We start from the raw sequence: 144179 nt of genomic DNA on the forward strand, positions 1-144179 counted from the left end.
TGGCAACCAGGACTGTCTCCGTCCCATGGCCAGGGCGGAAACCTGACTGGAAAGGGTCCAGGCCGGCTGTATCATCCAAAAATTGTTGCAGTTGTCCCAGTACAGCCCGCTCTATCATCTTACCTAAGAATGGAAGGTTAGAGACAGGACGATAATTGGCAAGGGTCATGGGATCCAAGCTAGGTTTCTTTAGCAAGGGACGAACCCTTACCTCTTTTATGATGAATATTAGTCCTAATTCTAGTTTAGGGTAACAAAGTGCAGAAGGGTTTTGCATATGCCAAAGGCCTGAAGCATTTTTAAAGAACAAAACAAAAGGATATTCTCTTGAATTGTTCTCTTGTTACATCAATTATAGCTTCATTGGGAAATCTTCCATTTGAATGGTCAGTATTTTTTTATTGACAATGTCTGACAAAGGCTGGCATAATCCCTTTGCCTAAAGCTAACACATACATGGTACCACTGTGTGATGCATGTGGTTTTCATTTAACTAAATGGGGGTGGGGGGAATGGTTGAAGGAAGGAGGATGGTGGCACACAGTAAAATGTTGAAACTGTCAAATTCTTTCTGAACTAATTACCAGATTATAATCTTGTTGATATCTGGACACTATCCAGAATTTATTTTATCTCCTTCACCTTCCAATAAAAATGACATTTTATCGGAGCAAATAGAAATATCTTTCCTAAGATCATTTTTATATCCTGACCCTGAAGGGCCAGATCACTAGACATGAGAGTTCGGTGCAGAACCCCATTCTGGCCATGTTCTGCTCTCCCAATATTTCTAGTGCGTTATTTTTCTTGCATTCACAAACCCAACCTCCTCTGCAAGTGTAACGTTTTAGTCTGTCCTATTGGACAGATATAATTTTATTAAAGCTGTTAGTCCATATCAGAAAATATCTTCACTATTTCACTAATATCTGAGAACAGTATGGGTGGGCAGACAAGAGAGTGGAAGAACCTTTTTTGTCCTTTCTGAGTATTACCTTACATGAGTTAATTACCTTACATGTGTTTTTGACATATTTTAAAACCTTTTCATACAGAACCTTTTTTATTGTAATCAATAAACAATAGTGAAACTATCCCACTATACCCTTGCATAGTGGCAATGAAAGAAGATCCCATTTATACAAAAATCAAGCTGGAAGAATAGCAAAATGGTGTAAAATGAAATATAAAACTTTACAATAATACCTTATGAAATGTCTAGATACCTTGGGAAATTGTATTTCCCTATGAGAACTTAATTTACTCTTGGCAAACATGATAAAATGCTTAATTACACTTAGCAAAAAATATTTTTGGGAAAAAGAGAGAGCAAGTCAGACAGAGGGAGGCACAAGAGTGACAGAATCTTGGCAGATCAACAAAAGGAAATAACACAAAAAGAAAAGGATTAGTGAAAATAAAGATGAAGAGAAGATCAAAAACTTGTATTGGCTAAATTCCAGAAAGCATTTCCTACATTTTATAAGCAACTCCATTCTTAACTGTTTAAAACAGAGGAACTAGTTGATCTTCACCTAAAGGAATACTGACCACCCTCCGTGTTAATGAACAGAGGCCCTTATAGATACTGAGGGGATACAAAATGTAGTTCAATTGTCAACTGACTAAATGTCATGTCTTGATGTATCATATACTGAACAAAAGTTCCATATAGAATGAACCCAGTGGTTTCAGTGACTTTCCAGATGTGTACTCTCAGTGAACTTCATCAAGTTGTCTACTGAGAAAGCAACAGAGGATTCTGGGGCATGTTCAGAAATAATACTGTACTATCACTTTACCTTAGCCATTTTTTCTCATTGGGTTTTGTCATTGCTTATACAAGTTGAATATTCTATATCTGAAATAAATACAACAAGAAGCATTTCAGATTTTGGATTTTGTAACATCTGTATTTGCATCTCATTTGAAAATACCCTTCAAGGTGCAAAACCCTTAGACATCATGAATTCTTGTATGTATAGGTTTTCATACACAAAATGCAAATAATAGTGAACCATATCGAAACAAAGGATTTCCAGTCCAAGAATATCATGGGATCATGCTGGGGGATCTAGAAAATACTGAGGGAGCATGTATATTGTCTGATGTGTATAAATGAAAGCATGGATACGAGTCCCACAGATAAGAAATCATACAATATACATGTTACATATTCTTATCTGCAAATATGCAATAATGCCAAATCAACATGGGTGACTGATACCGACATCTTTGTGTTTTATGGTTCAATGTATAAATTTTGTCTTTTAACTATTGTCTATTGTGTATAAAATTATGTTCAGGTATGTGTAGAGGTGTATACGAAACAAATTTCATGTTTAGCCTTGGGTCCCATCTCCAGAATATCTCATTATGTATGTATATGGAAATACAGATATTCCAAAAGGTCCAAACATACAGGTGACATTCAAACTGTGCAATTAACCTCTGTATGACTAAAGAATTCCACTCTATCATAGACAACTCTTTAAATCATTTGTCTTATATATCCATTGTCATCTTACAGTGCAAGGCTATATACTATGTCAGTCTGTGTCAGGACCCAGGCTGCAGAGCACCAATAACCTTACACAGAGGCCAGAATCTAACTAATATCTTTATTATAGAAATATATAAAGTCAATAAAAACAAGTGAAGAATATAGTTCAGAAGCAGACCTTTCAGGAATGGCCAAATATAGTCCAAGAAAATAATGTCCAATATAAGATATTAGAGTTCAAAGTTATAATCCATTAACCGAAACACACACTTTGCCAAGCAGAAGTGTGGGGAGATGACAAGGTCTTATAGTCCATTGAAGCTTGACAACAAGGCTGGAACTTAAGCTTGATTCTTGGCTGGATCAATGACTTGAAACGTGGCAACTTGAAGCATGAAACAAGGTCCGTGGCAAAACGTGAGACAAGGCAAGACTTGAAACTAGATCCAGGAAGCAGGGAACAAGGAATACGAAGTCCACACACGATCTCTCTCTCCAGCTGATCAATTGACTCCGCAAGGTTCCCCTTGCGGCAAAACCCCTATATAGGGTCTTGTTTTCCCGCCAACAGAACACTTTCCCTGGAGAACAAGAAGCGAAACCCAACTCTGTCCAGATGCATGACTCCTTAGAATTTCCCAAGGGAAGCAGACCTAATCAGCTAGTTGTTTGGCCGCGATTCTGAGACTCCGGCGATTTGCCTCCCTGACTCCTCTATCTCTATTATAATTGTCCTTTCGGGAAAACGGGGGAGAATTCTGCCCAAGGCTTGTTTGGGTAACTTCCTGAGGACAAACATCCTCCAGGTGGAGAGGCTCCGATTCAAGCGGAACCGGTGGAAATCCCATGTTTTCCTCCTCGTCTGCCACAATAGCACTAGGGACGGGACTACAAGGCCCATGAGACATCACAGTCTGAGAACTGAAGGATATCATGTCTAATCCAAGTTTTCTTGAGTAAACAGATTATTAATATGAATTGTAAGCATTTGGTATTTGCTGGGGTTTGGTTCCAGGATACCTGTTATGGTTGAGCCTTCGGGCTCCGATAATAGAAGAAGGGGGCATAAGACTCCTCGAGAGTCAGACTCTTTCGAGGAGCGTGAACGAAAACGGCTCCAGGATTTGTTTGCAGACCCGACAGATGAGGACTCATTTGAGGGTTTTTCTGAGGGTTTGGAGGAAGAGATGGCCAGCTCGGAGGAGGAGGACATGGAATGGACTCGTGTGAGGGAGGATTTGGGTGTTGGGGAAACAGGCAATGAAAGCATGGGAGGTGAGTGGCGGGTTGCAGGATCAGACCCATGGACTGGCTGGAGGGATGGAGCGGGATCCACAGCTGGGGATGCTGTGGGGCGTAGTCAAAGGTGCTTTAGCTCTGATGAGGATGATGAGTTTGGGGCGCCTGGAATTGGGATGGCAGCTGACAGCGATGATGAGCTTGAACTGGGATAAATTGGGGTTTGGGATCAATGTCTAATTGCATTGGGCAAGGTAATCTGGACGGACGCTTGGGCTTTTGTTGGGGAACTTCCTGAAGACGGGTGTGATTCGTTGCTGGATACGTAAGTTTACCAAGGACACTGGGCATCGACGGCGGGAGGAACTGTGCGGGGTTTTTCTCTGTGCAACTTGTGTTTAATCTCAATAGCTTGGACCTCCGTCGTCTTTTTGACAGGCAATACCTACTCACACTGGATTGACGCTGGACTGACTGACTTCGATTCTGGATTATCCCTTCTGCTGCTTATCGGTGAGACCTTTGGATTCCTAGACGGCTACGTTTGGCTATTGACCTCTGGACCGGATTGGGACCCTGCTGACTGCCGTTTCCCTGACTGCTGAGCCTGGACCTGGATATCGTTGGCTGTTGAACCTTAAATTGAATCCTGACTACGACCACGTTTTCCTTCGCTGCAGGGAGGAATAAACAAGCCTGGTTTAGTCTCCTGCTGTTTCTGAGTAGCAGAGAGGAATCCGCTACCAGTCTGTTGTTTACATTCTGACTCCTGTTGATCCTCCTTTGTTTGCATTGTTTGCCAGGCTGAAGTAAGCACTTTTGATTTAATCCGGATTATACTTCTGTTTAACCCGGTTTTTTCCCTTTGAGTTGTTTAAGCTCAATCTGAGTTGTTTTTTGTTACCTATCACACTGAAGTCAAGTGTTTGCCCTGTTTTTTGTCTCCTACGGGCATTTTTAGTTTTGTAATCTCAATAAACTGAGTTTTGCTTTACTCACTGGCGTTCTGTCTCTGACAATACCACTACCCCCACTGCACCATTGATACCAAAATCTGTAGATGATCAAGTCCGATTATGAATTGTGATGAATATATAAAATAGTAAAATCAAAGTATGCTTTTTTGACTGTGTGCACATGTGAGTAGGTGATAGATGCAGAATCCATGATATGGAGGGTAAACTTTACTAGGTTCAGCAATAGAAACTAGCGCACTATCAGGATTGTACTGATATATGCAACTCCACAATACATTGTTTAAATGGGGAACACTTGGTATAGCAAGGAAGGCGCTCAATATACTTTGTATGAGTCTGCTAATTGATGTAGGATAGATGGTACAAGGAAGCACGCTTCAGTGGAAAGATAAAATAATGATTTAAATTTAGCAGGGGAAGAGACCAATTTTCTGCTTTTGGGACTCTCTGTGGGCTGTACACACTGCTAAAATAGTAACAAAGAAGAAAGAAAAGGGGCTTGAAAAAAATCTATACACACACACCACACACACACACACTAATGTTACCCAGGACAAAACTGTGACCTATTTGAGAAGTGGGTGTTCAACTTTTTTTGATGGCCAGAAAAAGAGTGGTTTGAAAAAGCCAAAAGCCACAAAAACTTCCTTAAGAGTGGAATTTTGCCTACTCCTGCTTTCAAACACCTTCAACAGCCATTGTTGTTCAGTACTGTATATACAGTACTCCAAGGCCAAAAGGTACTGGAAAGTTCTCCCACTCACTTGAACTGAAATATTCATACAGCAAATTAATGGTTCACTGTTTCTGAGGCTTTCCCCCCCTTTGCAGTTATCACAATTTCATAATGATTCATTTTTTTCTGAAAGGCTGAATCATACATAGTTTTAGTACAAGTCATCTGTTGATAGTGGCATGGAGGACTATGTTTATCCTAAAGTCTTACAACTACAAATTTTGACTAAGTTATTCTGTACGCTGTGTCTCAGTAGAGCTTATGCACAAAACATGATAGCAATTAAAACAAAACAAAAATGTGATGGGCTGAAGGTCTGCAGTAAACTCTTTTTAGAAAACCACTTTCTTCATTATTAGAAGATTGTACAAAACACATTTTGATTTTAATGCATTTTTTGGCTGTGTTTCCCTATTTTACAATATTTCTGGGCAGTGATGTTAGGGATAAGGTTCTTTATCTTTCTTAATTGTAGACATGGATAGTAGACATTTCAGGCAGTCAACACATGTTCAAAGTAACCTATTTGGACTGTGTAGATAGACTTCCATCGGCCATCTCAGACTCCTTCTAGACTGCCATATTATCCAGATTATGGTTTGCCCATGCCTGGGTCAGAGGTTTAACAACTCTGTGGACTTTTAATATTTTCTGTTTAGGGACATATGTCCTATTCATACATGGGGCTACTTTATCTCAGTACTTTGTGAGAATCTGATATAAAATCTCAAGCATTTTGAAAGTTTCTTCTACTATGCTTCCAATGACAAATTAAGTCTTGTGGCTTTATAAAAAGTGCTTCTTGCTAAGAGCTACAATTTTTTGCCTGAAAAATCATTATAACGTTCACATAGGAAATATCAACAATATCTATAATTTTAGGAAAGATTAGCTGTTGGGCCTAAAAATGAATATATGCAGTTATGATTACAAAACTGTCACAGTAAATTCATCAACATGATGTCCCAGTATTGTACAAAAATTTTTATGTCTCCTGAACCAGAATTCTTCTATTTGGTGCCATTTATTGTACATGGGACATAAACATTCTTCATCCTAGGAACTTTACACTCTAAATTTAAATGAGAAAAAAGCTTATCCAGTAAAGACAACAGGAAATCCCTAAACACAGCAAGCTATTGATCAGAATTGGTTTTTAATATGGAAGCAAAATAAAATAAATTCATGTATTAGTTCTCAAACATTTTGCTAAGGGGATATAGCACAGCAACACAAGATCTTTGATCTGAATGCAGCAATTCTGCTTTCATACCAAACCATGATATAATTTTTAAAAAATCACAAACTATGTGTTATTGCTCCAAAAACCCACATGTTGTCTACTTGGCATCTTATATATTCAAAATCCAATTAATAACATTCAGGTATGTACACAGGCAGGAACTAATTTTCTGTTTTGCTATAAATTTGCAAATCTTCTATCACTAAGTATAAAGGATTTGCTGTAAAATATATGTGCACAGATATAACTAGACAATCTACAGGTCTGCATTCCTACCAGGACACAAGCTGTTGCTTTTCATCCCTTTTAGCAGGTAGTACCTGCCATGTTACAAACCCATACTTTAACCCACGAAAATCATTTATTCGCAGAATTAAGTGTGTGAGAGTTGCAGTCAGTGACAGACTAAAAATAATCACATATGCATATCCCCTGCGTCCTCATGTGTAGAAAATGTGTTACTCTGAAGTAACACTTCCATCCATTCACTATGCCACACGGTGTAATTTTTCTCCCTGTGTTGCTGATTTAAAGAGTTCATATGTAAATAGCATTTACAAGTGCTTAACCTTGACAACCTCTGTCACTCTGCTGTGACTTAATGAGCAAAAAAGTTCACATTGAAAAGCACAAAAAAGTTTAGGAGCGAACAGCACAATTCTAAACATGCCAATGCAGGAGTTTCATACAGTTCACTGGGAGTATGCCTCACAATTTCATCCTTTACAATATTTTGCTAACAGAAAAGGAACAAGAACATGAACAAGAAAATGATGTTGTACCTAATTTACTGCTGTAACGAAGCATAATACTAGAGAATTCTAGTCAAATTTTAGCCATAACAATAAAATGAACACCGGTATAAACTCTAAAAGATTGGACAAATAAAATACGGTAATTTCGATCAGGTAAGCACACAAGTTTGGGGAAGGTTTTCCATAATTCGGGCATTACCACAGAAAAAAAACCCAGCCAGAAGTAATGATAGAAGACCCCCTGAAGATCTCAAATGAACACATGAATATATACGTGACTTTTGATATCCGGTTGTCAATCTTTAGCAGAGGCCAAGCTATAGCAGGTTTTCTTGTCCTAATTCATGGTCAATAGAGATTGAATATCCCTTATCTGAAATATCTGGGACCAGAATTTATACTTTTATCAGATATGTTTTGATCTGTTGATCATGTTTATTTTTATGTATAGTATGTTTTGTTTACCCAGATTTTCCCAGATTTTAGAATACCTGTATTTGCATGTCTGAACCTAATAAGGTGTCAGGGAGGTGGGCCCTAAGATAAACGACAAATTTATTTATGTCTCCTATATACTTTATACACATAGTCAGAAGGTAATTTATATACAACATTTTAAATAATTTTGTACATGAAATAAAGTTTGTAAGCACAGAACCATCAGAAAGTGATGGTGCCATTATCTCAGCCATCCATATAGACAATTTCAGATATGCAGCATTTCAGATTTCAGAATTCTGGATAAGGGATGCTTAACCTGTAAAAGAGATACAATGTGTGGACTGGACTACTGTAATTGAGATCCTGCAATTTAATAAGTAATTGGGAGGAAAAACAGGAAAAATTCTTTATGACAGACAGAAAAGCAAAATCCAAGGAATATGTCTGAGAAGCTGTGAATGGAAATAGCATTAAGGTAAGGGTGAGAATCATGCAGTCTCCCAATGTTTTGAGACTGAGTTCCTGCAGTCCTAATCAGCACAACCGATGGTGAGGAATGCTGGGAACAGCAGCCAAAGTACACCTGGAGGGCAGTATTATTCCTACTCTGGCACTAAAGAAAGAAACCCGAGACATAATTCTTCAGGTTGGGATCTATAATTAAATGCATGTTAGCTCGGAATAAGTTCTATTAAACTTTATAGGAAGTTTTGGACTGAGTACAAGTCATTCAGTCAACCTAACTTCCCACATTTTCCCCTTTTCCTTTAGAGTCACCCCTCTGGAGCCATGGGTTGGAGCCTCCGGTGGTACAGTGGATTAAAGCCTTGTGACTTGAAGGTTGGGTTGCTGACCTGAAGGCTGCCAGGTTCGAATCCAACCCGGGGAGAGCGCGGATGAGCTCCCTCTATCAGCTCCAGCTCAATGTGGGGACATGAGAGAAGCCTCCCACAAGGATGGTAAAAACATTAAAAAAAACCATCCGGGCGTCCCCTGGACAACGTACTTGCAGACGGCCAATTCTCTCACACCAAAAGCGACTTGGTGCAAGTCGCTCCTGACACGGGAAAAAAAATCCATGGGTTCTGCATCCATTGATTCAACCAACCATGGCTTGAAAATATTTTAAAAAATGCATTCCAAAATGCAGACAATTCTACTGAAGTGTAGGTATGTCCAGCTGTTGCCTTCTGCCATTTGATATGAAGAACACCATTTAACATTTTATATAATGGGATTTGAGTAGCTACTCTTTTGGGATCCACAGAGTAGGGCTACTAGTACCAAAAACCAATAGATATAGAGGGCCCACCATATACAATACACTTAGTTTGTGGTATCTCTTCTCGTTATTACTTCGGAAATGCTCATTGGAGGAAAATCCTGCCGAATTGCATTGGTTATTACTTAAGTGTGAGCAGCAATAGTGACAGTAGAAAAAGCAAAAATCCTTGCCCTGGGATAAAGGGGAAATGTAAATAAAACAAATAAAAATTATCATTTTTACCACAATTGAACTATATTGTTGCTAGACATCAAGAAGCAAAGGATCTAATAATTTATGTTACTTGCTCTACTGGGTCTCAACTAAACCGCAGCTGTCCAGCTAAGCATGATTCCATCCAATATATGCATCCTTAGTAAAAATTACTGGAACCACTCTGAATATTAATTGTTCTTGTATTACATTTATCTATAGTTGACAACTTAATGCTAGATATTTCCTTTTTAAAGTTATGTCCCAGGTGCATCAATTAAGCATTTAAACAAAGGGTGCTCTATCGTCTATTTACTTTCCAGTTGCCAACTGAAGACATGGTGGGTTATGTGTGACTGATTAAATACAATACTTCAAACTTTTGACTTTAGTGTCTAATAATAAAAATGGATAAGATTAAAGAAAGGCTTAGGCAGGCAACTGTTTGTAGAAGGAAGGCTAATTTAATATTTGTTGCATCCTTAGATTGTTCTTGACACTTGTTATAATGTATTTTATGAACAATAATATTTGAGTGTTATTCTGAGCAAAACTGTTCATTAATACATAACTGGACTTTTTACTTTTGAAAAGTAAAATTTGTCCCTATTAGTTAACCAACTATTTTATAGCAGTTGTTCTAACTCATTTCTTCAGGTAAAAAGTTCTTTAAAAAGTTGTCAACAAAGATTAGAAAAAAAGCTAAAAGACGCATCAGAAAAGAAAGAGAATTCTATTAACTATTATTCTATTAATCTATTATTAATTCATCAGGTGTGATTAACAATTCTATCCCACCGGATGAAGAACGGAAGACCAGACTACCTATTACCCCTTTATCCCCCTTTACCCTAATCTGCAAATCCCTTTCCTGGTTACCTGTTCCCCTATCCCCCCCCCCCCCCCCAATCCACCAAATCACTATCCCTGCACGTTTACTTAACCCTTTTTTCCCTTCCTATCTTTTATTCATGTATCACCTTTTTAAAAATCCTTAATAAAAATTATTTTAAAAAGAAAGAAAGAGAATTGGGAGAAAAATGGAACAATGCATTGCAAACTCAGGCACTATATTAATATATGTACATGTTTATTACTGTGACTTTTGCTATGGATGTTTTAACATACAATATACTTCACCATTTGATTGATTTGCAGTTTGGATCTTTTGGCATCTACAGAATGTTTGCGTTAAAGGGAATTCATATCATCAAATTTGCTATATCCAAAGGAAGATGTGCAGAGAATGGGTGCTTTAAAGGAGGGCTAGGCAACTGTTAAAGAGTAGTCGGCTACACTGGGACCCTATGAAACCTAGGATGGCTGTCCTCTCCACACACATACACAAAGTATTTATTTTCAGTCCCCAAATAACCACAAAGGCTCTCTAGGACACATGGGATTATTTTCACCCAGGGCGGACCTTTTTTTTTTGTAATAGGAAATGATCAGGAATTAGCTGCCAGCTCACTTCCAGTTTTTGAGGGAGAGGAGGCCTCTTCTGGGCCTAAAAATGGCACGCAGGGGGGAGGGGGAGATGGGCTAAATACCCCTCATAGTTCATTGGAGGGGATCTGGAAAGAAATATTGAACAAAATATCATGAGGGACTGTAATCTACATATCCCTACTTTATAGTATACAGCTGTGGGTAAAGAATGATCAGCATCTCCTTGATTGCTGCAGCCAGATTTAACAATCATTTTCCATAATAGCTTGTAACTGATAGAAGTTTACATTTCCAGCATGAATAAGTGACCTTTTAATAATCTCCAATGTACTCATAATAGTATCAGAAAACCTATGCTGTTCAAAGAATTGGGGTGAAGTAATTTAGAGGTTGAGATCATGTATGATCACTGGTGGACATAGATTTCCATGAGTGTTCTTCCAAGCTTCCTCATCAATATTTTGCAAGATCTCAGCTGATACAGGCAGAACCCACTCCAGAAGACAACTTGTGCCAAATTTGGTTGATGGTATCCCAGGCATCATTTCACCCAGGAACAAGAGCTATTGTGCTTCTGGATCCCTGGCATATGACATCAACTGGGTTTGCACCCAGTTCACCATACTAATGCCCCCCCCCCCCCCCAATTCCGTTTCACCAGCAATCACCAGCAAAATCAGAAGGTAGAATTGCACCCCATAGTGACTCACACACCATCCCTCTTTCCCCCATCATATGGGGGTATTGGGGAAAGGCACATTGGTACCAGACGGAGGGAAACAACAAAAACCTCATGTAACTCTGTTGAAGCTACCCAAAAGTCAATTTACCTAAAATGGTTGGTGAGGAAGCTTCTTGCAATGCTTCCTTGCCACTTCGGCCATCAATGGAGCAGGGCCACGGCCTGCATCATATGAATGCATTCAGTAGGATCCAAGGTTGAAGAGGAATAAGGAGCATAAAGGTACTAGGTAACACCACCTTCTGCAACTACCTTCATGGTGCAACAAGAGGTTACACCAGTCTGTGTTGCCAATAACATATGAGCCTTCCGGAAATCACAATACTCACAGATATTGGGAAAATGTTGTTGTTGCTGTTATACTTGTTTATTCCCCATGTTTATCTCAGGAAGCAACACCGAAAGCAAGACTGTTTTACTAGATAACATCCATCCCCATTGCTTGGAGTCACAGGAACTAAAATAATAATATTAATGTCAATACAGACCCATATAAAATAAACTGAAATAACACTCTGCAACACATTCACACAACTCCTGAAATAACCAACTATAGCAAAGCACAGACCACCCCCAGGTGTTCCTCAAAACAAACCCTTTTCACTATATTAGTTTAACTGGACTGGGATGCTGATTTGTTTTTGAATTGTGTTGTCGAAGGCTTTCATGGCTAGGATCACAAGGTTGTTGTATGTTTTCAGGCTGCATGACCATGTTCCAGAAGTATTCTCTCCTGACGTTTCGCCCACATCTATGGCAGGCATCCTCAGAGGTTGTGAGGTACAGTCCGGAAAAACATACAACAACCCTGTTTTTGAATTGTCACGGAGTTACATATTTGTATAGTATTATTATAAGAACCTTGCTTATTTTTATAGCGTTTCATCATTTTTAGAAACCTTGGTAGGTCTATTGGGAATGGACTTTCCTGCATAAAAGCAGGTACAGAAATAACTGACTAAATAAAATATATTGTTGTTGATGCTGCTGTTGTTGCTTTCCTTAAAATGATTTCCAGCTTACAGTAGTCTTAAGACTACCTATCATGGGGGAGTGTTTTTTTTTTGCAAGATTTGTTCAGATGTGTTTGCCTCTGCCCTCCTCTGAGGCTGAGGCCCTTTCCACACAGCTGTATAAAATCCACATTCAATTAGATTATATGGCAGTGTGGACTCAGATAATCCAGTTCAAAGCAGATAATGTGGATTATTTGCCTTGATATTCTGGGTTATATGGCTGTGTGGAAGGGTCCTGAGACAGTATGACTTATCCAAGGTCACCCAGTGAGTTTTCCGTGGCTAAGCAGGGATTTGATCCAGAACCCTAGTTCAAGACAGAACACTATACCATGCTGGCTGAAATAAAGAATATAATTATTTATGCTTAACATCTTCTTTTTTTGCCAAAACTTTTTTCTGTATAAGGCTTTTGGAAACTGTTGAAATTGCAGTGGGGACAACAGACATCCTCACTGAAACAGGAGAAGAGGAAGGGTGAAAAAGCAACATGAGAATGTGCACAGAGTAAAAGATGGAATGTCAATTAACTATATCTACACAACAGATTCTGGGCCCTTCCACACTGCCATATAACCCAGAATATCAAGGCAGATAATCCACAATATTTGCTTTGAACTGGGTTATTTGAGTCTACACTGCCATATAACCCATTCAATGAGGATTTTATACACCTGTGTGGAAGGGGCCTAAGTTGCAGGAGGTAGGTGACAGCCATCCTACCTGGAACACTGCACCTATTTGTCATCCTCTTCATGACTATTAGACCATTATAGTTCTCATTCCTGCAGATCGAAAAATGAAGGTGGGATATAATAACCTCCCCAAGATTACAAAGTTCTATTTCATGGTATTACATAAAACTAGCATAATTTAGTAAAATATATGTACAGCATCACTTACCAGTATATAATATTTTAATTTTATTATAATTACAGATACCATACGTTTTGATTTCATTACAATTACAGATACCAAAATATTTAGGCACATTGTGCTAATGTATAGAACTACAATAACACAATGTAATTGGCTCGTCTTTTTTCCTGGAAAATTATTGTTTTCAAATTTGTGGGTGTCATTATCAAGACCCTGCATATTTTCAATATCCACCCAACTCTGTGGTATTATTGTACTTTTTTAAAGTGCAGAGTGACAAGCACACTGATAAAAAAATCATCATACTACAGACATTAACTTTTATCAGATAGGTTTTCAAGTAGATTTATAAAATGGAGACTACATCTGTTATACAAGATTAGCCTTTAAAAGATAGTGTATTTCTTCTAGCAATTGAACTTTACCCATTACATTTTTTTGTTCTAGCGACAGAATTTTACATATCAGAACTTGTGAAAAAAATTAAAAACTACTAATAAACTGATAATTTTCCCTGGCTATCAGATTTACAAAATGAAGCATATAGCCTGATATGGAAAAATGTATTGACATACTATGGTTCCAATATTTAATGTTTATTTCATAAAATCATATATTTTCCTTTCAACCAATACATGTATAAAATACTATTAAGCCAATTTTACAGACAGCAAATTACACATCTACTTTATTTGCTTTACTTTTGTAAAGTGATAAAGCCGATACCATATAAAGAGACAGCTCTTAAACAGAGATTTGACACAAAGTTTTAATTTTAGGAAGTGAAAAAAAAATAGATCTCACAGCATGAGTAGGCATGAGACAGCCATCAGATTTTGTTGGATTGCAAATCTTTTCATCCTTCACCATTGACTTATCTCAACATGTGAAGGCTACTTTTCACCTACCTCAGGCTTAAAAATCTTACCTGCTGCCTCTTTTGGATCTTAATATTGCAAAGTATGTGCAAGTCAAGTATTCTTTATCCAAAGTGTCTGGGACAAAAATACTTTTGGATTTCAGAATATCTGTATTTGCATCCTAATTCTGTAGCTGTCTGGGCAGGTTGTCCATTTCGGAGAGTTCCACGAGCATCATTCTCCAATCTTCTACTGTTGATGTTGTTTGTTATCTCCAATATTTAGCAAATCATATCCTGACTGCTGATATCATGCATTGAAAATTATGTTGAAATTCATTTATGAATGAGACCTAATAGAAAGGTTTCAGCTCTAAAATAATTTGGATGTTTAATATATTTTCTATTATTTTGTGTATTTTTTGTCCAATGTTTTTTGGTTTGTGGACATAGCTACAACATCTGGTAAAAGGACCCAAACGCTGCATTACATTTCCAAAAAATATTCTCTTAGGTTGGATTTTAGCTAGTTATTCTAGCATCACCTACCAACAATACGTTAGCTTATAAAAATTCTTGTGGAGGCCATAGTTGCGGGTGGATTTAATCCCTCTTTTCCACGTGTATTTCCATGTACTCATTTCAATATTATGTCCAATGTTTTGTGCCCATTCAATTATGGGATCTTTTACTTGATCTTCATCTGTGTGTGTTTTTTTCAAAGAAATACTCTGTATATTCTAGCAACCCGTTTGTCTTTTTTCGCAGTTGTAGGCCTAATTCTGCATCTTCTTCTTTGTCCTGCGACTGCCCAAGATCTCCAAGATATCTCGGGGCCGTGAACAGATGGCCTCCTGTTGACAACTGGGAAGGTCCTTTGTTTCATGACCCATCTCTGGTTGGCATCTGGGGTGTGGATGTGGTGTCTGGAACATTGCCCAAGGGGAGAGGTTACTGGAGTTTAGTTTTTGAGTTCATGAACATTTGCTTTCCTTTTACAGAATTTAATAATAAAGTAATAACAAAAGTAATAAAATAAAAATAGAACAAAGACAGTCTTTGAGTGGTGCTTAGAGAGGGAGAGGGATAGAGAGATATGAAAGAAGGGGGAAGAGTGGGGTATTGCCATGGCTGAGCAGCAGCTGAGGAGGTCATTTGTAGTATTTTATTATATTTTTAACTTATTTGATTATGCACACGTTAGCAGAAGGAAAATTAATTAAAAATAAGAAGAGAAGTGAGGGAAGATACATAGTAGCCAGGGAGGGAAGGAAGGAGATACAAAGTTGCTGGGGCTGGGAAATGGAGGTGCTTTGGCTAGCTTCCCGGTGGAGAGGGGGAAGTCGATCAGCTGGAGAATCTCCTCCGCAGCTGTGGAGGGACACCTGCGCAGACTGGCCAGAGCCATGCTGCCATGCTGTGGGTGCTGGGATGGGTGTGTGAGGATCTGGGGGTTGTGATGGGTGAGCTGCTGGTGGTCACGGCAGTACCGAGGGACCATGGGAGACAGGAGGCCATTTCCAGTTCATTATAGCCTCCATCCTTAGGAGAACTATAGATCACGGATTCCAATTCATGTATATCTTTTATTAAGGGGAAGGGCCTGGGGTCCTCGATAACAGCCCCATCCCCATTCTTAACTATGAGTTGATTTTAAGTTGGATGTAATAGGTGGTCTGTGGTTTGCTCTTCTGCACACTTACATGTCGTGGACTCCACTTTGTGGTCCCATTTCTTAGGATTGGCTCTGCATCATGTGGTACCAGAGTGCAGTCTGTTCGGCACCTTCCAAGTCACCCAGGAGGAAGTCTCTCATTCGGCATCAGCCATGGCTTGAGATTCTGGGTTTTAGCCTGCCACTCGCTTGCTGAGGTATTCTTGCAAGTATCTTTGTAGATCTTAGAAAACTGTTTCTTGGTTTAAGGCGTTGGCGTGCTGGCTGATATCCAAACAGGGGATGGGTGGGAGATGTCACTGCCTTGGTCCTTTCATTGTTGGCTGCTACGTCAAGGGAGCATGCTTGTTTCATCAATGTGTAACATTTACACAAATGATCAGCCACTGCCAGAAGGAACAGAGAATTTCATCTATGCTGACGATTGTGCCATCACTGCCCAAGCAAGAAGCTTTGAAATGGTTGCACAGAAGTTCTCTGAAGCTTTAAGTGATCTTATTGTCTATAACAGGGAAAAGCAACTAATTCCTAATCCATCTAAAACACAGACGTGTGCTTATCACCTTTAGAACAGACAAGCATCTCGAGCTCTGAGGATTATCTGGGAAGGAATCCCACTGAAACATTTCAGCACACCAAAATACTTGGGAATCACTCTGGACTGTGCTCTGACTTACAAGAAGCACAGCTCGACTATCAAGCAAAAAGTGGGCGCTAGAAATAATATCATACAAAAGCTGACTGGCACAACCTGGGGATCACAACCAGACACAGTGAAGACATCTGCTCTTGTGCTTTGCTACTTTGCTGAATACACATGCCCAGTGTGAAACACATTTCACCACGCTGAAACAGTGGATGTGGCTCTTAGACATGCCATATTATCATAACAGGCCGTAATCCTTTAGTCCAAGACATAGAATCATAGAGTTGGAAGAGACCACATAGGCCAACCAGTCCAACCCCCTGCCAAGAAGCAGGAAAAACACATTCAAAGGACCCCCACAGATGGCCATCCAGCCTCTGCTTAAAAGCCTCCAAAAAAGGAGCCTCCACCACAGTCCGAGGCAGAGAGTTCCACTGCTGAATAGCTCTCACAGTGAGGAAGTTTTTCCTAATGTTCAGGTGGAATTTCCTTTCCTGTAGTTTAAAGCCATTGTTCCACATCCTAAGTCTCCAGGACAGCAGAAAACAAGCTTTCCCCCTCCTCCCTATGATTTCCCCTCACATATTTATACATGGCTATCATTGTCTCCTCTCAGTCTTCTCTTCTGCAGGCTAAACATACCCAGCTCTTTAAGCCGCTCCTCATAGGGCTTGTTCTCAAGACCTTTGATGATTTGAGTCGCCCTCCTCTGGACACATTCCAGCGTTTCATTTCAATTGCGGTGCCCAGAATTGGACACAGTATTCCAGGTGTGGTCTGACCAAGGCAGAATAGAGGGGTAGCATGATTTCCCTGGATCTAGACACCATACTCCTATTTACTTATTTATTTAATATACCGCCCTTCTCCCCCAGGGGGACCCAGAGCAGTTTTACACAATGGCAGAATCAAATGCCATACAATACAACAAGCAGTAAAAACCAAACATAAAACATGAACAAAAGCCAGTATCCAAATCAAATTAAAACAATTAAAACCATGTCACCATTACAAAAGGGGAAGTTTTGAGCCAAAGTCTGAGCCAGTTTTGCAGGCCAAAATCCCACTGGCCTTTTTAGCTGCCGCATCACATTGTTGGCTCATGTTTAACTTGTTGCCCATGAGGACTCCAAGATCTTGTTCACATGCACTGCTGTTGAGCTTGGCATCGTCCCCCATTCTTTGCATTATTTTTTCCGCCTAAGTGAAGTATCTTGCATTTGTCCCTGTTGAACTTCATTTTGTTAGTTTCGGCCCATCTCTCTAATCTGTTAAGATCGTTTTGAATTCTGCTCCTGCCTTCTGGAGTATTGGCTACCCCTCCCAATGTGGTGTTGTCTCAAACTTGATGAACATGCCTTCTAACCCTTCATCTAAGTCATTTAAAACGACGTTGAACAGAACCGGGCCCAGGACGGATCCCTGCGGCACTTCACTCCTCACAGACCTGAGTTCAGAAAGTGCATTAGTATGCCAAATGCGTATAAAACCAAAGTACGTTTTTTCAAAGTTTTTATGGCCCTCAATTTTACAGGCCTGTGTTAATTACCATTAAGCTGAGCGTATATCAAACCTAAATGACAAAAGGAATAGGCCTCCAGTTCCACTCTGACAGGCGTAGCCAACTACTTGGCAAACGCTCCTGGCCTTCCTCCCAAGCAAAGACAGCCAACCTGTCAAACGAAGGCAGCTTTCGAGCGTTGACGGCCTGCGCGGCGATTGGCCCGCCTGGCGCCAAGCGATTGGCTATTTTCTCTGACGCAGCATAAGGCCAGCGCCAGCAAACAAGGACAACAACACTCACGAGGGTCCCGCGCGCGCCCCAACCAGCCGCTGAAACATCTCGAGGGCGTCGCGCATGCGCGCTCGAGGCTGAAAGAAAACGAACGCGCGCAGGAGAGCATGCGCAAAAAGCCCGTAGGTGGGGGCTGGAGGAGGAAGAGGGCGGGGCGTCGCTCGATAGGCCCAAGCCGAGCAACATGGCGGCTCGGAGGCGCTGTAAGTGCCCACCCTTAGGGCTGTAAGAAGGCCTACCTAGTCCTACCGCCTCGTCTCTCTACCTCAGGCCTCCATCGGCTCGCTCGCCATGGCCCGGCATAGGAATGTGCGTGGCTATAACTACGACGAAGGTAGACAGGACTGCCGTCGCATTTCCTCCCCTTACAGTTTGCTTCTTTCCTCCTTCGGCAGCCTTTTAAGAGGAGTTTCACTGACGTCGGCCTGGTTACACGGAGGGGTGTGTGTGGAGAAAGCGGGGGGGGGGGGGGGTCGGGTTGAGAGGGTGGGTTCCCGCTTCTCATGAGTTATCTCGCCTATTATGGAACAATGGTTTGGTCCAGGCGGGTTGGAATCCCACAGTTTGCCTTGCCAGGGGTGTGGCTATTTCGACCCTGGTCTGTTTTGGGAGATTTTGTTTCTAATAGAGCAGTGGTTCTCAACCTGTGAGTCCCCAGATGTTTTGGCCTTCAGCTCCCAGAAATCCTAACAGTTGGTAAACTGGCTGGGGTTTCTGGGAGTTGTAGGCCAAAACATCTGGGGACCCACAGTTTGAGAACCACTGGTTTAGTGTGATGAATTCCGAAGAGTCTTGATGATCTTGGGACCCAGGCAAGCTCATATAGGGAGATATGGTCTGACTGGCTGGACCATAATAGGTGATAACTATCATTTTGAATTGTGCTCAGTAACCACTGTAATAGAGGTTGAGGCAATAGGTGCATCTGTAGAATGAAAGCTGTCTGACACAATTTTTAACTACCTTGCTCAATGCTATGGGACCCTGGGATATGTAGTGTGGTGAGGCACCAGCATTCTTTGGCAGAGAAGCCCACATAGCAGCCATGGGAAAACCTCAACCCTCCAGGTGTTTTGGACTTCAACTTCCACAATTCCTAGCAGCCGGCAAAGGTTATAAAACTCCCAGGATCCAATGACATAATAATAATAATAATAATAATAATAATAATAATAAACGTTCCTGCCTTTCTCCCAAAATGGGACCCAAAACGGCTCACAACATTATATAAAAGAGAATACAAAACAATATACATATGTAAAACAATAACCTATAAAAACAAATTTGCAATAAGAAATAAACATATTTTAAAACATTTGTCTAATATAGTTATTGCAGGCAACTCAACAAGGCAGATCGTAACGTTAGCATGACTCAAGAAAAGTTAGCCTTCCTGTCATTACAGCTAAGTGTCTTCAAAGCTTGCACGAACAGGAAGGTCTTTAGCTGGTTTTTAAAAGATGTCAAGGAAGGGGCTGTTTTAACCTCTTTGGGGATGGTGTACCAAAGTGTTGGAGCAGCCATCGAGAAGCCCCTCTCATCGCCACCAACTGCATTTGCGCTGGTAACGGCAGCGAGAGGAAGGCCTTGCTAGAAGATCTTAATGTTTGGGCAGGTTGGTATGAAGAGATGCGGTCAGATATGTAAGTAGGATCTGAACCGTTTAGCCATGGCAGTGAAAGTGGTGTCCAACTGCATTAAATCTGCAGTGTGGATGCACCCAGTGTGGCCCAGTGGTTTATGGGTTAGCCTAGGACACTGGGAGAACAGGTTTCAAACCCGCACTCGGCCATGGGTAGCCCCTGGCAAAAGCACACACTTTCAGTCACAGAAACACAGTGATCACATCGCCATGTATCTGAAGCTACTTGAAAGTACACAACAACAACAGGTTTCAAATCCCTTATCTGAAATGCTTTGGGCTGAATGTGATTATGGATTTTGAAATGTTTGCATTTATGTAATGAGATGTCTTGAAAATGGGACCAGAGTCTGTACACAGAGGTTGCTATGAGTTTTCCGGGCCATGTGTCCATGTTCCAGAAGCATTATCTTCTAACATTTCACATACATCTATGGCAGGCATCCTCATGAAAGCCTTCAACAACACTCTGTAGACAAAATTCATTTACATGTCATATACACTTTATACACACCCTTTGAAGGTTCCTTTATAATGTATTTGAAATATTTTTGTAATAATTTTGTGCATAAAACAAAGTTAGTGTACACTGAATCATTAGAAAGCAAAGGCACCACTGTCACAGCTATCTATGTCGACAACTTAGATTAGGGAACATTTTAAATTCTGGATAAGGGACACTTGTAAGGGTCACTAAGGCTTTTCTTTTAAGCACTACCACAAACAGGTGAATTTGCAAATGTTATCTCTAATCAGTGTACCCCTGGGCCCACTGATTAGAGATGGTGCCTCTGTTGTGTGTGCTAGAGCCAAAAAGGGCATTGATGTTAGGTCATGCTAATGCCTTGTCAATTCAGGCAGGTGGCTGACACTGTTGAAAGGAAGATGAGGTGTTAAAAACCTGTCTGCATAGAAAATGTAACTGATGTGTATAAACTTAAGAGATCCTGATAATGTTTTAGCATTGTACACGAAGAGATATATAGACATATCACTTTACTGGAGAGTCAAGATTCAGTTCAGTGTCTTCCGACTTAAATGTTTGTCAAAAGATGTACTATTTAATAATACTTACAAATATGGTATCATTACATCTGTTGTGCTTGCCATTGTTCTGCTTTAAAAATGCAATATTAATATTGTATGTATTCAGCCCTCTACATGTATGGGTTTTGCTTTTGCCGATTTGATTAATATGTTCTCTCTAGGAATGTCTAGGTCCTCCGACATGACTTTTGTCAAAATCTGGCAAATTTAAGCTCAGTTATTTCTAGTTTATTATTATTACTTGTTCTGACTTATGTCGGAATAATCACGTAGAAGAACCTGTTTGCTATAACATTTTAAATAATTCTGTTACAACTGATCATAAATATAGAATCATAAATTCATCCAAACCTCTGCCATGCAGGAACATGCTAACAAATAACTCACCACAGTCAGCTATCTAGCCTGTTTAAAAACCACTAGAGAAGGAATGCACTCTGAATCAGTATATTCCACTGTCAAACAGCTGTCAGGAGGTTTTCCCCCAAAGTATTTTAAATAATTGAAAATTCCAATTATAAGAAGCTTCATTATATTTTTCCTATTTTAGACTTTGAAGAAGATGATCTCTATGGACAGTCTGTAGAGGATGATTATTGCATTTCGCCCTCAACAGGTTAGTGTATCCTGCTTGCTTCAGAGATGATGTGCCATATCTGGTAGACTTCTTCTTTGGTGCTATATAGATGTCTACTGTAAACTGGCCTTTGTAGAAAATACTAAGGTGTACACTGGCATAGCAGTGACTTGGAAGAAAATGGGAGGCACATATGGTTTAATATCTTTTCATAATGTGATGAAGTTCCTAATTCAGGCATGAATTCTAAAAATAATTTGTTTATTTTTGGAAATCATGCCAGATTCTATCTACCTGCCTGGAGAGCAGTTCTATACAGTTCATATGCTTCCTCCTTCTGAGGACCAACAGTCTACACTTTTTATATAGCTGTTGCCAGTTATCTCTACTTATTGCCTTAATCATTTGCCTCTTATATATCTCCTAATTACATGTAGATGGTCAAGAATAGAGGCAGATATCTGAACCAAATTTTCAAGAAAATCTGTTGAGAGTTGTTAGAATAATATCTGTTCTCCATTAAACTGTTATAATAGTCATTGGAAATATTTCTTGAACATGACTTTTGTTTAAGAAACAAAAGGATTTGGAAGTTTTAGGATAACTGAATACTAATAAATATTCTAATGCTGGTTTGTGTCATAGCTGCTCAGTTTATATATTCAAGACGGGATAATAAAGCAGGATGTCCTGAGCCATTAGAAGAAGAAGAATATGGCTATGAAGATACAGAACATAGCAATTGTATCTCTCAGCAGTTAACTGAAATACAAAAAGGTAACTACAGAAACAAGATTAATTTAGACAGTTAATATGTATGGATTGTGTATTCTAATTAATTTGAAGCACAACCTATACTTATGAATAAGTCTAGAAATTTTAGTCAAAATTGATCTCAAAAGCTTAGGTGGGCTACGGATCGATGAGAATACTGTAGCTTAACTTATCAAAAAACAAAGCACCCCCTTCTCTGCGGAGCGTAGCAAAAGGTGAGAGCTTAATCTGTCTTGGAGAACCCAAAAGAAGCATTGACCTCCTGTATTTTCTCTACAACAATGCCACTTCTGGACTTTTTAATGTCCAAGCATGAAAATGATGGTGGTGGCCAGGGACAACTGGCCTCCTGATCTGGCATCAATTCTTTCCCCTTTGTAGAATGATCCTCAACATATTCATGGATCATATCACAATCCATAATTTTGGTCCTAATCTGTCCTTGACTAACACATGAGGTCAATTTATACATGAATACACATGGTATGGATCATTATTTGGTTAGTAAATTGATCGACTTGCTTTCAGACCAGTTGCATTTAGAAAGAACAGACATTAATAAAAAATGCCATCAAGTATATAATTGAGAACTGGTTGGTGGATAGATGAACAGATGATGGAAGAGTCTTGGTATCCTCTTTTTTACTTTCACTTATCAGACAGGTCATTGTTACTGTGGATACCTGTGAAAGTTGATTGTATTGAGATAGAATTAAAAGGGAAGCAACACTCTTTTGCCAACCCCATAAATATGGTTCCAAAAGAAGTTGTCATGATTTCACTGAAATCATGCGGCGACATGAGAGAAGCCTCCCACAAGGATGATAAAAACATCAAAACATCCGGGCATCCCCTGGGCAATGTCCTTGCAGATGGCCAATTCTCTCACATAAGAAGCGATTTGCTGTTTCTCAAGTTGCTCCTGACACACACACAAACCTGGAATATAAATACTGAAGCTGGTATGTTTTTACAAGTAAACATGTGGGAAGGCAATGTGCCTAAAAGTGTGCGTGGGAGGCCTCTCCTTGTACAGTAGAACCTTTTCTCTCTGCTTATATGCAGTCTCCCATACTCCCCCAAAATATGCTTTGTACGCAGGCAATTTTGAGGGTACAGGGAGCTATAATATAAATTGGAATTTGCCAATCTCCTGAGTTTGCCGTTCTACTGAAAAACTTCACTAGATTTCACCCACAGTCCCTCTTCTCAATATGTTATATTGACCTTTTCACACATTCAGTCATCTTAATATGTGAGGGAGAAACAGGCCTCATTTTCCTGGTCTAACATTTGAGGAGCCAAAAGATGTATTGACCAGTGTAATACAGTGTAATACACTTAAAACACTTGTAGTTATGACAGTAGTCTGCTGGGACATGAGACCTGAAAATATGCTATTTATCTTAGATATTCACTAGAGTAACTATAAATGCTTAAAATGCATTTAAGTGTTTCCATAGTGATTTCCTAATTATATATAAATTACTTAATGCTGAATATATGGAGATTTCTTTTTTACTTTTGACAGATTGCTCTTGATAATAATTGTACTGGTAAATATTTAGCAAAGTAAAGAATTCTCTAGATAGGCACAGCAGGGATAACAAACATTGTCTCCAGATGTAGATGATGATAGTTTGCAGAAAGGAAATTCAAGAATCTCTCTTTTACTATTTAATTGTACAAGTGTCTTTTCTCCTGTATAGTTATAGCTGGGTTGTTTGTTTGTTTTAAGCTCAACTTGAGTCGTGCCTTGACCATATGAGAGAAGTGCTTGGAGAGTCTGTGCCAGAGAAAGTGATGGTGGAAGCAGTGCTGCATAGTAAATTTGATGTACAGCAGGCTTTGGATTCTGTGCTTTCACAAGATAATAAGCCAAATCTGAAGACAAAAAATGAGGATACTGTGCTTACAGGGAAGGCGCCAAAAGGTATGTTTACATTTAATTTTCCAAGGTTTTACTGTGGATATTTTCTTGTAAATAGGCTGTGTATAAATAAAGCAGCAATTTTTAAGATCAGTTTTTTATCTTTAACTCTGTTGAAAGAATAAACAATTTTTCATTATACCATATTTTATCTCATAATAGTTGCACGTTCCACTCTTGTTTCACAAAAAGGGATGTGTGACTGTCATGCGAGGGAATTTTTTTTTTTTTTTGGTTCTGAAACAGTAACTTTTTGATAAAACAAAGTTGAAAACAACTTGAGAAAATCACCCTTTCATTCACTCACTTGCACACCCATCTATCTGCTTGCCTACTTCTTTCCTGGAAGGGTGTGGCTGAACAGATGGATGGGTGTGCAAGTGAGTGTATGTGTACATGCCTGAGTGGGCAAGTGGATGGGAGGGCAAGTGAGTATGAAGCGATGGATGGATGAGTGGGTGAATGGATGGGCGAGTGAGTGGATGGGTGAGCGAGTGAGTGGAAGGAAACTAGCCTGTTTACAGTGGGGAGGCAATCTATGTCATGGGTACAAGTAGTATGTGAGGAATCACAAACTACCGAAAACAGGACCCCTAAAGTGGACTGTGACTATTAGGTGATGGTGACTATTATGTGATGAAATACAGTATCTATAGATCTGTATATCAGCAGTTTGTAAATGATGCATGAGCTGCAGTTGAACTGTTATCTTTCAGGTACAACTGCAGCTTTTTGTAAATATGTGTGGAATCAAAACTGTGTGAGCTAGATACATGTAATTAAGATAATAACTGCTTAAGTTATAAATTAGTCATTTCCACTATAGCTGTATTGATGAGAAAGCATGTGTTGCAGTGTTGTGAGTAATTTAGCATAGTTATTAAACTGAATTAGTGTCCATATGATTTACACCTCTCACAGTAGTTTTAATAATGTTTGTTAATTAAATGCCTTGTCATGTTTTTTTTCTTGATTTTGCTGTTGCCTTTCCCGCCTTGACAAAATTGGAACTTTTTGCTGCGGCTTTCCATCTGTCTTGAAACTGTTGGCTTTTGTAAGGTAAGGCTTATTTTGTTCAGAAATATTTTCTGGTGTTAACTTAACTAACATGGTGGAACACACCTCAAATTCTTCTCTCCCCTGCTTTAGTCTTGGTGGTCCTGTAGTCAGGTTTGAATCGCCTTGTAACCCTCCAAATCCAAGTGACAAAATTCTCTTCAGGCCCAAACATGTTAGTGTGCCTTGGATCAAAACGAAAACATTAATGTCTTCTTGCAAGTCCTTAGGGCAGCTTTATCTTCCACTCAGTGACAATAACATGACACTTGATGAATCATTCAGAAAACAAGCATCACTCCCACTAGCTGACAGCAAAGTGGATTGGCAATCTTGCAATGAATGTAGTTCATGCTTTAGTTCAGGGGCTGAAATGCTGAAAGAATACCCACCAGAAAAGGGCTCATGTAATCAGTTGAAATGTGAAGGACTTCAGGACTTGAAAACCTTTTTGAGACTTAAAACCGGTGACTCGCTGGATGCTCAAGACATTACATCAATTGATTTCCAGAAAAATTCTGGTAACGATGATAAAATCTGTTCGGATAATCCTCCTGGTTTAATTAGTGCTCTGAGTAATATGATGCTAGATAATAATATAAATCATAAGATCAGTGAAGAGACTGATTTTTCTGGAAACATCCTTTCATTTCAGCAAAATAAAAGCTCTTTCCAGGGGCACAAGATCAGCTCTGTAGAGCCTGATAGCTTGAAATTTTCATTGTCTGAAAGTCCATCACTGGCTGATCTCTTGCAGGAACACCAAGACAGTAATTCCAACAAAACCTTTCCTTTGTCTGATCTTTGTAACCCATCATCGGCAAGCTTTACAAATATGGAATTAGGATATTCACCATTGTCCCAACTAGCCAGTCAACCTCAAACTTCATCTGGATTGACAGAATTGTCAGGATCTTTATCTTCCTTGACATTTTCTAGGTCTTCTCCTGTGAAAGAGCTTGAGAGCCTGTCTCTTTCAGATTTAATTGCAAAGTCCATTGAAGTGGTTAAGCCTGAAACAAACAACTCTTCTGAGTTGTATAGATCTAAAATAGCGCAACCTGCAGTTCTAAATTTAGATATTGATCTGAGTGTTCTGATTAGAAAATCAGCATTAACGTCAGAACCTGCAGTGGTGAAGTCAGGCTCTCTGCTTCCAGAAAGAGAAGCTTTATGTTCAGCACGTGGACAGCAAATTCCAGACATTAAAGGAGTAAAAAAAAGCAAAAAAAGATTGAGATCACATATTTTAGAAGGCCCTGTTCCCCAGACAAAGGCCCTCTCTGCAAGACCTTCAGCCTTTGCTATAACATTATGTCTTCGTTATCCCTCAAAGAGATGTAAACGCCAGACTGTTAATCTCCATAAGGCTTTTTTATACAGCATACAAATGCAAGAAGTGAAAATTAATGATGTTGGGCCCTTATTAGCAATAACTCCTTTTGACTTCAAATCACCATCTCCTGATGACATTGTGAAATCAGGTCAAAAGAAGGCCTTCAGTAGATAACAGTGCAATGTGCTAGTAACCAATTTATATTATTTTTAACATTCAAAATATTTTATACAATCTTACTTTGGATTGCAGCGTGGAATAGATTTCCTAAAAGCAAAAACAATTATCAGTTTATATTAATTAAGGAATGTAGTAAACTTTTAAAGCAGTGCACTGAATTTGAGTCTTTTTATTGTTTTATTCCTTACTTTGTAGTTTTATAATACTATTTGAGTACTGGATCTTTTCCAAATAACATTGAGAGTATTTTTTCAGAAAGTATGTGCTGGTTCTGCTGTAAAGAACAATGTTAATATTAAGTTTTTAAAATGACACTGAGGAACAAATTCTTGAATGTATATTGCTGTGAATTAATTGTCCATAATGTAATGTTTATATCTTACTACTTTGTTTACTGCTGTTAGTATCATAGTTGCCTTCTAATGTGAGCAAGCTCCATTTTATGTTTTTAGCTTTTGTTTTTTTTAGGAAAATAATCTTAACAGTTCATGTTTTTCACTGCATGTTTGCCCATCCTTGGCAAAAAGAATTTAAAGTTGAACATGGTTCTGAGCCATTTGTACACCTGGGTGGGACCACTAATATATATTCAGAAGCATAGTCTATCGACAACTTTGAAAACATTGTTTTCCCAAACACATTGTGTCCTTACATATGTAGAGTTGTATCAAGTGCTGTATAAGTGGTAGGCATGCTTATGTAATAGTGCCCCCACCCCCCATGTTTCTCTGTAGATGCCCCTCTAGAGAGTTAGGGGAGCCTACCAGAAATCATGGGCATTATCTCATGGGGCTTGCCCCAAAATCATGTAATTGAAGCCATATATTGTACATCCACATTAAGAAACATTGCATGGCATTTGCAGTATTTTCAAAGTACTTAAATCATATGTGAATGAATCTTAAAAAGATTTCCAGGTAATATAAATACAATTTCAGTATTAGCTAAATAGGATCTTAGTTCTCTATACAGCTATAGTGAGATTTAATTGGGAAAAAGAATATCTGACTTGCAGTTCCCTCTAGTTTGTTGTGTTTGGAAAGCTTTTGTCTAGCCTTATGAAGCTCAGTCTTTCTTTTTGCTCACTCAGCTACTTTCCATCTTCATTTGTAGTGTGAGGGAAAACCAGTATTCCCAAACCATATTTTCCCATTCTGTCCACTAAATTATCAGCTTTGGTATGATTGTCAAACAGAGAAAGAACGGGTTGGATGCATGTGTAAAGAAAAGGCTTTTCCATGTCTTATTAAGTAAAGATGTAATCCTGTAAAACTCACTGTAGGCCTATCTACATAGCCCACACACTGGCGCTAATCCAGAATGGGCTACTCTGGATCAGCCCCAGGGAATTTTGCACAGGCAGCCTCTCAGCTGAACCTGGTTTGGCACTGCTGGATGGAACCCTTACCATTGCCAATGTTTCCTCAGTGTAGCGGTTAACATCGGGTGTGAAATTGCTGGTGGTCATAATTCGTTGCATGTATGGATGTTAGCTGGAACACCAGAGCGACATGGGAAAGGAGGGAATTTTCCCTTCCAGTACCCCCTCCTTTCTCTGATTGCTCTGATGCTCCAACCAGCATTAGTACATGAAATGAGCCACAGCCACCAGCAATTTCACACCTGGTAGTCACTGCTGTTCTGACGACATGACTGCAATGGTAAATGCCATTCCCTGTTTCTGGGCTGCCCAATCTTGGGGAAAGTGGGTTGGCCATGTAAACAATGGTGGTAGGTTCAAATCCTTTCAACTGTTTACCCATGCCCAAAGTGCGGATGAGCTCTGGAGCTTTGGAGGAGTTTCAGGACATTCCCCGACTGTGGGTGATGTGGGACAAGGATGTGTTAAGCAGCCTTCCTGGGTATTAAGACAAATCTGCCTGCCATGTGGATGCCACTAAGTCCATTCACCCCCACCTCACCTGGTTTGGCCTGTGTGATGGACCCTCTGTTGTAGAAAAAAAGTCTCTTTGAGCACCAATGTCTTAAAGTATTGATAGGTTCTTATATTTTTTATAGTTTCCAGTTTCTGGTAACTTTCCATACATTCCTTACAAAGAAATCTGTGACCATTTGTGAACTGTTATATTATCTTTCCATTTTTTAAAAAATATTGTCAACGGGTAGCATGCAACTTTGTCCATCTACCAGCAGAACAGGTACAAGTGGTAGAATGGATTTTTCCTGCAGCCTTTCTCATTCCCCTATGGAATACTCCAAGGCAAATTTGGGATTTTTTTTTAGGGGAATACGTGCAGAGCAGGTGCCATTTTAGGTGCAGAAAACCATGTGAGATCCTAGACAATCCAATTTTCATCTGATAAAATCCATTGCTGTGTTTTCAGTAAAAAATACTGGCTTGCTTAACTTTGTACTAATTAAACAGGCAGCTATAATTATATATGTGCACTGTATATATGTTCAGGAGATATGTTTTTATACAGTTTTTTTAAAGCAGAAGAAAAATAAGCCATGCCAAAATATTAAATTATTGAGCTGTGTAAGTGTTTGTTGTTGTAGCAGCAGTAAAAACATTCCATTACATTCGGAAGTAAATTATTGTCATTGTGATTTGTCACTGATTGTCACAATTCAGGGAGCCTATTGAATATCACTCTTTCTAAATAATTACGATATTTTTCATGATTATAACAAATCAAATCAAATTTATCATTTCTTCCTGTTCAGTGGATTATTTTCCCCATTAGTTTCATAACTTCCTTATAATCATCAGATTCTAGTTTTTCTACCCTTGTGAGGCTGTTGCTCCTAAAGAGAAACTGAATAAAATAAAAATTGAGGGAAAATCTTGTTCTTAAATAGGTCATCTAATGCAATGATTTGTGACAGACAGCTCTCCAGTGATTAAATGAGCAATGAACAACACGAGGTCTGTAATATGTGGAGTTTGTCTGTCAGATGCAAAAATGGTCATAACGTATATGTAAATGCACTGTAATTAAAATAGTAGTACGATGCTGTAATGTTAATAAATAGTGTGTGTGTGTGTGTGTGTATAGAGAGAGAGAGAATTAGAGAAAGAGAGAGAGAGGGAGAATGAATGAATATGACCATCCTTTGGCAAAAGTAGAAAATATATTTTCTTAAGTTTGTATCTGTTTTTGCTTCCTGAATGGTTATTTTCAGCTTCTAATTCATGTTAAATGTTCTTCAGATAGTAAAGATGCAATCCATCCTCCAAGCACTGCTGCCTACCTGAGAGGGGATTGACCTAGAGCAGAGGTGGGAAAAACCTATGTCTTTCGAGATGTCCTTAGATTGTAATCCCCCATAGCCGGGATGAACAGTAATGAGAGATTATGGGATTTGTCGCCATTCAAAATCTGGAGGACAATACATTTCCAGTATTTGATCAAGAGCTTAATGAATTCTTACTCTTCTTCCTGGTTGATTCAAGCATGTACAGGCTCACTTCAGCATGCTGATTATTTAACTGTGGAAATGTGTTCAATACCTGCCTTACAGTGATTCACTTTGCCCCCCTTTTCTCAGTTGCTATACCCATAAATGGGTTTCAGCTCAGAAAAATTGTAACTTGCAAGTCAGAGTACTGTAGAAGGACAGAATAAATGGGAATTTTGAATTGATGCTGAGCAGTGGTTTGTAAATGTATTATAGACATGAGAAGCATGCTGCAATTTGTGCACACTAGAGTTGGGAAGGTTGAGTTGCATCCTTGCAGGAATGGATTGTGCCTTTGCATTTTCTTGATATCTGATCTGAAGCCAAATGCTCTTGGCATGTGTTCATATGATACAATATATATTTAATAGAGTATACTTTTTCTCAGCCATGTTTGGGTGTCAGCTGTTACATGTGCTAGTGAAAATACTCAAAAGTTTTGTCAAGTAAATATATTAAGTTCTTTTGTGTACTCAGAATTAAGCATTTTAAAATAAATCTGGCTTGTATTAATATTTTTTCATGATATATATTCAGAATAAAATTGAGGAGTGGTACATATGGTCTTTTTGTGTCTTCCTCTGGAAATACAGTTAGTTGAGTGATGAGACTTCTACTGTACTGATGTATTAGTGATTTTAAAAACATAATAATATATCTTAATTTTTAAAAAGTCAAAGATAATTGTTATTTATCCCAAGCCTTTGTGAGCTCAATAGGTGGATGTGCCATTTTGTAATTTCAGACTTAGTCATTCAAGTTCACTCTGTGAGAAGATATACTGTATATACTCATGTATAAGTAAAAAAATGTAGTCAGAAAAATGACCTCCAAAAGACTGGGTCAGCTCATCCAAAGATCAGTGTAAGTACTGCACTTTAACTCTTATCAAAATAGGAACAATGACTTTGTCAGGGTAGAGTGTCAAAAGGCAAAAACTTGCCCTATCCAGGACAACCTAAAAGTAGTACTGGTCCCTGCTCTGTCTACCAGGTTACTCTGTGCAGCACCAGCCAAGATCCGGAGGGCGGGAAGGTGGGATTGCAGTGGTCTATAGGGATTTCCATCTCCTTGACCAGATGCCTTGTCCCACTGACACCCTCATTTGAATGCATCCACCTGAGGGTAGGAGACTGGGACATAATAAGGATCCTTGTAGTGTACCGACCACCCTGCAGCACTACAACCTCCCTACCTGAGTTAGCCAGGATGATCTCAGGCCTGGCATTGTAGTCCCAATGGCTTATAGTGCTGGGGGACTTCAATGTTCATGCAGAGACCTCCCTGTCAGGAGTGGCTCAGGACTTCATGGTAACCATGGCAGCTGTGGGGCTGTCCCAAGTGGTTTCTGGCCCTACCCACAGAACTGGACTTGGTGTTCTGTCAGGGATGAGAGGAAGGTGGCAGCGTGGAGGAACTCTCTTTAGTCCCACTGCCATGGACCAACCACCACTTGGTCAAGTTTAGACTCACTACACTCCCTAACCTCCGCAGGAGTGGAGGGCCCATTAAGATGGTCTGCCCCAGGAGGCTTATGGATCCAGAAGGATTCCTGATGGATCTTGGGTAACTTCCCACCACCAGTAGGTGATTTGTTGATGCTCTGGTTGCTCTCTATAACAGTGAGATGACCAGGGCAATAGGCACAATCATTCCAGAGCGACCCCTTTCGAATAGCAGAGCTAAACTAGCCCCTGGGTTCAATGAGGAGCTGGCAGCAATGAAACAAATGAAGAGTCTAGAGGGCGTGTGGTGGTCATCTCATAACAAGTCAGACCGAACATGGGTGTGCGCCTATGCAAGGGCGTACTCTGCGATAGGGAAGGCTGCAAGTAAATCTCACATTGTGGCCAACATTGCATCTGTGAGGAACTGTCCAGCTGAGCTGTTTCAAACAGTCAGAGGTTTGTTGAACTCCGCCAATTGTGACAGGGTCCCTGGCCCTTCGATAACTCACTGTGAGGCATTTGCTCGGTTCTTCACGAATGAAGTTGCTCGGATTCGTTCTGACCTGGATGCCACAGTTACTGCAGTCTGAAGATGTAGCGAGAGCACCTGCTTGTCCGGTTTTAATGGATTCATTTCAATGTGCCACCCGAGGATGTTGACAAGATTCTTAGAGAGACAAGGGTGATCACAAGCCTCCTGGATCAGCCCATCCTGGCTGATAAAGGAAGCCAGAGGGGATTTGGCAGAGTGGGTAAAGGTGGTTCTTAGTGCCTCCCTTAAGGAAGGCAAAATTCTATTGAGCTTAAAAGAAGCTGTGATAAAACTGCTGTTGAAAAAGCCATAATTGGACCTCACTGATTTGAACAACTTTCAGCCAGTTTCCAATCTCCCCTTTTTGGGCAAAGCCTTGGAACGTGTGGTTGCCTCGTAGCTCCAGTGGTTCTTGGACGAAACTGATTATCTGGATCCGCCGTCTCATGGAACTGAGACAGCCATGGTTGCCTTAGTGGATGATCTCCACAGAGCTCGACGGGGAATGTGTCCCTATTTGTTTTGCTGGACCTCTCAGTGGCCTTTGATACCATAGACCACAGTATCCTTCTGGATCGCCTCATGAGGATGGGTCTTGGAGGTACTGTTTTGCAGCGGCTCCAGTCCTTCCTGTAGGATCGTACCCAGAAGTTGTTGCTGGGGGACAGCTGCTCGGCCCCACAGCCATTGTCCTGTGGTGTTCCACAGGGCTCAATATCGTCCCCCATGTTGTTTAACATCTACATGAAGCCATTGGGTGAGATCATCTGGAGTTTTGGAATTCGATACCATCTGTACGCAGATGACATCCAACTCTGTTACTCCTTTCCACCGGATGCTAAGGTGGCTGTCCAGGTTGTGAACCGGTGCTTGGCCGCTGTGACAGTCAGGATGAGGATGACCAAATTGAAGTCATATACAGACAAGACAGAGGTCCTCTTTGTCAGTCACAAGGCCAAACAGGGTACAGGGTTAAAGCCTGTGTTGGATGGGGTTACACTCCCCTTGAGGGTGCAGGTTTGCAGCTTGGGAGTCCTGGACTCATGGCTGAGTCTGGAACCTCAGGTTGTAGCGGTGGCTAGGGGGACTTTCGCACAATTAAAACTTGTGCACCACTTGTGCCCATACCTTGAGAAGTCAGGTTGGCCACGGTGGTTCACGCTCTCGTTAAATCCAGGATAGGCTTCAACACGCTGTACATGGGGTTGCCTTTGAAGACTTTTGGAAGCTTCAAATAGTCCATCGAAAGGCAGCCAGGTTAATAACTGAGGCGGCATACAGGGGGCAATACAACTCCCATGTTACGTCAGTTCCACTGGCTGTCTGTTTGCTGCTGGGAACAATTCAAAGTGCTAGTTTTGGCCTATAAAGCTGTAAATGACCCTGGCCCAGTTTACCTGTCTGAACACATCTCCCTTTATGAACCACCATGGAGACTAAGGTCTTCTGGGGACGCCCTGCTCTCAGTCCCGCCACCATCACAGGTGCGTTCGGCAGTGATGAGAGAGAGAGGGCCTTCTCAGTGATTGCCCCCCGGCTATGGAGCTCCCTTCCTGGTGAGATTAGATCAACCTCCTCCCTCCAATCCTTCAGAAAGATGGTGAAGCCCTTGAACCAAGCCTTTGGGGGAGTGCAATGAGGCAATAATAGGAAACCTACTCGGCTGACTGGAGCCAACATGGTGTCTTGAATTGGTTTAAATAGCTGATTTTAAAGTCGATATAACTGATTTTAATGTTTGTGTATATTTATAATTATTTTATGTCCCGGAATGGAATGCTTGCCGTATATATGTTGTGCTCCGCCCCGAGTTCCCTTCGGGGTGAGAAGGGTGGAATATAAATGTTTTAAGTAAATAAAATGAATTGTGTGCATCTATGGAGAAGAGGTTGTTTTAAATAGCTGGCTCCATCAGAGAAAATATGTATATGTTTTATAGATATTTTGTCACACCAGAGATAATAACTAAAATGAATAAATTCCATCAAGGGGAATGCTGGACATGTAAGAAAGACACCCTTTTCCACATTTGATATACCTGTAGAATGGCACAAGATTTTTGGGAAAATGTGATTAAGGAAACAAACAAAATGATTACTAATAAGGTTAAGTAATATCCAGAAATGGGCCTTTTAGAAATATTTAGGGAGAGAATTAGTAAAGAGGATGAGGAAATTTGTCAACATAGCTTTGTTGCAGCTAGACTTAACAATAACAGAATCATGGAAAGGTGGAAAAGAGCTATCTAAAAAGGATTGGGGAGAAAACTTATTAGACTGTATTCAAATGGCCAAGTTATCTAATGGTATCTGGGGAGGAAATAATGAAGAGTTTGTTAAAAAAAGAAAGAAAGAAAGAAAAGAGGCCGGCATTAGAATACTTGGAAAGGAAGACAAATATGGACTTTAAAGTAGCCGCAAGGGGAATTTACTAAAATAGTCATAAGGGTAGATTTTATTACATATGGGACTCACAGTGAGTAGTGTCAGAGGTCATGGATGGGGGGCGGGAAGGACGAAAAAGATTTGATAAATATTGCAATGTACCTGTTTGGGGGGAACGACATACCTATATTAGATGTATTTGATTAGATTTTTTTTCCTTCTTATATTCTGTATGCCATTAATTTCACTTAATAAAAACTTTTGAAATAAAAAAAATAGTAATAAAAACACAGAGAGGCAAGACAAAATGGTGAAAGTATTTATGTGACTCTCCATTTGTGTGTAGATTCAGAAGAGACATGTGCCTTCTATAGGTCACCACTTTCTTAGGCCTGTCAACGTTCTCCACTTTCATGATCATTTGCTTAGAATTATATTTTCACCAGTGTTTATTTGGGTGCTTCTGTTTTTTTTTATCATGTCAGAAGTGACTTGAGAACATACTTCAAGTCACTTTTGGTGTGAGAGAATTGTCTGTCTACAGAGATGTTGCCCAGGGGACACCCGGATGTTTTACCATCCTGCTGGGAGGCTTCTCTCATGTCCTTGCAAGCTAGAATGACTGATGACGGCAACCTTCAGGTTAGCAACCCAGCCTTCAGGTCAGCAGTCCAGCCGGCACAGGGGTTTAACCCATTGCATCACCGTGTCTCCTGGTGCTTCTGGTGAATCACATGGCATTTTGGAGCATTAATTTCAGTCATTTTTATTTATTGGAATATTTGATTGCCATAAAGTAACATTATTGAATGTTAAACTGTTGCAATAAATATTCAGAAGAACTTAAAAGCAGTAAACATTAAAATGTGCCTCGTAGGCCATTGTGTCCTAAACGACTTACTACTAACCCCCTCCTCATATGGATAATATAGTCATTGTCTGAGTCCATTAATATATAGATACCTGTGGGGAATAAACCTTTGCGCATATATCGTCTTCTGGTTAGAATTGCTTGCTCAACTGCTTTTTAGGCTTCTTGCTTAACCGCTTTGTATACTTATGTATAAGTTGCCTTCATGTATGTCAAGAGGCATTCTGTGAAGAGGGGAATGTGCCACTGCCACCTCAGGGACCTGCCGAAATCGCTATTTTTTTTACTCAAAAAGGCTAGACCAGTGGTTCCCAAAGTGAGTGCTACCGCCCCCTGGTGGGTGCTGCAGTGATCCGAGGGGCAATGATGGCCACAGGTGCATTTGGGGGTGATGAATAACTGTAAGGGGGCGGTGAAAGCATAAAAGAAAGAAGAGAAGATTTAGAAAAATTGATTTATGTATTCCGCTCATAACGCTTGATTTTTCTTTGAACAACATACTGGACGTTGGCTTGGTTCCCGCATACACCCTCACTTGCATTGAGGCATGTGCAATTGCGCACTGCTACTGTTCACGTTGTGCCACTGAATTAATGTCAATATTAATATTAAAATTAATTTCCAGGTGGCGCTGAGTAATATTTTTTCTGGAAAGGGGGCGGTAGGCCAAATAAATTGGGGAACCACTGGGCTAGAAGCAGCACCATGGTGGGGGGGGGGTCCTTTTTTGAGGCTCTTCAGGGACTTCCTAGGCTTTTATCTTTCACCACGTTTTTTTTAAAAAGGGTTAAGGTACAGTATTCACATTGACTTATGGATAAATTGACCCAAGTTTTTGGGTTGATATTTAACTATATATATAAAAGAGTGATGGCATCAGGGCAGCGGACAAAACAACAAAACTACAGGCCCCCCAACCTCGAAATTTGACAACACAACCCATCATCCACGGCTCTAGGTTGATACAACAAAAAGAAAAGAAAAATAAAGTCCTAATTAGAGGGAGAGGAATAATTGTTTTTATCCAATTGCTGCCAGTTAGAAGGCTAAGCTCTGCCCACTTGGTCTCCTAGCAACTGACTCAGCCCAGGGGACAGGCAGAGTTAGGCTTCACTTAGGCCTTTTCCACAGATTATCTAATTTGCACTGGATTATATGGCAGTGTAGACTCAAGGCCCTTCCACACAGCTATATAACCCATTTAGAATCTTATATTATCTGCTTTGAACTGGATTATCTTGACTCTATACTGCCATATAATGCAGAGTCAGACATGACTGGACTTAATGTCAGGGGAAAACGTTTACCCTTTACCTTAACTACCACCAATTCCTCAATACTTTATTTCCCATACCACCATACTTCGCCACAGCAACGCGTGGCTGGGCACAGCTAGTATATATATAACTCTGGTGCCGCAGTGTGTTAAAGCGTTAAGCTGCTAAAATTGTGGACCAAAAGGCCGCAGGTTCGAGTCCGGGGAGCGGAATGAGCGCCCGCTGTTAGCCCCAGTTTCTGCCAACCTAGCAGTTCGAAAACATGCAAATGTGAGTAGATCAATAGCTACTGCTCTGGCGGGAAGGTAACGGCGTTCTATGCAGTCACGCCGTCCACATGACCTTGGAGGTGTCTACGGACAACGCCGGCTCTTCGGCTTAGAAATGGAGATGAGCACCAACCCCCAGAGTTGGACACGACTGGACTTAACGTCAGGGGAAACCTTTACCTTTACTATGAGTATATAGGGTAGTACGTGCCACTGGACGGATATAATGAGCATGCAAAAGAGTTATTTTTCCTCCTTTGTCCAAATGTGTGGGTATGTAGGCCGTGCCTAACACTGTGTATGTGTAAACACACGCTAAAAATCTTATCTCCCCTCCCCATCATGTGCATGTATGCCCTTTCATGTAAGTAATACATGAATCGAACTACTGTCTCATAATTACTCTACCTTGGTTTATGATATTGTGTTTACTGATATTTCTCCATCTGGGAAGTTCTACATATTGTGATGTTGAAGTGATTACAGGGTTGTGTCTGGGAAAGGCAACCACAAAATCATAGAGCCCACAGAGACCACAAGTGTGATTTATTCCAATTTATAGCCGATGCAGGAATTGAAAACACTCTTGACAGGTGGGTCACTGTTAAGAAACTTTCAATGAATTGGGCCAAGGTAGTGTATTTCATTCCTGGATAGCTGTAACTATCAGGAGGTTCCTCCTAATTCCCAGGTAGAATCTTCGTTGGGACAAGTTTTATATCCTCAGTTGTATTGTAAATGATTGTGTGGAAGAATTTTGCCATGTAAAAACCTACTCAGTGAACTTGGCAGCTATGTATGGGGGCAGTAGACTTGCCACATGTTGGTTACCTTCTATGAATAGAAGTAGTATAGTAAATGTTATAACAATGTTTGGAAATTCTGTATTGGCATAGTGGCTGTAGTGTTTCATCACTTGTAGCTAATATATCACTGTGCTGTTCATGTTGATAAACATGAATGTTGGCTGAATGTGGACTGCAGCAATACAGAATGTAGCACTGGGAGTAGAATTCTGTTTCCTGGGAATGGTCATTTCTGTCCCCCTATTTAAAAAGAATTTCTAGCACTTATGGCCATCAAAAATATGCTTGAAAGTGTGATTACAATAATTGATGCAATCTTAGAAGATAGAAATGGAACTAAAATAGATTTCCAATAAGTGGCAATACTATTCTCTGTGTAGTTCCTTCTCCTGCATGAACAAAACTAAAATTATGTAAAATGATAAAAATTGCAGGACTGCTTATGAAGAAGTAAGAACAATCATGAAAATCTCAGTGTGAATAATTGGAAAAGGACAGATTATCTGACAGTTGTGGATTATTTGGTATTAAGTACGTTCGGCTTTCATTAGTGTGCCCATTAGTTGTATGTTTTAAAGCAGAGTTGTGTTATTTTAACTATGTGTCTTTTGACAGCACATTACAGAAGGAATCATATAAATAAAAATGATCCTTTTTTTAACAGTCTGTAAATGGTAACTGTGGTTAAGAGAATGTCTGTAATGTGTGGCAGAGCAATAATAATATATGGTGAGCAATATCTCTGTGTAAGAGTATCTCTTGAGGAAAATTTGGTAAGAGTCACAGAATCTGCCCTGATAAAGCTTTGTGTGGGCTTCAGAAAGGAAGTGGCTTATGTCAGAAGCAATGAGAAAATTTTAAATGTTTTGAGATTCACTTTATGTACACCTACACTGGAAAAAATGACACTCCCAAGACCTTTTCCCTAAGATGTGTTGTCTTAACAGTCTTAAAACTAGAACAGGATCTTTTGAAAGAATACCACTTTTTTTTAAAAAAAGAAAGAAAGACAGAAAGGTAGGACACAGTTCTTTGATATGCGTAGCTACAGAAAAACAATAGTTATACTGTTTTGAATGGCTGAGTAATGCAGTAATGCTTTATGGTTTCTTCTCCAGTTTCAGGGTTTTTTTTAAACATCTCTCTCTCTCACACACAAATCTCTCTCTCTGCCATTTGAAATGTTCAAAACAACATTAATTTTAACTGTGTAATAGGAGGCATTTCTTTGCAGTGTTGTACGCACGTACCCCCACAATATAGGTAAGTCACAATATTCTGAAGTTGCACGCCAGAATATCCTCTATACTTTAATATAGGTCTTTGTCCTATGATGCCTGTAGAAATTAGAAAGTGGTTATAAAAGTTAGAATTAAACTTTTATATCAATGTTTTTTCAACATGCTAGGGTAGCTGGTAGGCAGGTTAATTTGACTTCCCACTTTCCTTTTTGGATTGCTCTTCACACTATACCCAGATCTTTATACAGTTAAATAGTTCTGTATCCAGATCCGTACACAGTTAGACAAGCGCCACCAAATTCCACAGATTCATGTAGCAATAATAAATGAATATAAAATGCAGCTGCAATTCAGCACATTCAATGTTTTAAAGCAGCAGAGTTATATTTAATAGTACTCTTAGAAAAGGGTCAATCTTCTGCTTAAGTAAACTTTTATTTATTATTCATGTTTCCGTGAAAGCTCAATTACTTAGCTCAAATATTCATAGTGCTGTACTGATAATTGCTAATACTATTGTATTGGTATTGCTATTTGGTCAGCTGCCTTTCTAGTTCTTTGTATGGATAATGTGTTTAACTGCCATAATTTTGAGCTGCACAGACTTTTCTTGGCGTGCATTAAATTTATAATATTTAATATTGCAGGAGCTATTGAGTGCCAGTAGGCAATGTGTTTAATCAACCTTAGAATTTTTTCCAAATGAGATTCAAAACAGGTTTAGCTGTTTCACACTTTCATTTCAAATATCTCTTTCTGTAAATGTGTTACTGCTAACACGTTTAGATAGGAAAGAATGTGAAAGCATTTATTCGGTATTTGTAATGTTCTTTTATCTTGGCACTGCTCCTATTAACATTTTTGCATAGCAATCAAGTTTAGATAGCATACCTACAATATCCAGTAGCAAACCATGATTGGCATATTAGCTCAGAAATATAGTGGAATAGTAAAATTACAGGGCATTTCTGTGGCAGTTGAGATCTTGTATCAGAGCTGCCTCCAGTTTCTAGGCCACAAACTCACTGCCACCTAGACAGGTTGGTGCCAGCTCTTTTCCTTCCTGTTAGATCATGGTTTCAGTTGTTGTAGGTCAGTGGTTTTCATACTTGTAGATTTTTAAAATTAAGTTAGTAAGTAATCCCTGTCGGTTCCATCAGTTTGAAAAACATTACTGTGAAACTAAGTGTCAGATATTACTTAGATTGTTATACCCCACTCAATTTGACAGTTCTCCATCTTCAGGTTTCCAATCTAAATAAGACATGACATAAAAGGAAAAGTGGATGGCAATTAGGGAGGAGATTAAGTCCAGCAGACACTGCTGGTTCTTTCCCACTGAGGCGAGAGCATTGACGACATTGGGGTGGAAAGAAGACCTTTCATTTGCATCTGGACTTAGGCCTATTCTTCTCGCCCTCTGAACCCAAAGCAACCACAGTTGGGGTGAAGGGAAATCCTTCTGTCTGCTTCTATGCCTAGGCATAATAAAGCTGAACCTTTCTCTTCTTTTATTCCATCGCCAAGGAAGTGGCAGTTGGAATTTTATGTCTGTCTTTTTGTATTTCTAAAAGAATTAGGGTGGAATTATTTAATTGTTTAATGGGTAATTTTCTTTTACTTGTTTTAATCCTGATTACACACTGCTAGTTTTTTTTTTAGAAATAACTGCACTGTAACAAGTCAGGACTGACATCACCAAAAACATTTTTGAAGGAACCTTGCAACTGAAAGGTAGATTAGGGTCCTATGCATCCTTGGCAGCTCCCCAAACATTAATAGAACACCTGAGTCTTCAGAGCACTCCCTTGGTGGGTCTTTGGTAGTGTGTAAGTCTCTGTGTCTTTTGCTAGAACAGCTCTTCCATGCAGTGACTCCTTACCATTAGCAAAATAAGCATTTTTTTCTTAAATAAAAAGTTAATTTTCAGATGTGTGAAATAAGGTAGCATTTCTAAGACCTATAATTCTGATTTTTTCAGAAATTAAATAGAAGAAGAATTAGAATTAGAACAGTTCACCAAGGCCAATCTTGATTTTTTCATATCACATCACCCTGGATAACATCCTTTAGATATCACAACTTCATAATCTTATCTTAATTGCCAAGAGGCTTACCTAAGGAGTTATGTCTATCCATGTGCTTTGGCTGATGTATAAGACATTAGTCTTCAATGGTAGTGAAAATGTTTTTGTTCTGAATCCATTTTAAAATTTGGTGCTAGGGAAGATAGAGACATGGCCAGGTGCAACAGGGAGCAGAGTAACATTATTTGTCTAGAACACTATTATTTAATGCAGCGACAAATTGTGCCTGGTTTTTATATGGTTGGAAATTTAAAACAATTTTAACAATCCTTTTCCACCCCTAAGTTTGCATTTTTTAAAATTTTAATAGCTGCAAGTCATCTACTGTCTATTTTTGCACACCTAAAATGGGTGAGTATTCATATTTTGAATGGATTTCTATGAAACCTTCAACTTCATTTACATATGCAAAGGAAATGTGTTTTTAATTTCCCATGAGGTTTTTGTCTTTTAGCACTTTCAAATGTATTAGCTTCATAAAAAGTAGACTTCGACGTACTGATTAAACTTAACAGTTGCCATCAGGTACATAAAGCTTGAAATTTGAAAGTTGGCTGGAATGATTAATAATAAATTGTCCAATTTTATTATCTCAAGAACAAGAACCTTACTACTAAGAAGAAGAAAAGTGTACTCATTTGCAACATTGCAGTTCACCTTGAATTTGTATACAGTAGAATCCCCATACCACAATTTCATTTTTACACATCTGACAAACTATATATTTGCTAGGGATTTTCTAGGTCCTCCAGCTTGACTCTATGGTAGGTCTGCACAACCTGCGGCCCTCCAAGTGTTTTGAATTTCAGCATCCAGAATTCCTAATTTTTGGACAAGTTGGCTAGGGCTCCTTGGAGTTGGAGTCCAAAACACCTAGAATCATGGAGTTGGAAGAAATCATATGAGCCATTCAATAAAAGTAAAACCACAATCAAAGTACCCCCGATAATTTCAAATATTTAAATATGGTGATCATGTCTCCTCAATCTTCTGTTCGGCAGGCTAAACATGCCCATCTTTATAAGCTGCTCCTCAGGGCATGGTCTCCAGACCTTTGATCATTTTAGTCGCCCTCCACTGGACACATTCCAGCTTGTCAAATCTCTCTTGAATTGTAGTGCCTAGAATTGGATACAGTATTCCAGGTGAGGTCTGACAAAAACAGAAGAGAGGGGAACCATTACTTCCTTTGATTTAGAGTCTAGACACTATGCTCCTTTTGATGCAGCCCAAAATCCCATTGGCTTTTTTAACTGCTGCAGTGCCTTGACCACAGGTTGTGCAGGCCTGCTCTATGGTATTATTGGGCCAAATATCCTTAATTTCTTTAGAGTTTGCTATTATCCACTGTTTTTGCATATCCATGCAAAATCTGGGATATGCAGGCTGTACTGTATATGAACACCTCTACATATAAGAATTCATAATGCCTATGGAGTTTGCTCACTATTACAAATTTTACTGTGCATTTGATTTGTTCTCTGGTTGTTCTTTATAATATAAAATAGGTGGGTATGTGAGTATAATTTTAATGTTTTGAACTGAGATTTTTGCAAACCATTTATTTGGAATAATGTTGGATCATGCACATGACTCATTGCATGGAGGTAATCAAGAAGACAGGTTTATATTTTAATCACACATACCATATATATATTTGGCAAGAAGATAAGAAGACTGAAGTATACATCCCCATCAGTGAGGGGCAGGTGGCACTGGCTGCTTTCTACACCACTGTTTCAAAGGCTCCTCATATTTCCCAATAGAAAATGCAAAGACTGCTCGAACTTTCCAGGCACCTCAGAGAAACAGCTTCTGAGGAAGTGAACTCCGTACACCAACTTTTGGAATAGTTGACTGGGAGCTAGGTAGTTCTGGTTGCATTACTGTAAATAAAAAAGTAGGATTTTGTTACATATTTTGTTCTGAGAGCTTTTGTTCTAAATTACTCGAATGAAATAAACTCAGAGTTCTGAGTCGCATCTGATTGGATACTGAATGGCTGATATCACAGCCATTATTTCTCCACATAAATTGCTGTAAGGAGCAATTCATCCTTGACTATGGGATAAATCTAAAGTGTAGATTGATTACACAGCCCAACCAAAAAAAAAAGTGTTTTGGTTTTTAGGCCTGTTCCTGGGATGGCAATACTTAATCATCTAAAGGAAAACCACAGGATTGATGTAATGTCTGTTTTAATGTTTTATGGTTATGTCTGATGGTTTGCATAATTTTAATTGATCTTAATTTTTTAGTTATTGTTAATTGTTTTTACATAGATATGTAATATATTGCTTTTATATGGATGTGAGCCATTGAATTTTTGTCATTTATTACGTTGTACTCTGCTTTGATTTCCCCCTAGGTGTGAGAAAATCATTATAGAAATGCAATAAATAAATAAATTTGGGGTGCTGATTCAGAAAAGTGTGTTGGATAGACCACATCAGTTCTAGTTTCTTAGATATGGTTATCACGATTTTCTTTGGGCGAGCAGATGAAGAGTGGTATATGGCATAGGTTCTGTGTCTCAAAAATTAGAGTTGATAATGGAATATTGGTGCTAGTTTTGGAATCAGCAGGTCAAATATACCCAGAAACAGGGCTAACATTTGAGGCACCCAAGTGTGTTGGCCAGTATTATACAAATGTATGCATTGTACTCGTAGTTTAGGTATTTTCTATTCCTATCAATTAAAAATATTTTGTTTTAAGGAATGAAGTAAGGTTTTCTGCCAGAATTTTTTAAAATGTTAACCTAATTTTTCAGTTATTTAGATAGTGTATTCCTTTTTTTTAAGTATATGTCTGAGGAGTATAGTAGTTGTTTTAGGGCAGGCGAATACCATGTTCCCGCACTTATCGCGGGAGTTACGTTAGAGGACCACCTGCAATAAGTGAAAATCTGTGAAGTAGGGACACTGTATTTATTCTATGTGTGGAGGAGAGCAAACCACAGACCACTTACTACAATGCAGTCTGTACTTTATTTTGGCAGTTACAATATACAGTACACCATCAGAGAATAAGAATGGAAGCTAAATGACCTTTTTAATTTCCAACCCTTCCCTCCCCCTCTCCCTTTATTTCTTCCTTTCCCCCCTTCCAAACCCCTTTGCACACCACAAAAACCCACAAAACAGCAAAAATACAGCAATAAATGTGTACATTAATATTAATTGAAAACCCGCAAAACAGCAAGGAAGCAAAAAGTGAACCGTGAAGTAGCTAGGAAACATTGTATTTCTTGTTGGACTGATACGTCCTTCATCCCTAGCTAATGGTTAGGCATGATGAAAGTTTCAGTCTGATAAAATACAGTACCACAATAGTCTGTTTGATGTAGGGCTGCAGGTTCACAAGTGCTACAAGAAGTTACTGTATACTTGTGGATTCAGTTCACTAAGAATTCACCACTTAAGTACAGCATGCTCTGATATGCAAACTTCCAGTTTTTCTGCCTGATACTATTTCATTTCTGGAAACTCAACTAAGTTGCAGTAAAAGTACCTGTTCATTACATATTGTACTTTCAGTTTTACATACTCATAATGAACCAGAACCCAACAGAAATTCTATTAATTGTGTTGAACGTTATCTTGCACTATGTAAACTTTCATCTTAGATTACTAGTTGGTGGAGAAATCTTGGGGTACCCCACATTTAGTGCTGACGTTGCTTTAACATGCCTATTTATGGTCAGAAAGCTCTGCACATCTCTGTAGAACATTTTCCCTGCTTGTTAGTGAAACACATGTCAGAGTCATTTAGCTAAATACGTTGAATAAGAACACACCACAAACACAGTTGTGGTTACTGCAGAATGTGAGACTCAAATGAATAGACTTTCTATGTAAGCATACTGAATAGAAGTATACATTGTGGAAATAACTGTTCAAAATATTTGATGGTAACCACGCTTTGTTAAGATGTATGGGAATGTGGTCAGCCATTGATCATGCTGGTTGAGGATTATGAGATTTGTAGGCCATCATATTTCTTTGGATATATTTTATGGTATTTTGGTTCCCATTATTTTGGGTGTATTGCCTGAAATCATCTATACCATCTAGGCTCCTTTTCCTGCATGCCTTCTTTTCCTTAAATCGTGTTGCTATGCAAGAGAAAGCTTGGCTTGTTTATTTAATTCCCACCTTTCTACTTAGGGACCCAACACGGGTCACAACACAAATCCTTGGAGTGGGTTTTGCATTTCACTTTATTGATTCAGCTTTTATTTTGGTATTTCACATTTCACACAGAGTTTTATGAGCAGATTTGTACAGTGCAATTGTACAAGAAAGCAAAAGAAATTAATTCCCATGACCCAGACTATAGAATTGCTCTGAAGGACCTACAAATGTTTTAGAGAGAGCATTTCTGTAGGCATTTGTAAGCAATACAGTGCAATTCTGTAGTCATGTTCTTTCAGAAGAAGTATTCTCTCAGATTAAAAAAGTAGTGTTTGTGCTTTTGATTTCAATTTGCAGATTTCTTACTTTCAAGGGGAACCTGTGCCCCTAAAGCCCACAAATGTGGAGTGACTACTGTACTTTTCACTTTAACTGTGCATGTTCCACAGAAGCAGACCTAAGCTTACCTCTCGTCTTCAAATAACCTTAGGAAATGTTAGAACAATTTTTGGGGATAATAGTTAATAGTGTAACTATCTGTATTATGTTCAGTTTTAGATTCTTTTAAAAATTGTAATTTCGTATAAAACATTGTTTCCTATGTGAGATATCTTCCTGATCAAGCACTTTGCATGATAATCATATTGTGTGACCCAGATGGTTCTTGGTTGTTGTGGTTATTGCAGTAATGAAAATTGCTACCAACCTAAAACTATGATGGCCTCCGACTTGGTAATATATTTGTACATATGGGGAGCCTGCTTTGAGGCATGGAACGGCTCATTTTGATAAGAAACTACTGTACGAGAAAAAATGTTTTAAGTTTTATAAAGAAGTGGTAGTAGCTGAAAGCAACAGGGCTTTTACTTGGAAATTCCCTTCTTTAACTTCTATTTAGGAAATAACCTTTTTCTAAATCAGTCATTGTTCTTGCTTGGTGATTTGTTGAAAAACAGCTTGCAAGGAGCAGAACTTCCCTATGTCGCTATTCTAATTGGAGTGAGTCCACGTTGAGTGACATACATATGAATGATGATGATCTGATGGGTACCTTGATCCTGCTCTGTCATGACTGATCCGTTTTTCTTACAGTGTTCAATCCAAATTGTTTAATTTCTTGAATTTTTGAAATGTACTGTTGCTATAGATGGCATGGCCCTCAAGTGGGAACAAGAGTGCCATCTCCCCCCTTACATGGGGGAGATGAAGATCTAGCATTGGCAGTATTCCCCATGGAAGAAAGCAACAACAGTGCCTCCTCCATAAGAAGAAGAGTGTGTTTGTGACACTACGTATTATAAGATGGCTGTGTTTTGGTGTGGTTAGGCTGGGGCACACCTGGCTCTGGGTGGAGTGTCCTCTATCACAGCAGAGCAACATGTGGTTGCATCCTTCTTGGGGCGGGTCCCTGTGTGAGAGTCTGCCCTCTCTTCTGGACCCTGAGGGCAAAAAATGCTGCTACTGCATCTTTCCCCCTTTCTGTGGGGAGGATAGTATCTACGGCAATTATCTGAATAAATGGCAAGCAGCATGGATCATATTTTTCCTGTCTAAGCTTAATGACAGAGCCAACTCCGGGTATGGTTCCCAATTTTGGCTTAAGTCATGTGTGGGTGGAAGAAGGAGAAATGTAAAATAATGTGAAGACCATTCTGTCCTTGAATACAATTTGAACCAAAGAGTTTGATCTACTTTGAATAAATTTGTTAAATATATCTCTTTATGAATATTGTTTCCAGAATTTTTTAACAACTAAAAAAAGGGTTAAGAATAAAACAGTATGAAAGCGAGAGATAAATTACCAGTAAGGGTGGAATTCAAGAAATATTGTTGTGAGCTATGCTGGGAATGAAAATATATTCATTTCCTGTCAGAAGGCATCGCTACCTTTGATAGGGAGAATGTGCTGGCTGCCGTCTGTCCGATTTCTGGATCAGTGAAGGATATCAAGTCCTTTTATTGACAGCAGTTATTAGGAAATGCACACATCTTGATGTTATTATAGTTCTGCCAAAATCTGTAGACCCAGAGGTTTGAAAAAGGAGACAAGTATATGGGAAGGTGGCCCTTACTTCTTGACATACATATAAGAAGAAACAATTGGAAAACTGAAGTATTATTTAAATACTGCATCCTACTACTGAATAATGTGAATGTAGCAAAGTCAGTGCAGTTACTTGAGAGATCACAGTGTGGTGAGAGAAGATGGGAGATTCTTAAAGGCCTTTGATGACTCAGTAAAAATTATGCTAGCATAAAATGTCATTTTAAAGTTTGAAGTGTTTCAAAACCATTTCATTCATAATTAAAAATGAAAAGATTGTGTTTAACTAGACCTTTTAAACTAAAAGGCAGACTTTGTCATTCCCTTCGCCACTTGGGCATCTTCCAGAGCGGATATGGAGGGCTGCAGGGAAGACAAAGGAGACGGTCCTGTTGGGAAAGTGGAAATGTGTGGATTACATTCATTATTAGGATGTCATATTTCATGGTCAGCCTGAAATGCTGCAGGCTTTTGTTATATCCTGCAACACGATGTGGACACAAAATGATTTTTTTGTACTGTAAATGACAAGTTGTTCTAAATATTCAGGATGGTTAAGATTTTACAGCAGCAGCTCAGAATTTTCAGTGGTAGATTTTATATTACTGCAGAAATGTAAGGATTCAAGTACTGTCAAGACTGTTGAATATTGTTATCTATATTAGGAATCCAAACTGTTAGCTTTCCCTCCCTACGCTACAAATGATCTTTTTCTTCTTGTCAGGAAAAGACCGAGATTCTCGCACAAGAATTGAACCAGACATTGTGCCAAAAGTAACCAAAATGACCGTATCAGGAAAGAAACAAACTACTGGCTTTGAAATTCCAGGGTAAGTCTTCATCCTTCCTAAAATATATTTGCGTCAGTCCTCCTGCAAAATGGTGCACTTGTAGCAAGAATTTTTTTCAGTCTTTTTTAAAAAACGAATTTGTTTTACATATACCACAAAACTATGCAGCAAGGCTTTTTCCTTGACTCATATTTATTTTCAGAAGAAGATACCTTGTATTTGTGAGTTTTAAGAAATCCTTTCACTCTGAGTAGCATATGCAGAATACTTAGCTACTTCACTTTAAAACGCTTGTTTACCTTTGCTATAGTTTCTGGAGGTTTATTTCAAAATTACCTTTACAAAATAAATAGTTTCAACAAAGGTTGTTAGTAATCTAATTAATCAGAGGAGAAAAGCAGGGCATGGAGGAGGAGAGACATTTTGGCTTCCAACTTAGCACTGTCACTTTTATGTATGTTCTGTCCCTTTTCTACATTGCAACAAAATCGGAGTGACATCTAGAAGAACCTAGAAATGAAACCTAAGGTTAAATATTTTCCCTTGACATTAAGTCTAGTCATGTCTGACTCTGGGGGTTGGTGCTTATCTCTATTTCTAAGCCAAAGAGCCATCTATAGATGCCTACAAGGTCATATGGCTGGCATGACTGCATGGAGCAGCGTTACTTTCCGGCGGGAGCAGTACCTATTGATCTACTCACATTTGCATGTTTTTGAACTGCTAGGTTGGTAGAAGCTGGGGCTAACAGCGGGACCTCACACCGCTTCCTGGATTCAAATTGCTGACCTTTTGATCAGCAAGTTCAGCATCTCCGCCGTTTAACCCACTGCGCCATAGAGGGCTCCAGGAATGGAACCTGGCAGCCACAAAAACAAAGTCTCTAGAGTATAACAACTACTTTCAAAATAAGTACCACACAGTTAAACAGGAAATAAAACGTTCACACCAGGAACATCATTTTTTTCAAATTTTGTTACATAGTTAATTTAAACAGGAAGTGGAAAATCCTATGCCTTCTCATTTGTAGAAATAGCAGTTTTAGAAAAGGAAGAGGGCAAGGAAAGAGAGGCAGCTATTTTGAAATGGAAAAGTAGCTAAGGGTTGGTTGACTTCTGATGAACTTCGGTGACTAACATTTATCAAGAGGTCACCAGTTATTTGATCCCATGGTAAGGAAACAATGAAGGGTATGTAACAGAATGTCAAATTTGGAGAGAGCTATTGTTATACAAGGTTTAAAAATATATTGACAAATAATCTTGTCTGATAATAGGATATATTTTTAAATATCTTGTATTTGTGTGAGCTGTGACACTTTCCATACACAGTAAGAATTCCAACATGGTAAGATTAGAGTTGGGGTTTAGTCAAAATATATGACTCTTGTACTTCCTAACCATAATTAGAATTCCAGTGTCTTCCCAGTAAAAGTCATTTGAGATCCCCCTGAATGAGAACAACCTACAGACAATATGAGGTTGTCATGGCTGCCCTACCGTATCATGATTTGCCAAACAAAAGCATTAGACATTTTGGGTTTAGTTCTTTTACATTGGTTGGGAGAAAAAAGTACATAACAAAAATCAATAAGTTGACAGAAACTTTTGTTTCTTTTTGGCCCAGTTATTTTCTGTTACTCTGGTTTTTTTTTGGGGGGGGGGGGGGAGTTACAAAGCAAACGAACAGAGTTTTGATTATTTGTTCAGGTGATTTTGATTCAGTTCTTTTTTAAAAAACCAAATCATGATTCTGGAGGGCGAAAACATCTAATTCTGGTACATAAGTGCATATCATAATTTAATATGATTGCCTCTCCTTGTTACAGTATTTTAAAACAAGCATTTTGTTTTAAATGTGGAACATTTGAATAGATAACCTCGTGGCATCCAGAGAGTGGGTGGAGAGAGAAAATATTGTCAATGTTTACAATCTAGTTCTATAATATTTTACCACTGACATACTTCCTCATAGGGATTTTCAGACATTAAATGTGAAAATTAATAAACATTCTGAAATTAGCTAACTCACTTAGGTTCCGCAATTATTCATATATTATCTTTCTATATCAAACTTGCCAGACAGGATTATGAAAAATGCTAAGATTTAAAGTCAGTTTATTTTAAATTATGTCCATAGACTGAAGACTAATTAAGGGTATACAATATTTTAAAAACAGACTAACCCAAACAACTGAGCTTTGATTAACTGAAGAAAAAGTAGTCTGAGCTTATCAGGGTTGTATGTATATAACATTTTTTCCATTTAGGCATTTTTTTTAAAAAAAGTAGTTGGTGAATGTCATAGTTTCAAGTACATTTTGTGTGAAAGTACTCTTTTTCCATCATAGAGTATAAGTCACACTTTCCCTTTCTGAAAAAACATTAAAGTCTGCAGATAAACTGTATTAACAACTGCGTAATACATTTCCAGAAGATCATGTGTATGTTTCTTAATTTAATTTTACTCTTATCAGCTGCAGTAATTATGACATTAATTATCTAAAAGTTGAGAATAGCCACAAATGGAATACAGTTTGAGCATACCTTATCTGGAATTCCAAAATCCAAAATACTTCAAAATCAGATTATGTTGTAAACGGTGTACATGAAACATAAATGTATTTCGTTTTTAGACTTGGCTCTCATCTCTAATATAACTCATGTACATACTGTATATACAAATACAGATATGCCACTATCCTGCAAAAAATAAATAAATCTGAAATTCAAAACACTTCTGATTCCAAATATTTTGAATAAGGATATTCAACTTGTGTCAGAAATTGGAGCATCCAGAAGTCAGTCAAGAGTGTTTCTGTTTTTCTAGCCATTACATCTCTGAATTTGGAGCACAGTACTAGAAAACTTGGACTGTGGAACTGCAAAATGGAATTTGATGCTTTGTCCTATAATTTGAATATATCAGTAATTTGAATCTTGCTATACAAAGTTTCTTTGTTTTCATGCTTACTCTGTTGTTTGATGCTGTGGTACATTGATGAATAGAAGATACATAATAATTTGCTACTCCGGGAATAATTTCTGGAACTATGTAATAGTACATAGCCAGAATCAAATATACTGTTTTTGGTACAATGGATCTGTGTTTAGAAATCCTAGATATGCACTTGCACTTCTTCAGTCTAAGACATAGACTACAAGGGCTCTGATAAGAATTGTGAAGAATTGAAAATACTAGATGATGGAAGACTGAAGTAAATCATCTCCTGCCAAAACAGACAGTGGTGTCCTATTTTACCAGTTACCAGTATTCCTGTGTACTACCAGTGTGTTATAAATTTGCTATCATTTCATTCTGTCTCAATTGTTTCAGCTTATCCTCCAGTCATCTTAAAAATGCTACCATCATAACAAGGAATATCTGTTGATTAGTTGGCTGAAAAAACAAGCAACTGTGTATCACCAACCTAAATCCTGTCTTCACAGAAACAGCTCTCCGCTTATATAGAGTGCCATTTATCTTTTATAATGCTAATATCTCAGGCAAACTATTCAGTGGGGGTGTCTCTAGGCCATTTGCCAAGTGATAACATAGGACTGTGTGAAGGTAACCAGTTGGAAGCCACATTTTTGGCACTGCTAGGTGATAATGGAAATCTTACTACATTTTTGTATCAATTCTGAAATATAGCAATGCAGGTAAATGCTATGATCCCTTTATTTGGCACAATAGTGCAGATGACCAGTTACTAAATTGTAATAATCCACTGTCTGTTGCTGTCTAGCAATTTATCATTTTATCTTTTATTTTGATGGTTTAAGGATTATAGAAGATTGAATTTCATTTTACCCATGATATTTGGGATTTTCGTTTGCTTAAATTCAATCTCTGTTTTCTCTAGCTTGACTGTTGAAGAAAATGGTCATAATGCTTTTCCGCCCCAAAAAGGACTCTCGTCTGGAGATGCCAATGCCAACATGGGAGCAGCTGAGATTCTACCTAAACCAGTTCTTCCGTCCCAGACTGTTCAGACATTAGAAGAACCCACCATGACACCAACTCCAGTTAAAAGATCTGGAAAAGCAAAACAGCAGATAGATGTGAAAGCCGAGTTGGAGAAGAGACAAGGAGGAAAGCATTTGCTTAACCTTGTAGTAATAGGTAATGCTGTCTTTTTGGAGAGAAAATCAAATGGCTATACATATAGTTCCTCTCTTCTCCTCGGTGTAGTTTAACTTCTGATCTGTAACAGTGTTAATATCATATGTCATATTCTTAGGACATGTTGATGCTGGGAAAAGTACTCTAATGGGTCATTTGTTATATCTCCTGGGAAATGTGAACAAACGAACTATGCACAAATATGAGCAGGAGTCCAAGAAAGCCGGGAAAGCATCCTTTGCTTATGCATGGGTTTTAGATGAAACAGGGGAAGAGAGAGAGAGGTAAGCAGTGCTCCCTACTTTATTTGTATTGGTGGTTATAGTATTGTATGTTTATAGTGTAAGTGAACCAAATATAAGGTATAAATAAGTGTAATTGGAAAAATATTATTGTGAAGGGAACTTTATGTCTATCTTGCTGTATTTGTAACAGAATTAGGATGAAATTGCATTTTTAGCCATGAGATAGTACTCCTTTTTGATGTGGTTACAACTTTTGGATGTGATCTGATGCTTCGATGATTGTTCAGTGCCTTCTTGTTCTTACTACCATTCCAGTGCTTTCTGTAGAAATGGTATGCTTCTCAGCACATACTGGATTTTTCTCAGTGTTACTGACTGCTCCAACCGTAATAGCTTTGTCCTTTATGCATGATGTAAAGAAGAATCATGGGCGAGAATGCCTTTATTGTGAAAGGGGAACACTGCCACATCAGTCATATCATCTGCTACTGTCAAAAATGTGTGAATGAATGAGTCCAGTTCATCAGTGAATATATCTGGTAAACTTCGGGAATATTTGTAAATTATGCATTGCACACCTCTGTTTTATTTTTAGGGGAGTTACAATGGATGTAGGTATGACCAAATTTGAGACAAAAACAAAAGTTATTACATTGATGGATGCTCCTGGCCATAAAGATTTCATTCCAAATATGATCACAGGAGCTGCACAGGTAAAGATTTTTTTAGTAGTCACATGGAAACTGATTACGCTGAATTTTGTAGTCAATTTGTTCAGTCAAAATTTTCATTTTCCCCCGTGGTTTCATATACAGTACTTGAATATATTTTTAGAGTGTTTATTGGAAAAGAGTATTTTTCAGACATCTCTTTTGTGAGGCATAATGAACCTATAATACATAACTCCTCATTCTCTCAACATGATAGTAGTAACTGTGACTTCAATATTTTGCATATATTATATGGCAAGAGAGGGTGAATTTGGGGCTAAGTTGCAGATATGCCTGAATTCTTGTGCTGTTTATGGTTTTACAATGCCAGTGAATACATTTTAACAACTATTCTTCTTCCTTAGGCTGACGTAGCAATATTAGTAGTAGATGCCAGCAGAGGGGAGTTTGAAGCAGGATTTGAGACGGGTGGACAGACACGGGAACATGGCCTGTTGGTTCGATCTCTTGGAGTAACACAGTTGGCAGTTGCAGTGAATAAAATGGACCAGGTATTTCCTTTGATATTGTTTAAATGTAGTTGTCTTAAAAGCACACATGAGGGGGACATACACACATGCACAGAGTGAAAGAGATTCGAGAGGCATGGGGGAGGACGAGGTGAGAGAATTTACAGTTTAAGGTGCAGCAAACAGATTGAGAATTTGTAGTCTAACATCTAGTTCTGAAAAAAACTTAAAATCTGGAGAAAGTCAATTTCTTCTGGAAATTAAGCCCACATCTTCTGACAGAAACCCATATTAACTAATCTAGTATTATTGCCAACAAATTCTTAGGTGCATAACATCTATCTATGGCTTTCCTGGAGCTCAGGTAATATTGCCTTCTATCCTAGTGAATATGTAAATACTTCTATTTTCAGTCTGCATTTCTGTTCAATTTTGTCATCTGCCGGAATATAACTGTGAACAGCTATGTTGCTGAGAATTTCATTCCAACAACACATAGAGGGCTATATGATTCCCACACTGTACTACAGAATACTGTTTGGCTCATTGTGCAAAATCATCTTTACATTTCTAAACAGAAATATTTTATTCTTAGAATGGAACTTCTCTTACATTGTTTCTGAGTAACCATGAGGTGGAAATACAGTCTTTTCCCACATTATTTATTTTGACAATTGTTTAAATTATTTAAAAAAGAAATATTTGATATATGCAGCAAAATGTTTTGTTTTGGGGTATTTTTGGTTGAGCAGACTCATCTACTTTTGATAGGATTGCTATAATTATTTTTTCATAGGAGGGTCTTCATTTTGATAACATTACTTGCTTTGTGTGAGAGAGCTCTCATGTTGTCTTCTTGCTTTCCAAGTCCTGTCCTTATGTTCTTATTATAGGTGAATTGGCAACAGGAAAGATTTCAGGAAATCGTTAATAAACTTGGACAGTTCCTTAAACAAGCTGGCTTTAAGGTAAAGAAACCAATAGACTATTCACATTGTTGACTTCACAGAAAAAAGATCATCTGTGTTGCTTCCATTGTACAGAAAATATCAGTAAATGTTCCTATCTAGCAGATTTCCTGTATGGCCCCCTCTTAAACATATGGTAAAATCATTTTAAATGCATGGCAGTGTTTACTGTTTTATCTGTCCATCTGCCAAAATAGGAATCTAATGAAATTTCAGGTGACTGTATGACTGAAACCTAATTTCCTTGTTATTGGCCCTTAGCAGTTCTGAAAATAGTTTCCTACTTTACACAAGGATAGTATGTGTTACTAAGTACTCATTCTCAAGTATTTGAAAGGTATAAAACAGAATCGAAGTGAAAGACAATTAAATTCAAACAGGACTTTTGACAGAACAGTGGTAATAATAAATACCAAATACCAGTAATAGGTACCTGAATTTAGTAACTACACTTGGATAGAGTATCACTTATCCAAGACTCACTTATCCAAGGTTCTGGATTATCCAATGCATTTTTGTAGTCAATGTTTTCAATATATCGGGATATTTTGGTGCTAAATTCGTAAATACAGTAATTACAACATAACATTACTGCATATTGAACTACTTTTTCTGTCAAATTTGTTGTATAACATGATGTTTTGGTGCTTAATTTGTAAAATCATAACCTAATTTGATGTTTAATAGGCTTTTCTTTAATCCTTCCTTATTATCCAAGATACACACTTATCCAACATTCTGCCGGCCTATTTAGCTTGGATAAGTGAGACTCTACTGTCCTTAATCAGATTTTAGATTTCTTAACAAATCTTCTCTAAAGAAATCAGTGAATCTCAACTTGAGTTTCAGAAACAGAAATGATGCTAAGGAGTTGTTCTGGCCTTGCAAACTAAATTCTTCTCTCAACCAGGAATCAGATGTATCCTATATCCCTACAAGTGGCCTTGGTGGAGAAAATCTTGTCACAAGGAGTCAGTCCAGTGAGCTGACCAAATGGTACGAAGGGAAATGCTTGCTAGAACAGATTGGTAGGTATATCATTCAGACATCCCAAAACAGTTTAAAAACACAGCTGAGGAAATTCAGCAAATATGCCATATGCCCTGCTATAAATAAATGTATATTTATGTATTTGCAGATTCTTTCAAGTCACCACAAAGATCAGTGGATAAACCATTCAGATTATGTGTATCAGATGTTTTTAAAGGTAAGTAATAAATGACTGCATTTTAAAAAGAAATCAGCTTCATACATTATTTCATTAACAATGTATTCTAAATACTTATTAAAATCTTCTGTGTACTATTTTAGTCAACGGATATCCTAATACGTAGCACTAGCTGCCAGGCAGTTACCAGTATGATTGATAGAGTAGCAATGCCATAGCATTCAGTGTACACAATTATAACTTTCTTGCTCACAGACATCGCAGGTCTTAGGATGGGGTCAAATGAATTTGCACCTAGAATCCTTTAAATTGTCTCTTTGAAATTGAAAGACTACGTTGATCCAAAGTTATCTTTTTGTATCTATAGAGATAATTTTAGATATATTCACTGTCCATAGCAAATGGTAAAAGAATACCAAAATGAAACATCTCTGCAGGTAGAATAGGTCATTGTTGAAGCTGGCTTTCATGTATGAAGTGTTGGACGTTTTGCTTAGAGAAAAGTACAGCATGTAAGGATGCTGGTGCTGGATTGGTAACTACATAGTTCTGCACAATTACTCTGGTTTAACATGTCCAATATGGTGATCATAGTAGGATCAGGGAGATGGAGAGACAAGTGGAAGGACAAGACTGATGGTGGGTCTGCACTGTAGATTTAACGCAATTTGATACCACTATAAGTGCCGTGGGTCAGTGCTATGGACTCTGCGAAGTTATAGTCTTACAAGGTCTTTTGCCTTCATTTCCAGAGAGTGCTGGTGCCTCATCAAACTACATATCCCATGATTCCATAGCTAAGGTTATACAGCAAACTTTTAGAGTGACAAGTTTTCATTATGATAGAAGGCTAATTGTAAGTGACAAGTTTTTATTATGACAAAGACCCCTTTATTGTATAGATATTTTCTTTTTATTGAAGATATATACATTGGGTAGTGTAACTTCAAAAAAGTTGTGTTACTTTCCCTGTGTTTCACTTTTTAAAACCCATACATTCATTCTAGATCAAGGGTCAGGATTTTGTGTGACTGGTAAAATTGATGCCGGCTATGTCCAGGTTGGAGATCGACTTCTGGCAATGCCTCCTAATGAAACTTGCACCGTGAAAGGTACAAAATGAAAATGGATGTGTCTTCTGATGTTGAGTTTATATTGTAAACACATATAGAACTTGCTAACGAAAAATATCAAATGTGAAAATGTCGGCTGGATTTCAGTGATTCCTGCTGCTGAGCTATGAATTCTTTTCTTAGGCATGGCTTTATTATCACTGATATACTTAGATTAAACATACTTAATGTTATTCAAACAAGGGAGATGTTTTGACAAACCAAATATGTTAATTGTCAGTGTTGATTTTTTTGCAAGCATAATTGCTAGTGTTTTGCTAGTGTAGATGTATTTGCAGAACATTGTTCACTCTTTTTCAGTTATTATTCTCAACACACATGTGTAATCTTCCAAGTACTGTTGTATAATTCTCTACCGATCATTGCAAAGATACTTTCTGATGTTTTCTGATAGAGTTAATGGTATGTATTACTCACATATTCTTTCATGATTACAATGAGCATACCTTATTTGTTGAAAAATGAAAGCTGGTACCACTAAAATACATAAATGGCTGCAAACAGTAAGCAAAAGGAGCGTTATCAAATGCTTATGTAGTCATACTTTCAAAAATGGTGACATCTGCACAGATTTGACAGGAATCTACCCAGATGCTGTGACTAGGCAGAAAACTCTGTGAATTAGCAAACATTACTTTAGATAATGGTGGTTCCCAAACAGAAAACGTTTCTCTGAGGTTTTAGTCGACAGCTTTTACTATCACCCCATTCATACTGAAAACTGATGAGTCGTGGTTGATGCAGCAGAATTGGAAAAAGCAGAGCTGTTTGTAACTGTCAAACCAAGAGAGTTCACTGTTTTGTTCTGTTTTTACTCATTTCCAGGAATTGCTCTACATGATGAACCAGTGGATTGGGCTGCAGCAGGAGATCACGTTAGTCTCACTTTGACTGGCATGGATATCATCAAGATCAAGTGAGTGTGGAGAAGAGTTTGTCTGAGCAACCGTTTCTCTTTAATGAAGCATTTTAACCGTTGTGCTGAAAATCAGTGGTTTATCGGTTGAAGAGAGAAGGGTGTAGGGTTTTGGCTACCTGGGCCTTGAAAGTCATAAAATTGCAGATCACTTAGCTTGCATTCAAAAGATGATGCAAAAAGGCAGTGTTCTTGATCCTAATCAGACAATTGCTTGTTTAATCTGACTGTTTAGGAATGAATAGAGAATGTTCAGCTACACGTACAAACAATATACATGGCTGGTATTGTTCTTTGTAGCCGTTGTACTGCTTATTTTTGCATTGCTGATAATAATGTCAGGAACACAGCATCACCCTACAAGAATATGTCGCTGAGATGGGCAGGTCAAAAGGTGAAGAGACACTGCTGGTCTGAATATAAAAGTCCAAAAGAGTGGATTAAGTTTAACAGAAAATGTAAAACTGGTGAGGTTGTGATCACCCAGGAAAAGTTAGTTAGTTTCTCTGTTTCTGTACACGTGCAGAATTGTTACACAGAAGCCACAACCGGCACTTGCATTTAAAGATTCCGTCCCCACCCAAGACTCAACTCTCGCTTTTGCGGTTTATTCCTCAAAGCTCTGGCAGAGTAGTATGTAAATTACAATCCAGCCTTGTGAATTTATATCCATTCTGATCTGCTAGATTAATCTCTACTCTGCACTTATTTCCCAGGTATTAACAATAATTTTAAAACTATATCTGTATCAATGCAAGCCCAATTTCTCTTGTGACCATAGTTTGTAACCCTCTAAGTGTGAATTAGATTTATGAAGAGTTGATGCAATTTAATTAATTACTAGATTAAAATTAAATTAAAATATTCATTAATCCAAAAAAGAAACCATTGAAACCTAAATTGCCAGACAATTATGCATACTTGAGGTTTAGTATAGGATTAAGCATAAATTGTGTAGTCATCCAAGAATAGCCATTCACAGTAAATACCAACCTCTGATTTTTCAAATAAACACAATAATCTAAATCCAGTTGTCAGGTCTAACTAGTGTAGAGTCAATGAACCAGTGGAACTTCCTAAGTCAGCACTTACATATATCCCCTTTTTATTGTGCTATATACATCTGAGTTTTGGGTTTGTTACACAAAAAAGTCTGTATGAAGCTACTATTTATTCATGACCTGACTTTTTTCTTTTGCAGTGTTGGCTATATATTTTGTTGTCCCAAGGAACCCATCAAAGCTTGCACACGATTCAGAGCTCGGGTCCTCATCTTTAATATTGAAGTCCCTATCACCAAAGGATTCCCTGTGAGTGGCTTTATTTTTGAAAGGCCTCGTTTTTACTTTATAATTGTACTTCTAGCAGTCAGGTATTGTACAGTTGTTTTCTACTGTTTAAAATATGTCCTGAAGTAGGAGTTACGTCTTGATTAACATTCTTTGACAAGATGGCTGTACCTGTTACAGTAATCCTTGCGAGGTTTGGTTTAATGTAGTAAGGTAGTAGACAAAAGCATTACCTAAAGACAGGAAAACAGATAAACTATATCTCATAAATCGATTCTGCAGTTAAATGATATAACATTATGTGGTTTTATGCATCTTGACTCGTCTTGTCACAATGAAATGGATCAATACCAGGATTTTCCAGGAATTCTCACCTGTGGATGAAAGTTACAAGGGCGTCAATGTAAAACTATTATTTTTCAGGTGCTTCTTCATTTTCAAACTGTAAGTGAGCCTGCTACTATCCGGAAGTTATTGAGTGTTCTACACAAGAGTACAGGTGAAGTCACAAAAAAGAAACCTAAGTAAGTATTCTTTAAATAATTTGTTCATTTTTGTTCTAAAAGTCTAGAAAAAAATGAGATGGCTCTGCTGCAATTTGCATTATATGAAGCCTGATAGAAATGGAGGAAGATAATATTAATAATGCCTTGGAAAGACTTGCTTTTCATTTTTAGGTGTCAGATCAATTGTGAAACTAGTCTGGGCACATTGCAGAGGTCCTGGGCATATTTGAACTGTTGCAAGTTTTTAGCTGGTGTTTTTAATCTGTTCTTGATATTATATCTCTGACACTTTTATTTGTGTGTGTGTGCATGTTCATGCAAATTTCAAAAAGTCTGAAAAATATGCAGTTTCCATAAACAGAGATTGATGTAAAATAAACTCCACATGTAGGCTACATGCATTTGTTTTGTATTTTAAAAAACCAAGAAACTATATAGGGATCAGTCTATTATGCACAGTATACACCTTTTGTGCCCCTCTAATTTGTTTTCTATGCATGAAGCCACACATATTTTTGCACACATTTATATTCTCCATCAAAATCTTGTAAGTATGTGCAGAAAACATAGCATTCCCATGGAGTGGAAAGTATTGAAATTACTGTATATACTTGAGTATAAGCCAACTCAAATACAAGCCAAGGCACCTAATAGATATTAATAAAATTACATTAATTGAGGCATCAGTAGGTTAAATGTTTTCGAATATTTATATAAAACCGTAATTTATGATAATAAAAGGCTTTAATAAGACAAGACTGTCCAAATCTGATTACTTATATACTCAAGTATAAGCCGACCTGAATATAAGCCGGCCAGGACCCTCACTCCAGTATAAGCCAAGGGGAGCTTTTTCAGCTCTAAAAAGGGCTGAAAAACTAGGCTTATACTCGCGTATATAGGGTATTAATTCTTCAGTGTTGTAATGAAATGAACATTTACATCCCTATTCTCTTGGCATCTTGAAAAATGAAGACTATAAAGAAGTACAAAAATTTAATTGAATTCTTGTAAAACCAATATGAACATATTTCTCATATTTTTTAGGAAATGAAAGTAATAATATTTGTATACTAGCTGTGCCCGGCCACGCATTGCTGTGGCATTGTCTGGTAGTGTTGGTGAGAAATTGTTGAGGTAGTGGTGGTATTGAATGTCTGTTGTATGGTTGTCTTAATGTTTAGTATGCACACTGAAGTGGATTATATGGCAGTGTGGAGTCAAAATAATCCAGTTCAAAGCATATTATATAAGATTATAAATGGGTTATATAGCTGTGTTGGAAGGGCCTTGAGTCTACAGTGCCATATAATCCAGTTAAAATCTGATAATCTGTGGAAGAGGCCTAAGTGAGGCCTAACTGTGTCTGTCCCCTGGGCTTAGTAGGTTGCTAGGAGACCAAGTGGGCGGAGCTTAGCCTTCAAACTGGCAGCAATTGGATAAAAACTATTATTCCTCTCCCTGTAATTAGGACTTTATTTTTCTTTTCTTTTTGTTGTATCAACCTAGAGCCGTGAATGATGGGTTGTGTTGTCAAATTTCGAGGTTGGGGGGCCTGTAGTTTTGTTGTTTTGTCCGCTGCCCTGATGCCATCACTCTTTTATATATATAGATGTACAGGAGGCATATTCTAAATGTTTGGCTTTCAACTTCTGTCTCTCCATCTTTCCCTCCTAACACACACCTACATTGCCATAGCTACTCTTTCACAGTGATACAACTCTGTGTGTATTCTTTATTTTCTTTCCTTTGTAGGTGTCTGACTAAAGGACAGAATGCTTTAATAGAACTTCAAACACAAAGGCCTATTGCTCTGGAACTTTATAAAGACTTTAAAGAACTTGGAAGGTTTATGTTGCGCTATGGTGGATCCACTATAGCAGCAGGGGTTGTTGCTGAGGTATGGGAAGTTTCCATAAATAGTTTTATAAATACTAAATGTGTTCATGCTCCAACATCTTGGTGTTTTTTTAAAGCACATTGTATAGACTACCACGGGCTATTTATTTAAGTAGGCTTATGAATGATTGGTTTTCTTTTTCTGATAATAGCTTATTAAACTGGAAATGTAATATAAGTACTTTTTAATCTTACCAAAAAAGTTGTCAATGCAATTTTCTTCACACAAGGCACCCCCAATATTGTCTTCTTGATTTGGCTTCTGGTTTTTACATTTTCTTGTGAAAACTGATGTTCATCCAGCAAAACTTCTGCTTTGATTGGGGCTTGAATTTGTAGAAGCAGTTTGATCACTGTAATCCTCAAATCATTTAGCATAATTTCCCCACATAATTGTCTATCTTGAAAATGAGGTCTCAGGCCATACACTTCATGTAATATAAAAGATTACAAGAAGTAATTGCTGTTTCCACAGCAAGCCACTTGAATGAAATGTGTCTGCATCTACTGTACAGGCCTCTTTAAACCTCTTAGACATCAATGTGGAGAAGACTAAAGTGATGATATTTGTACTTCCAAAGGAACTGCTATATAAAATATTGTTCCACTACCATACTTGTTAACTGTGCTTAAACGTTTGTGTTGGATAACTTTAGAGATACAAAATAGATAATGTGGTTTTATCATTACATGGGTGAAAGGATGTGGGCTTTAATTCTTCTTGATCAGGCTAGAAAGAGAGTTGTCTTGTCTTGTGTGCAGACATTTTTGGGGGGGGGGGGGGGGGTTAAAGAAGATATAAGTGAGAAAGGATTGAGACCTCCACAAATGTACAACAGCACTCCCCGCTTCATTATTCACTTATATTGGGAGAAGAGAACTTATGATTGCATACCATATTTCATCACATAATTAGTCACACTTTAAATCCCCTTTTTTGTTGGGAAATGGGGGTGCAATTATTATGCAATAAAAAAGTTGGTGCCTTCTGTTTACCGGATACTCACCCTCAAGATAAAGAGGAGCGAGAGGGAGCTCCACATTCAGACTATCTTTGGGAGGGGAGTTTCTCAGTTTTATCCCACTGTGACAATTATGCGAGGAAAGGAAAACCCAATTTTGGAACCCCCAAAATGGGGTGTGACTATTATGCAATGAAATACAGGTAGTTCTTTTGGTGTGCCTAGTTCTGTAGAGATGCCAGGGATTGATGGGGAATTCTGTGTTGAGAACAGGTGCTTGCTATACTTTTAATTTTAAAATTGTGTCTGTACTTGTTTCCAATTGGAAATGCACTCTGCAGGTGACATCAGCCTTGCTATTTTTTAAACACAATTGTAAAGGTTTTGTACTGAATAGTTTGGTGGCTGCAGTGACCATCCCTCCTTTCCTACCCAGATTGGCTTTGGAGCCTACCTCCAATGAAGCCTGACAGTGGGATCCTAGACTTGGGAGGGGGGATGCCAGCTTTGTTTTGGAAAGAAAGGAGAGAATAAGCTATTAGGCTATTTCAAGTTGACACTTCTGTGTTCTGTAAAGCATTTTGTGAGAGGACGTATGTGAGCAAAGGCTCCCTTGATTCTGCTTTTGTTTCTGAAGGCTTGGTATCTTTTAATACTTGAGTAAATAAAAACTGTGTATGGAGTGTTGTTTCAAATAATGTTTTGTGTTCTATTTTAGATTAAGGAATGATAACTGTGCCAGGACTTCTGCAATCCAGCCAAATGGAAACTGTTATGTCCAAATATGCTTAATTTGATGAATCCAACCATACCAGTTGAAGGAACAAAGACAATTACATTTTTAAGAAGAAGAAACACAAGATGACGTGTTTAGCAAACACTTTGAGGCCCTTGCTGCTGCGGAACAGTATACCAACAGGGAAATATGCATTGCACTTTCTCATTGCACAAGTTCCAGTATACTCCCCTTTGAAAACTCTTCCCCGTCCCCCACATCAGTAGATCTAGCGAACTTTCAGAAAAGTTACTCAGAATGATGTATTAAACGATGGCAAATTATCATGAAAAAAAAGCTTGTTACTTCCAGCCTTAAACTTTGTTTACAATTTTGTGAGAGCTGCTTCTTTGCTATACCTTAATTCACAAATTACTACAATTGGGCTATAATGTTCCCAGTTTTATACAAATGTTTTCAAAGACCCCATTTCCCCTTCTTTTACAAACAACATGTAAAGCTGCATCTGGGAACTGAATTCCTTCCCCTCCCAATTTTATTTAAAAACTTATTTGTGTAGACAAGAGTTTGTCTAATAACAGCTAATTTTATTTTTAAAATTGTAGAAGTATAATAAAATAGTGATCTGAGCATAAGATTGATATTTGTTTATGGTGTCTTTTATAATTTAAGGAGTTTTGATCCAAAAGCTACAGCTGGTTTTGAGAGATTTAGAATTTGTCCCTCTCCTAGTATTGTGTTCACTTCAATGGATAACACCTGTATCTCAATGTTATAAACTTTGGATTTCATGAATTCTAACAACCATTCAGATGAGGGTATTAGTGTGAAGGTAAATTCCAGGAATAGATATAGTGTTTGTGATTTTTTTTGGTCACTGCTGGTCATCAGATTATACTTTGTCTTTTAAAATGTAAGAAAAATATTACCCTAATTATAGCTGTTATAGTTGTAGTTGAGTGCAGGCTAGGCACTCTTAGATCCAGATTGCTTGTTCGCTTTTAAGGTGGCAATACAATGCAACCTCCGCATCCACAGTGAATACATTCCAAGTCCTGGAACAACAGATTCAATGATTTGACTATACTTGTGTCAGACGTATGCCATGGAATTGTACTGAAGGACTTAGGGTGCATCCAGACAGCACCTAAAATGCACAAGCACCCATGTAAAAACAAATTTCTTAAATGACACCCCACATAAAAACAAATTCCTTCAGGACAAATTTGTCCCAAAGTAATTTGATAGTGAATTAAATCCAGGTGTTCCTGAAAGACCTGGGTCTAGCCCAATATGGCTGCTGTCTGGACCGCCCCCTCGCGTTTTCTGGGCTGAATCAGCCTGGAAGACCCAAGAGGGCTCTAACCCTAAAACAGGGCTTTAAAAATAAAATTACTTACCTGGGTAACATTAAACTGCTGCCGGAGCGCTCCTGGCACATAGAAATGATGCGCCAGAAGAAGGGGAGAGGAGGAAAATCACTCCTGGCCCCTCAGAGTGGCTCACAGTTACTTCTAGCAGTAATATTTTTTGGAGTGTGTGAAAATGTGGATATTAAATCCAGCGACAAAATGGTCATACTATATCCACATCTGGTTACTTTATTTAGATGTGCTGATGTGTGTTGACCACTCAGTCCACAATTGAGTGACTATTTATCAGAGTATCATGAATTAAAATATCAGAATATAGTGATCAGAATATCATAATACAGTATAACCATTTGAAGAATCACCAATTCTTTTTTACAGAAAAATGGTAAATTAATTGCATCCACACTTTATTCTTTGAGAAGACATATGGGAGCATTACATAATGCATGAAGATGTAAAGGGAATTATAGAAGGAAGCATTTTTTGTATATGCAACAGAAATATGTGTACTCCTTCACCTAAGTGTGTTAACCATTTTTTTAATTGGTTGTTATTAATGGTTTGAAGCCCTCCTTATGGAGGAGGTTTAGGGTGTTCTAAGTGGCCCATCATTTCCTAACAACCTCTATAGAAGGGGTCTTTTAGTAATGTGTATGCATATTAATTGGCTGAGAAGAGGTGGATTTACCATGGAATGTATGTTTGATGCAAAGAGACCACAGAAAAATGCCATGGGATGTGTTAGTCTATAATCTGGCTTTAGATGATGGCTAAAACAGGCATAGAGAGACAGCATGAAGTGGTGGTTGTAGTGTTAGGCTATGATTCTGGAGACCAGGATGTGAATCTTTGGACACGGAAACCCATTTTATGATCTTGGGTAACACTCTCAGCCTTAAAGGAAAGGAAACACAAATCTGCTGTGAACAAATCTTGTCAAGAAAACCCTATGATAGATTGGCCTTATTGTTAGCATAAGTCAAAATTGACTTGAAGACATATGACAACATGTGAATTTGCTGTACAGTTATTGCCTAAATACAATATGACATTTATGACATTTGAGAAATTTCTATCATAAGAACAATCAGCAAGATTTTATTATTTAACATACCATGTTCCTTCTCCAAAACAGAACTCTTGCTCATTTTATTTACCTTAAAGCAATCCCCATTTATTTTTTTTCACATGCATTTGTGATGATTTCAGTTTCAGAAAATAACAAAGCATTGGAAATTTGTAATGGAAGATTGCTTTTGTTCGTTTGAACTGCCATGGTTACATCTCAGAATTGTGTTGGTTTGTATTTTTATAAAGCAGTAAAGTTTTCTGGAGATAATTCTAGGGGAGTGGCGGCATATAAGTTTGAAAAATAAATAAATAAATAAATAAATAACCCTCTCTAAACCACAGAATTATATAGGGTGCCATCATGGCAGTCAAAGTGGAATATAGTATGGAGGTTGATAATACAGTTGTGCTGGAGCATGTAGAAATTCCTAGAAAGGTATTCTCTCAGGCAGAAAAAAGCCCCACAATTTTTTAATATGTAGGGTTGTTGTATGTCTTTCGGGCTGTGTGGCCATGTTCCAGAAGTATTCTCTCCTGACGTTTTAATATGTAGTTTTCCACTTTCACAGGAGTCCAGTGCCCCTGACCCCAGTGAATGTGGGGACTGTCAGTACAGTTATTTTGCTATGGATACATAAAGCAATAAGACATTTTATGATACTACTAAGAAAGACAAAATACATGCTACATAGTTGGACCCTGGGTCTCTATCCAGACAACCAGGCTCCAGTATTTCTTTGACTTTTCTGTATGTAAGCCATGCTTTGTGAAGTTAAAATAATGTGCTGATAACTGATTACACTTGTCAACGCACATTTTGTTGCCTCAAACGTTTGGCCAGTTTCTGGGTATATTCGACATGCTGATTCCAAAAATGGTACCAGTTTTCATTTATCAGCTCTAGTTTTCTGAGATACACAACATATATGCCATATAGCAGTCTTCATGTGCTCGCCCATAGAAAACCATGATAACCATATTCAAGAAACTGGAGCTGATACGATCTATCCAATGTGATTTTCTGAGGCCCCTTCTACACTGCCATATAAAACTCAGATTATCTGCTTTGAATTGGATTATATGGCAGTGTAGACTCATATAATCCAGTTCAAAGTAGATAATGTGGATTATTTGCATTGATAATTTGGATTATATGGCAGTGTAGAGGGGGTCTGACTCAGTGCCCTTAAATAAACCCAGGAACAGGCTCAAAACCGAAGACACTAATGGAAAAAAAACAGCTCACTTTCAGTTCATTTGGACCAAGCTACAGAAGTTTCTACTGTTGGATTTAGTTAATGTTTTTACAAGGAGGGGAGGAGTTCACACACACAGGTCTGCTTTATGACCTGGAAGCTCAGAGCAAACATTCTGCTGATACAAACTGAGTGACAATGGCCAACTCGAAGGCTCATTTGTTTTTGGAGAATTATATTGGGGGCCAATTTGTCCCTTCCTCCTCCTATTTAGATTCTTACGACCCATCTACAGGGGAAGTATATTGCAAGGTGCCAGACAGTGGCCAGGAAGAGGTGAGTTCTTGTAGAGGTTTAAATTCAACTTCTATTTGCTTTTTAAAGCATGTGTACAAAATTACTGTAAAGGAATATAAATTCTTGTTTGAAAAATGTTTTAGATTTATTTATTTTTTGTATGGGGGCAGGCTGGATTTTGCCAGTCTTTGAAATCACATTATGTATGTCTTTTTGGATTTCTAGTAAGCAACTTTTATCAGAAAGTCAATCAGTTACAGCAGTGAATTTTCCTATTAGCTGAAATTCTTTATCTGCAGTTATTTAAGTGGAACATGCTTTCCCTTAACATTTGTCTTTACAAATAACTCCCAAGTGTCTTGGGAAATTTGGGATTCCGGAGTCTAAAATGTAGCCTTTCCAAGCTTTGGACATTTGGGTCCAATGACAAAGCAAAATGCTAAAGTAGCTAGTAACTGAAACATCCTTTAATCCATAATGTGCCGAGCTTTGTATCTAATTCTATGAACACACATTTTAAAGTCTATGTTGTTTAGATCATGATTGCACTTGCAAGAGGGATTTTCTAGATAGATTTTTGCAGTTCGAACTTTAACCTCTAACATTCAATTCCAGTTGGTCAAACATTTGCTAAGCACAGATAAGTAGTGGTTGAAGTGTAACTAATGGCTTTGCTAAAGTTTAGACTTGCTCCATGGAGCCTCCTTTGGATTTCAGTGTTTGTTTCTATGTGTAAAATGAAAGGTTGGTTGTATGTTGGATACAGAGAAAGCATGTTTACAGTATAACATGCCAGCTTAGCTCAAGCTTGAGGTCAGTGGAATAGGTATAAAGGTGATTTTAGAGCTTCTTGCTAAAATATGTGTGAGGTATACATGCACAGAGAAGGCTGGGAGACCTATTTTAACAAGGAAATCAGCAGACTTAAGCTCGTTTAGGGTATGGGTAGAGTATCCCTTACCTGAAATTCTTGGGACCAGAAGTGTTCTAGCTTTTGGGTTCATCCCCCCAATTTTGGAATGCATGCATTTGTATATACATATAAAATGAGATATCTTGGAAATGGAACCCAAGTCTAAACACAAAATTCATTGATGTTTTATAGACACTTTAAACATATAATCTGAAGATAATTTTATACACAGTATTTTAATATCTTTGTACATGAAACAAAGTTTGTATACACTGAATCATCAAAAAGCAAAGGTTTCACTATCTTAGCCATCCATATGGACAATTTTGGATTTTAGGGTATTTTTGAAAGCCAGATAAAGGATGCACAACCTGTACTAGTCCTATGAAATAAAGACATGAAATAAAAAGCACACAACTTTCTCGTAACAGTTTCACTGGCTGCTGCTTTGTTTCCTGGTACAGTTCAAAGTTCTTGTGATGACCTATAAAATCCTGGGTCCAGCATATTTGAAGAACCATATCTCCTTTGATGAGCCCATTAAACGTCAAAAGAAGCCATTCTCCCACTGCCTTCTCGGGCTCCCTTGAGCAGGTGGCGGGAACAGGGAGGGTGGGAAGCCTTGTTGCATAAGAAGAGATGCATTGCATTCACATGACTTTGAATGTCACCTTTAGCAATTGCTCATACTGCCCCACTTTTTTCTAACAGTATATGCTGAATAAAGTACAAACATTAAGAGTGCACTTGTGACATTCAGAAGACTTTTCCGTAATAAAATAGTGAATGCATTAAATACGTCTAATTTTTTCTATATTATTTAAACAGTTCTAGGTGCTTCCTGCCTCTTCCCCTTGCAATGATTCTGATGCACAACATCTTACCATATAAAACACATATAAACAGAGAGGTGAAAGGGATACTGAAATAGAATTTATGTTGGGCCTCTGCAGCAATAGAGTGTTGGGATATATATTTGATACAGAGAGATCACAAAAAAACTTCATCTTACATCTTCAACTGTGGTCTGGCTTTTAGACAACTGCTAATGCAGGCAGAGAGAGCCAGCATTGTGTAGTGGTTTAAGCATTGTTAGGCTACCATGCTGGACACCCAGGGTTCAAATGCTTGCTTGGCCATGGAAGCCTCAGCTGCACATGAAGACATTGAATAAACATTGCAAAGAAAACCCCTTATAGTTGTCCCTTAAGGTCGCTATAAGTCAGAAACAACTTGAAGGGACACAATAGCAACAATGCAGACATATTTTGTTTTGAAAAAAACACTGGAGTCAAACGTGTGACTCTTCTGATCCTCTCTGTGTCTCCTGTCAAGTTGTCGTTCGCTTCCAACCCAGGGAGAGCGTGGATGAGCTCCCTCTTTCAGCTCCAGCTCTATGCGGAGACATGAGAGAAGCCTCCCACAAGGATGGAAAACACATCAAAACTTCCGGGCGTCCCCTGGGTAATGTCCTTGCAGACAGTCAATTCTCTCACACTGGAAGCAACTTGCAGTTTCTCAAGTTGTTCCTGACCAAAAAAAAAAATTGTTCGCTTCTACTGCTTCTGGCAATTGCTTAATTGTTCAAGTTGTGTACTGCCTTGTCTCTTCTTTTCCTGCTTCTTCCATTGCTGGCTAATTCCACACTGGACCCAAGACAATTTGCTGAATAAAGTGGAATAACAAATAAAATGACAGTACTGCAGAGCATGGAGAAGCGTCTAGTTTTGTTGCCTTGTTTGTACAGGGTTCACTCAGCTCTTCCTTAGGAATATAAGGTAACCCTTTTAAATAAAGGATAGCAGTTATTTTTCCTCTGAGGCCCTCTTCCAAGTGTCCCTGCTTAAATAAGGCAAATTGAGTTGCCATAAGAGAATATTTTCAGCAATTAACAGAAAATTGGGTGCATTATAAATTGCAGATTAATGTTATTCAACACTACTTTAACTGCCGTGGTTCAATGTTGTAGAATCACGGGAATGTCTTACAAGATCTTTAGCCTTCTCCACCAAAGAGTATTTGTCCTTCACCAACCTTTAAATTTCAGGAATTAAAGTGCCATCAAACTTCATTACTTCCACAGTGTAGAAGCAGCCCTTGACTGTGGAATGCCTTCCACAAACAAGCTCACCTGGTACTTAGATTATGGTAAATAGTATATTTGCCTAGGTATCCCAGGTACAATTTTAGTGTGTTTATAGCTTTGCTCAGGGTTTTTCTTCCTGTTTTCCATCTTAATTTTATCTTGTGCAACTTCATTATTATTTTTGGCATATTTATTTTATTTTCGAATTACCGTATATACTCGAGTATAAGCCGACCCGAATATAAGCCGAGGCACCTAATTTTACCATAAAAAACTGGGAAAACATATTGACTCGAGTATAAACCGAGGGTAGGAAATGCAGCAGCTACTGGTAAATTTCAAAAATAAAATTAGATACCAATAAAATTACATTAATTGAGGCATCAGTGGGTTAAATGTTTTGAATATTTACTGTATTTCAAAGAAAAACAGTAAACTATAAGTGGAAAAGCAACAATAACTCTATAATCATAATCATCATCAACAGCTTCATTTGTACCCTGCCCTATCTATCTCCCCCTGAGGAACTCAGGCCAGCTTCCAACATAGTAACAGGCAAACATATAATGCCTACATAAACAATGCAGAGCTAGATATAGATCTATCATTATATATATTAATTTAACATGTGTATTTCCCCCTGAAACCTTTGCAAATCCTCTATGTGCATTTTCCTCCTGCAATATTCCCCTAAAAACAACTTTGTCCTCTTTTCTCCTGCCATTTCCCACCTCTTTTCTTTCTCCCTTTTTCAAACTCTAAAAGTAGCCAGAAAAGGCTTTTTAAAACTTCTCTCCCCCTCCCAAAAAACCCCACCTCATTTTTGTTTCCTTGGGAATAAAAAGAAATACACACCTTCTGTTGCTCTCTTTTCCCTCCTTCCCTCCCTTTGGACTCAAATGTTCTTGCAATAGTAGTAGTAGTAGTAATGATAATAGTAATAGTAATGAATCGTGCAAATTTGCAAGAATATCTCCCCCGCCCCTTCTACCCATGCAATCTGGCTTGCAAGGGTTTGTCTCATATGCTCCTTTTGCTTTTGAAAACATTCGCTTCTTGTCTCTGTCTATGTCTCTCTCTCAAAAAATAAGATAACCAGCCTGGGAGGAGAAGCAGAGGAGGGAGGTTTTGGAAAAGAAAACATACTGTGGCCTCCAGGCTCCGCTGCTGTCTTCACCTTGACCCGAATATAAGCCGGGGGAGGCTTTTTCATCTCATAAATAAAGGCTGAAAAATTCGGCTTATCTTTGGGTATATACGGTAACTGTTCACTGCCTAGAAAAGTTGAGTTACTGGATATGTTAAAAAAGTAAACATGTAAATGAATAAAATGGAGCCGTGGTGGTGCAATGTGTTAAACCCTTGTGGCAGCTGACCTGCTGATATGAAGGTTGGGTTGCTGACATGAAGGTTGCAGGTTTGAATCCGCGAGACATGGTGAGCTCGTGTCTGTCAGCTCTAGCTTGTGGGGACATGAGAGAAGCCTCCCAGCAGGATGGTAACACATCTGGGCGTCCTCTAGACAATGTCTCTGTAGACAGCCAATTTTCTCACACCAGAAGCGACTTGCAATATGTTCTCAAGCTGCTTCTGACATGATTTTAAAAGATGGATAAAATAAGAAAAGGAACAAAAGTAACACATTTTTTCGAAGCTTAGGCCCCTTCCACATAGCTGTATAAAATTCACATTGAACTGAATTATATGGCAGTGTGGACTCAGATAATCCAGTTCAAATCAGATATTGTGGATTATTTGCCTTGATATTCTGGGTTATATGGCTGTGCCCTTAGACATAAAGAACACCCAAGTAAAAGAACAGTAGCTCAACAGTGCCACCTGGAGGAAATAATTTGTTGTTCTGTGCCTTCAAGTAGTTTTTGATCTCCAATAATCCAAAGGCAACCCTTTCATAGCATTTTCTTGGCAAGATTTGTTTAGAAAATGTTTGCTTTTGCCTTCCTCTGCAGTTGAGAAAATGTAATGTGCTTAAAAGTACTGAATCCAAAAAGTACAAATTGAATGCAAGTCTGGGGGAATATCAGATCCTTCTCAGAAGAAGATATGCTAAAAGGCAAGAGATTGGAAATCAGATCTACTCTTAAAATATTCACAACTACATTTTGTCACAAGTTGTAGTGGAGAGGAGCATTCAAATAGAGTTCCATCAGGTGAGACTGTTATCAATTAACAATGAGGCTAGCAACCGAATTTGCTGAAAACAGAAATAAGCAAGGAGTGATCTGGGTCATTTACTGTTTTTAAATTCCAGATGTGAACTATTAAACTTGTCTTTATGGTGTTTGAAATCCATAGCTTTCTTGACAGGTGATCAGGGATTCTCTACACTATCACTATGAAAACAAGTTTGGATATAATTTTAGATGTAACACTAGACAGAAAGTATCAATAAACTTGTAAAGTAATGAAATGAAAATAAATAGATCGAGAAATATATAGTATCACCAGATTTGCCATTTTGGATAGCTTACTGAGTCACTCAGTGAGTTAAGCTTAATTTCTGTTTTTCAAAAAAGAAATACCTGGCTTAAGGCTCAAGGTATCATGTTCTAATGCTGGAAATCCTGCACACAGCTCTTAAATCTGTGGAAACTGGTTGTGCTTGATCGGGACAGGAAAAACAAATTTTACGTACATAGATACATTTTTATTATTGTCATTGGTGTAACATATGCTCTAGATTTGCTTTTGCAAATGCATTGAGGTGCATCTCTTTCTTGCCTTTCAAAGATAGAGGCTGCTGTCAAGGCTGCAAAAAGTGCTTTTCCAGAATGGTCTTCCAGAAGTCCCCAGGAAAGGTCAAAACTAATGAGCAAACTTGCAGATCTTATTGAAGAAGATCTGGAATCATTTGCACAAGCAGAATCCAAGGATCAAGGTAAATGCAAAAACCTAAGTGGTTTATATTTGCAGATAGTGTAGGTCCAGAAACCTAAAGAACTCAAACTCAAGTTAATTCATCGAAATACAAATATCTCTGGCATTGGTGCTGAGGCCTAGACTGTTATGTGTGTGTATGGTGAATCATTAGGTTTACATTCACATGCTTGATTGCTATGAAATTTACTTTTTGTTTTCCAATGGAAACTTTTACTTTTGCTTTTGAGTTTGCATATTCAGTGCAAAAATTAGTTATGTGGTCTGGTATTTTGTGGCTTCAATGTCGAGGGTGATGAATCCATTCTAGACTTTGGTTGAGATTAAAAGGAACTATCTGAAAGGCTGAAGCGATTCAGGGGTACAGGTCAGCACCTTGGAAAGCTCCTCTCAGTCTTGAACTGAGAGTCAGAGTGAATTCGTCTCCCCACTGAAATGGAAGCCATCAACCACCACTGACCACATCACCATGAAGTGACAAGAATAAAGGAGAAGGAAGAAGCAGTTACTTTTAATCCTTATGACATTAAATGCCTTTCTATTTGATCCCTCCTGCTGAACATTCCCATCAAAGTAATGACATCATTAAAAAGTGACATTTATCCATTGAAAAATGTTCTGGTGTGCTGAAGGCATCTAAGATCAACTAAGCCTCAACATAGAAAGTATGACCCTTTCTTCCATTTTGCCAACTGGAAATGACAGTGAGTGAGGCCACACCATTGATATGTGGACTCCATACACAATTATGAAAAGGCTCCTCAGAATTACTCAGTTGGGGAGAGCTTCCATTCTTATTTATTAGGGGAAGGGAACTACATGGAGAAGAAGAGCCAGTTATACACAATACTAATAAAAAGATGATACCACTTTGATGGCTGAAAGCGAGGAGGAGCTGAAGAGCCTCATAACCAAAGTGAAAGAAGAAAGTGCAAAAGCTGGGTTTTAGTTCAACATAAATAAAACCAAGATTATGGCAACCAGATTGATTGATAACTGGCAAATAAAGGGAGAAAAATGTGGAGGCAGTGACAGACTTTATATTTCTAGGCGCAAAGATTACTGCAGACGCAAATTGAAGGCAGGAAATCAGAAGACATTTACTTCTTAGGAGGAGAGCAATGGCCAACCTCAATAAAATAGTGAAGAATAGAGACATGACACTGGCAACGAAGGTCCACATAGTTAAAGCAATGGTATTCCCTGTAGTAACCTATGGATGCGAGAGCTGGACCATAAGGAAGGCTGAGCGAAGGAAGATAGATGCTTTTGAACTGTGGTGTTGGAAGAAAGTTCTGAGATTGCCTTGGACCTCAAGAAGATCCAACCAGTTCATACTCCAGGAAATAATGCCCGGCTGCTCACGGGAAGGAAGGATATTGGAGGCAAAGATGAAGTACTTTGGCCACATCATGAGAAGACAGGAAAGCTTGGAGAAGACAATGATGCCGGGAAAAATGGAAGGATAAAGGAAGAGAGGCCGACCACGGGCAAGATGGATGGTATCTGTGAAGTGACTGGTTTGACCTTGAAGGAGCTGGGGGTGGTGACAACTGACAGGGAGCTCTGGCTTGGGCTGGTCCATGAGGTCATGAAGAATTGGAAGCAACTGAATGAATAAACAACAAATAAAAAGATATTTAATAGAGGCTTCCAACACAGTGGCTGCTATTAACCTCTGATTAGCAGTTCCAATTGGGGCTGCCCCAAATGGTCACTCCAGACATGTGGGACAAAGTGATATTATTACTTCAAAAAAACTAATAATTCAGGGAAAAGTAAATTTGCAAAAGATATGAAGAAAGGCACTTATAATAATAATTATATGAGTATGAGTTAGTATGAGTTAAATGCATACTAATCAAACAGATTTCTTTTTCATAGATGGGTGCTGCCAGGTGTGGTCTACTTTGCTGTATCTATGCACACAGTTTTGGGAGGAATAGGTGTAGATTTCTAAATTATACAAGAAACTTTGGTTTAAGAAGGTACCTTTCTTTTGCAAAACATGCACACTTTGCTTATTCATGAAGTCAGTTTTTTTTCTTTTTGAGAACAACTTGTAAGTTTTAAAAGGACACCAATTATCATGGAAAACGTGTGCCAGTGTGTATTAAATATCTCTCTGTTTCAGGGAAAACTATAACATTTGCTAGAACAGTGGACATCCCCCGGGCTGCTTACAATTTCCGTTTCTTTTCATCATCCATCCTTCACCAAACATCAGAATGTACACAGATGGACCATATGGGTTGCATGCATTATACTGAGAGAACACCTGTGGGAATTGGTAAGGCTTGAATTCCAAATGATAGAAGTGTCAGCTTCTTTCAGAAGTACATATCTTTTATAGGAATATTCGGTTCTCGACAACATAGCTCTAGTATGAACTAAAGCATACCTTGGTAAAGTGGAGTATAATGGGGTGAATAATAATTACCTTATGGTCATTATTTTTTTTTCAGTTGAATGTCAGGGGTCCTTTCACACTACATAATTATAATGCTATTATTTTACTTCAACTGCCATGGCAACATCCAAATGAATGCTGGATTTGTATTTTGGTGAGGAACCAGCATTCTTTGGCAGAGAATTCCAAATACTCTCCCCCTCAAAGAAAAAACCTGGATATCTCAAGATTGCATAGGATGTTCTCATGGCAGTTAAAATGGAATCATGGTGCTATTTTATAATTGTGCAATGATGAAAGAACAATGATATAATAAATAAAGAAGAGGTGAATGCACACAAGTGTTGAACTTGGAAGTGTGGTAAAAACTCTCCAGCTCCCCAAGAGCCTAATCATTTCTGTAAAGTTTTAATACTTGACTAGAAGAGCTTTGGAGGCAACATCCACCAGCCAACTGAATGGAAATAGCTAGGATTCCATCGCTGATGTTCTTCCTCTCCTATTTTGAAAAGTAACTCCATTCTATTTACAGAAGAGGACAGAAACTGTACAAACCACCACACCACCAGTTCTTAGGAGCTGATGCTGGAATCCCTTTTGAAAGTTAGCCATTTTGTATGAAATTTTTCACTTACCTTGTTGGTCTGTGAAATGTATTCTTACTCCTCCCCACTGCTACAAGATCATATTATTTTATATTACCTCTGAGCTGTGGCACTACCTTAGAAGTTCAGTATACAGGTCACTTCAATAGTGTCTGCTTAGTTATTATTCCAGGGATGGCTCATAGGTTTTATCCCCTAAGTCCAAAAATCTAAATGGCACTCCAAACCCTAACTGGATTACTATTATTTGGCAATGTGATATTAAGTAATAATCCAAAATATGGTGTCTGTTGTGACATACTTCTCCACCTAACAATGAGGATCAATCAATGATAGTAAAACATAAGCCCTAAATACTGTTGTGTATATATGGTTAGCTAATGAAATAGCTCTACTTTGTTCTTGTCTGAACCAAGACACATTTGACAAGTGGGAGATTTCATAACATTAAAACCATTAGGATTTTGATAAAACTTATACAAAATGTATGTTTACTATACTTTTTGCAAAATGTATTGCATACAGCAAACCACTAGGTGTCACAATTTCCAATGGAATGAAAAGCCTTCCTTGGTCTAGTTAGATGGGGGCACTCACTGCAGAATGTGTGCCTTCTCCAACTCAGCTTCTGCTTGTAAGGGTAAAGGGTTCATTGCATGAGTACCAAGAATATCAAGCATTTCATAGTACACTCCTTTGCATGATCAATTTGATTTGATAAAATTTGATTTGTGAAATTCTGGGTCTTTGTTGTAAGATATTTTTTCTGTGCATAGAGCAGAAGGGAAATGTTCGGGACTGGCATGTTTTTTCTTCTTCTTTGGGATGCTAGAGGGAGAGTGTCGGCTTGTTCATAAGTGTAATGCTTCTTGTTGGAGAACTTTATTTAACTATTTTTTCTCTTCTAAAGCTGGCTTAATCAGTCCTTGGAACTTACCCCTTTATTTGTTGACTTGGAAAATTGCCCCAGCTATTGCATATGGAAACACAGTCATTGCAAAACCCAGTGAAATGACATCTGTCACTGCTTGGATGATGTGCAAACTTCTTAACAAAGCAGGTAAGACAGAGAAGGTGAGAAACTATGTACAGTAGAGTCTCACTTATCCAACACTCGCTTATCCAACATTCTGGATTATCCAACACATTTTTGTAGTCAATGTTTTCAATACCATCATGATATTTTGGTCTAAATTTGTAAATACAGTAATTACTACATAGCATTACTGTGTATTGAACTACTTTTTCTGTCAAATTTGTTATATAACATGATGTTTTGGTGCTTAATTTGTAAAATCATAACCTAATTTAATGTTTAATAGGCTTTTCCTTAATCTCTCCTTATTATCCAACATATTCACTTATCCAACGTTCTGCTGGCCCATTTACGTTGGATAAGCGAGACTCTACTGTACTACTATAATGATGATCATATTTGTGAATTTAAACTTATCTCTTCAATGTCAATATAGGAAGTAATAATAGGAAGGAAACATTTCACTGTACTTCTTCCCTTAAGTTTAGATCTGGGTGAGAGCAGTGAACCTCCAGACATTTATAGTCTACAGATCTCATTTTTTCTGTTTTAAATAGATGATAACCCATGTGTATATATGATCCATCGTGGCAACCAGTATTAGCAATAACACAGCTTAACAAAAAATTCTTGGTGTCTTAGTTTTTAGGCCTGTTCTTGGGGTTGTTTGGGACACTGATTCAGAAAATTGCATTGAATAGATGCATCAGCTCTACTTTTTTATATATAGTTATTATGATTTTCTGTAGGCAAGCAAATCACAACTGGTCAATATCATATGTTCTGTACCTCAAAAACTAGAGCTGATAGGAGGAAACCAGTGCAATTTTTGGAATCAGCAGGTCAAATATACTCAGAAACAGGTCTAACATTTAAGGCACCAAAATGTGTGTTGGCCAGTGTAGTTATCAGGTCTTATGCAAAAGAACATTTCTGTGACCAGAAGTGGTCAAGTATAACCAGCAGGAAGAGAAGACCATCATACACAAGCACTTCTCTCCTCCACATACTATATGACCACTGCTGTTAACCTCTTCAAGGAAACATGCTCCTAGGTTTGTAAAGAGTTGCCATCATATTAATCTCTACTCAAAAGTAATAGATCTTACTTCGCTTTTCATGTGTGTACAGAACTCTGTAGTTCAAGTGTGCTATATAAGTGTATTTTGTGTGCCTATTCCTATGAGGGTTTCCCCCTGGTGTTGTGAACATCGTTTTTGGAAGTGGTCCCAAAGCTGGAGATGCTCTCGTTTCCCATCCTGAAGTGTCATTGATTTCCTTCACTGGAAGCACCCTCACTGGTCAGCGCATCATTGAAAGGAGTGCTCCATATTGTAAGAAACTCTCTTTGGAGCTTGGAGGCAAAAATCCAGCAATCATATTTGAAGATGCCAATTTGGATGAATGTGTTCCTGCCTCTGTAAGATCCAGCTTTGCTAATCAGGTATGGACCAATAGGTGGACAAAACCATTGCTTTACTCAGAAAATTTGTTTCATTGCTCGTGAAGTTCAAAAGCTTCATCATTGAAATGAGTTCCATCAATGGCTGAGGGGACCATTTTGATTGGTATGAATTGGCTTCAAGACATCTACCCAAAATGGCACCATCTCTAATTGAATATTATGTTGTTAATATTCAGTCTTATTGTATTGATCGCAGCAATGGTGAGGGAGCAACCAACCTGTATCTCTTTTACTAACTAGCTCTTCCCAAATTTTGCTCAAGCACATTGAATTTTATAGAAAAAAATCCCCATAGTCATAATGGTAACATGATATTGAAGTATAGTCATTCATGATAGCCATACTTCAAGAAGAGTGTCAAAATGAAAGTACAGTAGAGTTTCACTTATCCAAGATAAACGGGCTGGCAGAACATTGGATAAGCGAAAATCTTGGATAATAAGGAGGAATTAAGAAAAAAGTCTATTAAACATAAAATTACATTTTGATTTTACAAATTAAGCACCAAAACATCATGTTTTACAAGAAATTGACTGAAAAAGCAGTTCAATACACAGTAATGTTAATATGTAGTAATGATTTACAAATTTAGCACCAAAACATTGCAACATTTACTACAAAAACAATGACTACTAAAAGGCAGACTGCCTTGGATAATACAGAACCATGGATAAGTGGAGCTTGGATAAGTGAGACTCTGCTGTAGCTCTGTTGATTCACATGAATATAGCAGTTCTAGTAGTTTGCTCTCCATTAGGAGCAGGGATTTGTACACTGAATTGATTTTAATCATACCTTCAAGGAAAAGAGAGTCTGGATGGAGTGAATGGCAAATGGGTTATCATCCCTGACAATTAAAATGGCTTGGTGCTGTTAGCCAGCAAGTCTTGACTCCACTGTGCTAAAGGTAAAAGTTTTCCCCTGACATTAAGTCTAGTCGTGTCCAACTCTGGGGGGTTGGTGCTCATCTCCGTTTCTAAGCCAAAGAACCAGTGTTGTCTATAGACTTCTTCAAGGTCATGTGGCTGGCATTAGTACACGGAGTGCTGTTACTTTCCCGTTGGAGCGGTACCCAATGATCTACTTACATTTGCATGTTTTCGAACTGCTAGGTTGGTAGAAGCTGGGGCTCACACCACTCCCTGGATTTGAATTGCCGACCTTTTGGTCAGCAAGTTCAGCAGCTCAGCGGTTTAATCGGTTGCACCACTAAGGGCTCCACTGTGCTACTGCTAGCCATATTAAACTGGTAGAGTATGTTTCGATGTAATGATGCCAGTGGCAGCCCCTATGCTGCAATAATGGGAAGACACCTGGGAAACTCCAGAGCAAAAGAATGCTTAGGTGTGCTTAGTGGCCAAAAGACATATATTTCAATATTTCTCTCTCTCTTCTATTCCTCTCCCTCAGAGGCGGTCCAACCGCCAGGTGAGGGAAGCATTTGCCTGTGGCACCATCATCCCGGGGGCGCAGTTGAGCCCCCGGGAGGATGGCACCACCCCTCACCTCCTTCTTCTTCGGGCCCATCCAGGCTGGCTGGGCCTTCCTGCCATGGCCCACGCACCCTGGCCCCGCCTCCCGCACAGCGCCTCTGCTCTCCCTCTTTCTCCCCACTTCTTTTTCTTTTCTCTCTCTCTACAGACACACTGGAGCGGGGGGGGGGGGGGGGAAGGATGGTATTTCCAGGAGAACTTTAGTAATCCACAGCTATATATGCACGTGCGCGCGCACACACACACACACATTTCCCATGTTTCTATAATGTCAAAATACTTCAGTGACACCAACGTCTCAAATTAGAAGTTTTGAACCTTACAAAGTTGTAAGAACTATTTGTTGCCGTTGTGTGGGGAGTGTTCCCTGTAGGCTGTGGATGTGCAGGCTTTTATGAAATGAAGAGTGATGCATGGCTGATTAGCTTATTCAGTAATATTTTGAAAATTACATGTTGATTCCATACTTCACGAGTGGGTTTTAATAGCAACTTCAACAAGCAGAATGACTATGCACACCTTGCATGCTGTAGCCACCCGGTACGTGAAACAGAGACTCCTACATGCAGAAGGTCTTAGTCACCTGGAACCTTTAGATAATTTGGGGGATGTAGATGGCTCCGTTCTTTTAACTGGCTGGACATTTGAAGCTGATCAAATATATATTCAAAGCTGACTAATTTGGAGCTTCATTGGCAATGATGTTCAGCTATTATTCAGGAAAATACTGTCTGACGTCAATCAGATGGCAGCAGCATTAGCAAAAAGAGGCCAAAACCTCACAAATGTTCCTTACAAATAGAATTTATATGAAATGATACATTTGTTTATAAAATGCCTGACACATTTTGGAAAGATTTTCTAAGGGAATGCAAAAATAATTTTTTCTGATTGAGGCTTTCCCTGTCCAGATGGAAAAATTATATTATCGTGCTCTTTAATATGATTATACTAAAATGCAAGGGATTTTTTTTAAAAAAGGGCTTTTAGGAGAGTACTGCTCTTAACTGCTTTTTATTATTTTTAATTATATGTTTAAATTGTTTTAATATTGTTAATAGTTTATTTCAATCTTGATTTTTTGCACCTTTGCACTCTTTTAAATTGGTAGGCTACCTTGAGATTTTGCAGGAATAGCAGGTTATGAATAAAATTAACATAATGATAACAATCCTGGATCCCAGGACCATTTGGAGCTTTTTCCCTCCTGTTTTTGCTTCCCTGTGTTTGCCCCCCTCCTTTCTTTAGCTCATAAGAAGGACGATGTTAATTTGTTCCACATTTCTTTGTGACATGAAGTAGAGCTCTTCAACATTTTGCCATATTCTCAGAACTTGCAGTTCTTCATACTCACATTCATATATAATTATAAGCCAAGGAGCTATGGAAACCCTGGCAACCACCTGCACTTTGCTGTCTGGTTTATTTATTATCCTGTCTGTAGTCATTGCTGTTCTGGCTTCTCCCCTCTCACATGGAGTCAAAGAGGGAATACATAACTTATTTACCCCTCCCTCCCTTTATAATGTGGTGTGAGGAGAGCCAGAAGAGGAGCTGCTGCTATTTGGGGCAACAAGCAAAACATGAAGCAAAGTTCTCTAGTTTGTTTAGCTGTTGCTATTGCTGTAAAGGGGAGTTGTTGGATAGCATAGACCAATAGTAAAGGTAAAGGTTTCCCCTGACATTAAGTCTAGTCGTGTCTGATTCTGTGGGTTGGTGCTCATTTCCATTTCTAAGCCGGCATTGTCCATAGACACCTCCAAGGTCATGTTGCCGGCATGACTGCATGGAGTGCCATTACTTTCCTGCCAGAGTGGTACATATTGATCTATTCACATTTGCATGTTTTCGAACTGCTAGGTTGGCAGAAGCTGTGGCTAACAGCGGGAACTCACCCTGCTTCTCAGATTCGAACTGCTGATCTTTCTGTCAGCAAGTTCAGCAGTTCAATGGTTTAATCCACTGTGCCACTGGGGGCTCCTATCGACCAATAAATTGGTCCATATTAATTAAACCTATAGTTTTCTGATTATTATGTCTGAACACATTGTAAATATCCTCATCCATCATTGTCCTGATTTACCATGTTCCCCAGTATATGTGTTCCAGACAGAAGATCTTTGGCTGATTCAAACATATCATTACCTGATATAATTTCCTGATATTTTGTGACCTTTTATCATAATCTGTTGTTTTTGAGTTGATGTGGAATGAAATTTTGCAGGGCTTGACATGTGGTAACTATGCAATGTGTATATTTCTCTGACTCTTTTAGTTGTTGAAATATGTACTAATAATAATCTGTGGCAGAATTCCCTGTCTTTTTTTGTCCCTTTCTTTGCTCCCTTAGGGTGAGATATGCCTGTGCACCAGCAGAATCTTTGTGCAGAGAAGCATTTACAAAGAATTTTTGAGAAGATTTGTGGAAGCTGTCAAAAAGTGGAGGGTTGGAAGTCCCGCAGATTCCACAGTTGACATGGGAGCACTGATAAGCAAAGAACATTTAGCAAAGGTGAACAAAAAAGAAGTTGTTTGGGGACAAACCATGTACTTAGCACATTGACCAGGACTCGTTTTTCTTGATGACTTGAGAAGAAAGTAGAAGGATCATTATGTCTTAGCAAAAGTACGACTTCATTGCACAAGACAGGCAACCTGCACGATGCTGTGTGTTCCCTGCTGTTGATCTGCCTCCTCCTCACGATTCTTCCATCTCTACTTGTTAATGGGTAAAACCTCCCATAGCTCCCAACTCTGTAATGTTCTTGTCACTTACCTTCCACTTCTGTGTTGTCATTCCAATAGTAAATTGACATCAGGGACAGTATTCCCCTCCTCCCATCTCCCCTTCCCCATCTCCCCTCGCTATTCCCAAGATAGCTTTTTTATTTTATATTTATAGGTAAAGGTAAAAGTTTCCCCCTGACATTAAGTCTAGTCATGTCCAGTTCTGGGGGTTGGTGCTCATCTCAAATTCTAAGCTGAAGAGCCGGTGTTGTCCGTAGACACCTCCAATGTCATGTGGCAGGCATGATTGCATGGAGTGCTGTTACCTTCCCACTGGAGCGGTTACCATTGATCTACTCACATTTGTATGTTTTGAACTGCAAGGTTGGCAGAAGCTGGGGCTGAAAGAGGGAGCTCACCCCGCTTCCCAGATTCAAACTGCTGACCTTTCGGTCTTCAAGTTTAGCATCTCGGTGGTTTATATTATATTTATATTTGCCCTTTTTATTTTTAAATGCTGGAATAGATCAATTGCTGCAAAAATGATAGCAATAAAAAAACAACAAGGGGCAGCAATAATGTGGGAGGGTTTGGGAGTGTGTGTGGGAGTACTACAGGACCATGAATTTGTGAATTTGTGAAATTGCACAAATAATAAATAATAATAATAAAACTTTATTTATACCCCGCCACCATCTCCCCAACGGGGACTCGGGGCGGCTAACATGGGGCCATGCCCAGAGCAATACAATATAACAAAATATAAAACAACATAACATAGCACCATTAAAAATACAATAAATGCATCAACATCAAGAAATAAAAAAAAACAGTAAAACAAGGGCAGGCCACGTGAACACAAAGATAAAACCTGGGGTGAGAGGGACATAGGGGTACTCCACTGTGGGCAGGGACATATGGAAGTGGGGTAATCTAGAGGATAGATGTTCGGGGTGGGAGTAACACAGAAATAACAGAAGTTACTCACCATAGGCACAGCGGAAGAGCCATGTTTTCAAGTCTTTCCTAAAAGCTAACAGCGTGGGAGCTTGCCTAATTTCAGTAGGTAGTGAGTTCCACAATCGGGGGGCCACAGCAGAAAAGGCCCTCTCCCTTGTACTCACAAGGCGGGCCTGGGATAAAGACAGTGGTGCTAAAAGGGCCTCCCTGGATGATCGTAAAGATCGGGCAGGTTTATGAAAGGAAATACGGTCACGGAGGTAGGTGGGTCCCAAACCGTTTAGGGCTTTATAGATGATAGTCTGCACCTTGAATTGGGACCGGAAAATAAACGGCAGCCAGTGGAGCTCCTTAAACAGGGGAGTGGATCTCTCCCTGTAACTCGCCCCCGTTATTAATCTGGCTGCTGAGCGTTGGACCAATTGTATTTCCGGGCCGTCTTCAAGGGAAGCCCCACGTAGAGCGCATTACAGTAGTCCAGTCTAGAGGTAACTAAGGCATGGACCACCGTGGTCAAATCAGACTTCACGAGGTATGGTCGCAGTTGACGCACAAGTTTGAGTTGTGCGAAAGCCCTCCCGGCCACCGCCGACACCTGTGCTTCAAGCGTCAACGCTGAATCCAGGAGGACCCCCAAACTGCGGACCTGTGGTTTCAGGGGGAGTGCAACCCCGTCCAGCACAGGTTGCCACCCAATACCCCGATCCGACGCACGATTGACCAGGAGGGCCTCTGTCTTGTCAGGATTGATCCTCAGCTTGTTCCTCCTCATCCAGTCCGCCACAGCGGCCAGGCACTGGTTCAGCACCCGAGGGGCTTCCTTGGAGTCAGGTGGAAAGGAATAGTGGATTTGCGTGTCATCTGCGTAGAGATGGCAACGCCCTCCAAAACTCCGGATGACCTCTCCCAGCGGTTTCATGTTGATGTTAAATAGCATGGGGGATAAAATAGACCCCTGCGGAACCCCACAGGTCAATGGCCAGGGGTCCGAGCAGGTGTCCCCCAGCTTCACCATCTGGGAACGACCCTCCAGGAAGGACTGGAGCCACAGCAGAACCGTGCCCCCGAGCCCCATCCCAGAGAGCCTCCCCAGAAGGATACCATGGTCGATGGTATCGAAAGCCGCTGAGATATCCAGGAGAACCAGCAGGGTCACACTCCCCCTGTCCAGCTCCCTGCGGAGGTCATCCACCAAGGCGACCAAAGCCGTCTCAGTACTGTGCCCAGGCCTGAAGCCAGACTGCGAGCGGTCCAGAAAATCAGTGTCATCGAGGAACTCCTGGAGCTGCGTGGCAACCACCCGCTCCAGAACCTTGCCCAAAAATGGGAGGTTGGAGATTGGTCTGTAATTGTCACAAACTGTCACGACCCAGGCGGCAGAGGCACCAATAACCATACACAGAGGCCAGAATCTAACTAATATCTTTATTGAAGGAATATATAAAGTTAATAAAAACAAGTATAGAAAATAGTCCAGAATTAGACCCTTCAGGAAAGGTCAGAATTAGTCCAAAAAAGCAATGTCCAATAAGAAATATTAAGGTCCAAAGTTGTAATCCAATAACCGAAACACTCACTTTGCCAAGCAAAGTGAGGGGAGATGACAAGGTCCTTAGTCCATAAAACTTGAGCGTGGCTAGGAAATAACTTGATACTTGAAACAAGGCTTGAACGTGGAACAAGGTAACTAAGAACAAGAACAAGGTCCGTGGAATAACTTGGTAAAATCCGTGAAACAAGGCAAGGATTAGTCCTGGGAAACAAGGCAAAGTCCGTAGGTAAACAAAGGCTGGGAAGCAAGGCGAAGGCTGGATAGCAAGGCAAGGCTTGAGCTGAAGCGAGGCTTGAATCGGAGCGCGCTGTCCAGACACAACTCGCTCCGTAGGCTGACGAATTGACTCCGCGAAGTTGCTACGCGGGCAAAACACCTATATAGAGTCCAACTTTCTCACCAAAGCGGTTCTCTGGGAATCAGAAACGAAAGCTAAACTCTGAGACCAGATGTTAAACTCCTTAAAGATTCTCACGAGAACCAATGTTAATTGGCAACATTCTTAGCTGCTATCCTCGCACTCCTGCGCGAAGCTGAATCCAAACTTCTCTGTTGTTTACAAAACTCCCGGCGCAAGAACACGGGAGAAGTAGGCTCTGGGGTTGTTTGACATACTTCTGGGGCACAACTTTCTTGCAGGTGCAAGGTTTCCAGATCTGCCTGGGAAAGATCTGGCTGAGAGGAATCCAGTTCAGACTGGGAAGGTAAAAAACCCAAGTTTTCATCTTCATCAGGGATTACAATGTCCTGAGCAGGACTACAAGGCCCATGGTTCATCACACTATCCCCCTCCTCAGGGCCCCTCCCAAACTGGGGTCCTCTCCCCGAGGCGCGAGGTCGCGGTTTGGTGGGATAGGTCAGATGGAAGCGACGGGTTAGATCAGGAGCATGGACTGTGGAGGCGTCTTCCCAAGAGCGTTCCTCAGGCCCAAAACCCACCCAGTCAATGAGATATTGTAGGCGGCGGCGATGAAAGCGAGAATCCAAAATGTCCTCAACCTCGAACTCCTCCTCCCCATTCATCAAAACAGGAGGGGGGGCCGGTTGGTCTGTATCAGGACGCACACCATCCGCCGGAAGGAGCAGGGAACGGTGAAACACTGGGTGAATGCGCATTGAACGCGGAAGTTGGAGTTTGAAAGTCACGGGGTTTAATTGCGCCACCACTGGATAGGGGCCAATGAAGCGGGCATCTAACTTCCGGCATGGGCGGTGGGAGGGCAGAAAGCGAGTGGACAGGAAAACCCGATCTCCTACCTTGATTTCGGGGCCCGGCTGGCGGTGTTTGTCAGCGTGGCGTTTATAGTCCTCCTTGGCTTGGTCCAGTTGCTGGAGCAAAAGTTGTTGCACCGCTGTGAGTTCCTGCAGCCAATCCTCTGCTGCGGGAACTTCTGAAGTTTCAATGACAGGGGGAAAGAAACGTGGATGGAAACCGTAGTTTGCAAAGAACGGCGTTTCTTTTGTAGAAGCTTGAACTCCATTATTGTAGGCAAACTCAGACAGTGGTAACAGAGAAGCCCAATTGTCCTGTTGGTAGTTTACATAACAGCGAAGATACTGCTCCAAAGTGGCATTGGTGCGCTCCGTTTGCCCATCTGTTTGGGGATGATGAGCTGAAGATAAGCGAGAGTCTATGCCCAGTAGTTTTTGTAGTGCCTTCCAAAAACGAGAGGTGAATTGAGATCCACGGTCTGTGACTAAACTCTTGGGCAATCCATGTAGTCTGAAAACATGCTGAAGAAATAGATCCGCAGTTTCTTTGGCCGTGGGGAGGCCTTCGCAGGGAATGAAATGGGCTAACTTGGTGAATAGGTCCACCACCACTAAGATCGTGGTGAATCCACAGGAAGGTGGTAGGTCAGTGATGAAATCCGCGGAAATTATTTCCCATGGGCGAGATGGGGTAGGAAGGGGGTGCAAAAGCCCTGAGGGCTTCTCCCTTCGTATCTTGGAGCGCTGGCATACTGGGCAGGTGTTGACATATTTTTCCACATCCTTGCGGATCTTGGGCCACCAAAAATCTCTTAGGATCAAATGCATGGTTTTAAATAGTCCGAAGTGTCCTGCTGGTTTGCAGTCATGACACAGACGAAGCGCTTTTTCCCTGCCCGGTCCGGGTGGGATATAAACATGATTTCTATAGCAGAGCAGCCCATCTTTAAGCGAAAAGGGAAAATGCAGACCTTGGCGAAGTTGGTCCTGCGCCCAGGCATCTGCTTGCTGACTAGCCCTGATTTCTTGAGCACAGATGGGTCCTGGAGTAGGGGAAGTTGAACCAATGGGACTGGATTTGGTGTTCCCCACTGTGAGCGTGGCAAAGTTCTCAGGTTGTAGCAGTTGGGATTCAAAGGTCTCCTTGCGTCCTGCAGCGTATTCCGGTTTACGTGACAGGGCGTCTGCTTGCTTGGTTTGAGCTGGGGTCACATAATGGATCTGGAAGTTGAAACGTTCAAAGAATAAAGCCCAACGTTGCTGCCTCTGATTTAGTTTGCGGGCAGTTCTTAGATGTTCTAGATTACGATGATCAGTGTGGACTTCAATGGGGAATTTGGCCCCTTCTAGCCAATGTCTCCAAGTTTCAAAGGCTGCCTTTATGGCCAGTAGTTCTTTTTCCCAAATGGTGTAATTCCTCTCTGGTGTGGTTAGTTGACGAGAATAAAAGGCACAGGGGTGGAGGTGATCTCCCACCGGTTGTAAGAGTACAGCCCCAATTGCCACATCAGAGGCGTCCGCTTGCACCACAAAAGGGGTTCCAGGATTTGGGTGCTGTAGAATTGGCTGGGAGGTGAATAGTTTCTTCAGTTGCTGGAACCCTTTCTCTGCTTGATCAGTCCAGCGGAAAGGCTGCTTTCCACGGATGCAGCTAGTGATGGGGTCGGACCAGCGGGCAAAATCTGGAATGAACTTGCGGTAGTAGTTCGCGAACCCCAAGAAACGCTGCACCTCTTTCTTGTTAGTTGGCGCCCGCCATTCCAATACTGCTGAAACTTTGGCTGGATCCATGGAAAGCCCTAGAGGCGAGATGCGGTAGCCAAGGAAATCTACCTCTTGTAGATCAAAAGCGCATTTTTCTAGCTTGGCATAAAGTCCATGATCCCGCAGTCGTTGCAACACCATTTTGACGTGGTTCTCATGTTCTGATTGTGATCTGGAAAACACCAAAAAATCGTCCAGGTAGATTATCAAGAATCTGTCTAGATAGTCCTGAAAAATATCGTTGACAAAATGCTGGAACGTTGCGGGAGCTCCGCATAAACCGAAATTCATAACTCGGGACTCGAATAATCCGAATTTAGTCTGGAAGGCGGTCTTCCACTCGTCCCCTTCTCTGATGCGAACTAGATTATAAGCCCCCCGAAGATCCAGCTTGGTGTAGACCTTGGCTCCTCGAAGTCGGTCCAGTAGATCCGAGATTAAGGGCAGGGGATAGCTGTTCCGCTTGGTGATATTGTTCAATGCTCTGTAGTCCACCACCAAGCGTAATTCCCCTGACTTCTTCTTCACAAACATCACTGGGGAGGCGGCTGGGGATTGAGAGGGTCTGATGAACCCCTTGCGAAGGTTTGTCTCTAAGAATTCCCTGAGAGCTTCTTGCTCTGGTTCAGTCAGGGAGTAGAGATGCCCTCGCGGAATCGGGGCCCCCTCCACCAAGTCAATGGCACAGTCATAAGGTCTATGTGGGGGTAATTTTTCGGCTTCTTTCTCATTGAATACATCCCAATACTCGGAGTACTTCCTTGGCAAGGTGATGATGGGCTCGGAGTCTGTGGCATGGCATACCTTGGCTACGAGGCAATGGTTTTGGCAGTACGGTGAAGCAAACTGCAGTTCTCTGTTGGACCAGGAGATGTTAGGGTCGTGGAGTGTCAGCCATGGAATTCCCAAAATCACAGGGAAATGGGGAACCTCGGTAACAAAGAAGGAAATCTCTTCCATATGTTCCCTTATCCACATCCTGGTGGGTTCCGACCACTGGCTTACGGGGCCCGTCTTGAGGGGACGGCCGTCTATGGCTTGCACCACACGGGCATTCTTGAAATCATGATATTGTAATCCCAGAGAGTCGGCATACTCTCTATCGATGAAATTGTTGGTAGCTCCAGAGTCTATCATGGCGTGGATCATGACGGGTCCCCTTTTTGCTGACCATAATGTGACCACGAGAAGGAACAGGACCCCGGTTGGCGGCTCTTGGATGGATTTTTTGACCGGGTTGGCGAGCCTCTCTACACCCGGTCGTTGGCTTCCCCCGCCGGCTGTGTGCCAGTCGGCTCAGACGCCTTCGACTCCGTGGAGGACGCCGCCGCAAGACGGGCGGCAGGCTTCCCTTTGGCTGGGCACTCTCTGGCGAAGTGGCCCCCGTTCCCGCAGTACCAGCAGAGGTTCAAGCGTTGACGACGGGCCTTCTCGGCGGCATCTAGTCTGGGACGCACATTGCCCAACTGCATCGGCACCTCCTCGCCTCCTCTGGGGTATGGGGTTGGCGGCGGGGGTCTCCACACCGGACGTGGCTGAACACTGGCGGGAGCGGGGGGTTTTGCCCCGGCTCTACCGCCCTGGCCTCGAACCCATTGTTTCCTGTTGGCAATCATGACTTCAGCCCGTAAACATTGATCAATGAGTGCCTCGAGGGTCTGGGGAGGATCCACCTTGGAGATTTCTTCCAGCATTTCAATGTTGAGACCCTCCCGAAATTGTCCTCTGAGGGCTACATCGTTCCAGCCGGTGTTGTGGGCCAGCACGCGGAACTCGGCTATGTACTGAGACATGGGTCTGTCTCCTTGAAGGAGGCGCCGGAGTTTGTGACCGGCTGCCTCCAAATTGTCCTCGATTCCCCAGGTCTCCTTAAGGTGATCCAAGAAGCGTTGTGCTGAACTTAGGTGGGGGGAGGCTTGATCAAACAGGGCCGTCGCCCAGCTAGCCGCTGGTCCGTCTAGAAGACTGTAGACCCACGCCACCTTGATGTCTTCTTGGGGAAACTCGGCATCACGGGCCTCTAGATAAGCTTGACATTGGCGGCGGAAAACATGAACCTTAGCAGCTTCTCCAGAAAACTTGGTAGGCAACGCCATGGCCGGGAGGCGAACTCCGCGCTCCCTCAACCCTTTTATTTCTCCATCCTGCGCGTTGAGTCTGTCACGGATGCGGTCCACTTCGTCCTTGCTGATGGTGTAGCTGAGCGGCTGTCCAGCCGGCGCGGCTCCGGTAGACATCCTGGCCTCGGTTAGTTGGTGCTTATGGGTGCGCGGAGTCAAACTGTCACGACCCAGGCGGCAGAGGCACCAATAACCATACACAGAGGCCAGAATCTAACTAATATCTTTATTGAAGGAATATATAAAGTTAATAAAAACAAGTATAGAAAATAGTCCAGAATTAGACCCTTCAGGAAAGGTCAGAATTAGTCCAAAAAAGCAATGTCCAATAAGAAATATTAAGGTCCAAAGTTGTAATCCAATAACCGAAACACTCACTTTGCCAAGCAAAGTGAGGGGAGATGACAAGGTCCTTAGTCCATAAAACTTGAGCGTGGCTAGGAAATAACTTGATACTTGAAACAAGGCTTGAACGTGGAACAAGGTAACTAAGAACAAGAACAAGGTCCGTGGAATAACTTGGTAAAATCCGTGAAACAAGGCAAGGATTAGTCCTGGGAAACAAGGCAAAGTCCGTAGGTAAACAAAGGCTGGGAAGCAAGGCGAAGGCTGGATAGCAAGGCAAGGCTTGAGCTGAAGCGAGGCTTGAATCGGAGCGCGCTGTCCAGACACAACTCGCTCCGTAGGCTGACGAATTGACTCCGCGAAGTTGCTACGCGGGCAAAACACCTATATAGAGTCCAACTTTCTCACCAAAGCGGTTCTCTGGGAATCAGAAACGAAAGCTAAACTCTGAGACCAGATGTTAAACTCCTTAAAGATTCTCACGAGAACCAATGTTAATTGGCAACATTCTTAGCTGCTATCCTCGCACTCCTGCGCGAAGCTGAATCCAAACTTCTCTGTTGTTTACAAAACTCCCGGCGCAAGAACACGGGAGAAGTAGGCTCTGGGGTTGTTTGACATACTTCTGGGGCACAACTTTCTTGCAGGTGCAAGGTTTCCAGATCTGCCTGGGAAAGATCTGGCTGAGAGGAATCCAGTTCAGACTGGGAAGGTAAAAAACCCAAGTTTTCATCTTCATCAGGGATTACAATGTCCTGAGCAGGACTACAAGGCCCATGGTTCATCACACAAACCGATGGGTCTAGCGAGGTCTTTTTTAGTAACGGTTTTACCACCGCTTGCTTAAAACAGGATGGAAATGACCCTTGACCCAAGGAGGCATTTATTATAGCCACAAACCACTCCAACAACCCATCTTTGGCCAGTTTAACCAGCCAAGAGGGACAAGGATCCAGAGCACAAGTGGTCGCCCTCACAGACCCAAGAATCCCCTCCACGTCATCAGGAAGAACAAGCCGGAAAGAATCCCATAAGATCGAACCGACAGGTGCCTCGGTTACCTCCGCTGAAACCACAGTCAAGCTGGAGTCCAACTCATGACGTATCTGAGCAACTTTGCCTGCGAAGTGGTGTGCGAAATCGCTACACCGAGTCGCCAAGTCATCGGGAAGCTCCTGGGCCTCAGGAGGCCGCAGGAGCTCCCCAACAACTCGGAACAACTCCGATGGCCTATTGGCTGCAGACACTATGCGGGCAGTCGTGAAAGCTTTCCTGGCTGCTCGCAGAGCCACGGAGTAAGCCTTAATAGCGGCTTTAGCCCGTGCTTGGTCGGACACATCCTGAGATTTTCTCCAGATGCACTCTAGTCCCCTCCTCGTACGCTTCATCACGGCCAGCTCCTCAGTGAACCAAGGGGTTGACGTGACTCTACGCAGCGAGAGGGGATGTTCGGGAGCGATCGTGTCAAGTGCCCTAGCCAGCTCACTATTATAGCGATCAGCCAGGACATCGACAGGATCGCCAGTCTCCAGAACAGGAAGATCCCCAAGAGACCTCAGGAGTCCATCTGGATCCATCAGCCTCCTGGGGCGGACCATCTTAATGGGTCCACCACCCCTGCGGAGGTTAGAAGACACAGCGAAACTTAAACAGATCAGACGATGGTCAGACCATGACAATGGAAGGATGTTTTGTTCTTCCACTCTGACTGTCCCACCGTCCACAATGAAGACAAGGTCCAACGTGTGTCCCGCCTGATGTGTGGGCCTAGATATAACTTGAGTCAGCCCCATGGTCGTCATGGCAACCATGAAATCCTGATCTGCACCTGTTAATGTGGTCTCGGCATGGATGTTAAAGTCTCCCAAAACTATGAGTTGTTGGGAGACCAAGGCCGCATTAGAGACCACTTCTGCTAGCTCAGACAGGGAGACTGCTGGGTCGCGGGGTGGACGGTACACCAACAGAATCCCCAAGCTGTCTCGGGCTCCCACCTTTGCCTCCCAGGACACATTCAAACCTCATAGATTGTGGAACGGTGCATCTGATCAGGGCGATGGACTGCCGGAAGATCACCGCAACTCCTCCTCCCCGCCCCTCAACCCTGGCCTGCTGATGGACCCCGAAACCCGGTGGACACAGCTGGGTGAGATTCACCCCACCCGGTTCATCCAACCATGTCTCGGTAATACATGCCAGATCCGCCCCCTCATCCAGGATCAAATCCTGGATGATAGCTGTCTTACCATTGACGGATCTGGCATTCAGAAGCAGGACCTTAAGGTTGAGGGGTCTGTCCTGAAGACTACCACACCTATTCCTCTCCAGGATCGCAATAACTCTGTTGTGCTTCTCCCTGGGTCGTTGGTGACCGTTCTTCCTTCTCCCCCACACCACCTCAATGGGGCCCCACCCGTGAGAACCCTCTTCCTCCTGAGGGATTGGCTTATTGAGATTGCCATTTGAAGAGAGGTGCTGAACCTGCTATGTAAGCAGTCAATGTGACTGTAGTGGAATAGCAGATTAGTGGAATAAAATCAAGACAAGATTTCATATAAAAGAAAGTGAATGCCAAAAGGAAATGATGAATATTTTTCATAGATTTATCTTTATTCCCAAAGAAAATGCCTTCACCACAGCATAAATAAATGCTAGTACACATATGGTGGTCAGAAACAGTTAAAAGGTACATGTAACAACACAAGGGGTTAAAGCAATATTCAACAACAGAAGCCAATGCATTAATCAGTGAAGAAGACTACTTGCTCTGAACACTTCATAAGAAATCTGAGAGACTCTTCCTTAATAAGAATGGCTATCACTGTTGCAAAGCAACTGCTGAAATATTCATTCAGCTCTCCACAGTCCATGAGGTTAGGGGCACAGGAATTCTATAAAAGTAGAAACGCTGTGGATACTAAACCTTTTTTTAAATCTGGGAAAATGCTTCTCTGGGAATCTCTAGGTGTTCCAATGTCAATCTGTGGTCAACTTCCACTAGATGTTGTTGACCATAAAGTTGTCCTGGAAGATCTAGAGATTCTGAACGAGATCCTAGTAATCAAATCTGAAATAATCAAATCCACAAAAGTTAAAAGGACCAAGCCTTGCAGAATTCTACTCTACAGCCAGTGTTTTGTTTAGTTTTAAAATAGTAATATTTTTATGGTTTTAATTTTGGTGTATTTTACTTATATCTATTTTAATTTTTTTTATCTCCCTGGGAAAACCACACTGAGAAAATGGTAGGAAATACTAATATTAAAATAGTATCTTCACAATCCTGATCTGTCTCAGATGCAGGAGATCTATCTCTGGAGCACCTGAGATCTGAACATAAAAACCTGAAAGAGCTTACTTAAAAATTCACCCTGTGCAAATTTAAGTTAGAAATATTGGGCAGTATCCAATGTAAGATTTCTCCTTGACAGTCTTCCATTTCTCCCACCCATCTGCTCTTGGAGTCTTCCCAACGCTCTAAAGCAGATCTTGCGGGTGAGGAATTGAATACATTGAGCCATGAGGAGTGGGATTCATTCTGCCAGCTTTGTCCATCCCGGTGGCAGATGGGCACAGTTGGAAACAGCATGTTTCCTCTTAAACCTGCTTTTCATATATATATTAACAGCACTACTGAAAAAAATAGCAGCATCACATTTAGGGATGCCTGGGAGTTTTCTACCATCATTATATAGGAAATATTATCCTCATTAGTGTATGGAGTAGCCACTTTGAATCTCTTTCTTAGAGAGAAGAAGCAGGATTCAAATAATAATAATAACAACAATAATATCCAGTCACCAAGACTAGAAATTTCTAAAAAAATGATCCTATATTTGATTGTAAACCTGTTATGTATAATGGAAAATTGAATCTCTTTTTAAGAATGTATTTTTGTTTTTGTTCCCATTAGGTAAAGAGCTACGTTAAAAAAGCACAGGCAGAAGGAGCTAAGATCCTGTGTGGAGAAGGAATCGATACCTTGGTGCTTCCTACAAAGAACCAGAATGGTTATTTCCTGCTTCCTACCATTATAACTGAAATTGGCGATGACTCGTGTTGCATGCAGGATGAGATCTTTGGTCCTGTAACGTGTGTCACACCATTTGACACGGAGGATGAAGTCATTCAAAGGGCCAATGGGGTTCAGTACGGCCTGGCTGCCACTGTCTGGTCAAGCAACGTAGGGCGGGTTCATCGTGTCGCCAAGAGACTTCAGTCTGGGTTGGTTTGGACCAATTGCTGGCTTATCAGAGACCTCAATTTGCCCTTTGGGGGTATGAAAGCCTCTGGAATAGGCAGAGAGGGGGCAAAGGAGTCTTATGATTTTTTCACAGAAGTGAAAACCATTACCATAAAATATACCTAAATGTATTGATAGAAATGCCTAAAGCATTCGTAATAAATATAAAATAAGCAATATCTGTGCTATAACTTGAATCCCTATATCAAGAGAAAGGTGGGATAAAAATAAAATAAATTAAGAAAACAATGAAATGGTTTGCTCATAACTATATATTCCAAAGTGTTCTTGTCACATGGTAATTTTTGCACAAAAAGCTTGCAGTTCCTATGCATGAGAATTTACTTTGGATAGCATGGGAGCTGAGTTCTTATTCCTATGTCTTAGCCATAAAATCTATATTCTACCTCCACTTCCATTACATTATGCTTTCTACCATTATAATATTTGAAAGAGAGAATAAAAAGAATGAAACCAATGTAGAGAGGTGGGTAATAAATAATAGCAGCAAAAACAGCAGCAGCAACAGCAGCTACGGCAGTGTGTCCAAACACACCCTAACACACACATGCAATTAATTTCATTCCCACTGCAAAAGGTACATGGAAAAATTACATGGCAAAATTACAGCTGAGAAGTTTTACATGGTTGATACATTTTGCCATTTAGCCCATAGAAAGTTGGCTTTGTAAGCAAGAAAACATGACTTCATGTTTTAACCTTAGCTATGACTCCATGCAGTCATGCCGGCCACATGACCTTAGAAACATCTACAGACAATGCTGGTTCTTCGGCTTAGAAATGGAGATGAGCACCAACTCCCAGAGCCGGACACAACTAGACTTAATGTCAGGGGAAAACCTTTACCTTTACCTATGGCATTTTATGTAACCTCAACTAGTGTAATCTTGACAAAGCACTTTCACATTTAATGGCTATAATTGCTAAATACATCAGACTTTCAGTTAAACAGAACTCAAGCAACCAGAGCTCTCAAGCAACTGGAAAAAGTGTATTGACTGCCATTTAACTAAAATAGCACACTGCATTCACAAAGCAGATTTTATAATAGTAAAACTGTGTTACAGTAAGTTAGGTTTGTCTTTAGGGTTTATTTCAATATTAATATAATACAAAGTTTATGGTATATTATGGGTATAGCATTAGTTAGGCTTGCTTTTAATCATAACTCTCAAGCAACCAGAAACAACATTTATCTGGCATCTACCAATCCCTGTGGGTGCTGCTGTAATAAAGAAGGCTCAGTGGGAATGGTTGAAAGCAAGTTTCTGAAGTATTACAGAAGTCTAAAGGTAAAGAAGGTAGTGTGGAAGAGAGGGAGAATAAATTCTGATGTATGAACAAAAGTCTGCTCAGGATACCCTGGATGGATCCTATCATTGTGGTTTCAGGTAACGTTTCCAAATTATGTCCACATGTGGGCAGCAGAGAGCTTCATTGGTTCATTCCTTTACTATTTCTTAATAACATGGAGATGTTTTTCAGGCAGCTATTTCTTCTGTAATTTTCTTTATCATTGAAAAAATCCATCATGATGGGGAAAAGAAAAAGAAAAAACACTATAAAACTTGAGGAATGAAGATTTAGCTGAAACAACTATCTGCATTAGAGACTCTAAAGCAAGGACAGATACTGTCTGCTCCTCCATATGTTGTGGGATTTCTTTCTATTTCTTTCTCCGTTTTGATTGAATCTGCATTCCAAGTCCTTAAAACACCTCTGCGTGATCAACTTTCCCTTTCATTTATGTAGCATGGTAGTTATATTCCTAATTGTAGTTAAATAAGGATATTCAGATAAATATTCATGATCTATTCATTAAGATCTAGTTAATATGAGTCAATCCTTTCCTCATTGCTACTTAAATGCCTACTACAGCAAAGGAGCAAACACCAGTGGTCCAAGGCCCTGAAACCCTTTCCCAAACAAGAAATCTACAAATGGCCAAAGGTGCCCCATTTATTTGTTGGGGTTTTTTTTGGCAGTGATGCAGGGGCTCTGGCTAAACTCAGTGGGCCTTTTCAGGTAAAACTGTTATCCTGGCATACTTTCATACATAGACTTTGTAACTTTTCTTTCAATGTGCAGGAATTGTGGCTGCAAAAAAAGCAGGATTCCTATTACAGTACACTCTTACTTATCCAACATAAACATCCGGCATAATAATAATAAGTAGGGATTAAGGAAAAGCCTATTAAACATCAAATTATGTTATGATTTTACAAATTAAGCACCAAAACATCATGTTTTACAACAAATCAACAGAAAAAGCAGTTCAATACATGGTAACATTATGTAGTAATTACTGTATTTATTAATTTAGCACCAAACATCGCAATGTATTGAAAACATTGACTACAAAAACATTGGCTACTAACAAATTGACTACAAATAAAGATAGAATTGCATAAAATGAATTTACAGTAACAACATTGTTGGAAATTAAATCTGTAAAAAGTTCAGTCCTTGCTGCCTAGAGAAACAGCTGTGGATCCAGGCAGGAGGCAGACTGTATGGGATAATCCAGAACATTGGATAAGCGAACATTGGGTAAGTGAGAGACTACTGTATTTCATAGATTCATAGTTTAAGGAGCTCTTATGTCTTTATTAGGAGCCCCTGGTAGTGCAGCGGATTAAACTGCAGAGCTTCTGAACTTGCTGATTGAAAGGTCAGCGGTTCGAATCCGAGGAGTAGGGTGAGCTCCCGCTGTTAGATACAGCTTCTGCCAACTTAGCAGTTCAAAAACATGTAAATGTAAGTAGATCAATAGGTACCACTCTGGCAGGAAGGCAACAGTGCTCCATGCAGTCTTGCCGGCCATATGACCTTGGAGATATCTATGGACAGAGCCGGCTCTTCGGCTTAGAAATGGAGATGATCACCAACCCCCAAAGTCGGACACGAACAGACTTAATGTCTTTAAACCTTTACCTTTACTCTATGTCTTTATTGTTTCTCAGTGATTATAGGGAAATCTTGGACTTGGAGGGGGGAAAATAGAAGAGTTTGGAAAATTACCCTTGGAATACAATTCCCAGAATCCTGCAGCCAGCATGGCCCAAGGCTGACTCCAAAAACAACTTTTCCTAGCTTTGGTCAAAAGAGATTAATTGCACCAGGCCTATGAAATGCAATGTCATAACATCCAGGATACAGTATTTTTCCATTGCTGAGATGATGGTATGCTTTTTTTTTAAAGCCCACTTTACTGCCAGCTGTCCCGTCTGGTGAAAGAAATTACACAGCCTGCATGGGGATTTTGTTTAATCATTTTTATGTAAGTCAGAAGGGTCAGTCCATCTGTTAATTCTTACAGATGGAAATCAACTCTGATCTGATTTATCTCACTACTGCTAGTTCATTCCTCCCTGTCCCCAATCTAGAGAAATATGTCATCTGGCAGAGATTTTAACTGGATGTGTTCAGGCTGGGTTTCTTTCTGAATGATGTGAGGATTTTCTCCTAACTTGCAAATAAGCTAAAAATTCACCACTTTGCAAGCAATATAACCATGATTTGAAAGATACAGATGAAGGATGACTTTGCAAGAAGGTAAAGGGGACATGGAAAATGGAAAGCTATTGTGTCATTGCAATAGATCTATGTATATTTGTAAAAGCTGTGGATACAAAGGTATTGATATTTCCTCACGATCTACAGTAGTCAGCACAACTGACTACTGACTACAATACAAAATGCTCAGCTACAGAAGTATCAGATACAGCAGTTAACACTCTTTCTTGAACCAAAAATATAATCAGATCTATTGTTTCTAAATTTTAAGAAAATGTAAGTCTATGTTCTATATTGACATCCTATTGACAGGCCGCAATCTATGTAAGACTATAGCTCTCATCACACAGGTCTGATGCAGATGAACAGCAGGAGCCACCTATGGCAGTGGACAAATGCTTTCAGCAAATTAGTGGTATGCATTCTATAGGTGGCTGTTGTTTATACTCTCATATCAACTTTAAGGTAAAGGTAAAGGTTTCCCCTTGACATTAAGTCCAGTCGTGTCCGACTCTGGGGGTTGGTGGTCATCTCAATTTCTAAGCCGAAGAGCTGGCATTGTCCGTAGACACCTCCAAGGTCATGTGGCCGGCATGACTACATGGAACGCAGTTACCTCCCCACCGGAGCAGTACCTATTGATCTATTCACATTTGCATGTTTTCGAACTGCTAGGTTGGCAGATGCTGGGGCTAACAGCGGATGCTCACTCCGTTCCCAGGATTTGAACCTGCCACCTTTTGGTCTGCAAATTCAGCAGCTCAGAGCTTTAACACGCTACTTAGTATTTTATTTGGCAAGATTTATTCAGAAGAGTTTTGCCATAATTTTCCTCCGAGGAAGAAAGAATGTAGCTTGTTCAGGACCAGGCAATGGGTTTCCATGGCTAAGTGGGGATTTGCTGGTCCCCCTGACTCCCAATCCAACATTCAATCCATCATACCATCCTGACCACTACATTGTACTGGGGCAATGTGCAACTGACAGTGGGATGTCTCATTTCCCTCAACAGCTGATAGGTACCAAGTGGGAAGGGGTGGCCAAGAAGGATAGAGTGCCTGTTCATAGAATTACAGAGCTGGAGGAGACCTTAGGAGTCACTTTGTCCACCCATCTATCAATCCATCAGTGCAGTGAAACTACTTTTACAACATTCTTGATGTGTAGCCATGCAACCTTAGCTGCAAAGCCTCTAATTTTCAACCCTATGTGCTGTTCATGACTGCCATGTAAAAAAAAAAACCCACTCCATGTATTGGTTGGTGTATTGAGATGGGTGGTGGAGTCCTTCTCCATCTTCCATCCAACCACCCTTGATTGGCTCCATGCAACTAAGATCCCCATCTACACTACCATATAAGTTTCTGAATGAAGATTAACTGCATTGAACTGGATTACATGGCAGTGTAGTTCATATAATCCAGTTCAAAGCAGTTAATCTGCATTCTGAAACTGGATTATAAAGCAGTGTAGATCAGCCTAATTTTGACCCTCTAGCTCAGTGGTTCTCAACCTGTGGGTCCCAGATGTTTTGGCTTTCAACTTCCAGAAATCCTAACAGCTGATAAAATGGTTGGGATTTCTGAGAGTTGTAGGCCAAAACACCTGGGGACCCACAGTTGAGAACCACTGCTCTAGCTCCAAACAGTCTTTTAAGAGCTTTGAATACTTAGGACTATCACTCCCAGAACCTCCCAGCCACCACTATTTGTTTAGAATTCTGAGAACTGTAATTCACAATGTAATTTTAACAAATTTGGGTCTTCCAAATGATTCAGGTGTGTGTTGTTTCATGGCCGGGATCACAGGGTTGTTGTATGTCTTTCGGGCTGTGTGGCCATGTTCCAGAAGTATTCTCTCCTGACGTTTCGCCCACATCTATGGCAGGCATCCTTAGAGGTCGTGAGGTATGGATTCAGGTGTGATTGCGCTGCCTTCTACTGATCTCACAGTTCTGAACCCCCACCCTGCCTCTCCATGATAGGTTTCAGACCCTACTCAATCTAATAAGATGAAACACAAACACGATCTTCAGTTTTTCACCTGAGAAATTCACTTGCGTATTCTATTTTGGCATCTATTTAATCAGTTTGCATTAGTGTGACCATATTTTCAGCTCTGGATTCCTCTGTTCCCGCTTCTGGCTGGATTTCTAAGAACCCTGGTGATATAGAGGACAGAGAAGATGAAAGTCATTATCTAGACTAAGCTGGCAATTTATTCAGGGTGTTGATAAAACTGAAATTTGGATGACAGTTGAAATTAAATGTTATGTAACAGCAAGCATAGTGCCGAAACTTCTAGGATTAATTTCAGTTTTTCAAAGCTGCACTCAGGCTAATGACACACATGACTCTAGCTTTTCCACTCTAAGATCCAGAGGTCCTAAGTGCAAAAATATCAGCCTCTCATAGGCTAAGCACATAGCTGTGAAAGGGTCAGTATAATTTTGGATTTATCACACTCCAAGTATGTACGCAAACAAATAGCATTGCCCAGGCTATTATATAAAATGAGCATTTTTTGTGGCGGTGGATTACAGCTCCTACAACAGGCCTGCACAAACTGCAGCCTCCAGGTGTTTTGGACTTCATCTCCCAGAATTCCTGACTGTTGAACAAGCTGACTAGGGCTTCTGGGAGTCTGAGTCCCAAACACCTGGAGGGCCACTGGTTGTGCAGGCCTTTCCTGCAATCTTCATAGCCATTATGAGCAGTGACCATGCTGGTTGGAGGTTCTAGGAGCTAGTTTGAAACTGGGCATTGTAGTGTAAAAAGTAACACTTTCAGTTTCTGGAAATGAGATAACACTATAAATAAATTCCTGGCCCTTATAAGTCTTTCGATTTTCTTGAGTGAAGGTAAAGACTAAGATAAAGGACACATAAATCCACAATGACAATTAACACTTCCAGTCTTTTATAAGGAGGAACAGTATAGACTTTTCACTACCATAACAAAAACCATCTCTTAAAGATGCCCTGTATCCTGACAGGGAAACTATTATGACCCGGGAGAATAGACTCTTCAGTAACAGGGTTAGGGAATTTTTATTGGATGCTCTCCAAAGACTCTAAAAGCCCAAGATCCTGTCTGGTCATGGAGGCTAAGCTGGGTCAGCCCTGGTTATACTTAGATAGGAAACTGCCAATAAATACCAGGATAAATTTCAGAGGAAGGAACTACCAAACTCTGAGTATTGCTTGCCTTAAAAAATCCTATCAAATTCATGAAGGTGTCATAAATTGAAAAGCAATTTAAACACACACATCTCCACAGGTATTATTTAAGCAGGGGTGAGACAGTAAATTGATTTAACATATTATCTGGTTTGGTTTTGGAGAAGGGCTTGTTGAGCCAAGTTTTGTGCAAGATAGGAAGATGTCCGTGGATGTTCCAGAGTCCTCTGAAAATCCCGGGTAATATTTAATATACCTGTGGCAAACAATTGCGTCCATTTCAGTGGACCAACCTGATGTATGTTTCTGTCTGAACTTGCTGATGGAATATACCCACACCTCGGGATAGAGTTGGAAGAAATCATTACAGAATTATGTGTCACACAAACTGATAAATGTGCGCTTTCTGAAAAAGTGAGCAATTTGCATGTAACTGATTTTCAGTAAGTAGCTAAACTTGACTTTGGCGCAAAAACTGCCTGGGTTACTCCAAAGAATGCCTTGTATTGGATTAAAAAGAGCAGGAATGAGGTTCCCCTTAACCTCCCAGTGGCTTCTGATACCATTGACCATAATAACTTCTTGGGGTAACTGGGGCATGGGGTGTGCATGTGTTTGTGTGTGTGCTGCTTTGTGATTGTTCTCATGTTTTCATGGTCAATGCTTTCAAAGGATGCCTAGAAAATATTGCTTAACCCTGTCAATTCAGTTTGGAGCTTGGCTTACGCTCTATTATTATGAATGTCATAAACAGTTGACATCTATATCAACAAGCCATTTAACAGTCTACATTAATATTGTGGGGTTTGTCACACACAACTTTCATTTCATCTCCAGCAGGAGAGGCCATTGGATGTGTTGAATTAATAGCTGGTTGGAACCATAAATTTGATGACGGAATATAGACTAAAATTCAACTAAGAGCAGACTGAGCTTCTGTTACTGGGTGGTTCTTTACAGATGAGCGAGAGTGCTATTCAACTTGTTATAGATGGAGTCATTCATAGCTTGTGGTATTTCCTAGAGCTGTAATTGTTGCACAGGTGATCTCAATGGCCTGGAGTACCTTAGAAGCATAGAAAGCTCCTTCACGATGAATAAGAACTGTGGTCAGTTGAGACTATAAACTCTGACAGCAAATATGTCTCCAGAGTTTCAGACAGGATTTTTTCTTAAACCCTCTTGGAGATCCAAATTGGCCCATAGTGTAATTCCATCCAACTACTGGGGAGATTCTGATCCCACTTAGCTTATGCAAACAGACAAGATAAGGATGGAAATAATAGGATTTGTGTTACTAATAAGGATTAAGCTAAGAGTTTAATGGATTTCAGTTGTATAACTGGGCCTCCACGTCTGTTGGTTTAATTTTTGCAGGTTTGATTATTCACAAAATTGATTAATATGTTTTTTCTAGGAATCCCCATGTTCTCCAGATATTCCCTTTGGATGTTGACCATAGAGTTGCATTGAAAACTAGAGAGTCCTAGAGAAGTGCTCTTTCAATTTTTTTAAAAAACCTTTAGTCACAATTTCCTCACTTTTAGGGGGCTCCTGCCCCTCTAACCCCTGTGAAAATGGGGAGACCTACTGTAATTGTTGACCTCATCACATTGTTGACCTCATCAACCTGGGGGACAGTGGGGGCATCCATGGGGCAGCAGGGCAAATCTGACGGGCAGGGGGGGAAACGTAGCCCCGCACTCTGCATTGCCTGCGTCATCACCTTCCCCATCACACAGGGAAAGATGTTGCCTCCCAGGTCCCCCCCCCCTTCCCCGCACTGTCCCTATGTTCTCAGGGCTCCTTCTCAGGATACTGACAGGATGGAGCCCCACCTGAATTAGCCCTGTGTCATGTGATGGGCTCTGTCGGGCTCCGTTTTGACTCTGTACTGGAACCATACTAGGACAGAGCCCAAACCTCATGTGATGCGTGATGAGGTCCTCTGATGAAATGTATATCTATTGATTCCAGAGCAACGTAAATACAACTAATTTGCTCTAAATCCAAACAGTTAATTCTAATAATACTTGGTAATAGATGACTCTTATGATCTCTTCCAATTCGATGATTGGACAATGGTACCTTGTTTTGTTTTATAAACAAGTGCTTTGAGGAATAGTAGCACTTCCACTGTTACACTTCTGGTTCTCATGGAATAAAATGTTATTGCTTAAGAACAATTTAGCAATCCATAATTAAATTTCTCCAGCTAATAATTTTCTGTACTGTTTTGTCTCCATGTGCAGCGTGGGAAGCGTCTGTCTTATTTCATTTAAGTGGATCCCAGGGATTCTCAAACATATTAAGTCATCTCTGACGCACAGTAGCCAATTTTAGCTTTTACTACAAAAGGGTATTCAAAGACATGTGCAACACATTAATTGGGAATGGTGCGCATAATATATACACACATATTTAAAAGAGTAGGCATTCAAAAATGTCATGAGAATTGAGACGTGTGATCATACCTAGGAAAAGGCTACTCTTTGTGAGAAGGCCTTAATCTTATCAATCCTTTTACCTTTCCTTGTTTTGAAAGGTTATGCCAGGCACATGATGGTTGTTCTGTTTGTTAGCAAGAAAAGACTTCTGTTTTTTTTTTTTGGCTTCATACTAAATACCCCAAAGACACTAGATCCTTTTTTATCTTGGAAGCTAAGCTGGCATTTGGATGGAAGATTTCCAGAAAATATGAGGTGCTGTCAGCTATATTTCAGAGGAAGAAACTGGCAAAATCACTGCTGAGTATTCCTTGCCTAAGAAAAACGTAAGAAATCCATGGACACACTGTAATTCGACCGGTGACTTGAAGGCACATACACATATACACAAACCCAAAGGTTATGATATGTTGTTTTATATTTTGTTATATTGTATTGCTCTGGGCATGGCCCCATGTAAGCCGCCCCGAGTCCCCGTTAGTGATGACTCATGGGCAGACGAAGAGGAAAACATGGGATTTTCGACGGTTCAGCCAGAGCCGGAGCCTCTCCACCTGGAGGATGTTTGCCCTCAAGAATTCAGCCAAACAGGCCTTGGGCAGAACTCCCCCCCGTTTTCCCGGAGGGACAATTATACTAGAGATAGAGGAGTCAGAGAGGCTAATCGCCGGAGCCTGAAAATCGCTGCCAAACAACTAGCTGATTAGGTCTGCTTCCCTTGGGAAATTCTAAGGAGTCATGCATCTGGACAGAGTTGGGTTTCGCTTCTCGTTCTCTAGGGAAAGTGTTCTGTTGGTGGGAAAACGAGACCCAATATAGGTGTTTGTCGCAAGGGGAACTTTGCGGAGTCAATTGATCAGTTTGAGGAGAGAGATCGTGTGTGGACTTCGTAATCTCAGTTCCTTGCTTCCCGGATCAAGTTTCAAGCCTTGCCTTGTTTCACGTTTTGCCACGGACTTTGTTTCATGCTTCATGTTTGCCTCGTTTCAAGTCTTGGATCAAGTCAAGAATCAAGTTTAATTCCAGCCTTGTTGTCAAGCTTCATTGGACTATAAAGACTCTGTTATTTCCCCACACTATTGCTTGGCAAAAGTGTGTGTTTCGGTCAAGTGGATTAAAACTTTGAACTCTAATATCTTATATTGGACAATACATTTCTGGACTATATTTGACCTCATCTGAAAGGTCTGCTTCTGAACTATATTCTTCACTTGTTTTTATTGTTTTTATATATTTCTTTAATAAAGATATTAGATAGAGTCTGGCCTCTGCGCATGGTTATTGGTGTTCTGCAGCCTGGGTCCTGACACCGTTGGGGAGATGGTGGCGGGGTATAAATAAAGTATTATTATTATTATTATTATTATTATTATTATTATTATTATTAAAGGTTATCTCCACGGAGCAGGTTTGGGTAACTGCAAAGAAGGCAGGAGCCATTCCTGATAGCTCCTGATATAAAACTGAATCTGAGTATTTAAGAAGGAGAATTTGAAGGTAACTGAGGTAATGGGGGCAGTTAATATTACATAACTGAAATAATGATGTCAGCTGGGGTTCGATTCTCCTCCATGCAGTTTCATATTTACATGAAACTATTGGGACAGGACATCTGTAGTTTTGGGGTTCAATGCTATCTCTCCTTTCCATGCAATTCCAAGGTAGCTATTTCTGTACTAAATTAGAGTCTGTTGTCAGTAATGGGCTGGGTGAGGATGACCAAACTGAAACTTAATCCAAACAAGACAGAAGTGTTCTTGATCAGTCAGAAGGCAGATCAGGGAATGTCACCCAATCTATGCTGGATAAGTTACACTCTCTTGGAAATCTTGGTTTTACAGCTTGGGTATTTCATCTGTTTTCAGTCATGATTTTAAAACACAAGCAGTCCCAGAGTTAAAAACATCTGACTTTCAAACAACTCATAGTTAAGAATGGGGGTGAAACAACAGGAAGTGAGATAAATCTACCCCTAGTAAGGGAAATTCACTCCTGGAAGAGTTATCATGGAGAAAAGGTGTCTTCATTGAGCTTTATCACCAATCCATGTTTCCACAACAAGCCAAATTTTTCAAAATCCAATGATCACAGGGACAAAAAGTGAGGTGAAATCTTTTGAACATGTCCACAGACAGCAAAACAGATACTACAGAGGTGTTAACCCTTCCTTATGCGATACAAAGCTCTTAAAATGTACCTGTTCTGACTTACAAACAAATTCAACTTGAGAGCAAGCCTACAGAATCTATCTTGTTTTTAACTTGCGGACTGCCATGAATAATAATAATTTATTTTCAATACTTTTGTGGACCTTTTTGTTCAATCTATTTAAATTATTGTAAGTTGTCTTGAATCCTATGTTGGAAGAAAAGTGAGATATCAGTTCAATAAATGATAAATAATAGTAAATAATAATACATAAAATATAATTTTATGATTCTTCTTGTACTCTGCATATCTTCAGCCTTACCATCTATTAGATGAGAATGGCTATAAAATGTGACCCAAATATAATTTTATTTGAGTAATATTATGTGTATATTTTCACTAATCAGAAACCAGCCAGTGACAAAAGGAATTTGTTCATGCTGTTCTATAAAACATAGGGGGAGATCTAATAGCATCCAAAATATGCATCAAGCATTTGTAAAGTATTTGCTCTGAGTTTGTATAAATGTTTACATTCATCATTTAAGTTGTATGTACACTATTTTTCTGGTTTTCACTCTTAATGTTGCCTGACCAGTAATTGGCTCTTGATCTCAACTTTGTTGAAAGACCCTCGGTATGTTTATGTACAGTTCCAAAGCAGGATACGTAATGCCATCTTTGGAAAGAGAAAATCTAGGTTCCTGCCCTAGAGGCATGTAACAACTGCTTGTATTGTGAAACCTTACTTTCGTAGCACTTTTTATCATGAGGCAGACAGAACAGCTAATCTGTATTTGTGTGGGGTGTCTTCTCATATCACAAATTGTGAAAGCTTTTTTTCTCCAGTGAGGAAATTTTGCTGAATGCCTCATCCATGGAGGCCTGAAACAGAGGGGGGAAAGTTTGAAAGCCTTTTTTTGAGCAAAAAGTCAGATGATTGTCAGGAAATGACTTATTTTTCTATGCAATGTCCAAGTGTCTTGTAATCCATTGTGCTATCTATGTGAGAGTAGAATAGAGCTAATGTGGTACAGTGGTGTGAGTGCTGAGCTAGAATTCCAGGAAACCGGCTTTAAATCACTGCTTGGTCACAGAGAAGGAAGGACACACTCTCTCTGCCTCAGAGGAAGGAAAAGGCAAACCTGCTCTAAACAAATCTTGTCAAGAAAATGCCATGATATGGGTGCCTTAAGTCAAAACTGAGGCGATATTAGGACAGGGCTAGCCCAGAATATTTTGTTGACTGATGGCTATTTGTCTGGAGGAGTGGGCTCAGATGAAATGATCTGGAGGTAAATGTTGCTGTGCCCCTTACTCCTGCCAATTGAAGCAAATGACTTGCTCTGCCTGATGGTGGGGCTACCCCTGCTTTAGATTGTGTGACAAATAAAAGCCACTGATTAAGGATCTCATCAAATTGATGAGGTCCAGCATTCTGATTTGCCAGTCTCTGTGGTGAATCGGGGCAGGAGGGCAAATCCCAGAGGGATGCTGGGATTGCCCCACTGCCCCAGACACTTCCCCATCACATGTGGGAAAGAGTCGCTGTGTGGCTTCCCCCACGCTAGCCCCGTTGTTCCTAATAAAACACAGGGAGGCTTTCTTGTTGGTGGTGCAGCGTCCCAGGACGCTTCTGCTCTAGTTGACCCATAGAGCCCAGCCAGAAGTGAAGGTACAATGTTTGATGGGCAGTATGAGGCTCTGTGGGTCAACTGGGACAGAAGCGTCCTAGGATGTTGAATTTCCATTGTATGATAAGGTCCTATTCCTTCCCCTCCAGCCTATCTCTTTTTCATTCATGGAGAATATATATGCTATACCTATGGCCAAAGACATTGTGATAAGGTGTCCCTCTTAGGCTGTAATATGTTGTGTAGTAGAGGATTACAGATGATGAAACATGCCTCTACTACAGGGATGGAGAAAGTAGAGTCTACCACATATTCTTGAACTGCAGCTTCCCTCAGTCCTGGACAGCACAGCCAATGATGATGAAAGTGCAATCCAACATCTTGACAGCCACACATTGCCCTCTTCACCACTATGTTTTAATATGGAGCATATCTTCTGTAATTGCCTTTACAAACATTCATTAAGTGGCTTTTGAATAGATTATGTACCACTGTCTCTCAGCCTCTGGGAAACACCAGCAGCCTATTTAATGGTTTGGCCAGACCTCAAGATTTGACCCAACGCTTCAAAGTGCAATGAAACATTTTTATTGAGATCATCAGCTGGAGGAGAGCAAGTGTGGTGCAATGTTTTGGGTTTTGCACTAGGACTCTGGAGACCAAGGTTCAAATCTCTGCTCTGCCATGAAAACCTACTTTGTGACCATGGGAAAGTACAATCCCCTTAAAGAAAAGCAATGACAAACCACATTTGAACAAATCTTCCCAAGAAAATACCATGATAAATTCACCTTAATGTTGCAAAAACTCAGAATTAACTTGAAGGCACATAATAAACAGCTGAAGACCCAGAATAAAGGAGGAGTGGGTTTTATGTTTACCTATAAATTGCCCATTTCCCCATCATATACCCATCAGTCTGGCACACATTTCTCGTACTGTTATTGGTGTGAAGACTAATTAAACATTTCCAACTTGCATCTTTTCAACTAATGTATGTTTTTATATGAGAAGTCCATAGGAAATATTTAGTGAGTCATAATTATAAAGCTAAAGGAAGAGTCTAACAGCACCATGTCACAAGTGGTTTAATAACTAACTCTGGAATTAAAAGCTTAGAAAAGTAAAACTTATTCTATAAACACTTCAAAGAAACTCTGAGGTAAGAGCTTTACGGTTAACGCAAGTAAAATGCTAGATCAAGAAGCTGGCAAATTATGCTAAGGTAAAATATAATTCAGCCAAACTTACTGAGCAGAGCCGAGAATTGTTAGTGACCCTGACATAAGTATAAACACACACAAGGAAGTTAGAGAACAGGATGAGAACATATACATGTCACAAAAAGATAAGGAAACAAGATTAGAAAAATCAGCCAAACTAACACATGATGACAGCTAAGTACCTGCCACATAAGGAAAAAAAATCATGCTCTTACTAGCATTGATTTAAAGAAACCAGAGATCTGAACCTCTGTATTGTAAATCCTCTGTTGAATTCTGGGTTCATTGCTAAACATTTTATATTATATCTATAAGGAAGTGTGGTCCCAAGAGTAATCCCATCTTAAAATAATACATTCTTGTTATATGTTAGAAAAATCCAACCTGTTAAGTTAGCCACCTGATTTAAGACTGGCAAAGTACAAAGGATGACCCACAATAAGACACCATTCACATTAATTCTAAGCTAGAGTGTTTCAGTGCCTCACAAAGCAAAAACTCTCATGATTCTATAGGACAGAACAGTGACAGTTACAATAGAAAAAGAACATTATAATTGTGTAGTGTGACTGGGTTCTAAGGTAACCAAGTTTGACTCACTAGTTGCCACTCTCTGCTATGTTGGGTTTCTCTATTAGAATATGGAAAACTTACTTTTGGGGTTACTGCTTCTATAGTCAGCCAGACAGCATGCTGGTTGTGGGGTTTTGGGAGTTTTAGTTTGAATTGTAATTCTTCTAAGCCCTGACTTGGATGTCCCATCAAGTTCTCAAACTTTGCTCCCTTACACCTTAAGTATCTTTTGCTTAATTCTCAATTATATTTTATTACTATGATAGCATTTTCCTGACTTTTGCATGTTTTTTTATTGTCTTTCTTGACAAACCTTTTCAGCATTTGTTCCTGCAGGTCAGCTTTGCTACTTGGATTAGAAAATGAAATCATATTGCCTTTTGTTCCTGATGACAGGGCAAACAAACTTTCTTCCTTTCCAGGATCAGCACCTCAGTTTCCCTGAAATGTCTCTGGAAGGTTAACAGAATTTGGATGACTTTTGGACAGATAAAAAGAGCTGCTCCTTTTCCTCAGGATGTATCTTTTTCCATGAAAATATAGCCATCAGAAAAGACCTGCTTGTGAACTGTGAGATTTTGAGGTCATGAGAAAAGGCAAAATACTCCCCCATCCTGCGCAATACACCCCTTTTCATCTTCTTTCAAATGCAGTGAGAATGGGAAAATGTATTGGCAAGTTTTAAAAGGAATCTGTCCTCTGCCTGTGAACTCTGTCACTGCAGTTATACGAGAAAAATTATACATGTGCTTGATTGTGTAAGTGAAAAGAGAGAGGGGATGATCTGTATTTTTGGCAGCTTCTTTTTTGTACTTTGCATGTGGCTTACTGAATTAATCGACAGGAAGTGCTAGCTGGGATAAGTATGTGTATGATCCAGTGAAGAGGGAAAAGAAGAGGCTGCCATTTAATGAGAAAGGGAACTCAGTTCAAATGTGCAATGCTTTTGGAGCATTTCTCACATCTGGCACCAAGTCTATTTCTGGAACCTAAAATGCATTTCTTGTGAATGTGGGTAGCAAGGTGTGAAGGTAAGGTTGAGAAGAAAAGGAGGTACATGCTTGGAAAAGTACATTTACATAACAAGTCGGTGGTGGTGGGTTACTGTTGTGGAGGTTGAACTGTGTCAATCTAGCCAGGCTAGTAAAGCACTGGAAGCTCAAAGCATGAACCAAATCTTGTGGGAACAATTGTAATAAGATCAGCCAGGCTATCTCCCTTGTAACAGGATCCATGATGTTCAAGCCTCCCTACCTTTACATTATTTCTGTTTCTTCTGTAATCAATAAAGCTGTGGCCGGTTTTAATCCCATGATCTCAGATAATCCCTTCTCCATTATGATTTTACAGAAGATTGGGTATAGAGAGGTTGTGGTGAGTGGAAGGGAACATCACCATTCACCAGTTTATGGAAGTTACATGAGTAATGCCATGAACTGATGGAAAGGAAGGCAATAAAAGTAGCTTCTCATGATCTGTCTAGGATTCCATTCCCCTCCTCTCTTCTAGAAAGCAACAATATTTTTTTAGAAGTGGAAGAAAATGGAGGCTTCCCAAAGACATCTGGAGAACATTTACCTTAGTACTTATTTGTGAGGTTTATTTTGGAGTGCTATCCACTTCTGTCTACCATTTGTACAATCAGATTTTAGGAGCTGTATACACAATTAATTCACCCTATGCCAAATTTTTGGGACTGACAAATCTTTTACCAATCTTTTGATAGCTGAATGTTGGTGTGGTTAAATAATACTGTATTGGATATGTGTCTCCTCCCCATAGCCAATGCTATATAACTTAACAACACAGACATTTAGCTGTGGAAGGACTTGGAAGAGATTTGTAAGTAGAATCATAGAGTTGGAAGAGACTTTGTGGGCCATCTAAGTCTCTAAAAGTTTAGCATATAGTGAACAGATCAGAGGATACTTTTTCTCTCTGAAGAGTAGTGAAGTTATAATCTGGTAAAACAGGAAAAGGAATTGTCACTCCTAATCTCCATGCTGATTGAGTCCTGCCCGAGAGTAACCCCAAATATAACATTGTATGAAAAGTAACTTCATAATAGATATGGAAAGGATGAAAACTAGCTGAACATTCAAGATGCCGGTACTTAGAAAGCCTAAAGCAGCAGTATGTTAACCAAAGACAAAAAGTCTGCTGTTCCTTTGAGCTGTCCTTTGGGTATCAGATGCCCCTTTCCCCTTTGTCTTCTGCCCTGTCTATTCTTAGAACAGAGTGAGTCAGAGATATTTCCTTCTGGTCATGGGGAGGCCAGGAAGGACTCCTCCTGGATTTCTGGAGAGGATGTCTGACTGGGGCAAAATAGTTAGATATGAGGGTCATATTGAAAGTAGTGTTCATCAGGTCATAATTCCATTATTTATAAACTGAAACATATGCAACTAAATACATATGTAAAGTAGTGCATTGTCTACGACATGGTACTATTCAAACTAGACTCCACCAGTGGCAAAGCATTGGCATCACCTTTGAATGCACTCATCAAATCTTTTAGAAAAACACTTTTGGGGACTCCCTGAGTGTCTGATAGCATCTTCCATTTTGCCTACATAATAATCATAATAACACTTTATTTATATTCCGCTCTGTCTCCCCAAGGGGACTCAGAGCAGATCACAGAGCAGATCTAGACAGGCAAACATTCAATGCTTTTAATACAGTGGAATAACAATGACACACAAATACACCAAACAAAGGTAAAGGCTTCCCTTTTCATCTTCGGCTTTCTAGAGGTGGTGCTCAACTCTGGCCATGGGGAGGTGCTCTTGTTCCATTTTCAAGCCAAGGAGCCAGTTATCCATAGACATCTCCTGGTCGTGTTGCCAGCATGGGTGCCTTTATTACCTTCTCACCGAAGCAGTACCTATTGATATCCTCACATTTGCATATTTTCGAATGGCTAGGTTGGCAGGAGCTAGGGCTAACAGCGGGAGCTCACCCCCGACCCGCGGCTTCAAATTGCCAACCTTTAGATCAGCAGATTCAACCAGTTGCGCCACTGCAACATCATCAAAGTGCAATCACTGAAAGCTTTGTATAATGAAGTATGAATTTTGGTTTACAGATGCTATGTTTAATTGTGTGTTTGTGTTTTAAAAGGGTAAGTATTAGTTATTGCATCTCAGCACTCAGAGGCTGGTTGCCATGGAGAAGTAGGCGGAGCCAACTGCCATTTTGTTGAAAAGTGCAAAGTTAAAAAAAGGGGATTCAGTCTGTGCTCTGATGAGGCACAGGGAAGATTGATCCTAAGTTGAGGGGATCAAGGCGACTCAATTATTCCTTTTTGAGTCTGTTTAAAATAAGTTTGGTGACTTATTTAATGTAGTCTGTGTCCTGGTAAGGAGCAGAGAATCTGTGATCGTATATCACAGAGTGACTGCGGTTTAAAAGTAGCAGAGGAAGAAGTTCTAACTACTTTAAGTAAAAGAAATGACACTTTAGGGAGTTTATCTTACCTCATTCTAGTATTATAACCATTAATAAAAGTGCCTCTAAGTGAGAACCAATATTGTAACCACTACGCTCTGTGCCTGAATAAACTTGTTATTGTTCCTCCAACATCTAAGCCTCTGTCACATATATTATAAACCAAGGTGCATTACCATCTAAAGTGAATAATAATAAGAAAAAAAAAACAAAGGTCTCCTCTCTGAGTCTTTGGTGGTTGCATCTTGACAAATTGGTGGCAGCGGTGGGATAAAAAGATTCCCCCTGCCTGAAAGAACCTTAGTCGTTCATAGTCCTTACAAATTGGTGGCAGCATTATAAATTCTTTACAAATTGGTGGCAGCGTTATATAGCTCTTCACACTTTGGTACAACACGTCTCTTTACCTTCATTTTAAAGGGCAGTGCAAAGAGCTCATAGACTCCAGCATAGTTCTGTTGCTTTTGCTAGAACAATTTGGGAGCATTTGAGCTTGGAGAAGTTCAAGCAAACTTCATCACTGTGCTAGGCCTTTTCTTCTTTAGTTTGGAAGAGTGAGGAATTGGTTTTGGACTACAACTCCCAGAACCCACACCAGTGCTGCCAAATGGATATGCTGGTTGGGATAGTCTATGAGCTGTAGTGCCTACCCCCTATTCTTCTCTTCACGTTTTCAAAAATATGTATCCTGAAGTGAAATGTTGAATATCAGGTCCTTCGTGTAAACTGGATTGCCAGGAACAGTAATTTTAAAATGTTAGACTATAACAAGAAAGTTATTATTGAAAGGCTTAGAAATGAAAAATTTGAATGCTAGCACTAGTGAAAGTTGGGGAAACTCCTCATAACAATAAAAATCCTAGTAAGAAGTTCATGCCTTTTCTTTAATAAGAGAACATACACAACAAAGCCACCATGCAGGTGTGAGGGCTTTAATTTCATTAGCCAATATAGGTAGCTACAGCTGAAAACAGCTGGGACAGCTCCTTCCACTCTTCTCTTTGATCCACAGTCCTAAGTTAGAACTGATTTGAAAGCACACAATATCAACATCTTTAAAATGTCCAGCATCACTACTAATGCTGAGAATAATATGTTACTAGAAGCAAAATGCCAAGGGTCAGGAATTTGTCTTAATACATCTTAATATAGTTAATACATCTCTTTGTTTCAATGGACTCTCACTTAGAAAACCTCAATTCAAAAGACCTATTGAAGTCCTTCAGTCAATTTTCTCTGAATGCAATCTATAATTTAATGTATAGTGTTTGAATGGGAGGCCATAAATACTTTATCCCATTGAGCAAAATTATTTTCTGCCTTTGTAGTCCCATAGAATTTTTCTCATGAATATACTTGCTTTCTAAGAGGTCTTTTATTTCTGGGTAGTGGCATGATTTAGGAACTCCTGCAACTGTTCTTGTTTTGTTTAAAAAAGGTTTATAGAGCTATTAGACAAGCTATGATAGATACCCCACTTGGAAGAGTGAATGCAACACATATTTTGACTGATGAACCCAGCCTGGAGGCCCATGGATCTTAATCAAAGGTTTCTCCAGTCAAGCAGCTTGCAGGAGGCTGATCCTCTTGAAACAGAAATGGTTCCCTTGGCATCCAAAATCAGCACATACTTGCTGGAAAATAAAGCTAGGTCTAATACTCAAACTGCTTTGCTATTCATGCTGGAGGGCCTCTCTGGAGTAAACCTCTCTGGCTGCATCTACACTGCCATATAATGCACTGTAGTCTCGTTTTAGACTGCATGCACTGATGCAATGCACACAGGCTAATTGCAATTTAATCCAGAGTAATTAATTTTTGTTAAGTACATAATAGCACAACATGTGAATAGATAATAGACAGCTATTGCATGTACACATTGTAAATAATGGAGTATTTCCATATCTATTAATTTCTTTTACAAAGTTATTCTTTTCACATTTTCCCCTCTTTCCCCCATCTCCACTCCTGCAACCCCCTACCACATTTTCTCTATATCTTGAGGAACACAATTTTCTTAATGAACATAATAACTTAATAATAACAATAACATAACAATGAACAAATATCCATGAACACAATTTTCTTAATCTTTGTACAATATCTGTATTGGCTTCACAACTTTCTATCCATTCCATATGTCACCCATTTCTCTTTAATTTCTTCTGTGTATCCCCTTGAACTATACATAATGCTCAATTGGACTTGCTCAATTGTTCCAATTATCCAAATTCCATTTTTTCCCATTTCTCCACCTTCAGGCTATTGCTAAAATCATTGCTCTTTTGGTTTTATACAGTAATCCTATTATTTCATAGTATTCCCATTAACATAAAGTCCATATTTAGTTGAATTCATATTTTAAATAATGTTTCCATTTTCTTTACTATCTTTCCCCAGAAAATTATTATCTTTGGGGATTCCCACTACATGTTGGCATACCAACCTTTATTTGCTCTACAATGCCAATATGTTGTGCTTATTCCCACATTTGATAGTTGGGCTGGCGTTCTGTACCATTTCCAAAAAAATTTGTTTCTAACTCTTTATCCCATTTTAATGTTGTTAACTCCCTTCCTTATTTCCTCTATTGTTTGTTTTGTGTGAGGGCCTTCTTTATGCCTTTTTTTGTAGTACTCTTCTTATATATTTGTAACGGATTTTGCCTACCTTACAGGGTTGGTGAGTGGCCTGCCCTGCAGGGCTGGTGTACAGCCATTTTCAGGCCTTGCTTACAAAAGCTAAGCTAAGCAAGTGGGAAGAGCATTCAGGCAGCCATTACTGAAAGTGCCGTCTGATGCAAACAGGGAGAATTTGCTTAGCAACTGGAGATGGGCGAAGCCATAGTGACAGTTGGAGCTAGGCAGCCGAAAAATTCTTTCAGTTAGTCAGTTGGTTAGTTGTAGTTTGACATAAGAAGACATAGGTTTGGGAACTGTGATTTTAAAAAGAAACTTCTTTGAAGAATATAGTTAAGAGCCTTCAGGGAAGTAAGGCTGAGGACTATATTGAGACTCTATAATTTTAGAGTGTTGGTGTCAAATCCTAGGAGAAGTGTATTTTAAAGTTAAATTGTCCTGTTTGTGTTTCCTGTGTGAAGAAACATGCTTCCACAGAATCCAAGTTATAAAACCATCTGGATCAAGGTTTATGTGTAAGATCTTGCGGATGAAAGGTTTTAAGCACTGTATATGGTTTTAAATTTGTATATTGGTTTATTGTTATTGCTTAATTGTTTTAACTCTTTTATGTTTTATTCTATCGTGTTGCTGTTTATTGGCATTGAATTTTGTCAGATTTGTAAGCCGCTATGAGTCCCCTCGGGTGAGAAAGGCGGGATAGAAGTGATGTAAATAAATAAATAAATAAATAAATAAATAAATATAATAGTAGCCTTTGTCCAATTGGGGTCAATCTCCTTCTCATACAGGCATTCTAAGGGCATCCACTTTGATATTTCAGGCATCCATATTGGATGCCATTTTTTTTTTACATATTTTGTGCTAATTTTGTGGGGCCCCTTGTTTTTTTAGTGCTTGCCTCTAGATTTCTTGTGAATATGCCAATTTTTCCTCTCCATTATTTACTATGTCCTCTATTCTAGACCATTTTCTCTTTTTTCTATCCTGCGTCCTAATAGTGGTTTTAGTTGAAATGTTTCATAGTATAGTTCCAGGTTTGAAATCCCCCATCCTAATTCTTCCTGGTGTGTATAATAAAGTTTTTTTTTTGAAATTCTAAAATTATTTTCTCCTAAAATCCAATCTCTAATGGTCTTTTTCCAAGTGTTACATTTTCTTTGATTAATTTCTATTGGGAGTATCTGGAATAGGTACGTTATTTTTAGGATTAAAAACATTTTAACAGCTTTTATTTTACTAAGGATACTTAAGTTCTCTCTCCCCCTGCCATCCTTTCATGATCTTAAGAACTTTCTTCCATGCCTCTTTATAGTTACTCTCCATCATCCTTTCTGTGTTTTTGTATTGTCACTCCCAAGTATTTTATTTTCTTCTTTCCCATACCTATTCCCATTATTTTGTCTATTTCTATTTTTTTCTAGTCTATTTATTTCGAAATATATGATTTCAGATTTCTTTATATTTAATCCAGGGTAAGTCACTCCTGTGTTAGCACTACCAGTCTCAGCTGGACACAAGCTCCTGGCTGTTACTAGCACCCTGTTTTAACATCAACAGGGGTGCCTGTACTCACAGTAAGAAAGAGGGGAGAACACCACCTTCCTTCCTTGTCACACAGATACTTATCTCTGTTGACATCAGAACAAGGCACCTGTGATGGTCAGGAACTCAGATGGAGCTCTGTGCCTGGCAGGGAGCAAAGACAGCAACATGGAGAGTGAGATGACTCACGACAGATTCAGGTGCTGAAGATATCCTTCTCCCCTAAAAAATGCTAAATGGGACTCACATCTACACTGCCATATAATGCAGTTTAACTGCATTGAACTGCATTATATGGCAGTGTGGACTCATATAATGGAGTTTAATGGAGTTAAACTGCATTATATGGCAGTGTAGATGGGCCATGGTAGGACACAATAGGAAGATAGCACCATATGGCTTTCTTTTCACCCCCTAGTGTTTGTGAATCCAAAACTCACACACCCATCCAGTCTGCTTCTGTACTAGTAATGGGAGAGAGTACTTAGCTTCAGGCAGTAAAATCTCTTTGAACAGCCTATTCCTCCCAAAAGGTCTTTTATTGACAAAGCTGAAGAAGCTAAATCCCAGAGGTGGAAAGAGTCTTCTCTACACCAACCACTTGATCAATGTCAGAAAACAAGTTACAAAGCACTCCCAACAGATGGGTATCTGTCATCTTCTGGAAGACTAGTAAGAGAAAAATGAAAGACCAGCAGCCCCAATTATTTTTCATTTATTAACTCGAGAAGACAAATATTTTATGGAAGATACACGTTATATAAAGGTGGGTTTTGTAAATTTGGTAAAGAGGAATAATTGTCATCTATTGTTCAAAGGCCTCTAATTTAAAAACTCAAGTGTTGTTGCTTAAGTGATATTGTTTAACTGTTGAAATGAGTCACTAGATGGCTCTGTAGTAACAGAATATCTGGTGTTAATTGTGGGTTTGATTGCAGGAAGGCTATATTTCTTTATGGTAGAGTTTTGTGTTCATCGAGGGATCTCATTTTCATTAGAGTGATGGCATCTTATTTTATTTATTTATTTATTTCCAATATTTCTATCCCGCCCTTCTCACCCAAAGGGACTCAGGGCGGCGTACAATTGGCAACAATTCAATGCCGACACATCATTAAAACAAACAGCATATAAAATCTATTACAAATAGTTAAATACAGTATAAAATATAAAACATATGGTTAAAATCCGTTCATCCAATATCCTTGTGCTTTATCCATACATCAGTCTGGGCCGTCTTTGTCGTTTATTCGTTAAATGCCTGAGCACATAGCCATGTTTTTAAGGCTTTTCTAAAACTCAAAAGGAGTTTTGATTCAGTTGCTTCTTCCCAGTTTTGCAAACAAGTTGATAGCCAGGTGAACATGATGACACAAGCCACAAAATTAACACACTTAACAGAATTGGTTCCAGCTTTTGTTCAAAATGACCACAGCATTAACTGAGAGAATGTATGGATAAAAGTTAATTCTTTTACTTTGGAACCCCTGTTCCCTGATCAGATCATACTATTGAGGTCGCTTAATGAAGGGTGAGTAGGAATCTATTAATATAATACCTGGAAGATTTGTATTTGTCTGGCAAAAGTTTACAAATCTCAGTTATCTCACAGCAGCAGCAATAACAGCATGGCTTCTTAAACCTAAATTAGGCCACTGAATGAAGAAAATGTGGGGAAGATTGAACTAGAAGTGGACATTAGCACCTAAGAACAGTGGGTTTAGTTCAGTTATAGTACTAAAAACAAATTCACCAACTGAGTGTATATGCTCAGACTTTGTTCATGTCAAGAGCGACTTGAGAAACTGCAAGTCACTTCTGGTGTGAAAGAATTGGCTGTGTGCAAGGACGTTGCCCAGGGGATGCCTGGATGTTTGATGTTTTACCATCCTTGTGGAAGGCTTCTCTCATGTCCTCGCATGGGAGCTGGAGCTGACAGAGTGAGCTCCCCCGCTCCCCCCACATTTGAACCGCTGACCTATCGGTCAGCAATCCTGCTGGCACAAGGGTTTAATCCACTGCGCCACTGAAACACCCTGTTTCTTACAACCTCTTCACATGGCGCTTTTGCCTTTTGTGGCACCTCGCACATCCTCCCTCCTTCACTCATCATATGGTGGGGATGGGATATGTGTTACCCCACCGCCTTTTCCCCCATTATACTGTGAGAGCTGTTTGGCAGTGGAACTCTCTGCCCCGGACTGTGGTGGAGGCTCCTTCTTTGGAGGCTTTTAAGCAGGGGCTGGATGGCCATATGTCAGGGGTGCTTTGTATGTGATTTTCCTGCTTCTTGGCAGGGGGGGTTGGACTGGATGGCCCATGAGGTCTCTTCCAATTCTATGATTCTATGGGGAAAAGGTGAGGAAAGTTCAGGTAGCTCCATCAGAGCTACCCAAAATACACTTTCCGCCACGTAGAGGTGAAAGAAGCACATTTTGGTGCTTCCCCTCCACTTTGGAAGGAATGTGGGCGGGGCCAGCCATGTGCCATGTGATGGTGCATGGCAGGCCCCATCCTTTCCATGAAACCAAGGAGCAAAATGAGGCAAAAATGCCCCATGTGAAGAGGTCCATAATTCCACATATTTGGTCTTCTGCATTTGAATCTGATTAGAATGCTTGTTTAAATTTAAGTTTACAAATTACTTCTTTGTGAGTATAGGATGGACAAGATGAGGTCGCACCATGTAATCCTTTCCCTGCTTGGCATACAGTCCTACAGCTATCCACAGAGGAGAGGAATATGTGCACACAGCTGTATGTGATTAAGCCTCACATGGGCCTATAACCTGATAACATGCAGTCTACACTGGCATGAGCCCTCTGGACATACTTTTCTATATGCAGACGCCTTTACTTTGCAGATGGATAGCCATGCTGTGTGTGTGGACACCAGAGAGTATGTTTGCCAGATAGGACTCCTATGTCTTCTGGTTAAAGTCTCAGACCAAGGAAAATTTCTTATGATGCCAAGGAGGACAGATATTAAGCTCTAAGCATGATCTGCACTTTTGTGTAGAGTATGTCATAAAAAATTAAAAATGCCAAATTGAACAAATGATAAACACACACACCTTTCAACATAGTGTTTTTATTCTGAAATTCCTCTTCCTCAATTCTGAGAACCAAAGAATGGTTATCCCTGGAATCTGGGAACTCTTTATGTTTGTGGTTGCTGTGACAAGTTTAATGTGTTGTCGAAGGCTTTCATGGCCAGAATCACGGGGTTGTTGTGTTTTTCAGGCTGTATGGCCATGTTCCAGAAGCATTCTCTCCTGACGTTTCACACACATCTATGGCAGGCATCCTCAGAGGTTGTGAGGTATATAGACAGGATCTAGAAACTAGAAAAAATATAGGTCTAGAAATACATAGGGCTTATGTACTTCCAACAAACCTGAAGTCTGACTACTCTTCTCTTAGTGTTTCAATAGAGTTACACAGAAAATTTAATAGGCTAGTTATTTCTCTTTTGAAGACATTAATCTCACTCTCCATTAATCTCTGCCACAGTAACAGGAAATCCAAAAGAGGTCTGAAGGGAAAATGTACAAATTCTTTGGACATGAAATTAATAGTGCTTATTCTTTTCACAGATAACACTGGCATTTAGGAAGTTCCAAGGCATATTATGTCTTCACAGATTAAATTTCCCTAGTAACTAATATACCGTATGTTATGTAACTCAGTTTTCTTCCTTCTATCTCTTGGCTGCAGCAACAGTAGGAAATCTTAAGGCCATGTCCTCACTACTCTGAATATCCCCTCTGTAACCGACTGCCTCTTTCTGGGAATACACACACATATAAAGAAAACAATGAAAGAGCAAACAAGATTTCATGAGAAACATATTATTCAATGACAGAGCTATGGGTGGAGGTGAGCAAAATGAGACATTGCTCACCTCTACAACCCTCCCCCCCCCCCAATGATATTTCCCAAGTCTAATCAGCATTAGCTTCCAAGGTGTTCCAAATGCTGAGAGCTATCTGTTGCCTACTCTTCCTGTTCACATTGCAGATTGATTTACCCATGTATAAGTCTAGAAATTTTTATTAAAATATTGACCCAAAAAACTGGGTCAAGGTATCCATGGGTTAGTGTTATGTTAGTGTTGGTTCTGTACCTAAATTCTTATAAAAAAGGAATCATCCTCTTTTCTGAGTAGAATTGCAAAAGGCAAAAGCTTCTGTTCTGGAAGAATCTAAAAGATGAGAGGGCCTCCACCATCTTGCTCCCTGGGGGAACAGGAAGGGTATATAAAGAGGGGTTGAAACTCTATGGAGAGGGAGATGGGGGATGGTGGTGGGGGAAGAGAAGGGATCTATGTTAATTGCTGTAATTACATGTTTCATGCATTAGTCTATGTTTGATGTTTTTATAGTTTTAATGGTTTTAATCTACAGTTGTATGTTTTTGATTTAGATAATGTGATATATATATATATATATATATATATATATATATATATATGGCATTGAATTTTGCCATTTCTTATGTTGTAAACCATACAGGGGTGAGAAAAGCGGTATAGAAATGCAGTTAATAATAAATAACTCTATTCCTCTCTCCACCATAGCATTGCTTTTGACATTTTTGAATGAGAAATGGTAGGGACAGCTAGGGTGATGGATCCCCGAGGTGACGCTGGCCTTATCCCCTGTCTATAGAACAACCTTTTGACTTATCCACAGGTCATATAAAAATCCATAATTTTGGCCCTGTTGCTGCCCAGTTACCTGTTTGATTCCTTTTCACCCAGGCACCACACAGTTCAACAATAACAATGAGTTTATTAAGAAAGAAGTATATAAAAAGAAACAGCTTCAAAACAGTGCAAGCAATTATCTAAAAGTCATTTAAAATAAGCAAACTAAGCATGCAAGAAAGCAAAAGCAAAGGCCAGATTTTATAAACAGTATCCAAGTACATCCATGAGCTAGTTATCATGAGCTTGACAAAAGGCAAAGAGCAACTCTGAACATGAATCCAAAAATCACAGAAGGTAAACTGTAATCCCAAGATGATGTCACTCAAACATCACTATAATCATAAAGATTTGAAAACTTGAGCTTGACTATAATTCCAAAGGCTTGAAAACTTGAAACAAGATTTGCAAGCCAAAACAGGAGACATGCAACTTAAACAGGAAAACAAAACCCCACAACTAAGGACCAGAACTTTTGACTCGGACCTTCATAGACAGGTAACTTGATACGTGAAATTCCAACGTTGATCGCCACACCGAACAAAGACTCAGATTCCTTAAAAAGTCTCCCTCTTATGTAAACATCATTCTTTGCCACACCTGGGCTCCCTTTGTTTATCTTTCAGTCTATGAGAACAACGAATCTGTTTTTGCTTCACACTCTCCTGTCTGAGCAATAAACGCTGGGTTATTGGTAACTCTCTGGTCTCTCGCACATTCCTTTCAGAGTCAATCTCTGGGAGGTAGGACATGGCTCCACAAGGGCCAGAAAAATAGTACAGATCAATAACTGGCTCAGAAAATGGTGTCAGGAGGAGTGTTTTGGCTTTCTCGACCATGGCCTACTCTTCCAGGAGGATGGCCTACTGGCAAGTGATGGGGTGCATCTCACACAAGTAGGAAAACACCTTTTTGTGCACAGACTCACAAACCTCATCAGGTGCACTTTAAACTAGATCCACTGCGGGAGGGGAACAACAGCCTGGCAGACACTATTTTACCCATGACCACGGGGAACTGCCAGAAGGCTAAATGGAGGGCTGCGCAAACACAGCAAGGACCAAGTACTGAGAGCACAATAATCCCAAATAAACAGCTTGGGGGAAAGTCACAGGGGCTTACATGTCTTTATACTAATGCACAGAGCATGGGAAATAAGAAAGACGAACTCCAACTTTTAGCACAACACCACACGTACGATGTCATAGGCATCACTGAAACCTGGTGGGAAGACTCCCATCACTAGGATATTGAGGGCTATAACCTCTTTCACAGAAATAGAAAAAGGGGAGAGGAGGGGAAGTAGCTTTATATGTCAAAATCAGTTACGTTGCAGAAGAAATGCAAGACTGTAATCCGGGAAACCAGCTTGAAAGCATCTGGATAAGAATAAAGGGAACCGGGAATCAAAAAGATTTCGTCGTGGGTGTATACTACAGACCTCCGAGCCAGGATGAAGGACTTGATGAAGCCTTCTGTCAACAGTTGACCAAACAGGCACAAAGAAGAGATATAGTAGTCATGGGCGATTTCAACTATCCTGATATCTGCTGGAAAACAAACTCGGCGAAGAGTGCAAAGTCCAACAAATTCCTCACTTGCCTTGCAGACAATTTTATGGTCCAAAAGGTAGAAGAGGCAACAAGGGGATTGGCTACTCTTGATCTAATCTTAACAAATGTGGAAGACCTGATCAATACAGTCGAAGTGGCCGGATCCTTAGGGGCAAGTGGCCATGTGCTCCTGCAATTTGCCATACAAAGGAAGGCTGAAACTAAGACAAGCCAAACACGCATTCTGGACTTTAAGAGAGCTGACTTCCAAAAAAATGAAGAAAATACTGAGTGGCATTCCATGGACACCAATATTAAAAAGCAAGGGAGTTAAGGATGGATGGGAGTTTTTAAAAAGTGAAATACCCAAGGCGCAAATGCAAACAGTGCCAAGAAGAAAAAAAAAATAAGACAAGTGCGAAGAAGCCAGAATGGATGTCCAAAGAACTTCTTACCAGGCTAAGACTCAAAAGAGACATGCACAAGAAGTGGAAAAGGGGAGGAATCACCAAAGAAGAATTCAAATGTATACCCAACTCCTATAGGAAAAAGGTTCGCAAGGCTAAAGTGCAAAATGAGCTCAGGCTTGCCAGGGACATTAAAAACAACAAAAAAGGGTTTTTTGCTTACGTTGGTAGAAAAAGGAAGAACAAGGAGGTGATATGGCCTCTGCGAGGAGAAGATAGGGTAATGGTGACAGGGGACAGAGAAAAGGCAGAACTATTGAATGCTTTCTTTGCCTCGGTCTTCTCACAAAAAGAAAGCCATCTTCAACTTCAGCAACATGGAATGGAGGAAGGATTGGGGGAAATCCAACCCCAAACAGGGAAACACGTTATCCAGGAACACCTGGCTGCTCTAAACGAATTCAAGTCCCCAGGGCCAGATCAGCTACACCCAAGAGTATTGAAGGGACTAGAGGAAATTATTTCGGAACCACTGGCAATCATCTTTGAGAGTTCTTGGAGAATGGGAGAAGTCCCAGCAGATTGGAGGAGGGCGAATGTTTCCCTTTCAAGAAGGGAAAAAAGAATGACCCAAACAATTACTGTCCAGTCAGCCTCATGTCGATACCAGGCAAGATTGTGGAAATGATCATTAAGGAAATGGTCTGCGAACACTTAGAAACAAATGCAGTCATTGCTAATAGTCAACATGGATTCACCAAAAACAAGTCATGCCAGACTAATCTGATCTCTTTTTTAAACAGAGTTACGAGTTGGGTCGATACAGGGAACACCGTAGATGTAGCGTACCTGGATTTCAGTAAGGCCTTTGACAAAGTTCCCCACGACCTTCTGGAAAACAAACTAGTAAAATGTGGGCTATACAAAACTACAGTTAGGTGGATCTGTAATTGGCTAAGCGAACGAACCCAAAGGGTGCTCATCAATGCGTCATCTTCATCTTGGAAAGAAGTCACGAGTGGAGTGCCGCAGGGCTCCATCCTGGGCCCTGTTCTGTTCAACATCTTTATTAACGACATAGACAAAGGGTTAGAAGGCACGATCATCAAGTTTGCAGACGACACCAAACTGGGAGGGTTAGCTAACACTCCAGAAGACAGGAGCAGAATTCAAAACGATCTGGACAGACTAGAGAGATGGGCCAAAACTAACAAAATGAAGTTCTACAGGGACAAATGTAAGATACTTCACTTCGGCAGAAAAAATGGAATGCAAAGATACAGGATGGGTGACGCCTGGCTCGACAACAGTACATGTGAAAAAGATCTTGGAGTCCTTGTGGACAACAAGTTAAACATGAGCCAACAATGTGATGCGGCTGCTAAAAAAGCCAACGGGATTTTGGCTTGCATCAATAGGAGTATAGTGTCTAGATCTAGGGAAGTTATGCTACCCCTCTATTCTGCCTTGGTCAGACCACACCTAGAATACTGTGTCCAATTCTGGGCATCTCAATTGAAAGGAGATGTTGACAAGCTGGAATGTGTCCAGAGGAGGGCAACTAAAATCATCAAGGGTCTGGAGAACAAGCCCTATGAGGAGCGGCTTAAAGAACTAGGCATGTTTAGCCTTCAGAAGAGAAGGCTAAGCGGAGACATGATAGCTATGTATAAATATGTATAAATATTATTTTCTACTGCTCTGGAGACTAGGACGCGGAACAATGGCTTCAAACTACAGGAAAGGAGATTCCACCTGAACATCAGGAAGAACTTCCTCACTGTGAGAGCTGTTCGACAGTGGAACTCTCTCCCCGGGGCCGTGGTAGAGGCTCCTTCTTTGGAGGCTTTTAAGCAGAGGCTGGATGGCCATCTGTCGGGGGTGCTTTGAATGCGATTTCCTGCTTCTTAGCAGGGGGTTGGACTGGATGGCCCATGAGGTCTCTTCCAACTCTACTATTCTGTGATTCTATGATTTTATGATTCTATGATTCTCATGAGAAACACAGTTGGATCTATCCAAAACATCTCAAAAAACAGTTTTGCTTTCTCCACAGAGGTACCAGGCTCACACAAAAAATCCTTGACCTCATCCCCAGGGGCCAAGGCTTCACAGGCCTCAACAGGCCCTCAATTCTGTCCTCAAGTTATTCATGAAGTTGGCATCTACCTGAGTATATATACAGTACTTATACGTTTTAGTATACAGTAGAGTCTCACTTATCCAACACTCGCTTATCCAACATTCTGGATTATCCAACGCATTTTTGTAGTCAATGTTTTCAATATATCATGATATTTTGGTGCTAAATTTGTAAATACAGTAATTACTACATAGCATTACTGCATATTGAACTACTTTTTCTGTCAAATTTGTTGTATAACATGATGTTTTGGCGCTTAATTTGTAAAACCATAACCTAATTTGATGTTTAATAGGTTTTTCCTTAATGCCTCCTTATTATCCAACATAATCGCTTATCCAACATTCTGCTGGCCCGTTTATCTTGGATAAGTGAGACTCTACTGTATATCCTATATGGCATAGATACAGGTCAGTCTTTTTGGTTCTCAAATATGGGACTTATGCAATGGGAAATATGGGATGGGGGTTGGGATAAGTTACGTGAGGTGGGGTGTAGAGCAAGGGGTTCTCCATGCCTCCCATGGGGACCCAAGGGATATGCCATGATGTGTGGCAAATCCATTGGCCTTTGTGATGAAGTCCCTAGTAAACTCATTTTTCCTGGTGTGAATTCTTGTGTAGCCAAAGCTGAACATGAAAGGGCAATGTCTTTGGTCTCATACAAATCCTCACCTTTACAAAGTACTGCAAATACTCCTTATAAGAAAAATATTTAAGCACTTTCCCCTTAATAACCTAGAGGACTGAATGCTCAGTGGTCATAGAGCTGTGTTTTATAAGGGAAATTGAACATACATGTGTGTTTTCTCTGTCCCCTTTTGCAACAAGTTCCTATTGCTGAGCCCCTTCTTTCTCTCTAATCATATCTCATAAAACTCCCATTTTCCTCGCTTCTCAAGATATGTCTCAGTCATGGGTCTTTACTGTATGTTCATGCATGTACCTACACACATAAATGTACTTGCACATCTGCTTCTAACTGCCATGGTTCAGAAGTTTTCCATCTGCTCTGAATTAAACGAGGAATCTGGCATTCACATGCTTTCCAATATTCACAATATGATATGATTCAACTTGGCTACAATGTAGCAGAGCACAACCATTAAGTGCATTGACCTGGCTTAATGAACTGGAATTACTGTTGATCATCATAATGGAACCTTGGCCCAATGTGAACATGGCCTTCAGTTTTATCAGCTGCCCTCGGCATCAGATTGGCTTATGCCCAGTACACCCCTTGTTACTCCCATACATTGCATGATGAAAATGAGTTGGAAAATACCCAGAACAGCTCTTAACAGCAGCCTTGCAATGGGCCTGTTTGTGTCCATGACTAGGAGGGGCTGTTTTCCATGCACCTTTCTTTATTCAGTCTGCCAGAAAGGAGACCAATAGTAAGTTAATTTGAACATCTGCCAGAGGTACAGAGAAAGACCAGCTATGTATTGGCTCTGAGCCTTTTTGGGGGTTCAGTTGCAAAAACAGTCCTTAATCTTCTGCCATGTGTCTTATGAGTAGTTCCTTTTGTCTCCTTAGAAAAGGCAGGGCATGACTGAAAGCTTAAACAATTTGCTTTTTTAAGATTATAGCTCAGAGAATCCACTGGCTTGCATGACTATGGGATAGCCTCATTGTGACATTCTGGGAGAGGTATTCCAAAGAGCCTTTCTGAGCTCTGATGTGGTCTCTAAGTAATACTCATTAATGTTGGTATTCTTCATAAAAAAGGATTCCTTAACATGATTGATTCCCTATTAAGAAAGTGGGGATTACCTATGCAGTACTTTGCATTACATGATATTTTAAAATGTGCACAAAATATGTGTGTAGAAAACTTGTTTTCTGTGCAAAAAGCAGTCATGGCAATGTTCTATGGAATCCTGGGACTTGCAGTTTAGGGAGAGCCATTCAGTACTTAACAACAACAACTCTTTATTGATTAGTCAATTTTGACCATATCAAAACATGTGAAACATACAAAACGTACACACTTACCCATACATACAGACAGTAAAACCATGTAAAACCATGTATAGATACAAAGCATCCCGGCCTACTAGCCTGCCAACCCACTCCTAGGTATTTGTGCAAATACAGAATAAAAAGATTAAAATTAAAATTAATTATTCCCTTAAAGTAAGGTTTAAGCGGGGGCAAAGGTAAGTAAAACTAGTGGCTTGTCCATAGTAAATTTTAAATTTGGATTTTGTTATTGGCATTAATATCACAGCTCTCCGCTTCCATCTTCTTGCGGATGGCCAGCGCTTTTTGCGTAAAAGGGGTCAGTTTTAAAATAGAGTTTTTATCTGAACCCTGTAGAAGGACGTGCAATTTCTCCTTATTCTCTAGATGAGGATGGTTCTCCAGCAGAGGCTCTAAATAGAAAGATCGAATCCTGTTGTAATCGGGGCATTTTAAGAAAAATGTTCTGAGTCCTCTACTTCTGCATCTGCCTCACGGCACCTGCAGGTTCTCTTCGTATAGGGGATATTCTGATGTCTACCTAGCTTAGACTTAATGTCGAGTTGCTCGAATCTAGTCTGGGTAAAGAGTTTTCTAATATATAGTGGAAGTGTAAAAAAGAGGTAGGTTTCCATGCCCACGCATTCAGTACTCTCAGAAAGAGTCCTCTCATGATTCCACGAGGATGTAGCTATGACAGTTAAAGTGAAATCATTGTTCTACAATTGTGCAATGTGGAAGCACTGCAGTTCTGTTTCTCAGAAAAAAGGCATAGTATTCAGAAAAATTACATTACAAATAAGGAATGAGCTTGTTACTCAAATTCCACATATGTCAGAACAAACATTAGAGCAAAAGTCTATGTATTCCAGTATATTGTTAGAACAGTGGAAATCAAGACATCTCTGGGGAAACAACAAGCAAGAGAAAAGTTTAACAGCACACTTCCACTGTTGTTTCCCAATAGATAATAAAACCATAGTTTATTCAGCTCTATCTTCCCATTTTAATCAAAATGATTTGTTATTTTGACAAGGGTGTATATTATACACTCCTATTTATTTAACAATAAACCTGAACTAGGATCAAGAGAGGATGAATATACATTTGATGCATAGCCAATCTCACTTCAGGGGTGGCATCTCACTTATTTCTCTGCCCTCAAAGATCAAGTTCAGAATCTGGATATGCTGTTTGGTGCTAAAGGCCAGGCCTGTGACATATGGTGTCTTTTGCTAGCTTAGACTGGTTCCAATCTGGCAGCTGGAAAGCAGGATGTTTCCCAATGGAAAACTCCTAATGCTACCACTTACAAGACACAGAACAGCTTTCTTTCCTTAACAGATTATCCTGTGGTAAGAAAAAAAATTACAATGGGAAAATAGGGTTGTCTAGAACCCGCCTCCATAAAATTCCATAAGCAAGACAGTGCGATTTCACAACAGTCTGGAAGCACCTACATGCTGTGAACACTTATGGTCTTCATTACTGCAATATGTTATAAGTGAGTCTGTCTTTGAAAACTTCCTGGAAGCTTCCAGTAGCCCAGAAAACAACAAGTTGTCTGCCCTTGAGATTCTGGCTGCTTGGGATTCTGAAATACTTGATGCTAGGTGTTGGAAAAATTGCCTCTGGTTTTCCTTCTCTTCCTGAGCACTGTTCAAAATAGTGATATTTTCTTTTAAAGAGACCTTTATGACTTAGGACCTGGTTATCTGCAAACTTGTCTCACCTACCATGCACTTGCCCCCAAATTAAGATCTTTGTTAAAGACAATCTAGGGTGCCCACACTTTCTGAAGAAAAATAAATGCCAACTGCCCAGAAGCTTTTTTATGGTATGCAGTTCACATCTGCAGATCCAACTTTTGCAGATTAGTTGCAGATTTGAACATATTCTAGGAATCTTCAGGTCTTTTAGGACAACTCTATGGTCAACGTTCACCAGAAGGTGACTCTAGCGGAGTGGTTCTCAACCTCTGGGCCTCCAGGTGTTCTGGACTTCAACTCTCAGAAATCCCAGCCAGTTTACCAGCTGTTAGGAACTGTTGGAGCTGAAGTTCAAAACACCTGGAGGCCCAAAGGTTGGGAACCACTGCTCTAGAGTCACCATGGATGACCCAGAGCAGTGGTTTTCAACCTGGGGTCCCCAGATGTTTTTGGCCTTCAACTCCCATTGCTTTGTGTCCTAATCTCTGAAGAAGAAGAAAGCAAGTTGGCTCTATCTTCAATACGAATCCATATCATATATTTAAACATGACTACCATATCATCGTTCAATCTTCTCCTTTACAGGCTATACATACCCAGTTCCCTAAGCTGTTCTTCATAGGACATGGTTTCCAGATCTTTTACCATTTTGTTTGCTGTGTTCTGGACATGCTACAGCTTGTCAATACCCTTCTTAAATTATGGTGCCCAAAACTAGACACAGTATGCCAGATTGGCATTATTTTGTCAACGGACTATATGGTTCTGTACAGTATGGTTGAATTGGGACACTTGAGTTTTCCTTTGCAAGTCTTGGGGCTGGATCTTAGTCAGAATTTGGAGATATTTGTTTTTTGGAAGAAAGCTCCCAGAAATCTACTGGCCACATGGACTTTAGCCAGTGGCCATGCTGGCTGGGACAGGGGAGAGCTCAAGAAGCTCTAGGTCGGTGTTTCTCAACCTGTGAGCCCAGAGCTGTTTTGGCCTACAACTCCCAGAAATCCCAGCCAGGTTACCAGCTGTTGGGATTTCTTGGAGTTGCAGGCTAAAACATCTGGGGACCCACAGTTTGAGAACTACTGCTCTAGGTTTTTCTTCTTCTTTTAAAAAAATAATTTCCAGGCTTTGAAAAATAGGTTTGAAATCAGACTTAGTTAAAACTGGGCCCTAAAGATAACTAAAGAATGGTTTTGAAAAGTGTGGGAAGACAATGAATTGTCATGGGTCAATAAGACCCCTTCCTGTAACAGATTGCCCTGACCTGGAGTATAAAGTTCTGGAAGAACTGCTAGCAGAGAGAGTTAATTTTGTAACCACCTGCAGATAATCCCTGGGGTTGAACGACCTTCAGCTTGCAAATGCTCCCCACCACATATCATCAGCACACAGATGGGCTCTTCCAAAACAAACAGGCTTCCTGAGCTCACTAGTTTGTAATATTGCATCAGAATAAAATAAGCAAAGACTTACACCTCTAAGGACAATGTGTTACTCACTAAATGATACATTCAGTACAACATTCTGTGCAATCCTTTTTTTAATCAGAACATGAACATACACAGAAACTAATAAACATTTTATATGGTCCTAGAGTAGAGCTATACTGATGCAATTATCTGCCAAAAAGGCAAATGAATGAGTCTGATAGAAAATCAGGCAAGAACTCTCACTAGAAGCCAAAATGACTAAATTGAGTCTGTTATACTTTGGACAAGCCAAGAGGCAATGTGAGTCACAGGAAATGATGATAATGATCAGTAAAGTGGAAGGCAAGAGAAGAAGGTGTACTTCAGGTGAATTGATTCAGCCAAGGATGCCACGGCTCCCCTGAGTTTGTGTCAGGACCCAGGCTGCAGAGCACCAATAACCATGCGCAGAGACCAGAATCTATCTAATATCTTTATTATAGAAATATATAAAGTCAATAAAAACAAGTGAAGAATATAGTTCAGAAGCAGACCTTTCAGATGAGGTCAAATATAGTCCAGTAATGTATTGTCCAATATAAGATATAAGAGTTCAAAGTTTTAATCCACTTGACCGAAACACACACTTTGCCAAGCAAAGTGTGGGGAAATGACAGAGTCTTTAAAGTCCAATGTAGCTTGACAACAAGGCAGGAAAATAAACTCGATTCTTGGCTAGATCAAAGACTTGAACGAGGCAAACATGAAGCATGAACAAGGTCCAAGGAAGTCCGTGAAACAAGGTAAGGCTGGAAACTTAATCTGGGAAACAAGGAACTGGGGTTACGAAGTCCACACACGATCTCTCTCCTCAAGCTGAACAATTGACTCCACAAGGTTCCCCTTGCGGCAAAACCCCTATATAGGATCTTGTTTTCCCGCCAACAGAACACTTTCTCTGGAGAACAAGAAGCGAAACCCAACTCTGTCCAGATGCATGACTCCTTAGAATTTCCCAAGGGAAGCAGACCTAATCAGCTAATTGTTTGGCTGCGATTCTGAGACTCCGGCGATTTGCCTCCCTGGCTCCTCTATCTCTATTATAATTGTCCTTTCGGGAAAACGGGGGAGAATTCTGCCCAAGGCTTGTTTGGTTAACTTCCTGAGGACAAACATCCTCCAGGTGGAGAGGCTCCGATTCAAGCTGAACCGGTGGAAATCCCACGTTTTCCTCCTCGTCTGCCACAATAGCACTAGGAACGGGACTACAAGGCCCATGAGACATCACAGTTTGCAAGGTGTGAGCAGGGTAGTTAATAACAGTGGCTTTTGGAGATATCTTATTTAAATATATGACATAGGTCAAAGTTAGCTTGGTGGAATATAACAATAGCGAAACTGTCAAAATTCTGTTTAATTTATAAGTGCAAAAATACAAAAGCAAGATAAAACCTAGCTGAGATACTATTTTGTGTACTTACTGTACTTTTGAGCCTGTTGCTCTGTGTCTTGACTAGTGCCCGGAACCGTTATTCCCTGAGCAGCTGCCATTATGAAAAAGGATACTGTGCTACTCAAACCCAAGATACACAGACTGCAGAGCACTAAATTCTCTAACAGAAAAATCAAGTCAGCATTGTGGATTAAAAAAAATCTAGCTAGAAGTGGTACAAACTTGCACCAATGTTTCCTTGTAAACTGTGGGATGTGGTGCTTTATCTCTGTCAGCAGGATTAATGCTTCCTTCTTGAATCACCTGAAGAAAATGAAGAATTGCTTGTCAGTTGAGGCTGCATACACACAGACCAGCTACAAACCTCTCATTATAAATTGAGGTAAGCTAAAAAAAGGATGGATTTCCATGGTGCTTACCCCTGTGACTCATTATTTTGACTATTTCCAGTAATAGTGGCTGATAGAAATGTACTTCCCCTTACACCCCCACATCTCAGAGAAGACAGGGCTTAACAATGTGAAAGTTTTAAAGGGAAATAACTTCCTGGGGCTGTCTGTATCTCAAAGGAATATGCCATTATCAAATCACCCCTGGAGACAAGAACATAGGAGGGCAAGACCAGAAGGCTGAAACACAGGAAACTGACACATGTTGGCAAACTACATTGTCAAAGAAAACAATGTTACAGCTCTATTCCATCCACTGAGATGCTATGGAAAGCAAGTGTGCAATGCATGGCCTGGAGCTTCACATTTCCCTCAAGGTTTTTTATGCCTCCTCAGCACTCGACTTCCCTTTTATCATCATCCCATTTCCATGGTGCTAAAAAACCTTCCAAATAGTAGATGGAGGTCAAAAAGGAAGAAGGGGGACTGGGAAAGCCTTAAAAAACTTTGTAAAAAGGAGCTTCTATGTCAGAGGCTTTGTTAAATGTAGTAAGCTTGGAGAACAGGATGTACCTTTAATAATGTATCTGCTACCATCATGGCTTAGTGTTACTCTTATTGATTTAGTGCCATGGCTACTGTGCTGATTATGCTAATCTGTTTAGTTTACCAGTAGTCAACATAAAAGAATAGCCCCTGTAAAAGGGCAGAAACTGAGAGTCAACACACTTTGTATTCCATTTGAGAGCAGGTTTCCCCTGTCTATGGAAAAGGACAACCTGATAATGAGTTGAAGACTGCTTAATAATGACGTAGTATGAATGTGAGTGCTTCTGTTTGTGACTCGGGAGCTTTAAATATATCCTACAAAGCTCAATATCCTAAGTGTTATGTGTATTCCTACAATTAATCTGGTTTCTTTCCCACAACAGGTTTTCCTCAGAAAAATGTACCTTAGCCATCAGATTTACAAATTAAGAGAAGTAACCAATCCACAACATGAAATTAAGAGAAGTGACCAATCCATAAAATGAAGCGCGCTAAATGTAAGCTATGTCAATGAAAAAAAATTACATGCTACAGCAAACAGACAGCTTACATTTTCGGGGGAAGAAACTTTGCAAAAAAAAAAAAAACCCTGTCATAAATGTATGCAAAGTGAAAGGGTAATAAAATATACACATATGTATTTATTGTGTCAGAAGCAAATTGACGGTACAATTATGTATTTTTTTTTAAAAAAAAACACAAAGTTAAAAACTTGACATTATAACAGATTTCCTTTGACCAGAAGCTGGCCACTTGGAATGCCTCTGGTGTCTCTGTGAGGAGGTCCTCCATATTGTATGTGGTGTGGCTCAGGCTGCATTGTAGTAAGTGGTCTGTGATCACATGTCGTGGACTCCATTTTGCAGTATTTCTTAAGACTGTCTCTGCAGCTCGTGGTGCCAGAGCACAGTCTGTCCAGCGCCTTCCAGGTTGCCCAGTTTTTCTGTGTGCCCAGGGGGGAATTTCCATCCAGTCTCAGCCACTAATTGAAGTTCCGTATTTTAGTCTGCCACTTTTGGACTCTCACTAGCAGAGGTGCTCCTGCGAGTATCTCTGTCGATCTTAGGAAGCCGTTTCTTGATTTAAGGTGATACTGGCTGTTTCCAAACACAAGATGGGCTGGAGATGTCAATGCCTTGGTCCTTTCATTGTTGGCTGCTACTTCCCGACAGGTGTCAGGTGGTATAATACTGGCTAAACAGTTTATCCAGTGGTGTAGAGCGTGGACATCCTGTGATAATGTGGCATGTCTCATTAAGAGCCACATCCACGGTTTTAACTGTCTTTATATATACAGAATGAAATACAAGTGTCACCAAGGACTTACACATATGCAGAATTGGATTTATTTTTTAAAGAAATGCAGATGTTGGTGGAGCAAGAAGTATGAAACAAAGTAAGCAGAACTGTACATGTGTGCATATGTAATACAAAAACATACAATAATGTGGGAAGAAGACAAATTCAAGGAATAAACATGTTCTTTCATAAAGTCTTCAGAACTGAGCACTAGTGCAAGTGGCATAGCCATTTTGATATTTTTTTCCCCAGATGAAACTGCAAGCAAATGAATCATTTCAGGCTGTCCCTCTCTTATTTATTGTCCAAATAAATATCAGATCTTAACTCCTTAACAGCAAAGTAGAGTGAATCCTTGCACAATTAATTTATAATTATTTACTTCCCTTCTCAATTGCATTTTAACTCCAGTTAGACAGTTGAAGAATATGGAGAAGGCTAGCTATCTGAAAGAGAGAATCAAGCAAAACAATCCAAGGACAGGCTTTCCCTAGTTTATGATTCCTTCTAACTATTGTTTAAATTGCATGGATGCTATTGCCATAATTATGAGTTATACTGGAATATGATCTTTTCTGAAGCATTATAGCATGCACTCTTCCTTTTACTAAATTACTCACACTTTACAACACACATTTATGCCTGTTTCCTTTCTAACAAAACCAACCTTCCATTTAAAGTGCATTTGTGTTCGGGGAAAAATCAGCATTTAGTTATTGAAGTATGAAACAGCAATGCATACCAGTTTATAACAAGCTGCCCTCAATCATGTCCCCAAGAGTAATCCCTGATGACAAGGTCAAAGTCATAGGTTATTTTTCTGTATGCAGTGGGAAAATGCCATTCCTGAGGGATTGCTTCTGGCCTCAGACCTTCTTCAAAGTGAAATCTACTTTTTTAGAATAACAGTTCGAGTTCACCACATTCATTATATTAGACCAAATGGGAGGACTGGAGCATTCACAACAGGCAGAAGTAGGCCATGCAAAGCATTTAGGTGATATTGGATGTGAATTGGACATGTAAAAAACAAACAACCTTTTCCCATCCACTATATTAAATATTCAATACCCCCTAAACTGTAGAAATAGTATGCATGAAGTAGAGTTAATCTTCATTCCAGTTAATGAAAAAGGCCAACTGAATGGCTTAATATTTGATGTTTTATCTAGCTGCGTTTTTATTTGTATTTCATTTAATTGTTATTTGATTATTGGAATCCTACTTCTGGGGAAGAGAAGGAAATAGATGTAATAAACATTGTAAGAGAATTGGCATATGTTGTAAAGCTTAAGAAATACACTTATCAAAAGTATCCTTCTGAAGCCTCTTCTTGGCCAGTTCGAAATATTGGCCACTATTAAGTCCTGTCTCTAACCTCTCTCACAAAGTCTTCAATTCTACCTTGCAATGATTATATATCTTATCTGCCCCCTGTTCAGCTGTGTGCAAATTACCCCGTTCTTTGGATTCAGGACCTTATCACATTAACATCTAAAATGGAAATATCAGTATGAATCCCATCGTTTTAAAGGAATGGATGCGTACTGTATTTTCAAGGACTGCATGCAATCCCCTTCACACCCAGTTTCTACCTTTTGAAAGTAAAGCACTTTGATTCATCACACCATGGAAGGCTGGTCCCTCCCAATCCATTTAAATGACTCTCTATGTCACTAAAATAATAATCTAAGATTGTACTGTGATGTAGCCTAGAAGTCTCGAATGGCGATTCTCACAATATTCTAGGCAACCTTGTATCTGTGCAGTAGATTTCCCTGATCACTACCCTTTGCCTTACCTGATTTGCCTTTTGTGAACATACAGATCCAACATAGGGAAAAATAGCATAAATTTCAACACCTGGTTAATAAAATAAAATAAAAGGGAAATAATCAATTAATGATTGGCTAATTCTGGAGGTCTTTCCCTAGCAACCACTGAAAGAGAAATGGTGGCTGCTTCTATCACAGAGAATCCTGGGGTTCAGCAGAATCTGCCCCCAGACATGCCTCCCAAAGGAGACAGCTGAAGGGATGCATACTGATTTTACCATCACACATAAAAACAGTGCATCAGAACTGTTGTGAATCAAAATCACAATTAGAATCTGGTGTGCAATTACAGTGTTCCCTTACTTATTGCTGGGGTTAGGTTCCAGGACCACCCGCAATAAGTGAAAATCCGCGAAGTAGGGACACTATATTTATTTTATTTAGCTATCCTCTCCCCATGCGTTGCAGTCCCAAAGAAAATTAGACCACTGACAGTATTAAAGAAAAAGAAACTGTAGACAAGACTTAACGGAACAAGTTTTGAAAGGTGTGGAGAACAATAATGTGCTTGGTCTAGCAAGGAGTTCAAAATCAGCCGCATGCTGAAATGACATATTAGGTGGGCTGGGGAGGGTTTGCACACAACAGATTTTTAGTTCATATTATGTTTCCTGGTCTTTCTTAGCATTCATCTTCCTCTTTTTGTCCGTTTAAATGATTTCTTGGTAAATGCAACACCAATTCTCATTGCTCATAGAACATTACCTCATCACAGTGTTTGGTGGGGTTTGCCTAAATACTTTAACAGAGAGTAGAGTTTCTGGTGATATCACAGGGAGCAGGAATTGCTGTTGTGTCTAGGATTTTTAAAAGCAATTTACCACTTTGTGTGTTTGTGTGTGTGTGTGTGTGTGTGTGTGTGTGTGTGTGTGGTGGAGTAGGACACCCTCTGTGGCACCCACAGCTCTGTCCCACTATTTATTTATTTAATTATTTAATTATTTAATACATTTCTATCCTGCGCTTCTCACCCCGACGGGGACTCAGAGCGGCTTATAAATTAAATTTACATACAATATTATATCATTAGCATAGCGCAATACTGGCAATAAATTACCATATTGTACTATATCTATATAACGTAATATTATTAATAATATTACATGTAATATATAATATATAATTAATATTATTATATTGTATTATTAGTGTTATATTGTATTACAAAATAATAATATTAATATTATATGCATATACAATATTTTATAATAGAGGGCATAGACCAGGGGATTCAAGGAAACAGCCGGAGATCTGTCCCTACTGCCTTCTAGAATCTGCTGCCTGAGGCAGTTGCCTTGCTTTTACTAATGGTAGTGCCAGCCCTGAGTCCTGTACAATTTATAATATTTTGAGGGGCTGGGTGGTGGCATGAAACAAACCTGATAATGACAAGATACAGACAATAAAATAGAGTCCTGCTATGCCAAAGGGAGTGTAACACAGAAGACGGGAATCAATGGGAGGCAAAGGAGCCCCCGGTGGCGCAATGTGCTGGCAGGACTGCTGACTTGAAGGTTGGGTTGCTGACCTGAAGGTTGCCAGTTTGAATCCAGGGAGAGCACGGATGAGCTCCCTCTGTCAGCTCCAGCTCCCCATACATGGACATGAGAGAAGCCTCCCACAAGGATGGTAAAAACATCAAACATCCGGGCATCCCCTGGGCAACGTCCTTGCAGACGGCCAATTCTCTCACACCAGAAGCTACTTGCAGTTTTTCAAGTCGCTCCTGACACAATATTCAAGTGAATTTGGCCATAGTATTCTTTTCCTCATGCCCTTGCCCAAACCAGACCGTAATTTCTGCTGCCTTGGTGTGGCAGACAGCAGCTGAATGGTTTGATCGACCCCCCCAAAGACTAAGTACAAGCTATGGAAATCATTTATTTTTATCTGGTTGTATTCTTTCTCAATTTCTTCTTTGTTTTGTTTCTCCTGAGCCCTATCCTTCCAATGGGACAGGAGATTGAAGTGTGGTACCTCTTTTTCAGTTAACATGATCATGTCAGCGCTTACCTGAAGCTCAGACCAGGACCTGAGCCATTCAGATTCATGCCAATTGATTGCCTTGGTTCCCTCAAAAAGGCTGCTGTCAGTAGTCAAGAAGGAAATGTAGATAGAAGAACAAAGGGAGGATTGGATTAAATATGGATAGAAAATATATTAGCGCTTAATCCCATTTAGTTTCTTTAATAATTGCCATTGGTTGGAAAAAAAAGTCTGTGCCTTCCTTTCTTTTTGCAAGAAAATTGGCAGATTTTAAAAGAAACTTCAGCTTTGACAACTTTACCCTGGACTGCAGGAGGAAGCACTTAGTAATTTACAGTGTGTGTGTGTGTGTGTGTGTGTGTGTGTGTGTGTGTGTATATATATTAATCAAACAAAACATTTAAATATTTTAGCAGGACAACTTTCTCTCTGCCCTCCCTCTCTTTCTCTCACTCACGACAAGGAATTATTTCTGTTTTTGGTTCAGTGAGATATATGCCTCAGAATAATCTAGAGTTATTTTACAATGGCAAATGAGCCAATGATTACTAAATATTAGGCCATGTCATATGGTGAATGTCATCCAGGACATGTTGAGAGCAAGACTAAGAGAACATCTGTTCCTGGATTTATGTAAAGCCATCAAAATTATTCAGCACAATTTCCCCCTTGTTTAACTATAGCCAGAACAAGATAGTAACAGCAATTCTGGGGTAATAATTGCATGAATAATATCAATACTAATTGTGTAAGTGCCCAAACTTTATTCTCAAACACATTGCATTGGGATGAAGTTAAAACTATAGGCATGGTATCATTGAGAAGATAAACCTCACTGAACCCAGTACCACCAGTCACATTTAGTGAGTGATTGGAACCAACATGGCCCCTTCCACACAGCTGTATAAAATCCACATTGAACTGGATTATATGGCAATGTGGACTCAGATAATCCAGTTCAAAGTAAATATTGTAGATTATCTGTCTTGATATTCTGGGTTATATATGAAGTTTAATCGAAACAAGACAATGGTGTTTCTGGTCAGTTGAAAGTCAGGAATGCAACCTTTGTGAAATGGGGTCCGACCCCCCTGAAAACATAGCTTCAACCCTTAAGGTTCAAGTTTCAGTGGTGTACAGGAGTGCATGTGTATAGTTAAAACAAGTGTGCAAACTGTGTTTGCTCCTGGAGAGTTAGATCTGATTATAGCCCGGGCTGTGGCGCAGGCGGGAGAGCAAGCCAGTGCAATTAACTGCAATGAATCGCTCTGACCAGGAGGTCATGAGTTCGAGCCCCGCTCGGAGCCTATGTTTGTTTGTCTTTGTTCTATGTTAAAGGGCATTGAATGTTTGCCTATATGTGTAATGTGATCCGCCCTAAGTCCCCTTCGGGGTGAGAAGGGCGGAATATAAATGCTGTAAATAAATAAATAAATAGTATAGTAACAAATGTCCCATGTAGATTACTGCAATCACTGTATATGGGGATGCCCTTGAAAATGTCTGGAAATTTCAATTTGTCCAAATTACTGTACCCAGTCAGCAGAGCTGTATGCAGATTGTTGGCTGGGATTGGCTACAAGGAGCATACGACTCCCTTGTTGCAACAGCTCCACTGGTTACCAGTTCATTTCTGAGCACAATTCAAAGCATTGGTTTTGACCTATAAAAATGCTATGTGGCTTAGGCCCAGGGCATGCGAAGGACTGTATTTCCCTTTATGATCCCATTATTGCTCTAGGATCTTCTTAAGAGGTCTGTCCCACCATCTTCTCAGTCTTGTTCAATGGAGACTAGGGGAGGACCTTCCCAGTGATTGCACCCAGACATAGGAACTCTCCCTAGGATAGCTTGGTCCTTCCAATGGCAAGTTAAAACATTTTTATGCTATCAAGCTTTTAGGACCTGAGTGGGATGGGCTATTAATTCTGAATGGTGCTTTTTCTATGGTTTGTAAAGTTTTATACATTTCAATGTTTTAAAATTTAAAAATCATACACACACACATACATATATATTGGGTTGCTGTGAGTTTTCCACACACACACACACAAACACATAGGTAAAGGTAAAGGTTTCCTCTTGCCAGTAAGTCTAGTTGTGTCGGACTCTGGGGATTGGTGCTCATCTCCATTTCTAAGCCGAAGAGCCGGCATTGTCCATAGACACCTCCAAGGTCATGTGGCCGGCATGACTGCATGGAGCGCCGTTACCTTCCCACCGGAGCAGTACCAATTGATCTACTCATATTTGCATGTTTTTGAACTTCTAGGTTGGAAAAAGCTGGGGCTAACAGCGGTAGTTCACCCTGCTCCTGAAAATTTTGTATCAGTTTTTATCCGCATTGCTTTTAAATACGTTGCTATTAAATATGTTGCTAACTGCTTTGAGTCTTACTATTCAGAATAATCATATAAAAATAAATAATGAATAATGCCATCAGTTTTCTCTCCATGACTTGGAAATGTCCCTTCTTAAAAACTCTAGCCATTGAGAAGGTCAGCTATGTGTCCTATTTTTCTTTTTTTAACATTAAGCACCGCAAATGCAGGGTAAGTGAAAAGACCTTTCTCTAAACCTGCCTCCCAATTTTTCAATGGATTTAGATATGCTAAATGCTCTCATTGAGATGACAGAGTCAAGTAGATTTTCTGAATTGAAAGAAATGGGTCACCGGGAAAATATCATCCGTGGACTGTTCGGCGCGAAGTGTGTGGTACGACTGATGCGTGCCAGACTCAACAGCTGCTGACTTGGAGTTGCTTTGTCAATAAGGCAGATTTTATTTGAAAAAGGGAAGAAAGGAGAACTTTTCAAGATGTCAGTGTGAAGTGTATGGAACACACTTATTACAATAAACTACATTTTTAGCACACAGTTCTATCAAATACACATACATCAGCAACAAATAAACAGTGTTGGTATCAAATATATACCATGTGAATTACTACGCTAAATATGAGGGTAATTTGGGAAACAATAAAATAATACATGGCTAAGGAGGCAGTGTGGGATAGTGATTTGGGCATTGGACTATGACTCTGGAGACCAGGATTCGAATCCCCGTTTGGCCATGCAACTCACTGTGTAATTTTGGGCAAATTACTTTGTCTGAGACTCAAGAAGGCAATGTCTAACCTCTTCTGAATAAATCTACCAAAAAAACACTTAGAGTCATTGTAGGTCAGAAATGGCTTGAAGCCACTCAACAGCAACAATGCCTTGTGTAAACTGATAAATAATACTTTTGATGGGCAAAGTGATTTATATTGCGTCATTCTGTAATCTTTGACAACAGTTCTGGGAAACCAGGTAAGGATACTGCAAGAAAGCTATCTAATAAAATGATATTCAGTGAGAAACTAGATCTAATTTAGGTGAAATGTGGGAATAATAGGCCTTAGGCTGGGCAGTGGCACAGGCTGATTAGCAGCCAGCTGCAACAAATCACTCTGACCAAGAGGTCATGAGTTTGAGGCCAGCCCGTGCCTGCGTTTGTCTCTGTCTCTGTTCTGTTATGACATTGCATGTTTGCCTTGTATGTGTGCAGTGTGATCCGCCCCGAGTCCCCTTTGGGATGAGAAGGGCAGAATATAAATACTGTAAATAAATAATAAATAAATAGGGTTGGATGTCAAGGTTTTAAAGCCACATCACACACAAGCTTCCTCCTCTTTCTCTTGTCCCATATACCCTAAGATTTGTCTTCCCCATCTGGACCCCTTACACTGCACAATTATAATGCTGATTCCATTTTAACTGTCATGTCTTAAACCTACAGAATTTTGGGATTTACATTTCGCAAAGGATATTATTTCAGAAAAGAAACTCACAAAACCACCTCTGGGTACTCCTTGTCTAAGAAAGTTTATGAAATCACCATAAGTTGATAGTCAACTTGAAGTCACAAACATACACACACTCAAATTCCTGAGCCAGAGAACTGTAATGCCTCAGCAAACTACAGGCCATAGTCATCAAAGTGGGAATCATAATGTTATAAAGTTTGTAGTGTAAAAGGGGCTCCAGAAACTCAGAAAACATGAGTAACTCTGAGACCTATGACCTCTTCCGTGGCCCTTTTGGGCCGTGCTGTTATGCTAGCAATCGTCGGCAAAGGGGAAGGCGTGCGGAGTGGCTCGTGGTGCACTGCCCTACCATCCTTTCTGTCATCACACAGCAAAAAGGGGAGGAAAGTGAGGGTAGCTCTATTGGAGCTACCCAAACTATGCCTTCCTCCCCGTAGTGGAGGAGAAAGATCCTTTTGGCACTTCCCCTCCACTTTGGGAAGAATGTGGGCAGGGCCTGCTTTGCATTGTGTGATGGCGCATGGCAGGCCCCATCTTTGCCATGCATAAAAGCAGCAAAATGGGGGTACAAATGCCCTGTGTGAAGAGGTCCCTAGCTGGTACCTTGATACCTGGCAGCCCTATGTGCTGCTGTTACATCTGTATCTTATAGTTGTATTGGGGCTGAATTTTTAATTTGTATGTGACGATGAACCTCTGGATAATTTCTTGTGAGGGATAGTAGTTCATATGTAAACCAGAATGTGTAGTGGGGCATGTGGGGTGTAAATAAGGAGAGAATACCTGTGGACTTGGCAGGAAAGTATCATACAATCTTCATTTTATTGGATACACTATAGTCTGTACAAAGTCTAAAACGCTTTAAGTATATGACTTGATGTCCATGGGCCTCTTTCCTTTGAACAAAAAACGTTATATGGGCAGTCCTTGTCAAGACCCAGGCTACGGAGCACCAATAACCATGCGCAGAGGCCAGATTCTATCTAATATCTTTATTAAAGGAATATATAAAGTCAATAAAAACAAGTGAAGAATAAAGTTCAGAAGTAGACCTTTCAGGAAAGGTCAAATATAGTCCAGGAAAACAATGTCCAATATGAGATATTAGAGTCCAAAGTTATAATCCAATAACCGAAACACACACTTTGCCAAGCAAAGTGTGGGGAAATGACAAGGTCCTTTAGTCCAATGGAGCTTGACAACAAGGCTGAGAAACAAACTAGATTCTTGGCAAACAAGGCTTGATACGAGGCAACAAGAAGCAAGAACGAGGTCCGTGACGAGGTCCGGGGAACAAGGCTGGCTAGGAACTGGGACAAGATCCGTGGCAAGGTCCTGGAAACAAAGGAACTGGAGTAGCGTAATCTACACACGATCTCACTCCTGAAGCTGACGAATTGACTCCGCAAGGATCCCCTTG

The 144179-nt window shown here is 39.9% G+C and overlaps 3 protein-coding genes and 1 long non-coding RNA gene across 8 annotated transcripts; 3 read left to right on the top strand and 1 right to left on the bottom strand.

Annotated features, from left to right (window-relative positions):
- Positions 1-18471: 18471 nt before the first annotated feature.
- On the top strand, positions 18472-64045 carry LOC100565517 (HBS1-like protein). 4 transcript variants are annotated; one of them, XM_008114539.3, is made up of 19 exons: positions 18473-18766; positions 21672-21737; positions 22344-22475; positions 24211-24405; positions 25467-25979; positions 48217-48322; positions 52149-52408; positions 52527-52692; positions 53249-53366; positions 53729-53875; positions 54727-54801; positions 55712-55829; positions 55940-56008; positions 56977-57081; positions 57928-58018; positions 59220-59328; positions 59731-59831; positions 61569-61713; positions 63393-64045. In XM_008114539.3, the coding sequence occupies exons 1-19, from the start codon at positions 18724-18726 to the stop codon at positions 63402-63404; spliced, it is 2571 nt and encodes an 856-aa protein (XP_008112746.2). In that variant the 5' UTR covers positions 18473-18723; the 3' UTR covers positions 63405-64045. The 4 variants fall into 4 exon arrangements, with proteins under 4 accessions (XP_008112747.2, XP_008112746.2, XP_003223338.1 ...); XM_008114540.3 differs by lacking the exon at positions 22344-22475 and having other exon boundaries at positions 18472-18766; XM_003223290.4 differs by lacking the exon at positions 25467-25979 and having other exon boundaries at positions 18485-18766.
- LOC134295650 (uncharacterized) lies at positions 25985-29014 on the top strand (the record flags this gene model as incomplete). The annotated part of the gene is made up of 1 exon (XM_062968762.1): positions 25985-29014. A coding segment is annotated over one exon (984 nt), but the record flags the coding sequence as incomplete, so codon positions are not given.
- A 2489-nt stretch (positions 64046-66534) lies between the features above and the next one.
- On the top strand, positions 66535-95430 carry aldh8a1 (aldehyde dehydrogenase 8 family member A1). Of its 2 annotated transcripts, none has more exons than XM_003223309.4 (7): positions 66535-67386; positions 73098-73245; positions 75379-75534; positions 77170-77319; positions 78483-78739; positions 82604-82765; positions 94847-95430. In XM_003223309.4, the coding sequence occupies exons 1-7, from the start codon at positions 67249-67251 to the stop codon at positions 95300-95302; spliced, it is 1467 nt and encodes a 488-aa protein (XP_003223357.2). In that variant the 5' UTR covers positions 66535-67248; the 3' UTR covers positions 95303-95430. The 2 variants fall into 2 exon arrangements, with proteins under 2 accessions (XP_003223357.2, XP_062834459.1); XM_062978389.1 differs by lacking the exon at positions 66535-67386 and adding an exon at positions 72322-72517.
- Positions 95431-100776: 5346 nt separating this feature from the next.
- LOC134298392 (uncharacterized) lies at positions 100777-116932 on the bottom strand. The gene is made up of 2 exons (XR_010005444.1): positions 116037-116932; positions 100777-100874 (listed from the first exon to the last, which is right to left on the bottom strand). It is a non-coding gene; the product is annotated as an uncharacterized LOC134298392 (long non-coding RNA).
- Between the last annotated feature and the right edge of the window lie 27247 nt (positions 116933-144179).

The sequence above is a fragment of the Anolis carolinensis genome, chromosome 1, assembly GCF_035594765.1.
Source record: "Anolis carolinensis isolate JA03-04 chromosome 1, rAnoCar3.1.pri, whole genome shotgun sequence".
Lineage (NCBI taxonomy): Eukaryota > Metazoa > Chordata > Lepidosauria > Squamata > Dactyloidae > Anolis > Anolis carolinensis.

What these genes read in the sequence shown, in the direction of transcription:
- LOC100565517 (XM_008114539.3), top strand. Translation starts at nt 18,724, where the DNA reads ATGGCCCGGCATAGGAATGTGCGTGGCTATAACTACGACGAAG. An exon ending in TTGCATTTCGCCCTCAACAG is followed by an intron (nt 21,738 to 22,343) that starts GTTAGTGTATCC and finishes TTTGTGTCATAG; the next exon opens with CTGCTCAGTTTATATATTCA. An exon ending in TACAGGGAAGGCGCCAAAAG is followed by an intron (nt 24,406 to 25,466) that starts GTATGTTTACAT and finishes TTGTAAGGTAAG; the next exon opens with GCTTATTTTGTTCAGAAATA.
- aldh8a1 (XM_003223309.4), top strand. Translation starts at nt 67,249, where the DNA reads ATGGCCAACTCGAAGGCTCATTTGTTTTTGGAGAATTATATTGGGGGC. An exon ending in GAGAACACCTGTGGGAATTG is followed by an intron (nt 75,535 to 77,169) that starts GTAAGGCTTGAA and finishes TCTCTTCTAAAG; the next exon opens with CTGGCTTAATCAGTCCTTGG. An exon ending in GCAAAGAACATTTAGCAAAG is followed by an intron (nt 82,766 to 94,846) that starts GTGAACAAAAAA and finishes TGTTCCCATTAG; the next exon opens with GTAAAGAGCTACGTTAAAAA.